Source organism: Apodemus sylvaticus, chromosome 11 (genome assembly GCF_947179515.1).
Source record: "Apodemus sylvaticus chromosome 11, mApoSyl1.1, whole genome shotgun sequence".
Lineage (NCBI taxonomy): Eukaryota > Metazoa > Chordata > Mammalia > Rodentia > Muridae > Apodemus > Apodemus sylvaticus.
In genome coordinates, this window is record NC_067482.1 from 80244048 (window position 1) to 80365943 (window position 121896).

Here is a 121896-nt window from a genome sequence, read left to right on the forward strand (position 1 = left end):
GCAGCTGTGTGTGTTACACAAATGCCACACGGGAGGCAACTGAGTTTGTGACAAGATACAGTGAGGGCCCAACATGTTAACCCACTCAGCCCAGATGACCCAGGCCTGGTGCTGCCCAGTGCCAGCTATGGCATCCTGGGCAGGGACCAGCCCCACTGGACTCTTGGTTTCCTGCCCTTGAATAGGCTCAACAAGGTCTTCTGGGAGTTATGGGCATCTGAGAGGTTTGAAAGCATCCAGCTTGGGCCTTAGGTACCCCGGAAAAGCAGAGTTAGCACAGAGAGGACACTGGGAAGTTGGACCTGTAACTACCAAAATCCAGCTGTCTTGGGGTAACTGGTCCAGTTCAGATTCCCTCTAGGTACCCTCTGCCTCCAGCCTGTCTGTCCAGGGGATGAGGTAAAGTAGCATCACCTTGACCCTTTAATGCTGGGCCCAGCTGGCTTCCAGGGACAATTACTACCCGCCCTGGGTCTACCCTAGATCTCCTTCAGCCCAGAGGTCCCCACGCGTGAGACTGCCGCAGGACGCACCTGAGAAGGCTGTGGGCCTCACTGCCATCCGCCGCGTGCTGCTGCCTGACCACGTGGGCTCCAGGAAGCCAGGGGAGCCTGCAGTGGAGAGATGGTGGGCTAAGATTCTGTGGACCTGAGCTAGCCTCACCTCCTTAGGCAGCCCTTTGCGCTGCTGTTACCCCAGGATGGACTTCTGCTCCCCTTAATACAGAGAGGCACTGGGAGGTCACACGGCAACAAGGGGGCAGGGATGAGGCTGCCTACTTGACGGGGTAGCCATCTGTGGGGGCCACACATGAGGCTGAAGGCTTCCCCAGTGAGGAAGCTAGGAGTTTAGAGGTAAGAGACAAACTCAGCTCCCAGCTCTATTTACTGATCTGCTGACCTGCCTATTGTCCCATCGGTAAAGCAGCACAGCAAGGCCTCTGTTCTTTTTTTTTTTTAAGGTTTATTTATTATTATATGTAAGTACACAATAGCTGTCTTCAGACACTTCAGAAGAGGGCATCAGATCTCATTACGGATGATTGTGAGCCACCATGCGGTTGCTGGGATTTGAACTCAGGACCTTTGGAAGAGCAGTCAGTGCTCTTAACCTCTGAGCCATCTCTCCAGCCCAAGGCCTCTGTTCCTGTTTGTCAAGGCCATGCGAGGGGTATGTGTGCAGAGGGCCTGCTGTGCATATCCAGGGCTCAGGTACACAGCAGATGCTCAGTAACGATCCTGCTGGCGGCCGTGCTGCTCTTCACACCCCACTTGCTGCTAAGAAAAGGCCAAAGCGACTCTACATTTGTAAATGAGAGTCAGAGGGAGGCTGGCTGCCTGTTCCAGGAGCCTTGTCGCTCCTCACCCAGCCTGCCTGGTCTGGTTTCATGGGCCTGGTTTTCCACACAGCTGGAGGGACTGGCTAGCCAAGCCAAGGGCGGATGGCGCAGCTGGAGGGGCTCTCCAGCCAGCAGTGGTAACTGCCCTCCTCGGCCCCCTGTGCCTGCCTTTTAAGGCCATGAAGTGTCATCCAGGGGGGAGACAAGACCCAAATAAGGCACCAGCCTGGCTGCTTGGACATGGGCTGTGGGCTGAGGCAGGGAGTGAGAGGCGCCTGCAATCCAAACCAGACGGGTCTCTCTGGCCAGCCCCCAGCAGGGAGGCTCTGGCCCTGCTCCGGGTCCTAATGCACATGGAGTTTTGCTCAGGCTGGGCCACTTACCTAAGAGTTCCAGAGGCCTGCAACTTGCTCAGGTACAGGATATAGGAATGGGGGCAAAGATTGGGGGTGGGGGTGCCTATGGAGGAGAGATTCCATGTGGAGCAGGCCTTGTGCCCAGTGGGTTCTGTGGCTCAGCACAGCTTCACAAGATGCAGCCGCTGAAGCTAGCTTGTGTTCAGTGAGCGCACGCACGCAACCAAGCACACACACATGCACAGGCACATATGCACACACACACGCGCGCGTACACACACACATGCCAGTTTTGTATATCTCAAGCATCCCCCCCCCCCACGTATGTCTTGTTTTGTCTTTGCCACTGCAAACGGGGACTGTACAGTTCTAACAGACGGGGACATGGTGCCCTCCCCTGGCCCCAGGGACAGCCACCCAGAACCCTCCCTACCCTCCTCCTGGGGAAACCAAGACAGAGGACTGAAGTGCCTCCACCTCCCAAATGTCATGATTACAGGTGTGTACCATGTCGAGCTTTAATGCTCTATTTTAGAGAAGGCTCTCCCTATGTAGCCCAGGGCGGCCTCAGACTTAATCCTCCTGCCTCAGCCTCCTTAGTGCTAGGATTAGCAGTACGTGCCACCATAGCTAGCTTCTTTTTCCTTGTCTCCCCACAGCACTTTCAGTGAGTGCATGCATCGAAGATGTTCTGATTAGAGCGTTCTCAGATGATTAACACTTGTTTGTCCCTTGACTTTGGCTCTTGCCCCACCAGGACAAGGACCTTGACCATCTTGTACTTGCCAAGAAAAGCCCTGCAAGCACCTTGATAAAAACTTAGCTGTGAGCACACTCACACACAGGCTAGCAAATCTTACACTCCCTGGAAGCACACTAGCAGGCCAGACCACGCAGGTCACAGACACAGCTGTCCTGAGGTTGAGCACACTGATGCTCTCATGACGCACAGGGCGTCCCCGAGTTGCTGACCAGTGGACTTGTGGCTGGAAATCATTTCCCAAAGAATTTGGTTTGGGATGTTTAGTCGAGAGCCATAAAGAACTAGAAGAAATGGCTAGCGGGGGCTGGGGGAGGGCTCAGTTAGCAAAGAGCTCGCTGTGCAAGCATGGGGACCTGACTTCACGCCTTAGCGCCTGTGTCAAAGCTGGCTGTGGTGTACACACCTACAATCCCAGCACGCTGAAGAGGAGATAGGAGGGAGGACTGGAGGCTTGTGGCAGGCCAGCCTAGCTGATGGCTGAGCTCCAGGGCCAGTGGGAGGCCCTGTCTCAACAGGAAAGTAAGGAGAGCGAGGGGACACCTAATATCAAGTTCCAGCCTCCATAAGTACAAACCTGTGCTTGCGCACATACATGTACACACACACATCCACACACGTGTCACACATACTCATGCAAACATGTACACATGTGAAAACGCACATAGACACATACACATTGCATACACACATGTGTACATATATACACATCCCTGGAGCAGCAGTACAGACAGAGTAGCTCAACGCGATTGTGATTTCAATGAAAAGAGAAAGTTTAGTTGGATGCGGAGGTGCAAGCCCAGCATTTGGAGAGACTCTGACCAGGAGTCTGAGAACAGCCTGGTCTGAGAAGGCTCCGTTGCTGAGAGTGACCACTATTTTGTTTTTGTTTTTGTTTTTAGAGGATCCCAGTTTGGTTTCCAGCATCCATATTGTTTGGCTCACAACCCCTATAATTCCAGCCCCATTGGATACCTGTATTAACATATGCACACACACACACACACAGAGAAAGAGAAAGAGAGAGAGAGAGAGAGAGAGAGAGAGAGAGAGAGAGATTATAAAATTTGATTATAAAATTTGATTTGGGGGCTGGAGAGATGGCTCAGTGGCTAAAAGCACTTATTCCCTATCTCCAACACCCCAGACAGGCTTTCTCTATGTAGCGCAGGTTGTCCTAGAACTCTCTCAGTAGACCAGGCTGGCCTGGAACTCTCAGAGATCTGCCTGCCCTGCCCCTGAGTGTGTGCACTGTCACTGCCTGGCTTAAGAGCACTCGTTCTTACAGAGGCCCTGGGTTCGGTTCCCAGCACCCACACGATGGCTCACAACCGTCTGTAACTCCGGTTCCAGGGGCTCTGATGCACATACACACATACAAGCAAAACACTCATGAAAGTAAGTAAATCTAAAAGAAAAAAAATTCAGTGCAGGGCTAGGGTGTGGTCGGCTCAGTGGTTGATGGCTGGCCCAGCACAGGCAAGGCCCTGGGTCCCATCCCTAGCAACAAAGTAGAGAAAAAAGAAAAGGGGAGTTTAAGGAAACGACGAAACTCAAAAAGGGCCAAAAAAGTAAACTTACATTCAGGGTTCCCAGAAATCAGCCAAACCTCCCAAGCTCTGATAACAGACAAAAAGCCATTCGGAGACAAGCCTTGCTGTAAGAGGGCCCTTCAGTGTACACAGCTTATACAGACGCTGTGGGGAGAGGACGGCCTGCTATGGTTAAGACATTCCATCCCTCCAATTGGTGTTTGGCTAGAGACCCTTAAGCAGGCTCACAGTTGAGGCCTCCCTGCCCTGAAATCCTCCTCTAACCCCATATTCTATCCCAGGAGACCACTGAACCACGGATTGCAGACTCTGGGGCACCTCCACTATCTTGAGGTCCCCAACTGTCTACACGTGTTCATCGCCAGCCCTCATTCCTACAGCTACGGTTCCTATGTCACCTCCTCTGGAAGTCCTCCTAGATGGCCCAGGTCTCCCACTAGGGCCAAGGTCCCGCTGAAGTGCCTGTGTCTCAGTGCGCCGGCCCCTTTAAGGCTGGTGGTGCACTCTGCAGTGTCTGGTCCTGTGTCCCACTCCTGTAGCAAGTGATCTTCCACATGTCAGGGCACAGAAGAACCGAGACCCAGAGAGGCGGGTCCTGCCCAGTTCATGCAGCAGGATGAGCTGGGTTCCGAGCCTGCCCTGAACTGAGAACGAGGATGGAAGAAGTTTGGGGGTCTCTGGGCTCCCTCAACCCTGTGACTTTTCTGGCCAAAGAGCGGAGCCAGGGGAGGGACTTCCTTGTTCACACTGGACTGTCCAGGCCCACCTGGGTCGGTGACCACACAGATCGCGTGGCCACAGCCTTCCTAGCTGGGTCATGTCTCCTGTGTGAATTTACTTTGCAAATGTAAATATTTGCCAATGACCAGCCGGCGGTCTAAGGCAGGGCTTAGGGTCAGAGCTGGGGCTCTCGGCGCTAACCCTCCAGCTAACCGGGGGCCCTGGAGAAGGCTTGCTGTGTGCCTGGCCTGTTCGGGGCTGGCAGGTTTCAGTCAGTTTTTACGTACTCACTTCATGCCAGCCCCAACTTTGGGGCTGAAGGAATTAACACTGGCAGAGTGGGGTCAGCTTAGTCAGCCTCCCCGAGGAGCACCACGAGGAGCACCACGAGGAGCACCACAGTGGCCACAGGGAGAAAGCCTGTCAAGGCCTGGTGTGAGGTGAGGTACAGGGGATGTTTGATGCAAAGCTGGGTGTTCTGGGATTGTGGCCACAGGTGGGATGGCACAACGTTTAGCCCTCAGGACTCAGCCTATAAAGCAAAGCACAGGTTTGGCACTGTACCTGGCACCTGGCTGGCACAAGGCAGACATGTGTGGGATGCGCCCAGCCCCGGAGAGTGGAGAAGCCGAGGGGCCCCGGAAGGGCGTGGCCATGACCTGTCTCCCTTCTGCTCTGAGGCCTTGGGGCTGTGCTAGCTAAGTAAATGTCCATCTCCAGTTCCCTACCATGGAGAACAAGGGTTGTGGGGGTTCCAGATAGGGAAGGGACATACTTACTGGAAGACAGTGACCCCGGTGAAGGGAAGCAGAAGCCACATGTTCTCCAGGGAAGCCATGAACAGGGGAGGGTGAGCCCCAGCTTCTCCGATTTTCCATCTGGGGGTGCTCACAGCACCCCGCCTGTCTGAGCATGTTCCCTGGGACGCCTCCAGCCGTGCTGCCGCAGAGCCAGTGTGACCCGGCTTGAGGGGGCCCGCAGCTTTCCCCTGTCTGAGCCTCACTGTGAAGACGAGGCTGCCCCTTGTCGCTGTCCTCGCTGGAGGGGCAGGATGCCACTGGAGAGAACCAGGCTACACTACCTACACGCCCACGCCCTCCGAGGGCCTCAGCTTTATTACCTGAACTATGGGACTGGTGCACAGTAGGACTGCAGGCAGCCCTTCGGCAGAGTAATGGGGTGTGGAGGTGTGGGGGCGGGGCCGATTACAGCAGCTCCACCCTCAGCACAGGTTCAGGCGCTGCATGGGATGTGACCGACTTTCCAGCCAGGGCCCGGGCACTGGGCCAGCTCTGCCTGCTCTGCCGTGTAGTACATTTTGACCTTGGATCTTTCTCATCCATTGTTTCCACAAGTAGGTGGCCAGGTATGCCGGGGCCAAGTCATTTTTAGTCACACTGCTTCCTCTCAAAGCCTGGAAGGACCAAAGGCTAGGTGAATCTCAACTCCAGCTCGTGCATGCTGTGTGACCCCAGGCTGGTCCCTTCCCCTCTCTGAGCCTTAAGGTCTCATCTGTAATTGCTACCTGCACTGGTAGTCGTGAGCCGTGGCTGAGACTGTCCTCACTCACTGTCACAGCATGAACTTCCCCATTCTGCACGTACAGAAACAGGTCCAGCCCCCCAGAGCACAATCACGGCTGAGCATCTGACTGAGGAACGGGCCTGGAACCCCAGCACAGGTGACAGACGTATCTGGAGTGTGTAAGCGATGCCAGGCACAGCTTTCCACTTTCTTCTTCTGAATCTGGAGGGGCAGTGCTGGCCTCCGTCTGTGGCTGCCCCGTCCCTGCCGCTGCTGGTGATGCAGCTCTGGGGCCCCGGGGTCATGGGGTGGCTGTAGAGCCGCCAACATCAGGGGAAGCAGCTGGGGGAACGTGGCCTAAGGCCAGCCGTGGGAGGAAGGGCAGAGGCCAGGCCGGGCTGGGAATGTCCCCATGCCTCCCAATCCTGATCCAGAATATTTGGGCTGGACACCTGCACTCCTTAGCTCCAGCCTTGTAGGTGCGAACAGCCCCCAGCACACAACCTAAATCCAGTCTGGGGAAGTGGACTCCATCCTCAGACTCAGCAATCTCACAGTGGGGACCCTGAGGTTCAGATGCAGAGTCCAGACTGCTGTGAGTGCACCTGACAGTCTGGTGCCCTTTTCTAAAGACTCACACACACCCTCGTTTGGCTTGGTTTTGAGATAGGGTCTCACTGTGTAGTATAGACCAGGCTGGCCTTGAACCCATACGAATCTGCCTGCCTGTCCCTAAATGCTGGCATTAAAGGTGTGCACCACCATGACCCACTACACACCCAGAGACACAGGGACACACACACACACACACACACACACACACACACACACACACACACATTGTGGCTAGGCACCCTGCTTAGACCGCCAACCTGCAGGCCAGGACTCTCGCTAAGGTTTCACACTAGTGGGTGGTGAAGCCGGCCTGGCCAGGAAGCTCCGAGCACCCTGTCCCTGGGTTGGGACCGAAGGCCCCACAGAGGGAGTGGCAGACCTTGAGAGGGGTCTGGCACAGCTTCCAGCAGCTCCCACACATGCCCTCCCCCCTCACCTGCTCACCGGGGCCCCAGGGACACAGTAGCCATTGTCTGATAAGGCCTCACCAGAGCTCCCACACCCTGGGCCACACTACCCTCGTGGGCTCCCTGGCAGAAGCCCGCAGCAGCCAGCCTTCCTGTCACTTGGGGGCACCTTCCACCTTCCTTCTTCTGGTGGGAAGGGCTCCGGTCCAGGCGTCTAGCCTCCCTCGCTGACTGCACTGTACCCACCCCCGCCTCCCACCCCCACCCTCACCCCCCACCCCCACCCTCACCCCCCACCCCCACCACCCACCCTCACCCCCCACCCTCACCCCCCACCCTCACCCCCCACCCCCACCCGATCTAGAGCCTCTCCCTCTCGCACGGCCGCTCCGCTCCTCTCCAGCTCCATCGGAGACCCCTGTCTCGGAACCGTGAAATCTTCTCCTAGCTTTCCACCGATTTGGATCCAGTCAGCTGCGAGTTAGGGGTGGACCCTGGGGCTTTGTATACGCCAGGCAAGTACTCTTATTGATGAGCCCTACCCCATTCGCAAAGGACTGCGGGCCATTAACTCCACTGACCTCAGTTTCCCCAACATGAGTCGGCAGGAGGCGGGCTTCACTCAGCTCTCCCCCCCCTCCTCCATGCAGAGCCCCGCCTACACGTCCCTGTTTCTGGAACCGGACATGACTGTGCAGCGAGGACTTCTCTAAAGCTTCCTTTTCATGCTGATTCCAGATCACTTTATCCCAGGAAGGGCCAGTCCTGGGGGTGAAGCACCTCACCCTCTCACCTCTGCTGCTGGGGGCTCAGTCAGGCCCGGAGCCCAGCAGCACAAGAGACAGGAAGGCCCAGGGGGAGCTGCAGGTTCCGGTACTGAGCTACCCCGAGCTAACCTGCAGACGGGGAATGTGTGAAGGGGTACCCCAGGATGGGACAGGGATGAGTGTACCCCAAAGACTCAAGGCAACAGAAGCTGGCTCACAAGGTTTGAATTCCAACTCTGTCATGGGCTCTGGCTGCCCATCAGCTTGCTGGGCCTTGGTCTCTTCTGCTGCCGGGCACGGAGCGCTGCCTCTCTTTCCTAGAAAGCTCAAACAGCTCTTGGCCTCCAGACGCCATGGGCTAGGCTTCGCTGTGGAAACACTTGGGTGGAGTTTTCCAGAGCAGAGCTTGAGCATCCAACACCCCCACAGGCTGAGATGCTGGAACTGTGGCCCTCAGGGTGGCACTGTTGGCGTGCCCTTTAAGAGGTGGGGCCTATGGGCTGGGGAGGCAGCTGAGTATGGATAAAGCACCTGGCAGGGTGGCATACACCTATAATCCCAGCACGGACAGATGGAGGAGAGAGGAACAGAAGTTTGAGGATATCCTTGGCTACACAGAAAGTACAAGACTAACCTGGGCTACAAGTAACTGTTTTTCCACATTAGTCATGTGATGCACTCCTGCCTTCCCCACAGGCCTGAAGCCCAAAGACCAAAATGTGAACCAGAATAAACCCCTTTGCTCTGTAAATGCACTGCCTGGAATATTCTGTCACGGTGGTGGAAAGCTGGCTAACGCAAATTAGGAAAAAAAACCCAGCTTGGGATGGCATGACTTAAAAGGAGGTGGCACAACAGATACGAGAATCTCCTGGGCCCCAAAGAGGCAGCCGTCACCCTAAAGGGGGCTGACGGCATCGCAGGCTCAGGAGACAGGTCACTATCTGCCCCAGGTCCCAGGTCCTACCTTCCTCACAGGTCGTCCCCGAGTGTCCAGGGCAGCACCTCCACTCTCGGGCGGTCACTGTCTTGTACATGACTTTGTACATGGGTCTCACCACGGTTCTGTAGCTGAAAGAAAGGCCAGGAACCCTGGTCAGACAGGGTCTGCCACTCCCGTTCCCGCTGCAGGAAAGGTGCCAACCCCGAGACAAAGCCAGAGCTTCCTGGACCCTCGTCCACCTCCAGTCTTGGATTTAGCTCTTTACTAACCACCATGACCATGAGGGTCTGGATTTCCATTGCTGACTGGGCTAGCCTGCCCTAACTGTGCTGCTTGGAGCTGTAGTATGAGCCTTCCATGCGGAGGACTTGAAGTTTCCTCCCTACACAATGCCGCCTTTGTCACACCCATCCTGAGGCCCCCAGCCTTCCCCGGGCACCCCATGCAATCACCCAGGCCTTCGCCCGTGCTGAGCCCCAACCTGGAGAGCCAGTGTCCCGTCCCCACAATTCCACTCACCTGTTCCCAGGGCAGCCCATGGGCCACGGGCAGTTCTGCAGCACTCGCTGGAGGTAGGTGCCATTCTGCACGTGGCAGGAGACGGTTCGGGTCACCACGTAGGAGCACCAGTTCCTGAGGGAAACCCACAGAAGGGAAGCTCAAGGGGCAGGCCTAGGACCCCAAGAGGATGGACGGAGGGACATGTGTCCTCCTGAGCCCTCAGTCTCCAGGCAAAGAGACCACTGGGCTCTCTGGGTTTTAGGTGATGGGTTTACAGAGCGTGCAGCTCGCGGGGGACACGATGGCCCTAGATGGGGTGCTCATGACAGGGGGGGGGAGGGCTCCCAGGAGCCTCAGAGAATGCAGGGGCAGGGCGGAGCAGGGTCTAGTCACCGGGGCTCTGCCTCCTGTGTCTGCTCGCCAGCCTTGAGCTACTGTTCCACCAGCTGAACCAGTTATAGAATCTTCGCTTATTTCTTAGGAGTCATTTTTAGTCAGGGATCGAGAGGCAAGCTGTGGGGTCTGCTGGAGCTGAGTCCAAGCCATGACTGGCGGCTACCCACAGAGACCCCTGGAGCCTCCGTCGGGCTCCCCACGTGTTCTTGCACTTACATCGGGGTGCAAGAACGTAAATAAAGGAGCAGCAGAAGGCCGGGCACGGCTCTGGCACAGCAAGTGTCCCAAGGCTCATGGGTGTCTGAGACGGACTGCACTCTGCCCCAGAAGTAGCAGTTTAACAAGGATCACTTAGCCTAGGGTACGCATGTGCGGAAGCAACGCGCTTGCGCAGAAGCAGCACGCTTGCTTGTCTCTGTTCTGGTTGTTGTTTATTTAAGGCAGAATCTCTTTAAGTATCCCAGGCTGGTCCCAGTGATGCTCCTGCCTCTGCTTCCTAACTCCGGGACCACAGGCACGCACCGTCTACAAGCTCTCGCCCTTTTTGGAAGGGCGCTTGCTCTGTAGCTTCTGGCTGTGACAGCCGGTTCCCAGGTTAGCCTATGGAGGCCTAGCCTTCTGTTGCGGCCTTAAAGCTGCTCAGACTTGTCCCAGGATGGTATTACTCCCAGAACTGGGAGGACAATACTCACCTTTCCCTGGGGCAGAAAGTGCACCTGCCTTGTTGCCCCTTCCCACCAGCTTTCCCTGGACTTTTCCTCCCCTTGGCTGGTTCTATCAAGGCCCAGAGAGATGAGAGGAACTCTCTTAGCCGCACACACCGAGGCTGTCTCTTCCTGGGGTGGGGTAGAGGTGGGGCAGCTGGGTGGGGGTGGGGGCTGCTGGACTGGTGCAGGGAGGGGGACAGGGACATTCCAGGTGTTCAGCAGCCCTCAGCCCGGCCTGAGGTCAGGAGCCCAGGGTAATTTGCTGGGGCTTAGGAGGGAGGCGATGGTGTCAGGTGGCCTTCCTCAGCCGGGGCTGTCTTCCCCAGCCGGGGCTGTTTGTGGCCTTGAGCCTAAGGTCAGCAGGTTCCCAGACTGGGACCTTCACAGAGCCAGGGACCATGTCAGGCAACACAGGGAGGAGATGGAAGTCATGCGTCTGGAACAGAGTCAAAGGCCAGGCCTGGCTATCCGCATTCTTGGGCTCAACCCTGGCTCTGTGCCCCAGCCTGCTGACATGCTGTCTTTTCTTCCTGGGGCCTCAGTTTCCTTTCTAAAATGGAGGGATATCTTTCTCACTTCGTAGAGAACCATTTAAATATCCCTAGCATGTAGTAAGTGCCCAGTGTGTGTAATCTGGCCTCCAAGCAGGTCGGTCATCTGTGCCTAGGGCTGTTCCACAGGGGGGCATCAGGATCAGTGAGGCAGGGCCTCACCTCTCTCACACCACAGAGGGGGGACAAGGGGCAAGCACTACTTCTGCATGATAGGGGGGGTAGAGGATGGGGGGCTAACCACAGCAGGTCTCAGGGGAGCGGGGAGCACGGGAGGAGCATGGCTGGCTCCACCCATGGCGGTCCTGCACTCTGGAGGCTGAGGCTGTGGCCTACCTAGCCCAGAAGACTCCTGCCTCAGGAAAACAAAAAAAGAATGGCAAATGGTTCAGCCGTCAGTGCCTCAAGAGTGAAGTTGAATAAGGGTGGGAGAGAAAACCAGTTCCCCAGAGCTGTCCTGTGACCGCCACAGTAGTATGACCCATAACATCAACACACTCACATACACACACACACACACACACACACACACACACAGACCCACAAAGCACACAGACTTGTATACAAAGACCAAGGCCCACACAGGAGAAAAAGTTCCTTCAGAAAAGCCTGCCCACTCTACAAATGTATCACACAGCCAGGCGTGGTTGCACACGCCTTTAATCCCAGCTCTTGGGAGGCAGAGGCAGGCAGATTTCTGAGTTCGAGGCCAACCTAGTCTACAGAGTGAGTTCCAGGACAGCCAGGGCCACACAGAGAAACCCTGTCTCGAAAAACCAAGAAAAAAAAGTATCACACACACACATATTCATACAGACATACACACACACACACAGACACACACACACAGACACACACACACAGACACACACACAGACACACACACACAGACACACACACAGACACACACACACGTGGACAGAGGTCCACATGCTCCCACACAGACACTGTGCCGTATAGTCTCGCCATACACAAACTGGCAGAGGCAGGTCCAGCAGGGCTCACAAGCACTAGAGTCTGTGCACACTCATGCATGACTCAAATGCACATGCTATCCCCTCCCCTGCTGTGGACCAGGCTAGGGCAGTGTGTCTTTTTCCCTAGAGGGAGACATTTTTTTCTTCCTTAATTGAAGGTCTCATGCTGTTCTTAGGTATTTGCTACATGGTGAACTCTGCCTTAATCCCATAGAAGGACATTTGGAGCCAGCGGCTGGCCAGATATTTTATAGAGGAAGGGACACTCAAACCAGGTGGAGTTCAAGGTTAGCACCTGGTGGTCAAGCTCACAGGTCACAGCATAAGCCTAAGGCCTAAGACTTTCAGGAATATCAGGAGTGTTTTCTTGTGTCTGAGAATATCTATGTGTATTTGCATGTGGATTTGTATATATACACATATACATACATATATATATACATATATATAGGTGTGTGCATGTATGTATATGCACTTGTATGTGCATATTACATGCATGTGTGTGCACACACACATATGCACATGCCCAAATATGTGTATGGAGGTCAGAGGCTAACTTGTGGAAGTCAGTTTGTTCTTTCTGATGTGGGTCCTGGGAACTGAACTCAGCGTGTCAGGCTTGGTGGGGAGCACCTTTCCCTGCGAAACCATCTCAATGGTCTGTGCAAGAAGCTTCTTTCGGCAAAGCCTCTATCACATGCGGTCACAGCTTGCCGTGGAATTCAGTCTGCCATAGCTCTGCACTGTCCCCAAGCCCCGCGGCTCCTGTCCTTCAGATGCTCACACCCCTTGAGCGTTCCCTCGGCCAATCTGCCCCTCCTCCCACTTTGATCTTTACAGTCTATTTACAGAGTCCCACCCCCTCACTCTGGCAATTCCTCCTCATCCTTTGGTCTTAACCTCAGGGTCCACACAGGCACAGCAGCTATGAGCTGTGTTCTCTCCCCTGAGTGCGGGGATAAGGGCAGAAGCCAGGGCCAAGGCCGCACAGAAGTCAACCCGGGCTTGCTCGGGGGTGTGGAGTAAATGACTGTAGAACTGAACACAGTGGGCTGAGCAGAGGTCGGAGACCCAAGGTCTCAGAGACAGCCTACCATCCTGAGGACTTCCTGCCCTGAGGTGTGGTCAGTGATTAGGTGCCAGAGAGCCAGCGGAGGCTGAGCTGGGAGGTAGGACCTGGGCAGGGCTGGGGGGAGACAAGGTAACCTTCCCTGCCCCCCCACCTCAGTCCACTCAGCATCCGCAGAGTCCCCAGAGGCCACCAAGAGGGGAAAGAAACAGACCAGACCAGCTCAGCCTGGCACCAGCCACCCTCTCTAGTGGACCTACACGCCACCTTCCACTCCCCTGTGGCGAGGGGCCCAGGGGACTTTGTCTCCACAGGGCCCAGGGCTGCGATCCGGAACAGTGATAGGAACTAATTGCAGAAGGCAGCCGAGCGGGCCAGGGGCCAAGGGCAGTTATGAAAAGGAGAGCAAGGAACTGAGGTGGGGCGGGCTGACAGGAGCCAGAACCTGAACGGCACCGTGGTGTGGCTCCAGTCCTGGCACAGAATCCCTGGACATGGCTTTGACCGCCTCTGGCCTTGCTGGGCCCATCTGCAAATGAGGAGAGCAGGATGGCTTCCACACACGGTGCTCAGCAAGCCTTCCTCCTGCCGTCCACGCTTCCTGGCCTGGGGTGCCACAGTCAGCCACGGCAGAGGACACCGCAGCTGGAGGGGGCACAGGGTCTTCCCTTGGGACCCAGGACACCAGTGTCATACCTTCACAAGGTTCCATGAGCTTTACAGAGCAGGAGACCGAGGGTCTGAGAGGAGACACCTGCCTGTGTTAGCCACGTGGACTTAGAGCTGGGATATGTGAATGCTGGAGCTGTTCAAAGAGGTAGGGCTGAGGCGGGGAGGGACATCACAGGGGCAGGGAGTTGGCCTACTAAGGGATGCGACTGGCAGCAGCCAAGTGTTCTAAGGTGGCTCTGCACAGCCCCTGGGCACCCTAGTTGTAGGGGCTCAAAGTCTCACCACATTCCTGGGGTTGGGGGTGGCCCCTTGGATGCCTTCCCGGGCCCCCCCTCCTCAGGCACAAAGCCTCTTTTCTGCCTTCAGTCCCTCGGCTGCCAAGGGGTGCCCGGGGCGCCTGGCTGGGAGTGGAGGGAGGGCTGACGGGGTGCAACAGCCCCATGCTGTCTCCACGATGCTGGGACAGGGCCATGAGGGGAGGTCCTGGCAGCCAAGGACCACAGATAATTCCAGTTTTAGGTCCCTACCCTACTTCAAGATGGCAACAGTGGGGCTCCGTGTGTGGCCTGTGCTGGTCTTCACTCTCAGAACACAGGAGAAGCAGAAGAGGAAACTGAAGCTCATGGCCACGAGTCTCTGTGTCTGTAAAATGGGCTGTGTGACAGACTGCTGGGATAGCATTCTATAAAAGGGGACAGACCCAGGGAAGCCCAGGGGCTTAGTCCCCACACAAGAAGCAGGGGACACGGAGTACAAGGTGGAAGCTACGGCCTTGGGCTGGCTGGAGGGGAGTATCTCACCCATCACCCCACGTCGGACCCCAGGGAGCCCAAATTCCTAATCCCTCTTACATAGGGGCTTATTCTACAAAGTGGGACAGGTAACTTCCTGCTCTGAGCCTTTGTTTCATTCTCTATAAAGCAGACAGCATAAGAGACGCGAGCCTTGGATGTCAGCTGGGAAGGTTCTAGAAGCAATGGATGCAGGAAAAGTGCCAACGCACACCAGCTGTGGTTGGCACACTGTATGGGCACTGTGGCATCTGCCACACGGCTGTCCCCATCTGAGCTCACTGCTCCTCTGGTCTCTGCTGCCACTTCTACCCCTGGGCCTGCTCTATCCTGTCACCTGCTTTTGCTAGCTCCCAGGGGGTTGCTGGCCTCTGACCACAGAGAAAGGGAAACTTCTTAAAAGAAAGAAGTGAGGCCGCAGGGGGGTGGGGCCCTCACGGGCCTTTGAATGGGCTGAAAGGCCTAAGAGGCCTGGCTAGTCCACACTGTCTGTCCTGGAGGGGGGGGGGGCAGGGGCTGCAGGCAGAGCAGGGGACAGGGCGGCCTCAAACTCTGAAGGCAAGAAAGGGAGAGCTGAATCCCAGTCCTTCCATGAATACACACCATGAGCCATCATTAGTCTCAGTTTGCCCCTCTATTGAATGGGGACAAGTTTCCCTACATCCTCCAGTCCTGAAGGGCACTGTTCAGAAAAGGCCCCACAGGACCCGATCCTGGGAAACACTCCACAAAGGCCGGCAGAGAGTCAGAGGCTGTTGGGAGGTCCAACAAAATGCCAGGTCCCAGGGGGCCTCCGACACTGACCCACTGTGCAGGCTCCACCCTAGCCCTTCCTCCGAGAGAACTAAACAGCTGGGACATTAAAAAAAGACAGTAACGGGGAAAGGGCTGGCAAAGGGGTGACCCCTGGCATTTTACATGTACATGAAAGTGGGGGGGGGCTTGGGCCAGCCCCACAGAAATCCTGGAGAGCCCTGTTACATTCCGTGGGTCCACCTTCCGGGCCCTCCCGGACCTCAGGAGTAGCGGAGGTTGTCTGTTCTTTCACAGAGGTAGGTGAGCGGCTCTCCTGAGCACAGCGTGCCAAGTCCCTGCTCCTACTGGTTCTGGTATAGAGATGAGAGATGGAGCCCCTGCTCCAGTCTTGGATTGCCACTAATGTCCCTGCTCCAGTCCCGGGATTGCACGGAGCTGCGGTCGGATCCCTGTCCCAGTCTCGGGGTTGCACGGAGGTGCGGTCGGGTGCCTGTCCCAGCCGCGGGGGTTGCACGGAGCAGCGGTCAGGTCCCTGTCCCAGTCCGGGATTGCACGAAGCTGGGGTCGGGTCCCTGTCCCAGTCTCGGGGGTGCACAGAGCTGAGGTCGGGTCCCTGTCCCAGGCGCAGGGGTTGCACGGAGCTGGCTGGGATCGGGTCCCTGTCCCAGCGCCGGGATTGCACAGAGCTCGGGGAGACTTACCTGCGACCCGAGAACCGGGCGCCGGGGACGCTCCACGCGGTGCTGCCTCCTGGGAGCAGGAGCCCGAGGCAGAGCAGAGTCCAGGCCCGCGGGCCGCCCATGCTGTCGTCCCCGCCGCAGCCGCGGGCGCGCAGAGCCGGTTCCGGGCGGAGCAGGGCGGGGGCGCTCGGCTTCGCCCGCCCCTCGCCCCCCGCCCCCGCCAACCCGGAAGCCGTCCGCGCCCCCGCCAGGACGCCCTCCAGGTGCCCACCTGAGCTGCAGACTGGGAAACTGAGGCCCTGGCCGCCCCCGCCTTCTCGCCCCCGCAACGCTGCCAGGACCCGAACCCACCACTCCAGAGCGATCGCCTCTAGAATCACATCTTCTGACATCTTTGCGGAACCGGGTTCCCGAAACGCACGGGATCCTCCCATCGACCCAACACAGGCTTCCTGCGGGAGCTGTGCCATTGTCCCAGGCATCTCACCCCATACATCCTGCCCTGGCTGAAGCTTTCATCACTCCATGCCGGGCTAGCTAAGTTGCCAACCCTCCCTGGGCGTCCCCTAAGTGCAATGACCAAGCACCCTTATAGGGAGACACTAAGGCCCAGAGCACTCTGGCAGAGTAACCCCAGACCCACAATCCCCTCATCTCAGTGCTGGGGCCTCTTAAGCACAAAATGTAGACAGCATTTTGTTATGGGTCTCAGTTTCCCATTCCCTAAGGTAAGGACTGGCTGAGAGTGGAGGGCCTGGGTAGGACTCAAGCGTGCTCCACGAGGCCTAGCAGGTGTGTGCCTGTGTGAGGAGTTAGCCTTTGCAGACATGATACACTATTTGTGTGCATGGATAATGTTGTCTGCATGCACGGCGCTCTATGCATGTATGTGCTGGATCTGTATGAACATGATGTGTTTGTGAGCATGCTTACGTGCGGTCATATTTGAATGAACAGTGTATGTGTTTGTGGTGGGCATGTGTGTGCACATATGTGTTTGTACATGTGAGATGCTTATATGCGTGTATATCATGTTTGTGCGCACATGTTATGATGTATGTGTGTATATGAAGTATGATTTGTTATGCTTCTTTCTTTTTCTTTTTCTTTTTCTTTTTTTTCTTTTTTTAGATGAACTCTATAGTCCTGGCCTGGTCTGGAACTCCTTATATATCTCAGGCTAGCTTTAACCTCACAGAGGTCTGTCTGCCTCTGCCTCCTGCATGCTGGGTTCGATGCTGTGCCCAGCTCTAGTGAGGATTTTTGATAGCAGTGAGTGCTACCCGAGAGCAGAGTCATCAAGGGGTCCACAGAAGAGTGACTGTCACCCCAGGAGTGAGCAGCCTAGGTCGGGGAATCTTTGCCCAGCTCAGCTGTGCAAGGGGCTGTGTGCCTATGGTTGCTTGGCCATCTCTGTGAGGAAACAAAAACAGTGATATCTGGGGACTGCTTCTCTTGGACCTGGGGTAGCTTCTCCTGGAGTCCATGGGTAGGAGCAGGTCCTGGCTAGACTCAGGACCAAGGCATAACCAGAGTCCTTTGTAGAGGAAGCAAGAGCCCAGCCCTGTCTCCAAGAGGCCAGGTAGCAGGTGCTGTTCAAATCCTGTCTCTTGACTGTTGTGCCCACTGCCTTGCGAGAGTCCTCCCCACGTCTGAGCCTCAGTTTCTTGTTTGGTCCTTGTAGATCTCTGGGTAGGCATATGATGTCCCCGATACCCATGGCCCTCCAAATCTCCAAACTCCCTCCAAGGGCATGGCCACGGGCCTAACTAGGCCCTGTAGGGTACCTGCCTCCCTCCACTGAGATTGTTGGCACTTGGTCTGTGCTGTCTTTTGACACTAAATCAGTCAGTCCCTTGACTCCCTGGCTATGCCTGGGGTTGGGAAGTGGTGTCTTGTTTTGTACAGTGTTGGGAATCCGAACCTACAACCTTGCCTCTACCCCCAAACTTAGCCCTGTTTTTGCCCTAGGCAGATCAGCAACTTGATTCTGGCCACAGATGCTCAGCCCATGGATGAACCCAGGACTGTCTGAGACCCCAGTCAAGGGCCAAGATCAAACCCCATCGCCCCAGGGGCACTGCAGAGAGCAGGCTGTCAGCCAGGAGGCACCTGTCAGCAGCACATCTGAGACACTCCTGAGAGTTAGGATGCCCAGGTTCCTTAACAGATCACCACGTGCACAGAAACCCCCTGCTGCTCTAGATGACCACTTTCGCTGTAAAAGACTCAGTAAAAGCTGTATTATTTTCCCACAGTGAAGTGCCTGACTTAAACCCTGGAATATTGATTTACAACACAACCAGGCTGTTCTGTGCCCACTGAGAGCCGTGTGACCTGAGGCAGGGCCTTCCCCTCTTCCGGGAAGGTGAGACAGCCTTGTTTCCCTGAGGCGGCCTTAGGGGTCAGATGTGATGGTGAACAGTGAGTTCTCACTCCAGAGCTTCAGAGGGCAGGGCGTGTCTCAGGGATGGGCTCTTGGTTTACTGGAGGTTTCTGTGTCCACTGAACTGGGGGAGAGAGGCCGCTAGCTTGAGAGAGTCTTAGGACCTGTCCCTGTGGCTGAAGCTCCTCTCCGAGAGCCTGGTTTCCTTGCCTGCCCAAACCAGACCATAACTGCCAGCATTGACGACAGCTTCTTGTGTCCCCCAGCCCCAGGCTGACCACGGGCCAGGCTCTACCACCCGGGAGGCAGCAGCTTGGCGCCAGGTGTAGCTCAGGGCTGCTGGGCAGTGCTGGGCAGGCCTGTGTTACCGATCAGCTAGCATACTCTCCTCCAGCAGAGTCCAACAGGAGGTTCTCTGGGGTTGAGGGAACTTGGCACAAACTTGGGCTTCCATCTGGAGGCTGAAGAGGACTGGGCACACGTAGACAGCCAGGAAGCTGGACCCACACACTGAAGGACCTCAGGAGACAACACGCAGAGGAACCTCTTAGAGCTAGCTAGCCATACACTGTGGGGAGCAGCCATCCACCCAGCCTTGTCCAAACAGGAAATGCTTTTGTCCCAAACAAACCTGGGCCATGGCCTCTTTCCCCTGGGAACTCCATCTGGACCTCAGCTCGGGACTGCCCCTGTCCCCGTTGTGTCCCATGAGACAGCCTCCTAGCTCAGGATGCCCGAAGGACCTGTCCCCAGCAACAGGGCAGGACTCAGCTGGGTCTGACCCTATCCATGCTCATAGCCCCAGGCATTCAGGCCCCATACATCTGCCCACAAAGGCTATTCAGATAAAGGCAGTGCCTTCTAGACCCTTCCAGGATCAGGGACGTGCCAGCTCGCACCTTTGGTCAGGGAGGGCTGGCTGTGTCCTGGGGCTGAGCTGAGGAGGCCTTCTGGCTGGTTGGGGGAGAGCTCTGAGTCCCCTTGCTGCCGCTGCCCTGCCCTGCCCTGCCCTGCTGTTACTTTCTCAGTGAGCTAGCTGCTTTTACCCAGCTGAGGCTGGCAGGCAGGGGAAGGAAACTGTCTGGGAAATCATAAATTAGAACTGAGGAGGCTTCCCGCCCTTCTCTGGACTCCTCCAGAGAGGCAGCCTGGGCCTTCTGGGAGATAACATAAAAGTCACAAGAAACCCTTGTGTGACAGGGCACAAAAATGGAGGGGGGACTCTCAGTCATCTACAGAGCAGTTTCCAGCCTCAGTTTCTCTATCTGGAAGATGGGCGTAACAGGAGGACTTGGAACTTCTGGTGACTGATTCTTTTTAACTATGAAGGGATGGCTTAGAGAGGTCATCCTAACAATGTCACTTCCTTCATCTCCTCTGTGTCTTTCCCTCTGCCCAAGTCCTCCATGGGTCTGCCTCCCACCATGCCCACCTGCCTCCTGCCCCTCCCCCCTCCCCCTATTCCCCAGCCCCTCTCCCCCCTCCCCCAGCCCCTCCCCCTCCCCTCTAACCCCTACCCCCTGCTCCCCTGGCCCCTGCCCTCCTGCCCCCTTCCCCCTGCCTCCCTGCTCCCCGTTCCCCTCCCCCCTGCCCCCTGTCTCCCTAGGGCTCCCTACTCCATTTCTCTTTTTACCCCACTCTGTCTGTAAGAATGGACTGAGAAGGTCTCATTATGTCGTTTTTTAAGCAGAGAAGAGCTTTTTGTGCACCCGTACAGCATGAGTATGTATTTATAAATAATAGTAATTAACCAAGTGAGTACTGAGATAGCTAATGATATTTGAAGTTGGGACGAAGGGGCATTAGCTGAGATTCCATCTGTTTTAAATCCTGGATTGATGCTAGCAGGGCTAGTCAGAGGCAGCCCAGGAGCCTAGAGATGTGTTCTGCAGGGTGGAAAGGTGTGTGCACCCCTGCTCCAGTGAAGCCAGGACCCCTTGGCTGGATGCAGTTCAAATGCAGGCTGTGGCTCCTGACGGTAGCTGAATATGGAAGGCTACAGGGCAGGCGAGAGGCGGTGCTCACACCAGACAGCGCTGAACTGCTGGCTGCCATGTTGGTCCTAGGTGGCCCCGAGTGGCCCTGAGGCCTTCTCCGTCTCAAACAAAAGGTAACGCTGGCAAGGGGCAGAGGTCTTTGCTTCCTGAGCCTAGGAAGTAGAAACAGGAGGACTGTTTTGAGTTTAAAATCAGAGTGGATTACACAATGAGACCCTGGCTCAAACAGCCAGCCTTTGGTGAGGGCCATGGTGGCATGCAGGAGACCCAGGTTCTAGCCCAGCACCACAACAAAAGAGGAGGTGAGCAGGAAGTGATGGAGGCAGCCGAGGGACCGGGACCGCCGCACACACAGGACGGTCAACCCGCACATGCGCAGAGGGGGGATTCAGTCACGAGGGGATTACTGTGGAGTGCAGAAGCCGCAGAGGTACAGACCGGAAACGACCCTCTCTGGAGGCAGACCTGGGCAGGTCTGCCAGATTTCTCTTGGGGGAGGGGGGTGCATTGAAGGGCCGGCAATTCTGCAGAGCACAGCCTCCAAGGTGTGAAATGCAAGGCACGTGATTAGCCACGCCTGTGGATGGGGCACTGGTCTTGTGATCAAAGGCAGGGCAATAACACAGTGGACATGGTGATGGGTGTCCGGTGGGGCTGGCTTAGGCAATTCCATGCTGACAGGCTTGAGCAAACATAACTCCTACCTCAGCAAGGAGAGCAAGCCCGCTACCTGTGAACCCCCTCTGCGTTTCTATCTCTTAGCACACTATCTTTCTACCAATAAAACAATGTTACTGTCAAAGGCAGGGCTGACTGACCTGCTCACAGGAAGCCACGCCGCAACGTGGCAGATGCTCCCGAGTCAAACGTTCAGGACTCAGGAGGCTGGAGGCACATGATCGTGAGTGTGAGATCAGGTACGCAGTGAGACCTGGTCCCCAAACACCAATGGCAGAAGATACAACTAGGAGAGAGCAAAGCCCTGCATCCACCCAGTGTGTGTGTGTGTGAGTGTGTGTGTGTGTGTGTGTGTGTGTCTTTCTGTGTATATAGACGGATATAGAGCTAGAACTAGAGATGGCAGATCAAAGTGTTTAGATATAGAGCTATTTTCCTGGAGAAATTTTTAAATAAGAATAACTTATTAGTGCTTGTCCACGGTTGCCTGTGTGCCACACTGCGTGTGGAGGTCACAGTCTGCTCTTGCCCTCCATCTTATCTTGTGAGGTAGGTCTCCCTGTTTCTGTCCTGCCAAGAACTCCAAGCTGGCTGGCCCTGGAGCTTCCTCCAGCCATGCTCCTGCCTCCAGCCATGCTCCTGCCTCCAGCCATGCTCCTGCCTCCAGCCATGCTCCTGCCTCCTCCCCTCAGCTCACCACTGCATCCAACCTGTTTTTGTGTTTTAGTTATTATTTTTTTTTTTGCCCTTGTGCTGGTACAAGTGCTCTCTCTCTCTCTCTCTGTGTGTGTGTGTGTGTGTGTGTGTGTGTGTGAGAGAGAGAGAGAGAGAGAGAGAGAGAGAGAGAGAGAGAGAGAGAGATCACTATGGGGCTTTGGTGGCCAGTGACAGCAGCCATGGAGGGCTCTGGGACTGATGGGGCAGGCAGGGCTTTGCCTTCCCCAGGTCCCCAGCAGGCCTGACCTGTGGCTCCCAGAACTCAGGACTCATCTGGGTAGAGTCTATTTGGAAGCAGGGGGAGAGAGGGACAGTGGACGAACGAAAGGGCGTGTCCCCAAGAGCCCACCCACGGCTTCTCTCCTACCACAAGTCTGTTGGAGAAATAGAACCGGACCTTCTCCTGGATCCAGGGAGGGGGGAAGAGGAAGAGAGTGGGAGGAAGCCAGAGGAAGGGGGAGGAGACAGACCAGACAGAACATGGAGACAGACAGACAGACATGAAGGACACAGGAGAGGTCAGAGACAGAGACAGAGACAGACATGAAGGACACGGGAGAGGTCAGAGACAGAGACAGACATGAAGGACAGAGGGAGAGAGATGAAGACTGAACATTAAGTCCAGAGGAAGATACAGTGGAGGGGACGGGAGAGCCAAAGCAGAGCAGTCGGCTTTCCACCGTACGGGCTGGAGCCTTAGCTGGTACTGCTGCTCGGTCACAGCCCTGGGATGGGGGTGGGGTGGGGTGGGGTGGGGTGGGGGGTGCCGGAGAGGGAGGCCAGGGAGTAGCAGGCCACAGCCCACTGTGCTGCTAGCTGCTCCAGGCTTGGACACTAGCTGGGCTGGTAGCCAGGCCGGTCTCAGCCTGGATTTAGCCCCAAGACCCTGTACTGTGCCCATCCCTACCCCTTCCCCATCAGCAACGACTAGTTAGTTATCTGTGCAGCTTACCGCCAGCCCTGGCGGAATGTGCCCAGGCACAGCTGACCTGCCATAGACTATTCCAGCAAGAAAGGTGGCTTGTGACTAGGGAGGAACTCAGCATAGATGACAGCCTGGGATCCTCTTGGTTAAAGAGAAGGGTTATGTTTTATCTGTGCTCTCTTTGCTGTGTGGCCTGTGTCAAAGTGCTTTCCCTCTCTGAGCCTCAGTAGTCTTACTTGTTTACAAGTAACATTTAGATAAGACACAGGGTCCAAGGTGCTCTAGGGTCCAAGGTGCTCAGGAAATACTACCCACACAGGGCTCAAAGTATGTTGCTCATAGTGTATAGAGTGAGAAACTGGCACAGAAAAAGGCCAGCCCTGGGGCTGGTGAGATGTCTCAGCAGTTAAAAGCACTGACTGTTCTTCCAGAGGCCCTGAGTTCAATTCCCAGCAACCACATGGTGGTTCACAACTATCTATAATGTGGTCTGGTGCCCTCTTCTGGTGTATCTGAAGAGAGCAATGGTGGTGTACTCATAGGCATAAAATAAATCAGTAAATCCAAGAAGAAGGAGGAGAAGGAGGAGAGGAGGAGGAGGAAGAGGAGGAGAAGGAAAAAGAAGAAGAGGAGGAGGAGGAGGAGGAAAAAAGAAAGAGCACTGTCTGCTTGACTGCTCTTCCAGAGGTCCTGAGTTCAAATCCCAGCAACCACATGGTGGCTCACAACCATCCGTAATGAGATCTGACGCCCTCTTCTGGAGTGTCTGAAGACAGCATCAGTGTACTTACATATGATAATAAATCTTTAAAAAAAAAAAAAAAGGCCAGCCCTTGTGGGTGGGGCCGGGGAGAACACTGAGCAGGAATCTGAGGTTCCTAACCACTGTTCCCTAAGGTACATCTATTGGCCAGTCGATATTTTCTAGCCAAAGCAAGGAAAACTCAGCCTAGTCTAGGCTGGCCTGAAACGCTCTATCCTCTTGCCTCAACCCCGAGAGCCCTGGAATTAGATACAAACCACCACACTGTGGCACTTACAAACCAGACTTGGAAGCGAGCTCTCTGCCTGCAATTAGCAAACCCCACCACTAGGTGGAGCGTTGGCTTTCTGATGCTCAGGCAGAATCGTCAGCCGTCTGCTCTGCTCTACCTCTGACCTCTTCCCAGAAAATGCCTTTGAAAACAGAGAGAGAAATGGTCTTTAGAAAGTCGGAAGGTGTTCTCTGACTAGTCAGCAATGTCTGTTCTGGGTGAAGGGGTGGGACGGGGCTCCTGCATGCCAGGCAGCGTACAGGAGAGCTTCCAGTACACGGGGAGACTTCCTGTTAAATATGACTTTCTAGAACGAGTCAAGCTCCTTTTAAAATGCTGGAGAATCAGTACTGGAAAGGTCTGTCTAGGGCGGAGGCTGGAGATGGGGCTCACCTGCTAACAGCGCTTGTGCTCCCAGAGGAAGATTTGATTCCCAGCCGGCGCACAACCATCTCCAACTCCAGTTCCTGGGGATCTGATGCCCTCTTCAGGCCTTAGAGGACACCGCATGCATGTGGTATACACACACACACACACACACACACACACACACACACACACACACACAAGCAAACAAACAAACAAAAACCACTAAAACAAAACAAAAACTCTTAAGCGCATAAATTTTTTTAAAGAGCATTGCTCTGGTAACGAAGCACGGTGTTTATGCAGTAGGAGACCTAAAGTAAATCGATGAGGGCGTTCTTTCTTTCTGATCAGGGATGGTGCAGAATTTTGGGTTTTTCAGTTTGGTTGGTTTTAATCCTTCTTCTTCTTCTTCTTCTTCTTCTTCTTCTTCTTCTTCTTCTTCTTCTTCTTCTTCTTCTTCTTCTTCTTCTTCTCTTCTCCTTCTCCTTCTCCTTCTCCTTCTCCTTCTCCTTCTCCTTCTCCTTCTCCTTCTCCTTCTCCTTCTCCTCCTCCTCCTCCTCCTCCTCCTCCTCCTCCTCCTCCTCCTCCTCCTCCTCCTCCTCCTTATCATTATTATTAAAAGACAGGGCTTTATTATGTTAGCCCTGGCTGGCCTAGACATCACTATGTAGGCCTTCCAGACAGCTGAGGAGGGTGTCTGCCACCACACCTGGCACGATGTCAGAGGGAAGCCTTCACTGGGTATTTTGACTTGAACCCAGGGCCTTGTGCATGGCAGGCCCAGTGCAGTGCTCTCTGCTCCTTCTTGCTCCTCCCCTCAGGCCTGAGTGCTCCCCCCTCTTGCTCCAGCTTGTCTCCTGACCAGCCTGTTCTGAGGGGAGTCCTCAGGAGTAAGACACCCTCTTGGCTGGATTCGCTCCTTTCCCAGTCAACCTTCAGCAGCTGCTTAGAACCTCCTCATGGTAAGCATGACGTCAACATAATACGGAGCGGGTTTTACAAATGCAAGAAGCTGAATCCCCAGCAACCCGTCCACCCTGCCTGAATCCCCAGCAACCCGTCCACCCTGCCTTAATGCTGCCTCAGGGCTCCGCTTGAGGACCCGTGTTCCTGCCCAAAACAGTGAAAAGCTTCCTTCTTCTGGCTTCTGTTTGTTCTTTGAAATCAAAGCTGCTTCTATTTCTAATCTGTGCTGAATGACGCCCTTCATAGTCACCCGTGAGATCGGACCGAGGCCGCCTCAGCCCAGGGCAGGGGTTGCCACAATTTTTGTGCTAGTGGCTGCCTCACACTCCCTGTCAGTTCACATGAAGACGGGACATCTGAGGGGAGTGCGCTGATGTCCCCTCGGATATTATGGCTGTGCCAATATTTTGTTTCCAATTTGTTACTTGTGACATACCTTACATTGTAATTAAGAATTTAAGTTTAGACCTAAAGAAATGTTCAACATCCTTAATCATCAGGGAAATGCAAATCAAATCAACCCTGAGATTCCACCTCACACCAGTCAGAATGGCTAAGATCAAAAACTCAGGGGACAGTAGATGCTGGAGAGGATGTGGAGAAAGAGGAACACTCTTCCATTGCTGTTGGGATTGTAAGCTGGTACAACCACTCTGGAAATCAGTTTTGCAGTTCCTCAGAAAATTGGACATAGCACTACCCGAGAACCCAGCTATACCACTCCTGGGCATATACCCAGAAGATGCTCCAACATGTAATAAGGACACTTGCTCCACTATGTTCATAGCAGCCCTATTTATAACAGCCAGAAGCTGGAAACAACCCAGATGTCCCTCAACAGAGGAATGGATACAGAAAATGTGGTACATTTACACAATGGAATACTACTCAGCTATTAAAAACAATGAATTAATGAAATTCTTAGGTAAATGCATGGAACTAGAAAATATCATCCTGAGTGAGGTAACCCAGTCACAAAAGAACACACATGGTATGCACTCACTGATAAGTGGATATTAGCCCAGAAGCTCAGAATACCCAAGATACAATTCACAGACTACATGAAGCTCAAGAAGAAGGAAGACCAAAGTGTGGATACTTTGATCCTTTTTAGAAGGTGGATCAAAATATCCATGGCTCACAGCCAACCAGTAGACTGAGCATAGGGTGCCCAATGGAGCAGCTAGAGAGAGGTCCCAAGGAGCTGAAGAGGTTTGCAGCCCTGCAGGAGGAGCAATATGTACCAACCAGTACCCCCAGAGCTACCAGGGACTAAACCACCAACCAGAGTACACACGGGAGGGACCCATGACTCCAGCTACATAAGTAGCAGAGGATGGTCTTTTTGGACATCAATGAGAGGAGAGGCCAATTGTGCGGTGAAGGCTCGATGCCCCAGTGTAGGGGAATGCCAGGTCAGGAAAGTGGGGGGAGGGGTTGGTAAGTAGGGGGAGGGGGATGGGATGGAGGGTTTTTTGGAGGGGTAATGAGGAATGGGGATAACATTTGAAATGTAAATAAAGCAAATATCTAATGATAAAAAGAAGAATTTAAGTTTAGACTGAGGTGTAGCTCCGTGGTACCACACATAAACCCTAGCATCTGATCCCTTGGGTATTGATTTAAAAAACTTTTTTTTTAAAGTTAAAAATAGACTCATGCCTCTCCAGTGTATGCTTAAGATACAGGCTCACAAAATAGGAACCCCCCCCCCCCCAAACATAGCAAAAATGTAATTCTGGCACTCGGGAGGCAGAGGCAGGCAGATTTCTGAGTTTGAGGCCAGCCTGGTCTACAGAGTGAGTTCCAGGACAGCCAGGGCTACACAGAGAAACCCTGTCTCAACAAAGCAAACCAACCAACCAACCAAACAAACAAACAGTATGGAACTGGCACCTGCTATAACATGGGTTCCATTTGCAAAAGAGGTGAAAAGGAGCCAGGTGTGGAAGACGGGCCGGGAGGCCTTGGCAGGGGAGTCAGGGCTGTTTCTTGGGGTCCTGAGAGTCACTGTGAGACTATGTGGCATGGAGCATGGATCAGTTTTCCTGTCTATCAGGGTTGGAAGTCTGGAAACCAGTGGAAGATGACCCACCCCGTGTACCAGGGGGTGATGGTGCTTGGGTGGGGGAGGTGTGGTAGGTGGGATAGAGCCCAGTAAGATACTGCCACTGTGACTTTATTCTGGTAAAGGGTCTTAGCAGATATAACTAGGGTTTGAAGATGGGGTAGTGGGGCGTACTGGCTGGTTTTGTGTGTCAGCTTGACACAGGCTGGAGTTATCACAGAGAAAGGAGCTTCAGTTGGGGAGGTGCCTCCATGAGATCCAGCTGTGGGGCATTTTCTCAATTAGTTATCAAGGGGGGAAGGCCCCTTGTGGGTGGTGCCATCCCTGGGCTGGTAGTCTTTGGTTCTGTAAGAGAGCAGGCTGAGCAAGCCAGGGGAAGCAAGCCAGTAAGGAACATCCCTCCAAGCCTCTGCATCAGCTCCTGCTTCCTAACCTGCCTGAGTGCTAGTCCTGACTTCCTTTTGTGATGAACAGCAATGCAGAACTGTAAGCTGAATAAAGCCTTTCCTCCCCAACTTGCTTCTTGGTCATGATGTTTGTGAAGGAATAGAAACTCCGACTAAGACACGGGACCTGACAGTGCATATCTGTGAACCAGCCCAAAGGAGGCTGAAGCAGGAAGATCAGGAGTTCATGTGGAGAGCGGGCTATACAGCAAGGCCTAGATGGGGGTGGGGTGTGGAAGAGGGAAGCAGGAGTTTATGTAATGAAACCACAGAGCAGGGACACTTGGAGCTAGAAGAAACTTCTAGAAGCTCAGAAGAATTCTCCCCCATGGCTTTCAGAGGGAAAACAGTCAGTCCTAATTTCATGCTTCTGGTCTCCAGAACTTCCAGAGATCCATGCCAGCCTTGTTTGTCTGGTTTTGACAGGAATTTCTTATATTGCTTAGGCTAACCTTGAACTCCTGATTCTCTTTCCTCTGCCTCCAATGTGCTGGGAAGACAGTCCCCACTGGGCTGGCTCAGGATGTCTTCCTGCTCCTGTAAGCCATCATACTTAATGATGGTCTGTGATCAGAACCCATTGTAGGAAGCAGATTCCAGACAGTTTTCAAACGTAAGATGCCCCTCCATGCCCCTCGGATGGACACACGTGAGCACACGCGCACACACACACAGGTCATGCCTTGAACTCACTGAAGCCCTGGAACTCTTTTCCTTCCTTTTGGAGTTGATGAAGTGGAGGGAGGGGCCGAGAGGCTCGGTCCTGGGCAGTAGGAGTTTCAGGAAACCTGACACTGTTCTGAGAGGCATCCAAAGGTTTGGGTTGGGGTAATTAAGACTAACCAGAAGTGATCTGCTGTGAGACTGGGCAAGTGGCTCCTTCCTTCTTTGTGATTGGCCCTAAACATGGGGCACAGGACTGGAGAGAAGAGTCCCAAGAAGACAGGAGGAAGATGGCCAGGACCAGCAGAACCCAGGAAAGTAGAGAGAGTAGTTGCTTTCCCACACTCAAGAAGAAGCAGGCAGCCCATCCCTGGATTTCAGCCTTCCAGCCTCCGAAGCTGGAGACTAGGATGACCAAGAAGTGCTGCTGAGGACGGACTGCGGACTGGGTGTGGCGGGGACCCCTGCCCAGGGCTGGAGGGAACCGGAGCAAGTGTGTGAACCAATGAGGAGGATCCTCAGAAAACTAAAGGCTGAGCCCTCCTATGACCCAGAGACTCCCCAGCAGGTGCTGCCTCTATCCGTGATCCCCGCCTCTGTCCTCCGAGCTGCGGGGCCAGCCTGGAAGCGCACCTGTGGGTGAGGGAAGAGCTTCTGATATGCAGTTCTCCTAATCAATAAAGAACAAAGGTAAGGCATTGCAGGCTCGACACGAGGAGCGAACTAAGCCTGAAAGACGGACATCACATGCAGCCTGTGCTGCAGATCTGGCTAGAAATCCACAGGACAGGAGAGAAGAAGGGGGCTCTGGGGGAGAGCGAGAGAACCAGCAAATACAAGGTAAACGAGACATGCGTGGTAACGTCAGGTGAAGCCCAGTGCTCTGCATGTTAATTTAAAATATTCAATGTAGCTAGGCGGTGGTGGCACATGCCTTTAATACCAGCACTGCAGAGGCTTAGGCAGAGACAGAGGCAGATCTCCGAGTTTGAGGTTAGAGGCCAGCCTCGTCTACAGAGCAAGTTCTACACAGAGAACCCCTGTCTCAAAAATCAAAACAAAAAAACAAACAACAATAACAAATAAACCAAATAAATAAATTTAAGGGGCCTAGAGAGGTGGCCCAGTCATTAAGAGCTCTGGTTGCTCTTCCAGAGGACCAGGGTTTGAGTCCCAGCACCCACATGGTGGCTCACAGCCATCTATAACTAGTCCTAGGGGAATCTGATGGCCTCTGTGGTCACTGAATGTACACAGTATACACACACACACACACAGAGAGAGAGAGAGAGAGAGAGAGAGAGAGAGAGAGAACACTCACACACATAAAATAAAAATAAATCAAAAACAAATTTAAAAAATATTTAAAAGTGCTATTTGAAGCTCCATCTGTGTTGTGGGAGGGGTTACAACAAGCCTCATGTGTGAGGGCCCGGGGTCCATGCCTGGGCTTTAGGAGAGATGACGCCAGGGCTGAGACAAACCCTATGACTGTCCCAGACTGTGTGGCCAGGGCCTCTCTTGTCCCCACCGCCCCAGCAGGGGAGCCCCAGACATCCCCAGCTCAGTCGGCTGGGACACATTTAGAAACTGGCTGGGGGTTTCAAGTGGAGCCCAGCCTGGCGAGTGGGGAACAGCCATCTGGAGCCTGTTTGCTGTCCCCTGGCAGCAGCTCTGAACAGGATTTCAGCACAAGCACAGCGAGGCAGCCAGCCCCCAAGTCAATGGCTGCCAGTTGAATCCTGGCCCTGCCACTGGCCGGGTCACATTAGGCTCCTTGCTTCCTTGTCTTGGTCATCTCCGGTGTGCTGCTGACACTATCCACACGTTACTGGGAGCCGGGATGCAGACTTGCACAGCACTTATCTTCAGTCTGGCTTGTTTTGCTCAGAACATGCCCATGGTTCACGCATGCTGCAGTGTGAGTGGGAATGTCTCTCTTTCCGGCTGAGTGATGGTCCACCGCGTGGGTATGAGATACACCTCGGCTCTCCATCCATCTGTGGGTGGACACTGAGCTTGCCCCTCGTTTTGGCTTTTATGAGGTATGTATCATGCCAACACCGTGTGATCCAGAGCTCCAGCAGTCAGCATGCCTGACTTCTGTGAGGCCCTGTGTTCAGTGTTTGGGGGGTGCACACCCAGGCATGGAGTTGTCACAAGGCCAAGGCGAGAGTGTCACGAGGCCAAGGCTGTTCTCGTACTTTCCTGCCAGGGAGCAGCGAGGGCTCAGTTTCCCCACATCGATCATCGATCAGTCCTTCCTTTTCTTTCTTTCTTTCTTTCTTTCTTTCTTTCTTTCTTTCTTTCTTTCTTTCTTTCTTTCTTTCTTTCTTTCTCTCTCTCTCTCTTTCTTTCTCTCTCTCTCTCTTTCTTTCTTTCTTTCTCTCTCTCTTTCTTTTCTTTCTTTTCTTTCTTTCTTTCTCTCTCTCTCTCCCTCCCTCTCTCTCTCTCTCTTCCTTCCTTCCTTTTTCTTTTTTTCTTTCTTTCTTTCTTTTTCTTTTTGGTTTTCCGAGACAGGGTTTCTCTGTGTAGCCCTGGCTGTCCTGGAACTCACTCTGTAGACCAGGCTGGCTTCGAACTCAGAAATCTGCCTGCTTCTGCCTCCCAAGTGCTGGGATTAAAGGTGTGTGCCACCACTGCCTGGCTTGCTCTGTTTTTTTTTTTTTTTTTTTTTTTTTTTTTTTTTTGTTGTTGTTGTTTTATTTTGTTTTGTTTTGTTTTTAAAGAGCCAGAGCTGTGTGGAGAAGCAGCACTGGCCACCCTGGGCTGTGGGAGGCAGGATGCTGTTGGATGGAGGGCTGAGGGAAAGTAAACCTGGAGGAAGGAAGCCTGGGGACAGCACTCCCTGGGGACAGCACTCCCTGGGGACAGCACTCCCTGGGGCACTCTCCCTCAGGGGATACTTTTCTTAGTGATGCCTGGAACCCTGACCCAGATCCTGTTCTGTGTCCAAAGTTTCTAGAGGAAAATGAACAGTTCTGAGAAAACCACTCTATAGAAGGGGTGGGAAGAGCAGCCACCTGGCTCCTGGTCTAGGGCCACCTGGGCTGGTGGGCACAGGCCTGGCAGCAGCTGTGTGCACTAGTGCTGGGCATTTAAACCCAGGTGATAAAGCACAGGAGCTGCTGAAATGCTAGAAGCTTCCAAGCTAACGTCAAGGTAGTCCAGCCAGCATTGGATGTGGCCTCTGGAGATGCCTCCCAGAAGGGGAGCAGCCAGGACGGAAGCTCTAAGGGAGCCCCTACATTTCCAGATAGACCCCAGGAGGGGGGCTGACGCTGGCGAGGCCAGAGCCTGTTCACCATGGGCAACAGAATGCAGCCATGCTGGCTCCAGCCCTTGGTTGGCTTCACAGAAATCCAAACCTGTCCCCTCTGGTCTTCCAGCTCCCCAGATGCAGTGGCTCCAAAGGCCATCTCTGGGGCTCACTGTTCCGCACAGTGATGGCCACTATCAGGGAGGTGGAGCTACCACAGAGAAGGGAAGAGGCCTGGGGGCAGATGGAGCTGGGTGTCACCTGTAAAGCTAGAGGAAGCCGCCCAATGGCCACATCATCCTCAGAAGAGAACGCAGGCTGGGTGCGCATCAGGACACCCCTGGCATGTGGCTGGGGGAGGCACCAGCTCACTTCCTAACCCATCTCTTCTAGAAATTGCACACAGATAAAAGGTCCCAGTTAATGAGGCTTCTGGTTCAAGTTTTGAAATCCACAGCAAGCCCACTCCGCATAATAATGTATCAGAAACACAACAATCCTTTAATCTCCATGGAATTAATTGCTGGGCCCAGAGATTCCGAGCATGCCTCCAGAATCCTTAATTTCTTGAGCTCATGGTTCTGAGACAGCCACTGATGTGAGGCTGGCTTCTATGGGCAGGAAGACTCCCACAGCTTCCACAAAGGGCCAGATTGTCCGTCTGAGTGGCTTTCTCTGGAAGAATCATGTGTGTGGGGATCCGAATTAATGACAACTTGGAAATCTTGCTGCTGGGTAGGACGTGGTGGGCTTGAATCCTAGGAAACTCAATGTCAGGTCTGTGGCCTTGGGCATCACCCCTGGTGCCAGGGCCTGTCCTCTCATCCTACGACTGCCCAGGTGGGCAGAGGTGCTGTGTGCTGAATGTGGAAAGCTGGTGTGACCAGCTGCAAATTGCAAGATCTGAGAGAAATCAGGCAGATGGCTGTAATGGAACACATGCTCAGGGCCAACTGGGATGGAGACAGCAGAAAGCAGCCAGCAGGACCTAAGTCAAGCTCTGGGAAGTGGGGGGGGACACCTATCTAATCCAGGTGCCTGGGCTCTGGGAAGAGGGACACCTGTCTAATCCAGGTGCCTGGGCTCTGGGAAGGGGGACACTGTCTAATCCAGGTGCCTGGGCTCTGGGAAGGGGGACACCTGTCTAATCCAGGTGCTGGGCTCTGGGAAGGGGGACACCTGTCGAATTCAGGTGCCTGGGCTCTGGGAAGGGGGACACCTGTCTAATTCAGGTGCCAGGGCTCTGGGAAGGGGGACACCTGTCGAATTCAGGTGCCTGGGCTCTGGGAAGGGGGACACCTGTCTAATTCGGGTGCCAGGGCTTTGAGAAGGGGGCCACCTGTCTAATTCAGGTGCCAGGGCTTTGGGAAGGGGGACACCTGTCTAATTCACGTGCCAGGGCTTTGGGAAGGGGCTACCTGTCTAATTCAGGTGCCAGGACTTTGGGGAAGGGGTACAGAGAGATCTTCACAGGCTGAGAGCTGAAGAGAGAGATTGACTACAGCAAGAAACTGGTCATTCCTGAGCAAAGAGCCTCAGGTACAAAGACCTGGACTCCAGGAAGCAGGAGCGACCAGCCCACTGTAGTTTACTTGTCTCATATAAACTATGTAAGATCATCATCACCATGTCACATACGTATAACTCCCCACTGCTCATATGTGCCAGGGATATGCTGGAGCTCAGCGGCAGGTGCCCTACATGCACGAGGCCTTAGGAGCTCAGCGGCAGGTGCCCTACATGCACGAGGCCTTAGGAGCTCAGCGGCAGGTGCCCTACATGCAGGAGGCCTTAGGAGCTCAGCGGCAGGTGCCTTACATGCAGGAAGCCTTAGGAGCTCAGCGGCAGGTGCCCTACATGCAGGAGGCCTTAGGAGCTCAGCGGCAGGTGCCCTACATGCAGGAAGCCTTAGGAGCTCAGCGGCAGGTGCCCTACATGCAGGAAGCCTTAGGAGCTCAGCGGCAGGTGCCCTACATGCACGAGGCCTTAGGAGCTCAGCGGCAGGTGCCCTACATGCAGGAGGCCTTAGGAGCTCAGCGGCAGGTGCCCTACATGCAGGAGGCCTTAGGAGCTCAGCGGCAGGTGCCCTACATGCAGGAGGCCTTAGGAGCTCAGAGGCAGGTGCCCTACATGCACGAGGCCTTAGGTTCGATCCTCAGTACTTTCAAAATAATAATGTGGAGTGCTACTGAGGAGGACCCTGACATCAGACTCGGGCTCCCACAAACATGCACACACAGTGCACATACCCTTTAGTGTGTACACACATCCTCACACAGGTATGTCTATACATGTAATACTAATTTCCTGAGGATAATATAACAAGTTACTACACACTGAGGCTTAAAACAGCAGAGGTTCTGAGGGGTTGCCAGGGCCAGAGAGCATCCAGTCTTTGTTTTTTTTTAAATTGTGTGTGTGTGTGTGTGTGTGTGTGTGGTGTACCCATGGAGGCCAGAAGTGAGTGTAGGATCCCTGGGGCCTGAAGTTATGGTCACTAGTGTGGGCACTGGTGGGCACTGAGCCATCTCTCCTGCCCCACAGGTACTTTTTGTCTCTTCTGCTCCTGTGGTTCTTGCCCTAGAACCAGGGTCTGAATGCTCCTGTCTCTCTCTGAATGTGGAAATCTAATCCCCAGTACAATGTATTATAACATATACAGGAGGCCTAGACTTTGGGACTTAAACCCGAGAGAGATTTCTTATTGCCAAAAGGCACCATCTGTGGGGCTGAGGGCACGTTTTCCTCACGTGGAGAGTCTGCTGGTGTCTGGGTCCTGCACATCCCAGCCTCTAGACCTGAGCATTAAATTCTGTTGATTCGAAATTTCTGGGCATGTTGTTACAGCAGTCTAAACAGGCATCCCTTGGCTTGTGGCCTCATCACACTGGCAAGGTCTGGCTATGTAGCCCAGACCAACCTTGAACTCTCATTTTCTTGCTTTAGCCTCCTGGGACTGGGACTACAGGTGTGTGCCAACAAGTCCAGCTATGCCTCTGAACTTCTCTTCTGGGTGTCTCTCCCTTTTTCCTTTTTGTGTATCTGTGCATGCACATGCATATGGGGGGGTGTATGGGTATGGGATATACATGGTTGGGGGGGTTCACGTGTGTACATGTGGATACATTCATGTGTGGGTAGATATGTGTGTGTGAGGTGTATGAATGTGTCAGTGGGTATATGGAGATATATGGGGAGTAAATGGATGTGGGGGTATATGGGTGTGTATGTGGGTGATGAGGGTGTGGGAGGGTGTTGCACACCAGTGGCACACAGATGGAGGTCAGAGAGCAGCTTGTGGGAGTCAGTGTTCTTCTTCTGAAGTGAGTCCTAGGGATCAAACTCAGATGGTCCGACTTGTGTGGTAAGCACCTTACCCACTGAGCTGTTGTGCCAGCCTTCTGGTCTTAACCTCCTGGCCCTCTACATAGCCCTGGCTAACCTAGAACTCGGGTCCTCTGGAAGGCTAGCACATGCTCTTAACCCCTGAGCCATTCTCAGCTCCCAGGTGTCTCCTTCCTTCCTGTAAATGTCTAGCAGGCCTGTGTCCTGGCTTGCTCCTCCCACAGAGCTACTTATATTCCCCCACCTACACACATTGCTATTGTTTGAGACAGGCTAGCACTGGCTGGCCTGGAGACTGGCCGTGTAGACCAGGTTGGCCTTGAATTCATGGAGATCCACCTGCCTCTGCCTCCCAAGTGTTGGGATTAAAGGTGTGCACCACCACACATGACCTCTAGTGCCTCTTGAAAAAGAGCTGTCCTTTTCTCTCGGGCTCACTCAGATAGTTTCAAGTGAGACTTTCCCTTCCAGATCCTCGGTATAATTACATCTGCCTGCACATGCGAGAATATAAGAGGAGAGGGCAGAGAGTCCCAGAGAAGGCCGAGGCACGGCCAGGCACGGCCAGGCACGCTGGCACACACCTGTGGTCCCGGCACCCAGCAACCGTTTTTCCAGATAAGGAATCCTTCCCGGGGGTCCAGGTATTCGAATGGGGACATCTTTTGGGGCCCAGCTGCCCTTAAGCATCCTGACTTGCTGTGGGGAATCCTGCCTTGCCAAGCACACATGGGGCAGCTCCTACCTCTGGCCACGGTCCTGGACCTCCAGTTGGGTTTGCCACAGCCATTCAGGGACAAAAGCTGATGTGGCTTTGACCTTTTTGCTGTCCACAAGGCGAACAATACTGTCTGGTTAGACCCACCTACCTTCCTGGGAGACAGCGCACCCATAGCCATGGAAGCTTTGTTAGTCTTCGGTGTTATATTGAATATTCAGAGGCAGTGATGAGGACAGGCAAGGCGTCAGAGAAAACAGCTATAGCTAGTGAAAAATGTTTGACCAAACAAAGTCACCCAGAATCTTTGGGAACTGTCCTAAAGAAGGACACATGGAACAGAGAAATGCCTACTAAGACAAAGAAGCAAGCCACCAACCAAACCAAACACCTGCTGAATCTCGGATGAGCCGCCCTCCCCTCCCTCTCAGGGTTCTGCATGATGGTAGAGGAGGCTCAGAGCACAGCCTCCCTCTCTCCCCAGGAAAGGCAGGCTGCTAACACGAGCATGTCTCATCCCCAGCTCTGAAATCTAAAAATGTCATCCCAGGAAAGAGCAGCTGGGGACCTGAGACTGTCTTCCTCCCGCAGCCTTGGAAGATCTGCCTCAGGGACAGTCACAGGTACCTGGCTGCCTTGACTCCTGTTTGCCAATAGAGGCTCCCTGCCGGGAGGGGGCTGCCCCACTCATAGCCCAGTTCACAAGGCAGGGGTGTGGAGAGAGCAGCAGCTGGCCCTGCCCCGGATGCAGAGCAGCTGTGCAGAAGTCTGACTAGAGACAGCAGGGAGAGCTAGTGCTCCCAAGGGAACTCACTTCCTATGGGACTGAGAGGCACTGCTCAGGTTCAAGGGTTGAGAATCTCAGTAGCAAGCGATTAAGGGGCAGATAATAGCAACTAATTAAGAGGAGGCTGCTATAAATAGCTCCAGGATGGGGGAAGCAAGCTAAGACACAGCCAGCTAGACATTTACAGACCGGAAAGAGACAATGGGGCTGGAGAGATGGCTCAGTGGTTAAGAGCACTGACTAATCTTCCAGAGGGCCTGAGTTCAGTTTTTAGTACCTAGGTTGGGGGGGGGTTCACAATGGACTGTAACTCCAGTTCCAGGGGATCAATGCCTTCTTCTGGTCTCTGCAGACATGTGCACACTTGAGAGGACACACACACACACACATACACACACACACATGCTTGCGTGCACTAAAACTTAAACAAAACAAAAACAACAAAACCAAATAATTGAGGGGAACCCTCAAGGGACTATAACAACCCTCAAAGACTGACCTCAAAGAGGACCCCCAGGAAGGGGGCCTGAGTTTAATTAGATCATCTGAGGACCGGTTTCTGTGCCAGGAGACCAATCCATCGTCCCTGGAACCAACGCGTGGGGGTCCAACAAAGACAGGCAGTTATATGAGAAGCCAGGGGAGGCCAAGGAGGGTCCTGTTAGGACCTTGTCACCCAGGGTGACTCCAAGCATGCTCAGGGATGCCTCTGAGGGAGTGAAATCAGGGACTGCATACTTTCTCAGAAAAACAGACTTCACTAAAATCAGTCCAACCAAGTCAGTTAAGACACAGCAAGACAGCAACAGGCCCTGGAAAATGAGTTGTTACAGCCTGTTATCAAAGATGCCCTGTCTGAGCCGTGTGCCAGCCTGTTACTGAAGGTGTCCAGTCTGAGTCGTGAACAGAAGCAGGGCAGCGAGGGGACACCTGGGAACGACAGTGGCAGAGGGGGGTGGGCAAAAAGTTGGGGTCTCACTCTGTAGACCAGGCTGGCTTTGAACCCCTAGAGATCTGCCTGCCTCTGCCTGAGTGCTGGGATTGAAGGTGTGCACCCCCATTCCAGTTCCAAGGGGGATCTGAACTCATGTGCACATAACCCCCCCCCAAAAAAACATAAATCACTTTTTTTTATAAGGGGGAGAGCAAGGGATGGTAACTCATGTCTGTGAGCCCAGCACTCGGAAGGCAGAGACAGGAGGATTGCCGTGAGTTTGAGGCCAGCCAGCCAGCTGGAAGAAACGTCTTGGGAGAGCTGGAGCCCCAGAGAGGCCCTGTCCCCAGTATGACTGACTAGGCATTGAGGCAGGAGGAGCAGGAGGACAGAGAGCCACTGTTGCACCTGCCTCAGCCCTCTGACCACCTCTGCGCGCCCTCTATATAGAGGGTGGAGGATAATGGACTGGAAGCAGGCAACTGCGTGAGGTATGGGTACTCCCCAAATTACCTCTGAAAGTGGGGCATCCAGACCAAGAAATGGGCCTCAATATAGGAAATATATGATCAGGGTACGGAGAAGGTATGTCTGAAAGTCAAGGAGAGTCATGGGGTTGGAGTGGGTCCATGGTGACGGTCCTTGTAGCCGTTGAGAAGGTGGCGCCGTGTTTATGTATGAGCGCCTGATAGGACCACAGACGTGGGTAGGCTATGCAGCGGTGGATGTTTCTAATGAGGGTTGTTTGGCTGCATTGGGGATCTAGCTCAGGCCTTGCGCATGCCAGGTGAGCTCCCTTTGATGGAGCTGTACCCTTAGCCTGACCGTGACTGACTGGGCTGGAGCTGGCCGACAGGTCCTGGGAGGGTCCCATTACTATAGAAGCACTGGAACTTGCCAACAGGAGGGGCTGTCAAGTGTGCAGGGCTCAGAAAGGCAAGGGGAGGGAGAGGCCATGTGGCGGATGTCCCTCTGCAGGAGCCGGCAACCGCCTGGCCTTGGCTGTGGCTGGAATCCAGCGTGGTGGCAGCAAGCCTCCTGCCGGGCTTGGACACCCAGTGTCCACCGAGAAGCCACATGTTAGTTTGGTTATCAGTCGGTAGTGTTCCCAGAAGGCAGCAGGACCTTGAGGGCACTGACTCACTCAGTGAGCCAATCCATCGGAGGTTGTGTGATGGTGGTATAAGGCCTTGTAGGGGGCAGTGGAGCTGAGAAGTAGGTCGCGGTCAGCATGCCCTACGGGGACGCCTGGGCCTGGCTCTCCCCCCTCTCCATCTGCTTCCTGGCCATTCTGTGGGTGGCACTGATCTGCCACTTGCTGGTACTGAGACGTTTTGCCTCACTCAGTGCTAGCAGCCAGGGACTGAGGCCTTCATTCTCTACGCCCTGGCCAACGCCCTGTGTTTGTGGGCCAACAGGAGCCCAAGGACCAAAGAGGTGCCCATTGCACATGTCCAGCACCAGACCCCATGAGGCATGAGCTATCTGTCGCGGAAGAAGTGGTTGAGGTGGGGTGTTTGCCCAGGCTGTATATGGAAGCCTGCAACAGGAGGGTGGCCCGTCTCCAGATGTGACAACATCTCCAGAATGTGGTCAAGATGTTCAGTCACTTGGACCTGTTATTCAGGAACTCATGTGAGCAGAAATGCTCTTTCAGACCTGGCATACAAATGTGGTTCTCCACTAAGTCCCAGTGTGTCCCCTGAAGGGCCTGAGGCCTTCACAGTAGGAGCAGGCTCCACCTGGCATCCTTGAAGGAGTTGGGTGCACAGGCAGCTTCCGGTGCCAAAGGCCCTTGACTGACATAACCATAGAGGTGGTAGCTGGGGTGGTGTCAGGCTAGAGGCTCCAGGGATGCTTATATCTATACTATGAAGTCTCTTAGGAGTGACATAGTTTTAAAGACTCTGAGGGACAGCAGACAACATAGCTGTTGGTTCTGGGAATTCCAGTGTCTATCCTGAGCCTAGAGCCTTTGACATCACAGTATTAGACAACTGTGACCATTATCCACACAAACCACTCACGGCTTCCCACGGCCTTCCAGGGATGAGACACAGGGGTGTCAGGGCCAGTGCCCACGGGGAGCCCTCTAGCCACCTGTCATGTGGTTTCTTGCCATGGTGTGTGTATGTGTGTGTGTATCTGTCTGTCTCTTTCTGTCTCTGTGCGTTTGTGTATCAGTCTCTCTGTGTATGTGTGTGTCTGTCTGTGTGCGTGTGTCTCTCTCTGTGTGTATATGTCTGTCTCTGTACATCTGTGTGTCTGTCAGTCCGTCTGTCTCTCTGTGTAGGCCAGTGGTTGATGTCAAGTATCTCCCTAAACTACTCTACACCTTATCTTTTGAGCAGCGTCTCTCACTAAACTCAGAGTTACTGATTTGATTAGGCTGGTTGACCAGCAGGCCTAAAGGATCCTCTCGACCCAGTGCTTAGACTGCAGGTCCACACCACCACACCTGGCTTTTTAACCTGGTGCTGGGTCCTCACGCTGTGTGTCCCAGGCACACACCCACTGAGTCATGTCTATAGTCCTGCCTGCTGTTTGATGAGAAACAGAGTAGAGCTCACCTCACAGGTCCCGAGAGCAGAAGGGCATAACTCAGTCATGCCTCGAGTCGGGGAACAGCTGTGACAGGTCATCCTGAGCGCACACTTTCTGTCTGAGGAGAAGGCAGTTCCACCTGGCCCTCTGAAGTCACCAGCTTCTTTGTTCAGACAGCTGGGCTGTTTTGTAGGCCAGACTTTCTGGGCAGTGCCTGAGACCAGATGAGGGACATTACCACAGGATTCTCAATGGCCTGGGCCTAAGAAACTGGCTGCTGAGTCAAACTGGTAACAAAGGCAACAGTTCCATCCACTAGGAAAACTGAGGCAGGAGGACAGTGAGTTTAAGTTGACTAGGGCTAGGGACTCTTTGATGTGTAGCACAATCAAGGCTCTGGGCTCAGGCCCCAGTGCTGCGGAAAGTCAGCCTCGGAGTTGGGCGTGTGTGCAGACTTAGGCTCAGCATTCTAGAGGCTGAGATAGGAAGGTAGAGAGCTTGAGGCTACCCCCAAAACAAACAAACCAGCCAGCCAACCTACCAACCAACCAACTGACCAACTGACCAACCAAGCAACCAAGGGCTGGGTATCTCAGTGGAGCTTGCCGCGGCCTCTAGTATGGTTTAAAAAAAACAAAAAAACAAAAAACCCAGAAGAAGAGCTTCCTGCTGCCAGCAGAGGCAGGAAGCAGGATGTGCGCACCACAGCCGCTTACCACAGCCTGAGGCAGGAAGGAAAGACTGACATAAAAACCCTTTGATCGTGGCCTCTTGATCTCTGAAAGGTTCATCTCATTGAGGCAGAGAGAGGATGGGCGTCTATAACTTCTGTGCCTGCTGCCTAAGACTCACTAGATACTCTAGAATATTACCAACCAAGCCGACAATGACAATCAACGCCCTGGGTAGGCTTCTAGCGAACAAAGCTAGATCCCAGGTCAGGCGGGAGTCCTCTGTTCTCAATGGCCTACGGGTGGTATAAGGGGACAAATAACTTCCAGAAGGCCAGGCTGGCCAGGGTGCATGGCCTCAGGTTCCACAAAGCAGGGACCATGTGGCTGCTGCCTTTCCCAGTGTCCTTGTCCTCAATACTATCATATATCATATCACATCATATCATATGATATCATCATATTATACACATGATGCTTAGTAAATATTTATAGGTAAAATGAACCAAGTAGGAGCTGGAGAGATGGCTCACCAGTTAGGAGCGCTGGCTGCTCTTACAGAGGACCCAGGTTCAGTTCCCAGCACTGACCTGGCAGCTCACCATCTGTTATACCAGTTCCAGGGCATCTGGTACCCTCACATAGACATACGTGCAGGCAAAACACCAAGGCACCTAAAATAAATAAATACATCATTACAAAGGTCTCGGAGCAGGGAAAAGTCTGAGAGGTATGCTGGTTCCAGGGAATATACCCATGTATGGTGGGTACACACACGTTTGGTGTGCACACAAATATCTATGCAGTATGTACTAGGAGGGAGCTGGGCACAGTGCTCAGCCTCCGCAATGGAGTCTTTAGACCCAGGACTGACTATCACTTGTGGGCACCACAATGCAAAATGAAAATATAGAGTCTCAGAAAAATAATGAAGAATTTCAGGAGGCCAACAGACAGAGCCAAATCAGGAGCAAATGCCGTACACCTGGGAGGCCAGCCCCGTGAGCTGCAGCCCCAAGTCCTTGCTCCCGAAGAACCCCTGGCCCACAGGTTTGCCTCGCCCTCCCCCCTCCCCCCCCCCCCCCCCCCGTTCACTTGCCAGCCCCCTCCTCTTTCTTGCAGAGTTAGATTCCTGGCTGGCTGGCTGGTGTCATGGTTAGCCATGAATCCCTCCGTGAGTCTGTCCCTCGCTGTGCCACTGTCTGCTCCTTGCCAGCCATAGCTGGTGCTGTGGTTGGAACAAGGCGAGAATTTCTTCCCTGGGGAGATGTAAATGCCTCCCTCCCTCCCTCCCTCCCTCCCTCCCTCCCTCTTCTAAGGGCTCAATGACAAACTAGAGTTTGGTGTTACCAGTATGACCAGATCATGTGTGACTGACTCTGTGGCAGCAGACTGCAAAGTCTTCACTCACACACCATGGGTGGCAGCCTCCCCATAGCACAGATGGAACCCCCTTTCTGAGCCCCATTTTTCTAGTCTGGTTCTTTCCAGCAGCCTCTGCAGGGATGACATTGACCACGGAGGCAAAGCCACGGTTAAACTGTGACAGTTTAGGTCTGTGATGCCTCCCAGAGCCATGTGTTGACGGCTTGGCTCCCTATTTGTTACTAGTGAGAGGTGGTGGCACCTTTAAAGGGTGGGGCCTAGTGGAAGGTCTTTGTCACTTGGGGTGTGTCCTTGAAGGGGATGTGCTCTCACCATGATGTGCTGCACAGGCCCAGTGCAGCGGGGCTGACTGACCACAGGCCAAACTTCAGCTCCAGATTTCCAAGCCCCAGAGAGCCTCCATTCACCGTTTGTCCTCAGATATTTGTTACAGTGACAGAAAACTACCAAACACGGGACCATCGGAACAAATTCTGCTCTCCGTCCTCAGTGTCTCAGATGGAGAGAGAGAAGGCAGAACCTTTGGTGACAGGGTTCCGTAGTCAAGATGCATTTGGGTGACAGCTGTCCTTATTCCCTGGTTACACTCCAGAGAAGGCCTGTGACCGCTGCCCCTTAGGGGTAAATGAAATCACTCACACACCCTGCCCAGCCAGAAGCACTGTTCCTCAGGTGTTAAACCCTCAGGGCGCCTGAACTCCTACTGCACGCCGGCCCTGCACACTCTTGAGCTTGTGCCTTGAGGGCTGGTGTGGGAAGCTTTCTGGGGATCGGTTCCTAGAGCCTGATTCACTTTAAAAGACGCCATTAGCATCCTTCCAGAGAGAGTCACAAGGCCTCGAAGCCTCCCTCAGCACCCTCCCGCTCGCCGCAGACCCATTGGTAGATCAAACACCCTGAATATGGAGGGCTCGGGGTGGAGGGTGGGGAGGGGCGGGGTGGGGGGAGGGCAAGCTTGCCGAAGCTCTTTTCTCTCTCATCTCTCGCTCTCCTTTCTCTTTCCAAAGACACAAACATGTGGACTGCCAGCACATGGGGAGGGAGGAAGGGGAACTGGAGATGTCTATTTTATAGTTTTCAAAGAAAAGGACTTCTGGTGTAGACACTGAACATTCTGCTGGCTTTGGGGAGAAGCTTTGCTTGTCCCAGCAGGTGTCTCTGGGGGTGACTTGGGGTGAGGCAGGACAGTGGCATAATGTTGGACCACAAAGTGGGTGCTAGGCCAGGAGCTTTGGCACAGCTCCAGGTGACTTGCCCACGCAGGGCACACATTCTCCTCGGTGCTCTGGGAAGCACATACAGCCGCTTTCTTCTGTGACGGGGACCCTTACAGCGCCTGTGCTTTTTTTGTGCCTGTCATTCTTTTTAAAGATCAATGCCATTGTGTTTTCAAAATGGCACATGTAGTTCATAAGCGCAAAAGATTCCCCATGTGCTCCCCATGCTCCTCCTGCCCCTCCATTGGTGCTTCCTGATCCCCTTCCTCCTCCTACCCCTTTAGAGGTGCTCACTGACAGCCTGGCTGGGGCTTTAGTGCCTTCATACACACACACACACACACACACACACACACACACACACACATACACACACACACACACACACACAGTCGTGCACGCATCCTTTAACCTGGGCAGCCTAACGAGACCATATTTAAAGGGGACGAGGGAGGCTCAGCAGGAAGAGCAACTACTCTTGCTGAGCACATATGTTGGACGGCACATACACGTGCACATAGCTGCCTCCCACCACACCACCACAGACACACAATGAGAATAACAACACATCGGGGCTGGAGAGATGATGCATCAGTTGACAGCACTGGCTGCACTTGGAGAGGATTCAGGTCCTGGCACCCGCATGGCGGCTCACAACCCCCTGTAACACCGGTCTCCTGGGAGCTGACACCCTCTTCTGGCCACGTGTGTGCATTCAGTGTACAAAAACCGCACAAAGTCTCTCTCTCTCTCTCTCACACACAAATATAAATGTTTTTAAGAAGAGACAAAACTGAAGGCACATGGCAGACATACAGACTGTTGTGTGATATGATTTCTTTCCATAGGGGGTCCTGATGTCTGTGTCAGCAACACGGAATCTCATGGATGGGACACGGATGACCGCGTTCCTGCTGATGGGATGGGCTCACTGATAGGCAGAGAGTGCCCTTCAAAACCTTTCTGGCTCCCAGGAGTCAAGTGTCCTGGCCTCGCTCTGAGAGAACTCTTTCCTGTCTTCACCTGTGACAACTCCTCCCCGTTGTGCCCTCTGCAGTGTGAGGAACCAGACTTCAGAAACCATGACCGGAAGGCTCCTCCCCACTTGATTCTGTAGGCCATTGTTACAGAGACGCGAAAATAACTGATAAACTCATGGGTGGTGTGAGAGGAGTGTGTGTGTGTGTGTGGTGTGATTTTCCTGTTAAGTCTTATAGTGTAAGGTCCACAGACCTTAGCACATTGACTCCAAGATGGAAGTACCACTCAGGCTGTAAGACTCAGCATGTAGGCATCACTGCCTGCGGAAACCAAAATAAGACCTAATCCAGCTGGATGGTGGTGGCACATGCCTTTAATCTCAGCACTCAGGAGGTAGAGGCAGGCGGAACTCTGTGAGTTCAAGGCTAGCCTGGTCTGCAGAGTGAGTTCTAGGACAGCCAGAGCTACACACAGAGAGATCCTGTCTCAACACAAACAAACAAACCAAACCGAACAGAAAACAAAGACCTAATCCATCACAGCCCTTAGTTTTGGGAAAGTTTCTTAAATTACTAACCTTGCTTTTCGGGTTCTGTAGATCCACTCTGGCTAACTGTTCTTGTTAACTGAAGTGTGTCAAGCCAGGACATGGTTGGGTTTTTTGTTTGTTTGTTTGTTTTGTGCATAAAATCTCACCCCGAGAAAGGTTCCAGGCTACACTAAGACCCCAAACACCCAGTGTAGCCACAGGCTGGCTAATAAAGACTTTCTATTGACTTAAAGACCAGAGAAGTCTTCTCTGGTGAATACACCACAGCAATAAGGTGAGGGCAATGGAAAATGGCCTCAAGTGTGAGAGGTTCTATCACCCTGAGAGGCAGAGCAAAGCCGATGTCCAGGTTTAGGACCTGGAGGCCGAGAAAGACACGGGAGCAGTTAACGGAGGACACAGGTTACCTGAAACTCGCGTCCAGGGCTCATTTCCTCACAATCTCAGATCTCACCACAGGGGGGCGCTGGCGAGCAAGGCTGCACAGGCGAGGCCTTGTGCAGGGCGGAGGCCTGCAGAGCCTTGCAGGCCCGAGCCTGGCTGCCAGCTGGGCCAGGTGCTTCAGTCTGTCTGTTTGTCCACCTGGGGCCTTGAAGGAATTGGAGGTCATTCAAGTTCTTCTGTGTTTGTTCCCTTAATTAAGTGGTTCTCAACCTGTGGGCCGAGCCCCCTCTGGCAACCTTCTATCTCCAAAAATATTTCCCCTACGATTCATCACAGTAACAGCAGCTATGAAGTAGTAATGAAATTAATTTTATGGTGGTGCTGTGGGTGAGGTCACCACACCATGAGGAACTGTATTAAAGGGTCGCAGCATTGGGAAGGTTGAGAACCATTGCCTCAATTGAAGCCAAAGATAATGAAGTTCGCTGAAGAAACGGGAGCAGCAAGGTAGATTAGGCCCTGGGATGAAGGGCAGCGGATGCTCACGTGGGGCTGTGGGCCTGAGGGGTCAGCTTAGTTGGGAAATTGCTTGTTGAGCAAGCACAGAGGCCTGGGCTCCAGCTCCAGCGCTCACTGAGGAAGCCAGGCAGTAGCTCACACCTGCAGTCAGCCCCGGGCTGAGGAGGCAAAGGCAGGAAGGCCCCAGCTCCAGGTGCAGTGAGAGGCTCTGGCTCAAAGCAAAAGGTCTGGAGAGGGCCACCGAGATGGCTCAGTGGGTAAAGGTGATTGCTGCCAATCCTGACAACCTGAATTCGAACTCTAGGACCCACCTTGTAAAAGAGAAAACCAGCACACTCAAGTGCTCCTCTGACCTGCACACACACACGGCTGGTCTGTCATCTGATGCGAGGCCAGGTCCCCAAGGACAAGCTCATCTAAAGCCCTGGTTTGTGACTCAGCTCTTATTTGCAGATAAGGACTGACGGCTGGGCATGGAGGCACAAATCTGTAATCTCAGAACCCAGGAGATGGAAACAGGAGAATCAGGTTCAAGGCCAACCTCAACTACATCGCAAGTTCAAAGCCAGTCTCAGCTGGATGAGTTCTTTTTTTTTTTTTTTTTTTTTTTTTTTTTTTGGTTTTTTCGAGACAGGGTTTCTCTGTGTAGCCCTGGCTGTCCTGGAACTCACTCTGTAGACCAGGCTGGCCTTGAACTCAGAAATCTGCCTGCCTCTGCCTCCCAAGTGCTGGGATTAAAGGTGTGTGCCACCACTGCCCAGTCCCCCCCCCCCCCTTTTTTAAACAAAACAAAATCAAGGAAACCATAAGAATAGGGACTATGGGCCATCTATCTATTACAAAGACAGGTCCTCTGTCTTTGATTCTTACTGCTAAAAACCAAAAACAAAGAAACAAAAAACCCATCTAAATGTATTAAGAATGCACGGACCAGGGCTGGAGAGAGGGCTCAGCAAGGGCTGCTCTTCCTAGAGGACCCAGGTTCAATTCCCAGCACCCTGAGGGGAAACCAGTACATTACACGAACTGTCTATAAAATTCCCGTCCTTGGTAATTTGAAACCTTCACATAGACATGCATGCAGGCAAAACACCAATGCACATGAAATTTTAAAAATTATTATATTTTGTAAAAGGCTGGGTGTACATCCTTGATCCCAGCACTTGGGAGGCAGAAACAGGAAGATCTCTGAGTTCAAGGCCAGCTTGGTCTACAGAGTGAGTTCCAGGATAGCCAGGGCTACACAGAGAAACCCTGTCTCAAAAAGAAACCAAAACCAAACAAAAACAAAAAACAGAAAACAAACAAAGCAAAACCCAAAAACCAGAAAAAGAAAAAGCACAGACCCTGACTGCAGTGGCCGAGTTAAATATGAGGTGTTCCATTTCCTAACAGGGTCTGGTTATGTAGCATAGGCCGGGTTTGAACTCACGTCCTTTCTCAGCCTCCTCAGCCTCCCAACTGTAGGGATTTCTGGTGCACCACATGTAGCTGTGCTCAACCAATTAACGTGCACGGGCAGTGGAGCGTGAGGGTGGGGGGGGCTGGAAGAGAAGGTAGCGACTGGGGTCTGGGACCCCGTGGCAGCAGCGGACCCTGCTTCGAGCCTGGGTCCGCAGCCGTGTTTCTCCGGTAGGAAATCCCTGGTTTCCCTGGCAGAAGGTGAGTTGGCCAGAGTTACCCACACGGTGTGACATCAGGCCCGTGTCCTGCACACGATTGCTTCTTCAGCTCTGCTTTGTCCCCAGTAATATACTCAGACTGGGAGAGTCTCTGGGAGGGAGGGTCCCAGCCTTAGCAAACAACCCGAGATGGAGAGGGCCCTGTGGTAAACCCAGGCCACCAACCAAGGCACCCGCCTTGCCTCACTCACTTGCAGACTAATAGGCTGGAGGGGTCTCTGCGTGGGAAGGAAATGATTTTAACCCAGGGCTTGGCTGGGAGGCTCTGGGGGCGGAGTCCAACTCACAGGCATTAGTAGAGGGAAACAAAGAATTGCTGAGGACGGCAAACTGGTTATAATTAAAAGAACCTGGGCTCTGGAAAACAGAGTGGGGCGGCCAGCTGTCCTGGGTCTGGGCTCCTGCCGCGGAGCTGGGGGTGGGGCAGGAACAGACAACCCCGGCCAGCTGCCCGCCCCTGCTGGGCAGACGGTGAGGAGATCTAGGCAGAGCAGACTGGGGGGGGGGGGGGAGGGGGAGGATATGTGTGTGTGTGTGTGTTTTCCCACAACCAGACTCACATATGGAGTCTCTCGGGGAAGGCTAGTGCTTCATGGATGAGTTATTTAAACTCTCGGAGCCATGTTCCTCCCGTCTGAGTGGGGCAGAAACAGACCTACTGCACGCAGTGGCTGCGGGGATGAAGAGCAAACAGTGAGCCGTGGAGGGCAGGGGTGTGGCCAAAGGCCTGCGGGCGGGCGGGCGGGCGGCTATTGCGTAGCACACGCTCCCTGAGCAAAGGGCTCTCGGGCTTCGCTGCTGCGGCAAAATCAACAGCGCATCTTAGGACATCAGCCAAGTTTTGTAAAATTGAAGTTTCTTTCTGAAAATGTTCTCTCTCTCTGTGTGTGTGTGTGTCTGTGCACAGGCGCACATGCACTTGTGTGCACTTGCATGCAGAGGCCTGAGGACAAGATTTGGGAGTTCACGGGTTCTGGATATTGAAGTTAGGTGCCAGGCTTGCATGGCACGTACGTGGAAATTTTGGTGTCCATCTTATTATGACATTTAAAATGTTATTACATTTATGGGGTCGGGGCGCGTGGGCATAGCATGGTATGTGCGTCTGTGGAGGTAGAGGACGGCCTCTGGGAACTGCTTTTCCCCTTTCACCACGTGGGTCCCAAGAGTGTCAGGCGTGGGGCAAGCACTTTTACCTGCTGAGGCGCTAATCACAACATCCAGGAGGCAGAGGCAGGCAGATCTCTGTGCGTTCAGGGCCAGCCTTGTCTACATAGTGAGTTCCAGGTGAGCCAGAGCTACCCAGGGAGACCCTGTCTCAAAAACCAAACAAGCAAACCACTGAACACCAGCCACTGAGTTGGCTCCGTAGGTGAATGTAGAAAGTGAGCGAAGTTCTGAGTGACTCGGTGTTGCTGCCGTCAGCGTGGCCATGCCAAGGACCCCAGTTCCTTAGCTCCAAGGAGTAGAAAACCATCTGAGGCAAGAAGGCTCACAGGGACCCAACACCTTCCTCAGGTCAAGGGTGAATGCTGACAAGGTGCATAGAAAATGTCCATGTAGCATTCTCTACCCGGCTGCTTACAGCCTGGGGCCAGCTCCCTACAGAGCCTGCTCCTACCGCGATGAACGAAATCTGCCTCCTGGTTCACTCTACACCATAAACCCTGCCTCCTTGTTTATTTCTATGTAATAACCCCACTTCTTGTTCTCCAGCATATCATAACCCCGCCTCCTGTTCAGCTGCTTATCATAACCCCGCCTCCTGTTCAGCTTCATCATCATAACCCCGCCTCCTGTTCAGCTTCATCATCATAACCCCGCCTCCTGCTCAGCTTTATTATCATAACCCAGCCTCCTGTTCAGCAGCATATCATAACCCAGCCTCCTGTTCAGCAGCATATCATAACCTCGCCTCCGGCTCAAATGTGTCTCATACGCATGCTGAGCTGCGAGGCTTCTCCAGCAGACAGCCCAGTCCACCTCACCCCAGCTTTTCTGTCTACATTTGTCTGCGTGTCTTCATTCCCTCGGTTCCCCGAGTCACAGTCTTGGGACCCAAGCTGTGTGGGACTGAAACAAGTAAAAGCATTTGTCACCAAGGCCTGGTGACCTAAATTCAATCCCCAGAACCTATGTACAGGTGGACGGAGAGGAGTGACATGCCAAGTCGTCCTCTGAGCTCCGCATGTGCACCGAAGTGTGTCTGTTCCTCTCCTCATAATGTTTCCTACTTTGAATTTCTAAAAGATATTTAACAATGAAATATTTAGTATTGGCTACTTAGTAAAAAGCTTGCCAATGCCAAACCCTGTGTGGAAATGGTTTGTTAGATGCATCCATGATCGCCGTTCCCCATCTGTCTTGATTTACTGAAGAGATAAATTACAAGGCTAAGTCTGTGGAAGGGCTTCCTGATGTGTGTGTCTCCAGAGCTGTCACGCAAAGTTCTGTGGGTGGGAAAGGAGTGTACACACTCATCTGATTCTTAAAAAAAACAAAACAACTCGTTTTGTGTATATGGGTGTTTTGTTTGCATATATGTTGTGTACCACATGTGTACACATGTGTGCCCGGGAGCTAAAGTTACAGATGTGCATGCCCAAGTCCTCTACAAGAGCAAACCAGTGCTCTTAACTGCTGAGCCATCTCTCCAGCCCCACCAGGAAGGGGTCGAGGTTAGATTACTGCCTTGTCTGGGGTGAAGGTGTCCGCACTCTTCCTGGGCTGTCTGGAGACATCTGTGATGCTGAGTTTTTCGGGACTCCTCTCCTCAGTGGGGGCTGGGGGGCTGGAGTACATCAGGAGAGGTGCTCCAGTTCTGGAGCTAGTGCTCCTTGGCGGATGCTGAGCCCTGGCCACGACCTCCGCTGCTTGACCTTTCTGAGGTTGCTGGGCTGCGGCAAAGAATTCTGTTAGTCTGCTTGTGCAGCCAGGGCTTTGCTCCGACTAAGAGCCTATGGGGTTCTCGTCAGGCTTCCTTATTAAAGCCCCTTGTGGGCCTAAAGGCGTCGCCAAAGGGAGACAAGGCAACCCTGCAGAGCCACATGTCCCTTCAAGGCAAGGCTGTGGTGCCGCCGACAGGTAAGAACACCATGGTGTGCCACCCTCAGGAACATCTGGAAACCGAGTCAGCTCTGCAGAAACCTGCGGCATACCCAGAACATGGGTTTGTGTTCACTCGGGGACTTGCTGGTGGCCAATCAGGTGCTGGCTACTGCCATGATGATGTCCTCACCCCATGCTGGGTCACTGTGCCACCTCAGGGTATTGATTTGGGGCCTGAGAAGGCCTCTTTCTTCTCTATACTTTAGGTATCACCACTAAAATCTCCAAAGTACCACTGAAATTCAGAGATGTGAGGCTGGCAAAGACCAGAGGCAAACAAGGCGGGGGACACAGCACCCCTGAACTCTGCAAAGATCACGCCTTTCTCTTCTGGGCTGATCACTCAGCGGGTGTATGACACGGCAGCATCTACCACCCCACAGTGCCTGACATCACAGAGCAGACTCTGCACTCGCTTCCTGGAAACCGTGCACAATGCCAGGGCTTGCAAACTGATCCCTGCCTCAGCCCATATTCCATCATCAATAGATGCAGTTGGGTCCTGCCTTGGTTGACACCAAGACACCTTTCCTACTTGCTGAAAAGGTCCAAGCCTTCTTAACTGCTTCATCGGCCTTGTGGCTGCTGCCACCATGGCTGCTCCTGCTGCTGCTGCTGTGTGGATTTAGTCTCCTCCCCAAAGCAGCCAAATCAGCTTTTGTTGTTGTTGTTGTTGTTGTTTTGTTTTTTTGTTTGTTTTTTTGAGACAGGGATTCTCTGTGTAGCCCTGTCTGTCTGTCCTGGAACTCACTCTGTAGACCAGGCTGGCCTCGAACTCAGAAATCCGCCTGCCTCTGCCTCCCAAGGGCTGGGATTAAAGGCGAGCACCACCACTTTATATGAGGAGCAAGGAAACAAAGTCTTACTTCTCTTAAAAAAAAAGTTCCTATAAGGATTAAGGAAAAATAGCAGCCGCCTTCTCCAGTTCCAAGGTAGACACAAGATCTCTGGCGTCACACCTAAGCCTGTAGGTCACCTTGGCCAATGATAAAATATCAAACAAACAAGGTGGATCCAGTGGTCTGGGAAGTACACAGCATGACACTGGGCTCACAGTAAGTACCATGGAGGACGGTAGCTAACGGTACCCTTGTGATTTGACCAGCAGGGCCAGAAGCTTCCGTCGGCTCACACAAGCACTTAGAAAGCTGCTCCTGCATTTGGCGAAATGAGAGGTCTGAATAGCCCTTGCCGCTTCTCCCACCTACGATGTCACATGATCAGCACCCAAGGGCCAGGACCATGCTACAGTTAGTGGCCAGGGTTAATGGTGGTAGCTCTCTACTCCAGCCACCACCGCAGAGGATTCTGTAATTTAGACCTTACGGTGTTCTCCCGAGGACCTTCAGTCCCCAGTCTCCTTTCCTTGTAAAGTCCGTCCTTCCTACTGAACCTCCCTTGCCATCCCTGCCCCCACAGGGCTGACAGGTTCATTTTCCGGCGCATCCTTGCAGCTGTCCTAGAGATAGGCTTCCATGTCCAATCCACTGTCCACCCCCAGAGGCGGGTGTAGGCCATTCAGTGGGGGCCTGCTAGCTGTAAGAGCAGCTGGAGACCAGAAATTCAGACTTGTAGCTGTCAGCAAATACAGCTGATGTATTCTACAACTGACATATCCTATCCCCAAAGTGTCCCCTTCAGCTGAGCAAAAACATACCCCTGTAGGGACTCAACGCTGCCACAGAGGGACAAAGGCTTCTCAGTTCTCCGAGCCCCAGAGTCTGCCTACAGTCTCAACACACATGGCCCACTTGGGAGAGGACACCACCATGTGACTCCCAAGCTTGGAGACAAGGTCACCTTTGTCCAGCCTTTGCCCTGCACGGGAAGAGCCCTTGACTGCAGGACAAAGGATGAGACCGGAGCCACCCTGGCGATGGACCACAGGCTGCTGGGATGTGTAACACACTAGGTCAAGGTCAGGTGGCCCAAACCCCATTCAAATGGGCTTGCTGCTCTGTCTCTTCCTGCCGTCTCGTAATCCCACAGGGGTTCTCTGGGCAGGGCAGTTGCACATTCTGGGCTCGTTTATTTTTCTGTCACTGCAGGGGTTGTCTGAAATCTACCAGCAAAGCCTCTCCTCTGTTCTCACCAGCCATTTCCTGCCATTACAGATATTCTCCATCATGGAAGGACAGCAGTTCTTGGAAGACGGAGGAAAGCTCAGGAAGATAAACAGTCCAACAGAGCTGGCTTTCATGGTGTCGTCACAAGGGTGGAAGCAGTGTCCCTCCTGGGACAGAATCTGCAGAAGCTCTGGGCTGCCTGTTGTGCCGCACACATGTCCTCAGTGTGTGACATACTCCTCTGTCCTGTGACACATGCAGGGCTGGAAGTCTTTGTAGCTGAGTAGACAACAACCCTGCTCTGTTGGTAGACAGTGGTCCTCAGTTGGCACAGATGGCTGTGTGGACCCGACTGTAGTCACAGTTCGCAAGGGGATGAAGGAGTGGTCAGATGTGGTGGGCGCTTCCTGGGGGAAGCTGGTCTGGGAGGTCTGGGTCTGGGATCAGGATCCCAGACATCTCAGGCGGTGGTGGAATTCTTTGACTGAACTAGCCTGCTCCCCAAGAAAATCTGGCTGAGTTGAGACTCAATCAACCCCTGAGAACATGGAACTGGGACTCAAAGGAGCAGCAGGGCATGAGGGAGAATGGACCACGACAGTTGGGCTGCTTGGCTGGGAGGTCCCATGGCTCCAGGGGAAGGCCTGCTCCATCTTGGTCCTTTTTGTAGTTCTTTTACCTGCCTCAGCACCTCAACACTGTCCCGGCAGCTTTGGGGGCCACATTCTACTCTTACCCCGAGGAACTCATCAGGGCTTTACGTACTCTGACTTACGTGTTCCTGGTCAGAGTGACCCTTCTCCCACACAGACACCAAGGTCAGGCCTTTTTTCTTAACCCCTAGGTGTGTTCTAGAATAAGAACAACAGCTACCATTTAACTAATGATGTGCAGCACACTACCATTTAATAATGTACTGTGCCAGACTGTATGAAACAGGCACAGAAACCCGTGGTAAGTGGGGTTTGAATGTAACCTTAAGCATGTGCCCGACCTCTGGGCATGGCCAGCCTCTCCTTCCGTGGTGCTGGTTTGGGGCATCCTTTGCCTGGACCTATGTGCTTCCGGTGCGTCTCACGGGTCTGCTGGCCTTTGGTCTCCTCATCCTGATTGCATTTTTCAGATGTCAGTCCTCACTGGAACTCTTGAAAGTCCTCCTGTTTTACTCTTCCTGGCCTCAAGCTGACGTGTAGAAGAGTCAGAATGGCCAGCTAACCACAGGTCGACGCTCGACTACTAACTGCCGCTGCCTCTTTTCCTTGTTGGCACAGTAGGGACCATGGTAAAGCGCTGCTTACATAAAGAGAGGGCTGGAAAGGGCTTGGTAGCCCAGTGGCTGGGGAGGCTGAGACGGACGAATGTCTGAACCCAAGAGTTTGAGGCCAACTTGGGCAGCGGATCAGAGAAAGGCCTTATCTCAAAACAAAACAAACAAGCAGCAGAGAGAACGGGGACAGGTTACTCTGGGAGGCCGGCTCAGCTCTTCCTGGGCACTGTCTATCAGGGCTCCATCATCTGGGGTGACAGCTGTTTCCAGGCTGGGCACCACAGTGATTAGGCTGAAGCTATCACACTGCATATGGAGCTGATCTGGGGTCCTGGTGTTTACAGTGTGCCAGCTCTGCCTCAGATGTGGTCAAGCAATGACCAGCCCTGGGGACAGCAGGAGAAAGGCGGCTAATGCCAGGCCTGATGCCTGGGAGGGCGAAGAGTTCCAGCTCTCCGTACTTTTCTGTGGGGCACGACTCTTGGGGATCCCTGGAAAAATGACAGCCTTGGCTCACCACAGTTTCTACAACAATGAGAATATTTATTTTCTTCAAACAGTAAAAATAACATTTTTTCTCTTTTGTAAAAGTACCATCACATTCCATTTTCTTAAATAACAAAATCCTAAAAATATATATTAAATTGTATACAGTGTGTCACACTTCATTTTATATTTTAAAATACATGATGTTTCTATTTTATTCTCAAAGTTGCATATTAAGAACATATTTACAAATAAAGCCCTGTTGTCCAAAGTCATGTCCCTGCTGGAGGGTGAGATTGGAAATGGGAAGCTCTTGGTGCCACGAAGGTGGCGGGGTGGCAGCTCCCTGTGCTGCTAGAAAGGATCCCTCCTGATAGCCTTCGCCCCTTCCCTCTGCCATGAGATGCCCCTCCCACCTGTCCGCCCTGCCCCACCCAGCCTCCACAGTGTGCTCAGCTCTAACTTGGCAAGACAGAAGCCTGCATGAGTGAGTGAGGCCCCCAGGTTCTGTTGGAAGACCAGGGTGGGGTGCAGCCGGCAGGTCCCCCCACCCTCAGCCAGAGCAGAGAGTGGCCTGGAGGTAGAAAGGGACAGTAAACAAAGATACAAAGGGACCAAGCAGAGGTTAACAGTTCCCAGGGCAGCACCCAAAGCAGACCTCAAACACCAAACAGGAGATTCCACACAAGCTGCGGAGTGAGGACTTGGCCTGGGAGACCTGTGTGGCCCCTGCAGAGAGGCTGACAGAGTCTGGGAGGCCATCCACTTCTAAGTGCTCTAGAAGGTCAAGTGTGGGCTGTCCTTGGCAGCAGCCTGTGCAAGCTCTGATAGTGTCAGGCCAGTGGCTGCTGAGGAGAGTCAGGTGGGGTCCTTCCTGGGATGACAGTGAGGCATGGGGTGGCACCTGGCCCAGGCACACCCCATGGCTGGCACGGAGACCAGGACAGCTGTGTCCGCCAGAGCTTTGATCTTCAAGAGCTTTCGGCTGAGGAGTCTGCAGCCAGAGCCCACATGTTGAGAAGTCCAGAGCTCTGGTCTCCTTGCTCACTTCAGGCGGACTCAGCCCCATCCTTGCAGATGAGGAGAGGACGAAGGCTCCTTTCCCACTCTGCCTCTGCTTTGTAAGTAGTGTGACAGGAAGGGAAGGAAGGATGGACACAGGGCACCTATGCCTCTAGCGAATGTCTCTGAGGGTCAAGCAGGGTCTTCTGGGCTGCGCTCTGGGCAGTGTTTACCGGCACAGAGGCCTTCTGTGACGGCTGCTGCAGGTTCTAACACTGTGACCGTCATTTCTGGAGGTCTGGCCTGGATGATTTACAGCCTTTCCCACTGGCCCTTCTGTTGTTGGAGGTCGGTTAGTTTTCCTTGCCCCCCAACCCCCAGGAGAGGAAGTGGATCCTGCAGTGCTGGGCTGTGCCAGGCCAGCAGCAGGAGGAGCGTGGGCACATCCACTGCCCTTCCTGGGGACACCAATGCTGAGCTGCAGCTGCCACCACACTGGGGCTTGGCTTCCTGTGTCCGAGACGTGAAGAGGCAGGTGAGTGGTGGCCTAGAGGAAGCCTGGGGCAGCGATCTGAGCTGCACACATGTCCTGGCCAGCGAGCTTTCCCCGGGAAAGAACCCATATCCTCTGTGTCCCACGCACATGGTGCTCTGTGACGCAACGCTCGGGCTCAGGGGGGGATCCTGCCGATGCTATGGGCAGCCTCGAGTGGAACCTGCTCCTGTCAGTCTCTTTCCAGTGCTCTTCGTATGTGGCGGGCCTGCCCTCACGCCCAGGAGCCTGCGGCCTTTCCCATCAAAGTGAGACCATGACCCCTCGTAGCTCCTATCCCCGCAGGGCCCCCCAGGAGCCCGGCCAGCGCCCCAGCCCCCTGCAGAGACTCAAGGTTCCTCCTCTGGTTGCCCCTCTCCCCGTCAGCTCTGGTTGCTGCCTCGTCTGTGCTCCTGCTGCCTCTCCCTCAGGGTCATTCTCAGGCCGTCCCATCAGTCCTGGGGCAGCAGCTGCAGTGAGGCGCCGGGGAAGGGGAGCACGGGGTCCCAGGAGCGCACCCAGGAGAGCAGAGGCTCAAGGGCTGGCAGGAGAGTGACCAAGGCCCACCTTCAGGGCACAGGCCGTTCCTCTCAGCTGCTGCTGACAAAGGCCATGCCCGGACTGCAGGACTTCTCTGCCAGGGATGGCTCTCTCTCTCAACTGCAGCTGGGACTCTCAGTCTTTCAGCTTGTCCTGGAGGCTCTCCAGTTCCCAAGCCTGGCCTTTCCTGCCTCCCTGTCTGAGGGGCAATGGGCAAGACAAGGACGCTTACTCCTAACTACTCTGTCCCCATGATAAGGGACAAAGGACAAAGCTCTCCATAGTTTTGATCATCTTTTGAAACGATAGCCGCCTCACATAGGGACCACAGAAGCTGCCGCATGCTACGCTACAGGCCTTTTCTCTACCCCCTTTGGCAGTACTGGGATAGAGCCTAGGGCCTGAAGTATACCAGCTCTCCACTACTGAGCCCCAGCCCCAGATCTAGGCTAGTCTTTAAACTCCTGATTCTGAAGTAGGATCTCACTGAGGACGAGAGACAGCCTGAATTTAGACTCTGCAGGATTGGGAACTGCTTGAGGGCCAGGCTAGTTAAGTCTAGTAGACAAGAAGTTCCCTGTGTCTGTTCCATGGACAGACAGACAAACCAATCTTCAGGCTTGCCCCACTGGTCAGTGGGTATTGAAAAGAACCCTCTAGAAAGAAGACATCTGGTATGCTCTGTTCTCAGTTCCCTCAGACGAGATGACACATCGTAGTCAGAGAGAGCTCCAAGGCTAGCCTGGGCCTCTGGGCCTGGGGCACTAATGCCCAGGAGACCACACTGGGGAGGGGGGGGAACCAGGCTGCCTTTAAGAAAACCTGAGGAATCTTTCAGTCTGGCTCTGTTGCAAACTGTAAAGAGCAGGGGGAACTGATCTGTATGCGGACAAGACAGAGAAGCAAGAAAACTCACCCTACACTGCACCTCCCCACCACCAAGTGTCTTCTAGAAGCAGGCCCAGCTGTGTCCTGTCAGCTCAGCCCAGGTCTTAACATCCCCAGGGCAGCCAGGCTGGGCTGCCGTCTGCAACAGGGTGCCCCCAAAAGAGATGGAGGTGAATGGAGAGGCAGAGACGTTCTCAGAGGAGAACTTGGGAGGGCCCAGCAGACTTGCTTGGAGCGGAGCCTCCCGGGCAGGTGCGGGGCATCAGTCACTCACGAGGGGATTGCGGTCATCTTGTTGACTCTGACCCTTGAGCTTCTTCTTAAAGATGGAGATTGTAGTGGAAGGTTCATAGAAAATGGTCCAGATTTCCCCAGAAGCCCCAGGCTGACGACAGTCCCTAAGGTCTCCTGAAGCAGGAACTCGATGAGATCTGTCAAACAAAAACAGGTTTTCCAGTAGATCTGAAGAATGCACTCAAATAGTGTGCCTCCTCACGAGGCTCTGGTCCCCGTGAGGCTGCCTTGGGAAAGGGTCAGCTGCCTCAGAGAGTTAGGGATGAAGGCTGGGTGTGGTGATGCACACACGGAACTCCTGGAGCTCAGGAGGGGAGGCAGGCAGAGCTCTGAGTTTGAGGCCAGCCTGGTCTACAGAGAGAGTTCCAGGACAGCCAGGGCTATGTATGTAGTAAGACCCGAGTCTCAACAAACAAACAAACAAACAAACAAACAAACAAACAAACAAGCAAACTGCTAAGGATGATATATGCGGAACGTATATAAGGAGTGGCCAGAGCAGGAGGCTGGCAGGGCAGGGGCCTCCTTGTGGCAACAAGGGAATTTCTATCAAAATAATTCAAAGCTGGAAAAAGCTGTTTTAGGAGATTATGAATTTTCAAATATTCTTTTGCTTCCCTTCCTCTTCCTTCCCCAATAACAGAATACTACCTACCAAAGCCGTTTACCTAGACGGCTGCCTACCTAACAGGTAACGGGAAAGTTCTGCTGGAAGCAGCGAGCCCGGACATCAGCCCTGCTCCTGGCCCATTCTTCTCTTCCCCTCCTGACAGGCAGGGGAGCTGAGAAGGGGCTCCAGTGTTGAGAGGACTCAGGCCTGCGCTTTAGGGCCTCAGGCCCGCTTCAGCCTCCTGTGAGACACTGGGCCCCAAGGGCCTTCCTTGGATGTGAAGAGGACATATTGGTCCTCTGAAGGTGCAGTCTACATCAGTGAGGACAGCCAACCACGGGTGAAAAGCCTTGAAAAGACGCTAACACGTCCAGACACTTCTCCTTTCCATCATTCCTGGAAACAGCAGTGTTGGCTACTGTGAGAGGGGCAGGCAAAGCACTAGAGCACGCACCCGACGGGAAGCCCTGTGTTACGCCCAGCCCTACACCATTTTACAGACCGGGTCTGAGGAGATTCGAGCCAGCATCACGTGGTGTTCTGAAACGGAATCTCCCCCACATTCTACTCTCTTTGCATGTCTGTCTGTCTGTCTGAAAGGGGAGCTCAGCCAACAACACTAAGGACACTATTCTACTGGGAAAGTTCAGAGAGGAGCTGAGAAGGTCAGGAGTGTGGCCACAGTGGCTTTCACGTGTCAACGTTTGTGGTAGAGGCCAATGAGGCCAGGAGAGGAGGCCAGGGGAGGAGGCCAGGGGAGGAGGCAGGGGGAGGAGGCAGGGGGAGGAGGCCAGGGGAGGAGGCCAGGGGAGGAGTCCAGGGGAGGAGGCCTGACCAGAACCCGCTCCGTGCCCAGGAAGGTCTGGAGGTGGGGTCTGGACAGCGCAAGATCTCTCTGGACACACAAGTCAGCGTGCTCTGACTATTTCTTTCTTCAATTTTGTTAGAACTGAAGGGTAAATAAAGCCTTTGTAAGATTTCTTTTTGTTTTTGAGATAGGTTTTGGTTTTTGGGTTTTTGTTTTGTTTCACTTTGTGGCCCAGGCTGTCCTGGGATTTATTAAGTAGAAAAGGTTGGTCTCAAAGCAGTGAACAGAATTATTCAAACATTTAGTCACTCATGGGCCACAGCCCCACCCAGGGGAGCTAATGGCCGTCAAGGGCTGTTGGAGGAGAGGAAGCCATTGTCTTCAGGGGTGTAGGCAGTGGTGAGCTGCACACGCTCCGGTGAACAGGCAGTGAGAGGACTGTAGCAATGCTCCTATCTGCCTACTGAGACGGGAGAGCGCAGGCCGGAGCTACTGCACCCAGCTGAGGCAGGGTCTTGATAAGCCGCCCATATCAGTCTCAGTTATAACCCTCCGCTTCAGCTTTCTAAGTAGCTAGGATTTCAGGTGTATGGCACTGAGCAAGGCTTAAATATATGTTCAAAAATAATGTGTACTGGGGCTGGAGAGCTGGCTCAGCAGTTAAGAGCACTGACTACTCTTCTAAAGGTCCTGAGTTCAAATCCTAGCAACCACATGATGGCTTACATCCATTTATAATGAGATCTGACGCCCTCTTCTGGTGCTGTCTGAAGACAACTACAATGTACTTAGATATAACAATAAGTAAATCTTTTTAAAAAAAAATAATGTGTACTTACTGGCAAACTGGGGATAAGACAGTTTGGGCATATTTGGGTCAAGAGCCTCAGACACCAACAAGGGGCTGTGCAGGGACCTGTGGCCCGGGAGAGAGCTAAGGGCTGGGCATGCGCAAGCCCACAGCGTGGCCTGGACAGCAAGCAGAGGTGAGCGAAGCAATGCACAGGGCGTCAGGGAGCCTGCACCTAGCCTGCACTGAGGCGTCCACAGCAAGCAGCCCTCCCTGCAGAGTCCATCCCACGGTTGGTCAAGTGCTGACAACACAGGGCTGCTACAAGCTCAGCCGTAAAATGGACACAGCCCTCAGCCCTCCACAGCTCCACGCAAGGGCCAGGCGATGCGAGATGCTGGCCTGTGGGGATGGCATGGCGTTGGCACTCAGGAATTCATGGCAGCTGTGGCTGCCCACATAGGGCTTGTATAAGACCAAATGATTCCAAACATTTAGTCACAGGTGGGGGAGGGGCTCGTGGGCCACAGCCCCACCCAGGGGAGCAAGGGCCGTCAAGGGCTGTTGGAGGAGAGGAAGCCATTGTCTCCAGAGCTGTAGCCAGTGTCGCTCCAGCGAGCAGCCCCACACCCATGCCCATGTGGGTAGCCTGGCTAAGGGCAGTGGGCCACAAAGGAAAAACAAAAAACGAGACAGAAAGGCGTGGGAGTGGGTGGGGTCTGGTGGGGGAGAAGAGAAGCGTAGGGTGGTGGTGAACGATAAACTATGTACACGTATGGAACTGTGAAAAATAAATTGGTGAACATCCTGAGCACTAACTGAAGCGCTGAAATCATCTTTGCAAGACTTCCTTGGTTTCTAGAGGCATTAGGAAAACTGCGTGGGTCAGGTGGTGGTGGCGCGGCCTTCAATGCCAGCACTCAGGAGGCAGATGCAGGCAGATCTCTGAGTTCTGGGCCAGCCTGGGCTATACACAGAGAAATCCTTTCTTGAAAGAAAGAAGAGAGAGAGAGAGAGAGAGAGAGAGAGAGAGAGAGAGAGAGAGAGAGAGAGAGAGAGAGAGAGAGATGGAGGCATGGTAGTGTCTTAGGAAGCTGGACTTTTAAATACATCTCTATGCCAGAATGTTTTTAACCCTTCCTGAAACAGAGTCTAGTGGACACAGCACCCTCCACCCAGTGTGGCTGGTCCTGCCACCTGCCTCTCTTGGAAGGAACAGCAGTGTTCTCTGCCTTGTGCTGCCTGGGACTCAGCCTCTGGAATCCTGTTCTGATGTTAAACTGTCCCCAGACAGATGAAGAAATGACAGAGGAAAGACGCCGAGCTCCCGTCTGTACTGATACTCACTTAAACGTGACGTGCAGAAGGATCTTGGCAACGACAGCCGTGACTGTGAGGATGAGGAGGGTCGCCAGGCCGTACACGGTCCACCCTGCAAGTGCAAAGCAGAGCTCACTGGCCTTGCCTTCACCCTCAAAGAAGCCTGACAGCTCAGGGGCGGAACTGGCTCTGGGGTCCTGCAGGCAGGAGCAGGAACTCTGCAGCAGGAGCGACTCAGAGCTGGTCTCTGGTAAAACCTGGACACTAGAGTTGGGGTCCAAAGGGGTTCAGTAAATCTCTCTGCCACTGGAACTCAGCAGTGGATGACTTAGAAGTCTTTGGGTCCCAGTTTTCTCATCTGAGCAACGAGACGTGAGACCTGTGAAATGCTACTCCAATCCACAGCCAAGTGATGCGGGGCTGGAGAGGTCTCTCCCCGGCCTTCTGTGGTAAGATCTACAGAGGTGAGGGGCAGTGTGAAGACTTCTAGACTAGATCACAGACGGCAGTCCTCCTCAGTGCACCAGCTCCCTTAGGGACACGTCCTCAGGAGAACCAGGGAGAACCTGCCGCCCAGCACACTGGCTTAGCCCGTGAAGGGCACCGCCCATGGCTCTCTCCTGCACAGCTTCTCTTCCAAGCTCCTAGCACGCCCAGCCTTCGGCGGGGCTTCTGGTCTCCCTTCCCCCTACTGGAAACCCAGGAAACATGCACAGCTCTGTCCCAGCATCTGTGTGCACTTCATTCTGCAGAGGAGGAACAATGGCTGGCCTTATGCTGCCCACAACTTGGAGACTAGGCTTGTGTTTCCAGACAAGAGAAGGGTAGGGTGTGTCTGGTGCAGTGTGGCCAGCGGTTAGTATGGTGCCTGGCACCTTGGAAGGAATTCTGCATCCTTGGGGACGTAAACCCCAAGGATGCAGAATTGGTGCACATCCTACCCCTGAGCCGACCTCCAGCCCTGTTCACACCTGAGCCAGTGCGGCTTTTCTCGGGGCTCTAGAAAGATGCTCTCACGAGATGGTTTTATGATGAACAGACCATCTTAGCTGCTAATCACAGCTCCCAAAGGCACACAGACACCATCTTTGGAGGGGAGCTACGCTAATGAGGGCACTTCTCTCAAAGGCCATTCAGACTAGAGGTTGCAGGGCCAACATCCCAACCATGTCTGCAGAGGAGCGCCCACAAGCACCCTTGTGTCTGTAGTGTTGAAAGAACTACCTTCCACTTTGTGGCCGCTGGCCCCAACCGACGGCGCCCAGGAATGGCTACCTGGGACGGTCTGTGGAGCGTGGCTGGGGCCGGGGGTGATGACATAGAGGACTTTGGAGGAGTGGGCAGCGCTGATACTGAGGTTGGCTTGCTCGGTGATCCCCTCTGCCAGGGTCTGGTTGACAGCAGGCCTTTCCTGTGGTGGTTCCTCCTTGGTGGCTAGGAGAGCAAAAGGATTAACCAGACAGAGCTGAGGACCGCGGCAGGAAGGAGGGCGCTCCTCTGAATGGCATGAGGCCTTTTCTATTTTTCATTCTCTGTGAGAGGATGTTCTGCACGTGCATAGGTGCACACGCATGTGGGGAACATGTACATGTGGAGACGCAAGGTCAATGCTGGGCCTCCTCCATGAACACCCACCCCTCCATGTTCCTCAGGGAGGCAGACTTGGAAACTGTACAACTCCTCAGTATGGGGACTTGTAGGAACCCCTCCTCCACCCTCCAAGGCTGGAATCGGAGGGCTGCCACACCCACTCAGAATTTCTGTGCATCTAGAGCTCTGCACCCCACTCCACTCCTCATGTCTGCTCAGCAAGCACCTAACCCCTGAACTCAGCACTTCCTTCTGTTTGAGACAGGGTCTCATATAGCCCAGGCTGGCCTCCAGCTATGTAGCTGAGGATGACCCTGAATTGTTAATCTTCTGGCTTCTACTGTCCTCGAGCAGGTCTTACAGGTAGGTATGTGGCGCTACTCCTGGACGTGGAGACCTGATGTGATTCAATGCAGTTTCCTCCACTGGTCTCTGCTGGTAAAGCAGAACCTGTCAGGCTATGGCCTGGCCTGCAGGTGGAAGGGACAGACTGCTGAGCCTGGTGCTGAGATTGGTGTCTTCAGACACTGAGGCACCTTCTTGTTCCCAGCTTTTTGCTCACAGGGCCCCATAATGGCAAATCCAAGCCCGCCCTAGCCTGCCCACTTCCTCCAGTCCACTACCTAAATAGTTTATACCTGTGCGGTCTAACACCTGCGCTTCTCAGAGGCCAGCAAAGGATCCTGTTGGAGGGAAGCGCCTGTGCTTCTGAGGAGCAATGGTAGGTTAGTCTGCAGGCCTGCCTGGGCTGTTTAGGAGCAGCAGGATGGATGGAAGGACCACTGGGAGCCCTCCAATTCCAATCCTCATCTCCTTTTTTTATAATCTATCCATGTAGTCTGTCTACACAACTGCCACTAAAACCACTAGCCTGAGGAGATGGCCCCGGCCTGCTCTTTCAGAGAACCTGAGTTTGGTTCCCAGCACTCATTCCATGTCAGGGCGTTCATAACTGCACGTCTATACCTCTAGCTCCCAGTAATCTGATGCCCCCTTCTAACCCCTGAAGCACTCCACAAATGTGGTATACACTCACATAGGCATAAAGAAAATCTAAAGTAAATAAACAAAATTATTAAAATAGTGAAACTGAGATAGAATCTAATTGTGCACTGGAAGGTGGGTGCCGTGCACTGGAAGGTGGGGTGTTGTGTGATGGTAAGTTGGGATGAATTAATGTTGAAATCATCTGTAGCTGGGTCAGGAGGACCAAGTCTGCCGCCAAAGATCCACTTTAGGCTTGAAAATGCTGGCAAGGAGGAAAAGGCAGGGGCACCTATGCCCCCAGAGACAAGGATATCTCACCTTGGTACAAGACAGCAAATCCCTGGGCCTGGTTAATGCGATCAGAGAAGAAATACAAAATGACAAAATCCAGAGAGACATTGAAGGACAAAGGCGAGCGGTTCCTTCCACTGAGCCGGACCAGGACGCGGTGGGTGTAGCCATCCAGCAGCTCCACCATGTCTGCGGAATCCCTGATATCAAACAGGGTGAAGTTGAAATGGATGCGAGAGGCTCCCGGAACCCGGATGGTCCAGTAGCAGACCCGCCCAGTGGCGTAGGTGTCAGGAAAGTCCGGGGAGTAGACCACGGCTGCCATGGCTGAGTAGTTCCCACCGCAGGCGCCCACGAGAGCTGCAGAGAGAAGACAGTGGGCCTGAGTCTCGGCCTGGGGATCCTTTCCAATGTGGACACAAACAAACTCTTAGGAAATGTGATCTTACAAGGGACATTGTTTCCAGCTACAAACCAGGCCATCCTGGGTTTTAGGATCAAATCACAGAATGAATCACTTAAACCCTGAACAAATGACTGTGCGGACTATTAGGTTTCCCCAGGAGGCCTTAGACTAGTGTTTGGAGGAGTGGTGCAGCCCAGGCTGGGGTCTGGCTGGAGTCAGACAGTCTGCAGTCAGGAGCAGCAGGGCCATGCGAGCCTACGGGCTGCACCTCATTCCCAGGCCTCTCCCTTGTTTTCCAGTTTAGGGCCACCACCTGCTGCTGTATCCCATGACACTGAGAGGACATCTGAGATAGGGTGCGTGGAAACACTGGGACCTCTCAGCTGAGGAGAGGCTTTTGAAGAGGTGATGTCATAGAGGAAGGGCCCCGAGTCGCCCGAGAGGTGCACAGGGAGCACTGGACTGGAAGGCCTGCTCTGAAGGGATGCTCTCCGAGCACGTGTGAGCACGAATTGGGTCTCCAAAAGCTCCCAAGGGGACTGAGGGGGTAAAACCAGACTCGTGGTGCTCTTGGTCATCCCACTGCATCAGCCGTGCTTTCTTAGGATTTTAGAAAGGCGACGCTCTTGTAATTAAGATCTTGGAAATGAAAGACTTGAGGAGGGAGTGTAGGAACGGGATTGAGGATAAGTTGTTCCTTGTCAGGGCTCAAATGGAACACAGGGCCATATGCATGCCAGGCAAGCCTCTTCCACTAAGCGTCAGCTCCTCGGGCTTTAGGGAGCTTTTCTCTAGCTACAGAAAAGGAAGACAAGAATGCTGCCTTGCTGGCCCTGGTGGGCAGGATATAGTCCCAGCGCCACGGAGGCTGGAGTCAGAGGATGCCAGGCCAAGACTGACTCACAAAACCAAAGGCTGGCAAGAGCTCAGTGGGGGTCTTTGCCTACCTTGTGAGTCCCGGGGAAATTGCTTTTTCTTCTTATGAATGAGGAAGCTCAAAATCAGAAGCTGAGGTCTCAAGACAACCAAGGGAAGTTACCAGTAACACGTAGGGTCACGGAAATGGGCTCATCTGTGCCAGAGTCCAGAGGGAAGAGGTGACTGCCAGTCTGTGAGACGGCTGCACGTGAACAAGTTCCTGGGGACCCGTCAGCCTGGCTTCTCAACTGAGGACACGCGGAGCCTGATACAGCGGTGTTTGCATCACTTGCACAGGCCTCCTCGTGCTGGCCAGAGTGCCCAGTGCCCAGCAGCCACCCTCTCAAAGGACCCAAAAGCCTTTCCCCAGGTGCTGGGGGAGGGCTGTTAACCCATTTCTCCCAGGGCCACTGGAGAGAGGCAGGTGTGAACATGTCTGTGTCTGTGAGGGAGTAGGAGAATACTTCCTTAGTAACAGGTAAAGGCCAACTGCGTCTGGGAGACGAGCTAAAGCAGAAGACTTCGGGCCCTTGCTGCCTTAAGGCCTCCTTGGAAGAGAACAGGAGTCTCTTTCCCAAGTTCTGCCAAAGACCAAAGTGTGTAGCTGCCAGGGGAAGAGGGGGAACCCCTGAAAACACCTGGTCCCTGTGGTTGGTAGTGGTCCTAAGCGGTAGGAAAGTAGGGGAACCAGCGACCCCCATGCCTTCCCACAGACTGCACCAAATAGCAGACAGTGGCTGTCTCCCATAAGGGACCTGCTCAAGGCTCAGCGTGGAACAGGACACCAGAACCCACACTAGTGTCCTCTGCCATACACTAAGCATAGCTTCAGGGGTCAGGGAGCCTGAAGGCAGCAAAGGGAATGACCAAACACTGCCCACTGAGGTGGGCTGCAGACGGACCCCGGCCCTGTGCTCGCTCAGCAGGCCTCTGCAGTGTAATGCTGTTTACGTCAGTGTGTACCACTCTACCCAGTGTATGACATCAAACAGAATACCACAGTGCACACACAAAGGCAAGAAAAGGTAGGGAAAGCTTCAGCACCAAGGAATAAAGCAGCCCACAGAGTAAGATTCGCGTGACCCCGGGTCGGGCTGTGAGACATGGAGGCTGTGTAAGGACACAGTACAGTTTACCGTGAGAGAGCACACACCGGGCGGCTGGGAATCTCAGGAGAGATGTGGAGAGCACAAGAGTCAGTGAGCTAGGCACAGTGCTTCCTGTCTGTAATTCTAACTGCTAGAAACTTATAGGCAGGAGAATTAGAAATTTAAGGCCAGCTTTGGCTTAAAGTCTGAGGTCAGCCTTGTCTCAAAAACTCAAAGTAATCAAATGTTGGGACTGGAGAGCTGGCTTATGCAGAGGATATAGGGTCAGTTCTCAGCACCCACGTCACATAGCTGGTTCACAGCTGCCTGGAAGGTCTAGCTCCACTGAAGCCTCTGCTGGCTTCCACTGGTATTGTGCTCATATGCATTTGGGGGTGGGGTGGGGCACGTGTGCACGTGCACAAGTGCGTGTGCACGTGCACGCGCGCGCGCGCGCGCGTACACACACACACACATACCTAAAAATAAAGACATAATAAAAAATATAAAATAAAAACATTAGATACTATCAGTGATGAAGCATCTGTCAATAAAGCCTATTATCCAAAATGAAACAGAGAGGACAAACCCAACAAACAAAAAGAATGCCTAACAGCCACAGAAAGCATCAAGTGCATAATGTACGTCTCATAAACGAACGAGAAAGGAGACAGGTAGAGGAGTTATTGGAGGAGAACATCCCAAAGCCAATTATTAAGGATACCGCAGATCTAATAATCTCAGGAAAATTAAGCCAAAAGTAAACCAAAAGGAAGCTGGGCATGGTGGCACACGCCTTTGATCCCAGCACTCTGGGAGGCAGAGGTAGGCGGATTTCTGAGTTGGAGGCCAGCCTGGTCTACAGAGTGAGTTCCAGGACAGCCAGGGCTACACAGAGAAACCCTGTCTCATCAAACAAAAAAAGTAAAAAGGACTCTCACTACCTACCCACCCCTCCAGTCACTCGGACCTCTGCTCTCCCAAATCCTGAGCTGTCTGTAGCTAGTATCTTGAGGTGCTCCGCCTTATCTGTAGGATGACCAGCAGGTGACTGCGTTACCTAAGGCTCCGCCCTTTGGGAGAGGAAGCGTTAGGATCTGTTCCGATGGATGGTGTCACATCTACTTATCTCTGAGGAGCAGTGAGCCACAGAGCCGGCCACGGCCAGGGCCTCTGCAGATGGACTGCACCCAGGCAGAAAGCTGCGCCCTGTGGACGATGAAGGGATGATGACCAGGCACACCGGGCACACCGGGCACACCGGGCACACCGGGCACAGAAGCTGGGTCGGGACTCCCTTGTTCAGAAAAGGGAGTCTAGTTGCTAAGAGAATTTAAAGCTGGTAAACTTGGGGTTGAGTCTCCTCTGGTACTTACTGAGGTAACCTACTTTATCTTTAGGGTTTCTTTCCTTTTCTTTTCTTTTATTGAAGCAGAATCCTATTATGCAGCTTAGGCAAGCTTTCATACAAACACACCGTGTAGACAATGTCCAGGTTAGAACCTGCAAAGGATCGGTTAAAATAAACCTGGCTGAGCTGGACAGTTATGCTATAAGATAATTGATCTGTGTCCCCCAAAAGATGGATTCAATCCTACCACTAGGGGTCTTTATACATGTAACCAAGTTAAGATGATGTTATAATGGGTTGGAGAAGGTTTTAAGGTCAGGGGTCTGTGCCTTTACAATGAGACCCACAGAAATACAGATACAGGAAGAGGGAAGGCAGCAAAGTTTGGGAAAACGGAAGGAGAGTGAAACAGCTACAGGCCAGTGACGTCAGAGATGGTTAGTGAAAGTCTGAGTCCACCATGTTCCCTAGAGGTTACGCTTTCATCCCTTGTCCCTAGCTGGTAGTACAATTTGGGAAGGCTGCAGAACATTTAGGGGACAGGCCTAGCTAGCTCACTAGGGGTGGGCAGTAGAAGGTTATAAATTACACCAATCCCTGGCTGCAGTCTCTTCTATGCCTCCTTCCTATCAGCACGGAATAATCTCTCTGCCACCATGAACTGAATTGTTCTGCCATCTTTCCTTGTCCCAACAGCCTCCTAAAACCATGGACCAGAACCATAAACAGTTCCTCCTGGAAGCTGTTTCTGCCAGATACTTGGTTAAAATGATGCAAAAGTAACACAGAAAATTTGTGCTAGAGAAGTGGGAGGTCACTGCTGTGTGTGGGGTCACTGCTGTGTGTGGGTCACTGCTGTGTGTGGGGTCACTGCTGTGTGTGGGGTCACTGCTGCGTGTGGGTCACTGCTGTGTGTGGGTCACTGCTATGTGTGGGGTCACTGCTGTGTGTGTGTCACTGCTGTGTGTGTGTGGGTCACTGCTGTGTGTGTCACTGCTGTGTGTGTGTGGGTCACTGCTGTGTGTGTCACTGCTGTGTGTGTGTCACTGCTGTGTGTGTGTCACTGCTGTGTGTGTGTCATGGCTGTGTGTCACTGCTATGTGTGTGTGTGTCACTGCTGTGTGTGTCACTGCTGTGTGTGGGGTCACTGCTGTGTGTGGGGTCACTGCTGTGTGTGTGTCACTGCTGTGTGTGTGTCACTGCTATGCATGTCACTGCTGTGTATGTCACTGCTGTGTGTGGGGTCACTGCTGTGTGTGTGGGGTCACTGCTGTGTGTGTGTCACTGCTGTGTGTGTGTCACTGCTATGCGCGTCACTGCTGTGTATGTCACTGCTGTGTGTGGGGTCACTGCTGTGTATGGGGGTCACTGCTGTGTGTGTTACTGTTGTGTGTGTGTGTCACTGCTGTATGTGTCACTGCTGTGGCTGACTTAGCCATGCCACGCTAAGGGCTCAGGAACTGGTTTACTGGAGGAGGGTGGAGGGTGGAGGCTGGAGATGGAGCTGAGGAAGCCTCAGAGAGCCGCTCATGCTACACAGTTCTTGTGGGAATGTGGAAGCTGGAACCTCAGCAGAAACAACATAGCACTGGGGAAGCTTCGGGTCAGAACAAGGCTCTAGTGAACTGTTTACAGCCCTTAGTGCAGTCTGGCAAAAACTCTGTCTATGTCCTGCTGTGTTCTGAAAATCTGAGTGAGGCTAAATTAACAAGTAATGGGAAACCATTGGCAGAAGAAACTTTAAGACAGTGTAGCATTGTGCTTGTGATACACTGGTGTCTTAGGTGGGTCACGAGACTTCACAGCAAAACAAAGAGCAGAAAACAAAAAGCAAACAATTGGCCAGAACTAAGTTTAAAGTCACAGACAAAGCAAATCGGAAGAAGACGTCACAGAGAAGGACCACTTTGGACTGGGACAAAAAAGTTCTCTGATGGCATTTCAGGAAGGAAGTGGTAAGCTGTAAACCATAGAAGGTCCGGGATGTAAGGCTGAACATCCGTTAGATCTGACACGAGCGGAGGTGCAGCCAAGGCGCCCTGCTGGACAAGGCTGCCCAGAGAAGTGTTTCGGAGCTGATGTGCCTCAGCACTCGGGCAGCAGGAGCCACGGCCAAGCAGGCCTGCAGACAGGCCACAGGCTGTCAAGCCAAGCTCGTCACTGTGGTAGGGCACATATGGCTTTGCTGGCTTACCAAATGCAAGAACTACAGTCATGGCGAACTACAGTCATGGCGGTCTGACTGACATTCATGTGTGTTGTGTGAGGGGGTCAGGGGACACCTCAGGTATTGTTCTTCAGGACTTGACAACCCTGTTTCTTGAGACAGGAGCTTGCCTGTCAGTAGGCTAGACTGGCTAATTCCAGTGATTCACCTGTCTCTGCCTCCCTAGTGCTGTGATGACAAGCAGCTGTCCCTCTACCCACTAAGCCGCCTCCTTAGTCCTGCACCAACCTTTTTAAGGCAGGCCCAGGAGGCTGTCAGTGAGCAGCAGTGTCCAGGTTCCCTGAGGGAAGCCCGTGTGTGAGGCCATGAGAGTGGAGTTTAAGTGTCAGTGGAGACCTTGGAACATGCCAGGAACATGGAGTCTGTTTAAGTGTCAGTGGAGACCTTGGAACACGCCAGGAACATGGAGTCTGTTGAGGACAGCTGCAGCCAGAGAGTGAAACCAGACCAAGAGAAACGATACGTGTTACCAGCAGCAGGGGCTTGTGGGTGTGGGCAGGGCTGTCCAAGCCTGTCAGTCAGCACCATGAATGGTTTCTGAATGGCTCCAACAGGCACCTGCCTGGCTTTGAACTGGCCCTGTCCAGTCTTTCCTTACTGCTCCCCTGCTCCTGCTTTGGAGATGACAATGTTGACCGCTGCCACCGAGCACAGGGGTGTGGAACTCCCTTTGGTGTTAACAGGGCTGCAGCTCAGAGTCTGCCTGCACTTCAGAGGAGACTTTAAGAGCACTGGCTGTTCTAGAGGACTTGAGTTCAATCCCCAGCCCTCACATAACTTCTCACGACTATCTGTAACTCAATCTCCAGGGGATCTGGCCTCTGAGGACACTAGGTATGCCTGTGGTGCACAGATAAACATGCAGCCAAAGCACCCATACACAAAATGTAAAGAAAATAATAAAGTCATGGGTTTAAAACAAATACTATGGGTATTTCTGTTTTAGTTAGGTTTTCCCTTGCTGTGACGAAACACCATGACCAAAAATCAAATTGGGGAGAAAAGGATTTATTTGGTTTATGCTTCTACATTGCTATTCATCACTGAAGGAAGTCAGGACAGGAACTCACACAGGGCAGGAACCTGCAGGCAGGAATTGATGCAGAGGTCATAGAGGGGTGCTGTTTACTGGGTTGCTTCTCTTGACTTGCTCAGCCTATTTTCTTATAGAACCAGGACCATCAGCCCAGAGATGTCACCACCCACAATGGGCTGGGCTGTTTTAGTCACAGTTCCTGGAGCCTTGGGAGGGAGCACCGCCTGCTGACATCTTGATTTGGGGCTTCTATTCTTTGTGAGAGGGTAAGTTCCTATTGATTTACGCATTGCAATTTGTGACTCCCCATTACGGCAGCTCTAGGAAACAGATCTTGTGAGGGTACTGCTGAAGCTGGACCCCCCCACCTAGCTGAGATGTCAGGATGGATGTCTGGTCCCCATCAGAGAGCCTGCAGACGTGCTAACTCCCTCTGTAGGCTCGAGGTCTCTCTTCTGCCATTTACCTGAGAATTCTAGAATGTGAGAATCAGGGCTTATAGCTCTCATGAGGTATCACCACATTTTTGTATGTTGTGGCAAGGGACAAGCGGGCACAGTGGGGAGGGGTAAGGCTCAGAGCTCACAGCAGTCAGCACAGCCCTGTTTCTTGCTGGCACCTCACACACGTGGTGGTTCAGGGCAAACTGACTTTAAGTGTTTGCTAGGGCATTGGCTCAGATGCGCCTTGGTGAGGCACCAACCCCAGTGCCTACAAACACACAAATGTGGCTGTATCAAAACAAGAGCACAGGAGAGCAGACACAACCAACACCAACGTGTGCTCTAAGCTGAAAGCCTTATCTTTTTACTTGTGAACGTAGTCCTGGACAGCCTGCGGGAACACTGAGGGAATAGTGTTAGAGTCATGGGGCTGCCCATTCAAAGGAAGGGATGCATGCCCCGGTGTCTGCTCAGAGGATGGGAGTGGGTGGGAGTGGGTGTGGTTAGTGGCCATGCTGTGTGCTGTGTGGCCAAGGCCATGGTGGGTCCTTACTTATTTACCATGAGCTTGTCAATCTGTAGAGCCTAGCTTTGTAGAAGGTGTCACATGTAGTCTATCTATGGGACCATCTTTATGGACAGTGTCACGTGACTTTACAAAGAGTTCCAGGGTAGCCACATCTTATGCTTTACTGCGCACATGGGACTGAGCTAATTACCACCAGGAAAACGTTCATCAAATTGGGCTGTGCTTAAATAAGCCTAAAATAAACTAGTTGGGGTCAGACTCCTAAAGTCTGAACCAACACCAGCTACTAAGTCCTGTTGAACTGAAGCCCCTTCTCGCCTCCCGAGGACTGCTACTGTGCTGGCACGGTGGAGTATGTCTAGCAGAGACACCTGCAACAGCCAAGATACTCAGAGCACAACACGCAGGGTAGACTGCTGTCCCTTTTGGGAGCAGGTCTGAGTCAACCTGCTCTGTATTTCAGTCCCAGGAGCTGAAAGCCACGGCTGGCATCACGTGGCACACGCTTCGTGAGCACTGCCGAATGGATAATTAAGTGGGTGGGAGGGCCTGCTGTCCCTGGCTGTGCCTGTGGCACCAAACATACTCACTGTCAAAAAGGATGACCCTGCCGTCTCCGCCGCAGGGCTGCGTGTGGTCCCCGAAGCAGACACTATTGCACTCAGTGCTGGCCGCCTCCCCGTGCCTCCAGTAGTCAGGGTTGTTCCCACAGAAGCACGCGTAGCCTGACTCCATCCCGGCAAACTGGCAAAGGAGGAGAGGAGTGTGAGGACTTCTGAGTTGGACTACATGAATTTTGCACTGAGATGGCTATGAACTTGGGGAGTCTGGGTAAACGTTATAACGTGATGTTGGGAAGGCTGGCGGCCTCCTTACCCTCAAACCCGGAGCAGTTGGCCGTTTCCCCGTCCACCCTTTCCCTGTGACCTTTCCTTAGCTTCACTCAGGTGCTCGCTGCCTGTGAGGACGCTACTGTCCTCATTTCCACAGTATTTAAGTCTTTAACATGAAGCATTGGTTAAAAACAGCAAAACACTTTACTGACTATTTACTATGTTCCCGGTAACATTTTAATTAATTTTTAATTAATTAAATTTTAAATTAATTACTTAATTTTTATATAAACGGGTGTTTTGCCTGCGTGCATGTATATTCCTGGTGCTCTTAGAAGCCAGAAGAGGCCTCTCTTCTGAAACTGATCTCTGAAACTGGAGTCACAAATGACTGTGAGCCACCATGTGGGGGCTGGGCATCAAACCTGGGTCCTCTGGAAGACCCAGCAAGTGCCCCTAACCACTGAGGCATCTCTCCAGTCCCCTTATGTTTTTTAAGATCCACCTTCATATGTATGTGTATGGGTATTCTGCCTGCGTGTATGTCTGCACTGCATGTGTCCAGTCCCTGTGGAGCCCAGAAGAGACACTGGATACCTGGAGTTACAGGTAGTTCTGAACTGTCACGTGGATGCTGGGAATCAAACCCAGCTCCTCTGGAGCGTTAGTTACCTCTCCAGTCCCCGAGACTTCTCTTTGTGTGTGTGTGTATCCATTTGTCTGTGTGTATCTGTATGTCTGTGGACACATGAGCACTGGTGCCCACAGAGGCCAGAGGCCAGTCTCGGATGCCCTAACACCTGAGTTACTGAGCCGCTGGACATAGGCGCACGATACCCAATTCTGGTCCTCCCCAAGAGCAGCGTGTGTCCTGGGCTCCAAGATGAGCTTTACAGTTGTGTCACTTACATTTGCATTTCATTTTAATGCTAATACCCTGACTGAGCACACAGTCTGCAGGAGCCAATCCCCAGGTACAGAACAAGCCGCCCGCCCACACCCACACCCACACTGGAGCCTTCACGCTCTTGCTTTATAGCCCCTCCCACAGTGCCTGGCAACGACTACCCAAGTTGCTCTACTAGTACCATTTGGAGAATAGAAAGTAGCTTAAAAACCCAAAACCCGCCCTCAGCCTGCCTGAAGTTCACACACACACACACACACACACACACACACACACACACACACACACACACACGGGAGCACACACCAACAGTCCACTCCTCCGGCTTACTGAACACAGTCCCGTATAATATGGACAGGGCACCATTCGTTCATCTATTTCCAGATCTTCGTTATGGAGACTAGAACTCCCATAATCATTGGCATACACATTCTTGTAAGTTTTCATTCGTCTGAAGTAATAATTAGGGGCGAGACTGTTGGGCTTAACTTTTTAAAAAGAACCACGAACCTTTCCCAGGAAACCTTTCGCAGCAAGACTGGGCCCGCGTCAGTCAGCACTTGCTACTGTCAGTACATCTGACTCTAGCCACACTGATGGCTGTGTAACTCATGGTGGCTTTACTGTGCATTAATTGAGTGACTGATGGTGTATAGAATTTCATCTGCTCCTTTGTACTGTCGGTCCTCTTTGGTGAGGAGCTGCTTGTTTCTTCTGCCTATTCTAAAACTGCATTGCCCGACATTTTACTATTGAGAGCTTTAGTTTTTGTTTTTGTTTTTTGTTTGTTTGTTTTTGGGGTTTTTTTTCTTTCCATTTTTTGGGTCAGATTGACCCTGGTTGTAGGCAGTCGCATCCCTTGGGCTGAGGCCCACATTTAACAAAAGAAGAGAGTGGGCGGAGCTCCAGCCCCTCACGGCTGTTTCCTGACTGTCCTGCACTGTGACAGCTGCCTCATGCTCCTAATGCCACGGCTCAAAGTGCCAGCTAAAATAACCCTTCCTCCTCAAGCTTCCTTTGTCACAGCTCTGAAAAAAGGAACCAACGCAGTGTCCACACACTGTCCGGCATGCAAGTAGCCCACCGCCTCATTGCCGTTTGTGGAGACTATTCTTTCCTAATCTAATGATCTTGGCAAGTTTGTGAGAAATCAACTGACAATCAATTTATAGGTTCATTTTTAAGTTGTGAAGTCTACTGTTCTGAATCTTTTTTTGTTGTTGTTGTTGTTGGGTTTTTTGTTTGTTTGTTTGTTTTGGTTTTTCGAGACAGGGTTTCTCTGTGTAGCCCTGGCTGTCCTGGAACTCACTCTATAGACCAGGCTGACCTCGAACTCTGAATCTGCCTGCCTCTGCCTCCTAAGTGCTGGGATTAAAGGCGTGCGCCACCACCGCCCAGCTCCTGAATGTCTATTTTTATGAAACTCTTATAGCAACTTTTTTCTGTAGTTTAATTTAAAGTCAATCTTTGCCTAAGCTATGATGCAAAACAAGACTCACTTTTCTTCACTGATATACAGAAAAGAAAACCTTTTCTGTAAAGGCCAGAAATAAATATTCTGCATTCTGTGGGCTACAGATTTTTCTACCCAGCTTCCTGGCCACATAATGGCAACAGTTACAGACAATATGTAAATGAACAGCAGGCATGGCTCTGTTTAATAAAACTTTATTTACCTAAACAAAAAATAATAGACGTGTGGTCTGATTTGCCTGTGGGCGATTCTGACTGGCGCATGATTTCCTCTCTTGGTGACAGTGGTTTCACGGAACAGCTCAGATGAGTAAGTTCCACATAACTGTTCTTTACCAAGACCACGTTGGTCTGTCTTTGCATATGCATATCAGGGTCGGCCATTTTTCTTTAGTATTGCCTGCCTGGGTCTTGCCTCTCCTGGGCAAGCGTTTTATTACTAAAGCGTTTTACTGTGTTCTCCAGCATTGTAGCTTATCATTTTTCTAAAAAGCTCTATTTTTTATTAGGATTCCATTTAATTTGTAGACTAACCTAAGGGGTCACCACCTTAATAATACTTGTGTTGTCTGGGTTGCAAGCAGGTTGTGAGCTCTTAAATTTCATAGCTACCTCTCCTCCTCACTTTTACTCCCATGCTGTTAGGATCTAGGGCTTTACATGTGCCCGGCAAGAGCCCGGCAACTAGGTAACACGCTAGGCCCAATCTTGCAAAATGGCAGGATTTTCTTTTCTATTCTTTCTTTTAGGACAAAGGGGTTTATTGAAATATACTGTACGAGAGCACCAGCTGAGCTCCCAGAGAGGTCACTCAGATACACCAGTGAGATATGTAATATTGTAAGTATTTGTTTAGAAGCATACATTATTAATTATTCACTGCTAGTATATGGATACACAGCTTTTTGTATATTACCTTATAGCCTACAACCTTGTTAACTTTATTCACTGATTCTAGTCCCTTTTTCATAGGTTCCTTAGAATGTTCTACAAAATAAAAAATTCTTACTTTTCAATCTATTTACTCTATTTCTTTTTTTAAAGATTTATTTATTTATTTATTTAGTTTTTTGGATTTGTTTTTTTCAAGACAGGGTTTCTCTCTATAGCCCTGGCTGTCCTGGAACTCACTCTGTAGCCTCTGCCTCCCAAAGTGCTGGGTTACAGGCATGTGCCACCATTGCCCAGCTAAGATTTATTTATTTAATGTATATGAGTACACTGTAGCTGTCTTCAGACACACCAGAGTGGGCATCAGATCCTATTACAGATGGTTGTGAGCCACTATGTGGTTGCTGGGAATTGAACTCAGCCTCTGGAAGAACAGTCAATGTTCTTAACCTCCGAGTCAACTCTACAGCCTCCTATTTCTTTTTTAAAAAACCATTTCTTTAACAAGGCCCTCTAAGCCAATGAGGTAAGGGTAGGTATGACTGTCTGCTCATCAGTAAGGAAGCACGGGTCACCCTCATAACTGAGGAGGGCACTAGCTATGGGTATTCTTGAAACAGATACTTTTAACTACAGCCTGGCTCTACAGCACATGCTCATAATCCCAACACTTGGGCAGGGAAGGCAGGAGAACTAAGAGTTCAATGTCATCCTGGACTATATAAGACACTGTACACACACACACACACACACACACACACACACACACAGGTTTGTTTGTTGTATTTTGAAACACGGTCTCATCATGTAGCTGTGATGGGCCTGTAACTCACTATATAGATCAGGCTGGCTTGCTCTGAAACTCACAAAGATCCACCTGCCTCTGGCCCCCAAGTGCTGGAACCACCATACCCAGTCATTGTGGGTGATTCTTAAGGCCAGGTATACTTTTATGGAAATAGTAAGTGAAGTTCTGAGATATGTGCAGACCTTGATGTTCATCTTGTGAATCATACTATGAGGGCTGTCATATGATAATAATGCCACCATTTCTTCTATCCTTACTAGTTTTCATTCTCTAATCACGAATATTTATCTTCTTCCTCGGTTCTCACGGGAGTGGAGTGGGGTGCTCTTATTTTAGTCAGTAAGATGCACTTGTTATCATTATCTGAAGCTTAAAGCATGCCACATTTAGGTCATGGGACCCCTTTCAAGGCGGCTTCATCCACTGATGCATCTGTACTAATGTTTCTGTCCTACACAAGATGTTACGAACACATCTTGGTCTTTGATCACAGCATGGGTAATTTCCCCACAGAGCTTCTTTCTGGTGGAGACCTGAGTGCTGGCTATGGCCCCGTTATTAGCGTGTGGCAAGGATAGCGATGAAGTGAAGGTGTGTGCACACACGGCCACTGCACATTTATACAGCATTACTATTCACCTGTCCATCATCAAAGGCAGGAACTCACACTTCTCCCAGCGCTATCTGGATTTCCTCTCAGGCGCCCCGGCTCCCACATTTGCACTTCCCTTCCCCAGCAGTCGGAGTATCCTGGCTCTGAAACAGTCGTTATGTGCTCACACTCTGCACAAGCACCAACCACACGGGTCAGGGGTCCACCTGCCTTGCTTGTTTGCCTGCCTCACAGGAGCAGGGTACTCTTCCCTCTCGGGCTTCATTAATGGCTTCTGGACTGAACTGGTTAAGGAAAGAGGGAAAAACAAAAGGAGAGAGGGAGGGATCTTCTGTCTAATTTAATACAAAACAGCACTACTGAAGCCTGGTGATTGGGAAATACATTTCAGATAAAGAAAAGAAGAAGAAGAAAAGAACATTTGGAAGAGGTAAGGCATGGCGGTTTGCCACGGAAGGGAACCACTCAGTGCCTTGGCTCGACTCTATGGCGTCGTTAACATCCCTGATCATAACGGACAAGGGCCTACAGAGGCTACTGGGGAGCCCCTCGCCCCATCCTCACATGGAATGCTGTCTATGCTCCATGCCTCCCCCCCAGCCTGCTCTTCCCATGTGACTTGACCCATGGGCTGCTCTGATTTATCATTATCCTTCCCACAGCTGCACACTATGGAGTGGTACCTTGAATCTCTGACTCCGACAAAAGCTGATACAGGTCTGTATGGTGAGCTTGTTTGACGTCTTACTGGTGCCCGTGAGAGGAGGTGGGTTTCCATGATCCTTGTAGCAGCCAAGGTTTCCAGGCACTAGAGACAAACAAAACAAAAGAATTTCACAACATCTATCTGGAAAACACTAAGGAGGAAATGCAGTCTGTGCCAGGTGTGCTCTGCCCACGGTGTTTACACCCCGAGGGACAACACTGGCAAATGACAACAAGCTCTAAAGCGGACCCTCTGGTACTGCTCTCTGCCAGATGCTACACCATCTGCAAGAAAGTGTGGCGTGCAGATCTCCAGTGTACTTTATCCGGTAGAATTTAGTACTGAAGAGAACCAGGAACAATGTCTTAAGACAGAGAAGGTGCCTTTGCTTCTGTCCCACAGCACCTATCTTCCAGTAATTCACCAAAATGACAGACACAGAGGGAAAGAGCAGAGGAACCCTGGTAGGAAACCCAGAGGTATTCCTTTGGCCACATACATGCAAATCTAAAAGACTGATACTGTAGACATCAAGGGAATGAATGCTGTTCAAAAAGGAATGACCACAAGTATTGCCACAGCACACCAGGAAGTGCCTGGAACAGCATTCACCCCCACCCATCACTGTAAACAAGCAGAAGGCGCTTCTAGCCAAGAGAAGGAATGTGCTCACGGAACATGTTAAGCACCGAGAGCCAAGGCAGTTTCCTGAAACTGGTGATGGAAAAACCTGTCAGAAAAAAAGGATGCCAAGGAGAAGGCCCGTGTGTTCAAGAGAGCCCTGGCCAGCTCCACCAGAGGAGCACGCGTCATGCGAACTAATGGGAAGGAGCCTGGGCTGCTGGGCTGCTCCTGATGAAGTCATAGCTTAATGTGCAAAAAGACCAGGGAAGCGGGCTGGCAGTGTCTGTCTCAGGGGTTAAAGGTTCTTGCTTGATGACCTCAGTTTGATCTCCGGAACTCACATGGAGAGAACCAACTCCTAAAAGTTGTTTTTTGCTGTAGCATGTGCTGCCCCCTCCCATGCCCTACTCCCCGGAGTCCTGAAGTGATCAGATTTGAATGGTTCCAGGAGACTGAGTGGTAGACACAGTCACATAGCCCTGAGAGCTCAAGTCGAGGCCGATCTGGGCTACACGATGCATTCTGGGCTACACGATGCATTCTGGGCTACAATGCATTCTGGGCTACACGATGCATTCTGGGCTACACGATGCATTTGGATTTGTTTAAAAAGTAAACAAACAAACAAAGGGGCTGGAGAGAAGGCTCCAGGGACAAGAGCACTGGGGCCTCTCCCAGAGGACACAGGTCAGACTCCCAGCATCTTTAATTGTGGCTCAAGATATTTCTGTAACTCCAATTCCAAGAGATGCCATCTTCTGTAGACATCAGACACACACATGGTATACATGCAGGCACACACAGAGACACAAAAACAAAACCACGCCAAACTCCCCAAGAGAACCAAAGTCAGCTTAGTACAGAGTATATACATGTTTTCTGTGGAATTGGCCTAAATGCCTGCCAACAAATGAATGATTAAAAAATGTGATACAAAGACAACTAAGTTTTCCTCAACCATAAAGAAAAAAATTGGGGCTGGAGCAATGGCTCTGAGGTTAAGAGTACTGACTGCTCTTCCAGAGGTCCTGAGTTCAAATCCCAGCAACCACATGGCTCACAACCATCTGTAATGGGATCTAATGCCCTCTTTGGTGTCTCTGAAGAGAGTGACAGTGTACTCATATACATTAAATAAATAAAGCTTTTTAAAAAGAGTTGTTTAAAAGAAAGAAAAAGATTATAGCTAGGCATGGTGGTGCATATCTTTAATTCTACCATTCAGCTGACAGAGGCAGGTGGATCTCTGTGAATTCTAGGCTAGCCTGGTGTATATAGTGAGTTGTTCCAGGATAGCTAGGGCTACCCAGTAAGGCTCCCACACAAAAAAATAAACAAACAAGAGAAGAAACTTCTTCAAGTGCACATACAAAGTCACACTGGTTGTGATAGTATGCACAAGCCTATGCAATCTCAGGCTAGACCAAACCCTGGCATGGAAGGAAGGAAGGCCAAGGTTGGTGTGAACACACAGCTAGGTAGGAGGATGGGGTGGGGGTGGGGGTGGGCAGGGGTGGGGTGGGGGAGGTGGGGGGTGGGGGGGTGGAGGGTGGGGGATGGGGGTGGGGAACAGACATGGGAGGGGTCGGGGAAGGAGTGAATACAGTTTAAAAGGTATTACATTTTCACAGAACTAATAATAAAAACCAAAATTTTATCATTTGCAAGAAAATGGAAGAACCTGGGATCACAAATTAAGGAAAATAAGTCAAACTCAGAGACATAAATATAACATTTCCCTCAAATGTGGAACCACTGAGCCGTTTTCCTGGAACTTGCTCTGTAGACCAGGCTGGCTTTGAACTCAGAGATCTGCCTGCCTCTGCCTCCCCAGTGCTAGGATTAAAGGCGTGAGCAACAACTACCCTGCCACATTTTCTTTTTCTTACCCACACTTGCAAACTCTCTCATGCTATTTAAGGTCGCATTCTCACAGATTTGGGATTATAAAATAAAGTCAATCTTTGGGGGTCATTATTTAGCCTACCTCAAGGGGCTATGCCCATGCTTTACAGCCGCACGGTAAGCTGTTTGTCTGAGTGAGCAGCTGTATCTGAGGCAAGATGAACACATGTAAATATAGGTACTAACCATGGTATCCATGGTAACGGCTTTTCACGCAGCCTCAGATCTGCTAAGGACTGAATGTTTGTATACACTACGATGTAAGAAGAAATATACTTGGTCTCTACCCACTTCCTGCCACCAAGTTTCCCAACCCTCAAGACTCTGGAGATTCCTTTCTAGTGAAGCACCTCGTGGTGGGCCTCTGGTTAGCCTCGTGGTGGGAGCTGGACACCAGAAAGACACAATTAGTAACTTGGAGCTATGAGTCCAGTTCTCCATCCTCCAGGGAAAAGAAAAGAGCTAGGGATGGAGTCAACCCTTGACTGTGACTACCTGGTGAAGCCTCTTAAAAGCCCTGGAGACGAAGTTCAGAGAGCCCCTGGAGTGATTCACATATCCTGGCTGAGAAGTGGCACACTCCACAGGGACAGACGCTCTGGGGCTCAGATCCTCTCCGACCCAAACATACGAACATCTTCAACATCTTCAACCTATCACATTCTCTCTGATACACCAGCAAACGTGTCCCTCAAATTCTGAGAGTTATTACAGCCGATTACCTAACCTGAGGTGGAAGTCTACTTTGTAGACAAGCCTCGAGACTCACAACTTGAGACTGGCATCTGAGTCTGGGTGTGTTCTCCTACTGCCGAGCCTTTAGGCCCCTGCTCTGATGCTGGGTATCCAGTCATGAATGGTAATCTATCCTGCTAATGTGTTGAGAGGTGCAGGATTGGCTGCTGGAAAAAACTCACCCATCTGGTGTCACAATAAAGTCTGTGAATGTATAGGAAAAAGATTGGTTTCCTTCCTTTCATATGTCGAAGTCTGAATAAACAGTGTGAATAGACTTGGAGTGCTGCCTCCAGGCAGTAATTAGATGAAATCAGGGAGAGTGAGCTACCACAATGGGGTAAGAGGATGAGGAGAGCCCATTCTTTCTCTGCCCTGTGAGTACTCATCAGAAACACAGCCATCAAAGAGCTGGGAAGAGGGGCCGGGCCAGACCAGGCACGGAATACCGTGAACTTCCAGCTTAGTATGTCTATTAAGCTGCTTGGGTCTGAAGAATTTTGTTTAAAAAAAATCGCATATTACGGGGCATTTTAGCACTTTAATCCCAGCACTCAGGAAGCAGAATCAGATGGATCTCTGAGTTCAAGGCCACCCTGGCCTTCATAGCAAATTCCAGGCCACTTAGGGCTATATAGTGAGACCCTGTCTCTTCCAGTCCCTGCGTGCATGGAATAGAAAAAAGGAAACCTTGCCCAAAACAGATCCATGTCCCTAAAAAGCGTTCACACCCTTTGTGTTCACATCTTTTTTTGAAACAAGGTCTTAATATGTAGCCTAGGCAGGCATCAAGCTTTTGAGGATTACAAGTATACAAACAGGCCATGTCAAAAGCCTATGTATGGCACAGCACTGAGGGTGGGCTGGGCTCCAGCCAACAGTACACATAAAACTGCACCTTATTAAAAGCCTGTGAGCCGGACAGTGGCTCTTTCCCTTCCTTTCTTTAGACGAGACATTTCAGCCCTGGCAACAGCTTGCCTGCAGCTTTCTAAGAGACTTCAATGCACAAGACTAGGTCAGGCTAGGTTTTCTCACTCACAGGATGTGTGACGATTACCATACCACTTTAAGCCACTACATTTGGGGGTAACCTGTTTCAAAGCAGTAAGTTACTAACACATGATACATTCCAAGTCTGTTCATGGTTAATTCACAATAAGCCACGGACTTGCTGGTCTCTTAAAAATTTAGTGTTCAGTCCCTGTTTTGTTTTTATGTGGACTGGTGTGAGGTGTCAGGTTCCCTAGAACTGACATTACAGACAGTTGTGAGCTGCCATGTGGGTGCTGGGAATTGAACCTGGGTCCTGTAGAAGAGCAGCAGTGCTCTTAACGGCTGAGTCATCGCTCCAGCCCCCTCAATCCATGCTTAAAACTCAGGATTATTAGTTGAAGTCCTTTTCCAAACATCCTACAGTTTCTTTTAGAACCAATCTATAAACCCTAACCTAAGAGTCCAGAGAGTCTAAGATAGTATTTTCCTTTCTGTTTTAATATTGGAAAGAGAATGTCTCAAATTATTGAGCTGTATTTGCACATCAGTCTTCTGAGCATATAAAAATATATACATGTATGTGTATGTACACATAGGAAAGTTTCCCCCTTAACCATCTGGCCAGTTTATATTATGTCTGCAGGAAGTCCCTCTGCTAATCTAATCTTCACACTTAAGTCATACGGTTGTCTTGCTTCTGTTCCCATCACTCAGGGCTCAGATGTAACAAACGTGGCTCTCCATACAAACTTTAAAATGAATCTTTCAAAAACAAACCAAATCTCTAGAGTAGCGAGTGTAAACAGGAGCTGGGCAGGAGCGGTCTGGTCTTCAGTGCAGGCCAGGCTGGGTTTAGGGCTTAAACAACTGAGGGGCCAAGCAGCTCCAGCCAGGGTGTACAAGCCGAGAAGAGCTTGTTACAGAGAACTTCTGTATGGAGACTAGAACATGCACTAATGCTTCTTAGTAAGAAGTACTTGTTCACGATCATCTGGGTCATTTACTCTGATTTTGTCTCATTGATTCGTTATGCTCACGTAAGCATGATATATGTGTTAGACTACACACAGCCATTAATACTAAGTTTAGACATAAGCAAGGCTATAGACTACATGAAGACAGCTGGAACCTGTAAGTTTTGTCCACAAAGATTTGGTGAGCAAATCCAGGCAGCTTGTGTTCGGTGAGGTAGTGGGGTGAGGTACTGGGGTGCTGGCATGCACCACAAAGGGGCTCATCAGGAGTCAGGCTGCTCTCTGCCACTGTGCTAATCCACCCTGACCTCAGTGGATTAAGGTGATGTCCTTGCCCCACCAGAGCTTACCTTAAACTCACCAAACTTCCCACTCTCCCTCTGCACTGAGACTATGTTGCCAGTTCCCAGTTTTCTCTCTTTCTTAAACATTTTCTTCTTATAACCCTTTCACACACACCCCAAAACCTCTTTGATATGACCCAGGGTATGAAGGTATATAAAATAGGGAACTAGGGAGATGGCTAAGTCAGCAAAGTGTTTGCCTTGTAGCTACAGGACTTGAGTTTGAACCTCAGAACACATAAAATATCCATGCTCACCAGTGCTGGGGATCCCTGAGGTTCCCTGGCTACGCAGTTTGCCTAATTATCAAGCTGCAGGCCACTGAGAGACTATCTCAAAAATCTTGTCAGGCAGTGGTAGCATACACCTTTGATCCCAGCACTTGAGAGGCAGAGGTAAGCAGATCTCTGTGAGGTCAAGGGCAGCCTGGTCTACAGAGCTGAGTTCCAGGATAGTGAGGAACTAGACCAAGAAACTCCATCTCAGAAAAGAAGAAGGGGGGGAGAGGAGGAAGAAGAGGAAGAGAAGAAGGAAGGAGAAGGAAAAGAAGCAGGAGGAGGAGCAGTAGGAGGAGGAAGAGGAGGAAGCGGAGGTGGGTGGGGTCAATTAGGCTAGTCTGCTGGCCAGTGAATCGCAATGATCTGCCGGCTTTGCTTCCCCAGTGCTGGGATCACAGGGACATGCCGCCATGTCATTTTTACATGGGTTCTAGGAATCACATGTTTGCACGACAAATACTTTATGGACTGAGCCCTTTTCCTAGCATCATAATTTAATTTTTTTAAAATGAAATTTACATCAGCAACTCAAATAACATTTTAAAAATCAAACATTCTAACATAATATAGTTCAAAGATATATTAATTTGATACATGCTAAGGAATGACAGCATGGAAATATTAAAAGCTTTAGTTTTTTCAAAATTAAACCATTAGGTTTCCATAAGAACAGTGATGCAGCCTGTTGGTCGTTACCCCTTTTGGAGTCATATATCAAATATCCTGCACATCAGATATTTACATTATGATTCATAACACAAAATTACAGTTATGAAGTAGTAATGAAAATAATTTTATGGTTGGGGGTCACTACAACATGAGGAACTGTATTAAAGGGTCACGGCATTAGGAAGGTTCCACTGCTTAAGAACTTTGTATGAGAGTTTGAGGCCAGCCTGGTCTACAGAGTCAGTTCTAGGACAGTCAAGGCTATATAGAGAAACCTTGTCTCAGGAAGAAAACAAAATGAAAAAAGTAAAAGAGAAAGGAACTTCTTGTGACTAGTAAAAGCACAGCCGTTATGTTCATAACACGGCCATCCCAAATCTCAGCGGAGTTGCTTCAGGCTGCATTAGCTGTAAAGCCACGCAGTGTGCTCAGAGACAGACAGCGGCAAGGCCACATGATGCCACACGGGCAAGAGCTGCCAGAGCTGCCTAGACTCACCACAGGCTTCAGTCTGAATTAGTTTCCGACACTGCAATTCAGACACCTCCCCCCTCCCCACCAGACAGGGTTTCTCTGTGTAGCCCTGGCTGTCCTGGAACTCACCCTGTAGACCAGGGGGCCTGGAACTCAGAAATCTGCCTGCTTCTGCCTCCTGAGTGCTGGGATTAAAGGCGTGCGCCACCACTGCCCAGCTAGTCCGGGTTTGAAAGCTCTGACTTAGAGCTGGTGAGACTGTTAGTAGGTAAAGCTCTTGCCTGCATGACTGACCACCAGTTCAATGTTCAAAACCCTCATGGTGGAAGAATGGACTCTTACTGATTGTCCTCTGAACCCCATATGTGTGCCATGAGATAAATACATACATACACAGGCTCACCAACACAAGAAATAATAAGTAAGCAAATATAACTTTTTAAAGAGCTGTCTTAGGCCAGTGCATTAGGTTCCTGTTCTGTTTCTAAGATTGTCTTGCTTGATAGCACACTGTGACCACAGTCATCGTTACATGCCCGGCCGAAGAAAAGTAGGTGTAGAGGCTGAGGCAGGGACATTAAGAGGCAAACTGACCAGTGGTGGCGTGGGTGTGGGCGTGGGGGGAAAGGAGGACAAGAGCTGCGTGGGCCTTTCGTTTACCCTGCAAAGCTCTTGCCTGCCTCAGGATACAGCCTGGAGCTTCCTAGGTGGCTGCCCAACCACCTGCCCCCCACCCCCTTCCCATGCCCCACCCCTTCCCATGCTCTCCCTGCTCCAGCAGCACACCCTGGCCTCTGCTCCTCAGCCAAACTGAATTGTGTTTCTATGTGTCCGACTCCTGGCCTGATTGTTACACTTGCATTCCCTCCGCTTAGAAAACTCTTCCCTACTTAAGATTTCAGTCTGAGCATCATTTCCCCAGGGGTCACAGTCCTCCCCACCTTTCCCCAGTGTAAAGTGAGCAGAGCCAGGTAGTGGTGGTGCACGCCTTTAATCCCAGCACTTGGGAGGCAGAGGCAGGCGGATTTCTGAGTTGGAAACCAGCCTGGTCTACAGAGTGAGTTCCAGGACAGCCAGGGCTACACAGAGAAACCCTGTCTCGAAAAAAACAAAAAACAAAAAGGAAAGAGAGCTGACTGCCAAGCGGCGCAGTGCTGCAGCAGCGTGGCAGGAGGTTCCAAGCTCGGTTCCCTTGCAACCATGAGGACGATGTAAGCGCAGGACATCATCTTCCACAGCCCACTACATTCCCAGCTGGATTGTGAGTACGTGAGGCCCCCTCTCGGGCGCTGTCAATAAACACAGCGCCTGCGTACAGCTAGCCATGGCTATCTTGCCCTCTAGAAACAGCATACTAGTTCCATACAGGTCAACTTTACAACTTAAAAAGTACTAAGTCACTGCATCTAACCTTCCCAAAATGCAATAGATATTAAATTTAAGGCTTGTTTTGTTTGTTTGAGACAGAGTTTTACTGTGTAGCCTTGGCTATCCTGGAACTTACATTGTAGAGCAGGCTGGCCCAGAGATATGGTGCCTCTGCCTTTTAGTGCTGGGATTAAAGGCCTGTGTCACTGTGCCCAGCTGGAAATTTGGAACGACATGTCTATCTAAACCAGATGCTGTGGAGGCTCCGGGAACCTTGGAAACGATCCCTCGAGGGTCTGGAGAGGCATTTCTTACTGCTGTTGTACCTGTACTCTGGGCTGGGGAGAAAACTATACAGTTTATTAGAGTTGCGCTACAAGGAAAAGGGAAAATCTTGAGCATGACCTTGCACACCTGCCAGAAGCAGAAGAACTGAGTTCAGTCACCCTGGGCTGCAGTGAGCTGTCTTGCTCTTGGCCGCTCCATCATGTCTTCCTTTCTGTCTCCCTTCTCACTTCAGGGGATGGAATCCAGGGGCAAGTGCCCCAGCCCTGAGCCACATCCCACCCCACTGCAGCTTTCTGCGCTCAGGGCGTCAGTAGTTGAGTGAGGACAGTACGAGCCTCAGAGGGCTTGTGTGAGGGGTGCGTGGGTAAAGTACATCCACACCCCAAGGCGGGGCAGGACGGTAGATGCTGAATAGCTTTACCACTCTGTAGAGTAAGGCTTTCACTAGTCACCACACAAACGAGAATGACTTGCTGGGTACTAGAAAACTACAATAGCATTGATTTAAAAGACAACATCAAAAGCGGCCATCTCAGAAGTGTTTTTTTCCAGATATTAAAATATTCCTCTTCCATCTGTGCTGCACCCAGGTCATCTCACACGAACGCCATCTCTCTGGGGGAGGTGGGAAGGAAGACGAAGAGCCATGAAGGTGAAGGGCTTTGCATAGGGACACAGAAGCAGTCCTTGGAGGCAAGATAGAGCTAGGGTGCAATGCCTGCTGACTGCCTTATATAAACGTGGCAGTTGCCATTATGGAAGAGAAACCGCTGTGCTCACTTAAAAATCAGTGTGGCTACAGTCACTGTGGTGAAGAAAGCAGGGCCACATGGCTGTACGAAGCCAAGGCACTCAGTTACCTGCATCTCCTTGCAGGCTGTAAATTTCACCCAAGACTCCATCCAGCACAGCTCCTGGCTACACACAGGCTTGGGAGGGGCTGGGGGGGGCGCTGACTTAGGAGGAGGGAGATGCAGTGACACAGCAGCTTTTGAGAAGCCCATGTCATGTAACTGACTTCAATCGCCCCAGCACATTAAAGGTCCAGGCTGTTGGTGCCTTCAGTGGGATGAGTAGATGCTTGCTCACACAGCCCAGACAGACATCTGACGCTCCTGACAGACTCAGGCAGCTCTGCACATCACAGGAGGCCCCCCACCAGTGAGCATTGACCTCGCCCCTCAGCCCAAGATGGAGTCCTACGTTTTTTTTTTTTCTTGTTTGACAGAGCCTTGCTATAAATTTGTAGCCCAGGTTGGTCTCTAACGCTTAACTCCTCCTGCCTCAGTTTCCTGATGTAATAATTACAGGCACGGTCCACCACCCCCTTCCAAGACTGAACAGTTAAAGACACAGGTCCCTCAGGGTTCTGTGTGTCCCCAGGAAAGCCTCTGGGACAGGGCCATCCTGTGCGGTGTTCTTTAACTGGAAAGGGTGGCTCGATGTCTCCCAGAGAAGACACGTCATGCAGGATTTCCAGACGGTGTCCCACCCTCAGGTCATCCCAGAACCAGAGAGGGAAAGCCCATTAAGAACGGATACTTGTCCCCAAGTTCTTGTACTTTCAGGGCCACTGGAAGTCCTGTAGCTTCGTCACACAGTTTTCTTCTTACAATGAGGCTTCAGCACTTAGAAAGAGTAACACAGAAATGGAACCCTGTTTACCACGGTCCTGTCACCATGAAAACATCATGAAACTTACCACCCCGGAGCCTGGTATTTACGGAAACTCAGTCTCTGTTCCTAGGTCATGATCACTCACATTTGGATTTGCCATCTCTTATTCCCTGTGTGGTTTTACAGAGAGTCAGGTAAGCACCCAGGAGACACTTTTGCTCAAAAGCACCGGCTCTGCATTCATTTGTGCCATCCACATGTTTCACTGAAGGCATGGAGATAGGTCATCTCCCTGAATCTGTATGTGACTCCCAAGGTGGGCAATTATCCACAGGGGGGTGAGTTGTCGGTGACAAGTCTTGGAGCAGAAGTGGTCATTACTTAGAACCACTTTGTCCCCTCAAGACACAAGGACTTCTTTGGACCACTTTGTAGAATTGAGACTATTTAGGCCTCAAGCTCATGTGACAGTGGCCAAGCCTTGGCATACTGAGGATAAGTGACTCAGCCTAGCAGTTACAGCCCAGGCTTTTGCCCTAAAAACTTTGATTAGCCTTTGATGACCTTCTATTTCATTAAAGAAAGTCCTTTAGGGCTTCTCCTTGATATGAATGAATGAATGAATGAATGAATGAATGAATATCATTTGATTACAAAAGGTGCCATCTCTGTTGGGACTAATGGTGGACACTAGATTCCATCATTGTGGTGGTTTGAATAGGAATGGCCCCCATAGACTCATATCTTTGAATGCTAGGCCCAGAGGGAGGGCCCTACTAGGAGGTGTGGCCTTGCTGAAGGAAGTGAGTCACTGGGGGAAAGCTTTGAGGTCTGCTATGCTCAAGCTATGCCCAGTAAGGTACAAAGTCTCCTTCTGCTGCCTGCTGGTCCAGATGCAGACCTCTCAGCTCCTCCAGCATCATGCCTGCCTGCATGCCACCAAGCTTCCTGCCAGGACCATAATGGACCGAATCTCTGAAACTGTAAGCCAGTCCTAATTAGATGCTTTCCTTATAAGAGTTGCTGTGGTCATGGTGTCTCTTCACAGTAATAAAACCGTACGTAAGACAATTCATGCTATCCAGAATTGTACATAATTTAAAAATTATGAATTGCTTATTTGTTTACTTATTTTGTCTATATGTAAAGGTATAGGTGAGCCACACATAGGTGTGTGTGTGTGTGTGTAGTTCAGAGGGTATGCGGGTTCTTTCCTTCTGTCCTGTGTGCTCCCGAGGTTGTAACATGCCTTCACCCACCAAGCCATCTTGCACACCCTGGTTTCCCTTACATTACGAGTACACTTTGCACAATTGTGCTTAGGATGCCATCTGTGCCACTAAAGAAAATGCTCACTTGGTTCATCAAGTCTTCAGTTGTTTGTTTGTTTGTTTGTAACAATATTAAGGATTGAACCTGGGGCCCCAGGAATTCTAGGCAAATGCTATAGCATGCCACTAGACTATAGCTACAGCCTTAAAGTTGGCATTTTGTCATGGTAAACTAAATAACGAGTTACAAAAACCAGAGCTTGAATCCACACCAGACTTGAGTCCATAAAACTGCATCCAAGGAACAAACATGGTGGGTGCACTCCTTTAACCTGAGCCCACTGGAGGCAGAAGCGAGTGGATTCTCAGTTTGAGCCAGCCTAATGAACATGAGTTCTAGATGCACCAGCCAGGCTACAATGAGACCCCCATCTCAAAATGAAACAAAAACAAACACACACAAAACTACCAATGTGGTCCTTTGGTGACCCTGAGTCCAGTGCCATAGCTACTGAACAGCCAGAGCAGCACTAGTGCAGCAAAGGTGCCCATCCCCATGCTTAGGTGGATACGGGTGCACAGAAACAAAAATAAACGCTTTGGAAATCACACGGCAGGAGAGCACCAGGGGAGACCATTCCCTGGGAAAAACACGCCCACACAATAGCTGGTGACATTTTCATGCCTGCTATTAGTTAGGTCCTAAACTTGAGGTTTATGCATTTTATTAATGTTCAAAATAGCCTGAGAAGGCCCCGGTGAGCGGAGAAGGCCCCGAGAAGGGCTACTGAAGGAGTGATGCTGTGTGCCTCGCCAATGATGCTGAGGCCCAAATGCTCCCCTTTACTCATGTGTCACACAGGAAGAGACGTCACCTCCCCGACGGAGGAGGGTGTAAGCAGTACCTCTTCCAGCCCCCTGGGCTAAGTGGGAGCCTTGAAGCACTTCGCTCTCCTCTCACGCCCACCAGCACCCTCCCACAGAGGCACACAGATGCCAAGGGACGGTGACCCCACGCGAGCACAGCATCCTGTGAAGTACATGGGTAGTGTACTGGGTACACACGGATGAAGGTGCTGAACAGTCCAGACGGCGAGGCAGGAAGGCGCTGCAGACATGGGGGCTCCACCTCTGCTCTGGCTACTGAGGAAAGCGGGAGGTTTCTCTCAGGCTGTAATGAGGCAATGTGCTCTGTCTTTGAGATGAACTTCCACACACAGCAGTGGAGCCAGAAGCTGGGAAAGACCCCGAGGCCTAGAACAGGCTGGCAGAGTGTTCTGTCAGGGGGTCCAAGCCCCAGGCAGTTCCCAGATAATAACAGCTGGGCAGAGAACACCCACAGTGTAGCCCAGCCTCAGAGCAGCTGTGCTGTGCAGCAGAGGTCTCCTGGATACCATGGCGGCCTGCTCTGCTCCGGGGCTTGGGATTCCCAAACCCAGAGAAAGGAAAAGAACAGAGCCAGCCGCATGAGTTGTGTACCTGCTACCTGTCAGCATTCAGATGATTCCTTCAGTTCCATGGCATCGAAAAGGGAATTTATTACTTCTCTATACTGTTTAAGTCTTGATCATAAATCCTAAAGAACACACACACACACACACACACACACACACACACACTCAACAGTAGCTCAGATCCATCCTAGGACACCAGTTTTCAAGAAAACAGGAACTACGGCTGCTTATAAGGACCAGAAGGAAAGGGACTGCTCCTGCTCTGGGGCCCTGTATCCAAACCCTATTTGACCCAGGATGTAGCAGAACCAACTAGTCTTGGTTTTCTTACTGAAAAATGGGGGAGGGAAGACCGGAGGCGTTCATAGCGGCATCAAGTCTGCAGGAGAACATGGGCATGGAGCAAGCCAGGCATCCAGCAATAGCTGAATACGAAGACCAGTGCTGACACCAATGACAGATGTGCCAGCATTACACATATCCTACAGTGGGACCAATGACAGACGTGTCAGCATTACACACATCCTACAGTGGGACCAGTGACAGACGCGTCAGCATTACACACATCCTACAGTGGGACCAGTTACAGACGCGTCAGCATTACACACATCCTACAGTGGGACCAGTGACAGACGTGTCAGCATTACACACATCCTACAGTGGGACCAGTGACAGACGTGTCAGCATTACACACATCCTACAGTGGGACCAGTGACAGACGTGTCAGCATTATAAGTCCTACAGTGGAAAGTGTCCTTCGTGAAGCTTTGGAGATCACAATTTTATAAGAGATCACAACTGAAATCTTAAATTGTTTTTAGGGCAGAAATGAACAAAACCTAAGGGAAGACAAGATTAAGCAGAGTGCTACTCAATTAAGAGGGACTTGAGCTGGTGCGCGATCGCTAATCTCTGTCGTCAATGATGACATCTAGAATAAACTAAAATCCAAGCAGGCATACTTGTCAAGGATTTTTCTTGATTGGATTATTTGAGGAGGGAGAACAAATCTAAATCTGGTGGCAGCCCACATAAAAGGACATGTAGGAAGGAAGTTTTTACCTTTGCCTGCTTGTCCCGACTCTCACTGGCAAGTTTCCCTGTCCCGTTCCTAAGACACCCCTTCACTGGTGTTAGAACTTATTTCTCTGCAACTCCAAAGTAGACTGAAAACTGGCAGCTCTCTAGACTTCCCTAAAACTCCAACCAGACTTCCAGTGCTGAGACATCCAGGCTCACGGACAGAACGACTTCAGATCCATTGTCTTTCTGTTGGGAGGCAGTCACTGTTGGGCTTCTCAGACCTTAGTCTGTAAGCCACGTCTCCTCCACTCCCTTCTCTTTTCTTTTCTTCTCTCCTCTCCTCAGTTCTCCTCCCCTCCCCTCTCCTCCCCTCCCCTCCCCTCCTCTCCTCTTCCAGAGAAGATCTATGTAGCCATGTTTGACCTGGACCTAACTTGATATGTACATCAGGCTAGCTTTGAACTCAGAGTTCCACCTGCCTCTGCCTCCCAAGAGGTGAGATTAAGAGGTGAGAGAAAATGTACACCACCATTACATTTGTTCTTACACTTTATTTTTATGGTTTCAGAGCTGGTTTGTCACTCAGCTCCGTTTTAATATTAATGTACATGGGTATTTTATCTGCATGATGTCTGTGCACCATGTGCATGACTGGTTGTTAAGGAGGCCAGAAAAGACTGCACATCTATGGAGATTAGAGTTACAGATGGTTGGGAACCACTGGGAGGCTTCTGGGAATCAAACCTGGGTCCTTGGCAAGAGTAGCCAGTGTTCTTAACCAATGGGCCATCTCTCAATTCTAACATCTCGAGTAGTAGTTCTCACCCTTCCTAAGGTTGTGACCCTTTAATACAGTTCTTCATTTGACCCCCAACCATAAAATTATTTTTGTTGGTAATTTGCAACTGTAATTTTGCAGCTCTTAGGGGTTGTAATGTAAATATTTGTGTTTTCTGATTGTCTCAGGGGACCCCCGTGAAAGGGTCATCCTAACCCCGAGGGGTTGAGACCCACAGGTTGAGAACTGCTGACAGTAGTCCAGTAAGAACAGCCTAGCTACTCAGAGTCTGACTGATGAGCAGAGAGCCAACACCCTCTCATACCTGGCACGTGCCCTCTCTCATGTGTATGACATTTGTCACCCTCAGTTCTCCAGAGTATCAGGCACTGCTCACCTGTTCATGTAGCAGTCTTCTATCTTAAACTGCAGGCTTCCACTGACTACAGACCACACCTGGATACAAGCCCTTGCGTGTAGTCAAGAGCCTCAGAAACTGGGCTGGGAGTATAACTCAGTGGTAGTGCACTCACCTGGTGTGTGCCAAGGTCCTAGATTTTACCTCCAGCATCGCACAAAAAAGGGAAGAAAGAAATAGCACTTGTCACAGCTAACAACTCTCAAAGTTCTTCTAACTCTATTACACTTATTTCTCTATGTGTGTGTGCATGTATGTGGGCCAGCAAGCCATAGCCAGCATGGAGGCCAGAGGGCAAGCAGCTCTGTCCTGAACTACGTGACGACTAAGGATCAAACTCGGGTCATCAGGCTTGGTTGAAGCCTTATGCACTGAACCATCTTGCTGGCTCCTAAAGTTCTTATGATTTTAAACTTTAATAATTAATTTTAATAACTACTTCAATAATGAATAGTTTTCATAACTTTAAGTAATAATTAAGAGTCGTAATAAACGTAATTAAACCCTTAATGACAAACTTTAACAACAAATTCAGGCACTGACAAGCTAATGGAAAGTTCTCCAGGAGTCAGAGATGCTGCTTGGTCAACACAGGAGAGAGAGGCCCGGAGCTGAGCTCAAGCTAAATATTTCTTTTTCTCTCTCTCTCTTTCTTTCTTTCTTTCTTTCTTTCTTTCTTTCTTTCTTTCTTTCTTTCTTTCTTTCTTTCTTTCTTTCTTTCTTTTCTTTTCTTTTCTTTTCTTTCTTTTCTTTCTTCTTCCTCCCTCCCTCCCTCCCTCCCTCCCTCCCTCCCTCCCTCCCTCTCTCTCTCTCTCTCTCTCTCTTTCTTTCTTTCTTTTTCCTAGACCAGGCTTCTTTGTGTAGCCCTGGCTGTTCTGGAACTTACTCTGTAGACTAGACTGGCCTTGAACTCAGATCCTCCTGCCTCTGCCTTCCAAGTGCTGGGATTAAAGAAATGCACCACCACTGCCCGGCAAGCTAAATATTTCAATCCAGATATTCTGAATGGTATACATATTTTAAACATTTAAGATCTTCCAAAGTATGAAACTTTACTTAAAAAAACAATTTTATTTAAGAAAAAAACTCCAGCTGGCTCAGTAATGCTGGAGTTTGATCCCTGGGACCCGCATGTGGTATAAAGAGGAAAATGACTCAAAACATCCTCTGGTCAGCAGCTCCATCTACTCAGGAGGCTGACACGGAAACTTAACCCTAGGGATGGAGACCAGCCCGGGAGACATAAACCACCACTCCACTATTTTGGTTACTAAGGTTAATAGAAATTTACTAATATCATCAGATTCAACCTTTCAAATTTCTCTTAAGTCAAAGATTTGTAGGTAAACATTTTTAGTAGATTAAAAAAAATGCTCTCAAATATGAGAAGGTAAATTTTTTATGCCTGTGTGCAGATGAGCTGTGTACAGAAAACTTTATTTAACTTTCTTTTTTTTTAAATGTAAGGGCTGGAGAGACGGCCCGGTGGTTAGGAGCCCACGCTGAGCTTCCAGAGGTCCTGAGTTCAGCCCAGGGATGCACATCAGGTGGCTCACAGCCTCTTATAACTGTGGCATGGGGGATCCGGTACCGCTAGCCTTCATGGGTACCTGCACTAGGGTGCACATGCCCTCACACAGAGAATTCAACATTTAAATGTCAAAAGCCTTTAAACATTTGTTGTAGTGGCAGTTTATTTATATCTGGGGCTGAGAGGTCAGCTCTCTCCTCAGGTCCTGAGGCTCCTGAAGCTGCGACTCTGCTTACAGAGCAGAGCTGCCCTTACTGCAGCTTTACCCAAGCAGAGAACAGCTGCCTCTGCCTGCTGAGCATCGCTGGTCCTTTATTTGCCTTTTAATGTCATTTTCAGACCATTTTCCCACTCAAAAATAACATTATTTACTTTCAAAATCTTAAGTTTGAAGGGTTGCATAAGCCTGTAATCCCAAAATCCAGAAGGCTGAGGCATGAGGGTTTTGAATTCTAGTCTGGCCTAGGTTACATACTGAGACCCCACCTCAAAATAAAATAAAAATCCACAGGTAAAATAGAGTAAATTAAAAGCTGTATCAGAGACTACACACACTTGTCCATCAAATGCAATGGAACAGAAGGGTGATTATTTAACATAAGGGAAAGATGCAAAGGCTGTCAGGTCCAGAGTTCCCCTCTGAGATCTGACAGCGTTGGAATCTGCTTGTAACATCTTGTTTCTCTTGGAAGTTCTAAGAACCAGGGGTTCTAAGAACCGCCCTGGCAGAAGCAGTTAGTGGGGGTGGGGTGGGGCAGATCTGGGAACTTGTGAGGAACTGCCCTTTAACAGTTCTGCTCAAGCTCCGATCCCAGGGGCAGTCTGACTTCTCTCCTGAATCCTACTCCATCTCCACCTCCTGCTTATAACACACCAGGAGCAGAAGTTCAGGTCTTCACACAACGGCTCACCATTCAACCAATTCTCCTCTGTCCCCAAACATTCATTCCCCTGCCTTCATGGGGCCTGCTATATTCAGATATGAACTTGGCAGCAACTTGATCATGACAGGCCTTTTCTTGAATGACAAGCCCAGTGCTCATCATGAACAAGCGCGTGCTATAGAGACTGGTATTATCATAAAAACAGTGACTCCATCCAGAAGTGGACCAAATGCGGCCTTAGAGGCAAGCTGTATCTCGTTAAACACACAGGCTACTCGGGCTGCTACAGACTAGAGCCTTTTTGTCAGCCATGTTAGTTGAGCACAGCAGAGCCCTGGTGTGTCAGGGCTCTGGCTTGTCAAGGAGGTTTCATACAAAAGAGTGAACTGGAAGATTTTCCAAAGAACCAATCCAGGTACCGCCCATCACCCACCTCAGGACCACTCTTCCTTCCCACGGTTTGCACGCCTCCTTACCCTGACCATTTGAGAAGGCCATCTGAAGGCCAGAAGGATGGGGAGGTTTACTTCTCTGTCTTTTTCGACTGTGGGTACGTTAGAGATATACTAGTTGGTATATTATTTCGCCATAACTTTCTCTTTTCAAATCTAGTTTCAATGAGCACATGAATCGGCTCCTACTGACCTGAATTATGCTTTACAAATGTGGGCTGAACGTTATCTTTCCAAATGAAAGTGCCCAGATTGAAACACCCTGTTGTCCTTCCTGAGAAAGGCATAGAGAGGAAAAAGCCATCTTTGTGCAGAACAAATGGACCGAGGGAAATCCGCTTTCCTCTCTGCCCTTCTTTACACAGCCACTGCCAAATGACATGTCTTATCATTTAAAATCTGGCTAAGTAGACTGAGCAAAGAGCCCATTCTTCGGTCTTTACAGTTTTCTCATTGAAGACCTGCACTAAAGCTCACTCAGGTTGGCAGGGTGGTGACAGGTCTGGCCCTGCCTCTCCCTCCCCCCTTCCCTGAAGCTGTCAGCATGCAGACTGCTCTAGGCAAGTGGGAGAGGGACCCCAGGTCTCAGAAGGACCTGCTCAAATGAGCTTCCTGAGCAAGGACAAGGAGGGCAAGGGGCAGGCTTATACTGAGGGGAAATCAGCTAGAGGCTGGAGAGAGGCAGAGGCAGGAGAATCTGTATGAGTTTAAGGCCAGTCTGGTCTATATAAAAAAAAAGTCCCAGGATAGCCAGAACTACACAGTGAGATCCTGTCTCAAGAAAAAACAAAGCAAAGCAAAACAAAACAAAACAAAACAAAAGAGAGAAACAACTCCCACCAAAGGCTTACTTTATTTTTAAGTTCTGTGTATATGTGCACCTTTTTCCGGGTCAGGGGCTTAGGGGTGGGTTTCAAGACAGGGTTTCTCTGTGTAGCCCTGGCTGGCTTGGAATTCACTCTATATACCAGGCTGGCCTGGAACTCACAGAGATCCTCCTGCCTCTGCCTCCCCAGTGCTGGAATTAAAGGTGTGTGTCACCGCTGCCTGACAAGTGTTTATACACTTCTCTGTGCAGGTGCCCATGAAGTCCAGAAGGGCTCTAGGTTCCCTGAAGAGCTCTGGGTCCCCTGAAGGGCTCTGGGTCCCCTGAAGGGCTCTGGGTCCCCTGAAGCTGGAGCATAAACTGGACTAGAATTCAACCTCTTCCGGCCTCCGGGTTCAGAGTGCTAAGATTCCAACCTGTGCCACCATGCTGGCTTACAGGAAATCAGACAGGCAAAACAACAACAAAGCCCCAAATACCTCAGGAGAAGGCTCCCCCAACATGGCAGCTCTCCCTAAGAATCTGGATGCCCTTCTGCCTTTATACTGGGAACATAACAAATGAGTAAGAGAACGAACGAAACAGCAAAGAAACAGATCTTCACCAAAAGGCTAAAGAAGAGCCCAGGGAAAAGCCTTAGTGGGTAAAGTGCTTGCCCAAAACCCCAAGGACCAGAGCGTGGTCTCCAGCACCCATGAGAAAAGCCAGGCATGGTGACATGGGCTTATGAGCCCAGTGCTAGGAACAGGGAGTGGAGACGGGAGGGTCTCCAGGGCTGTGCCCAGACAGCTTTGCCTGACCCATCTGTCCCAGGTTCCAGGTAGAGATCTCAGAAAACAAGGCAGATGGTTCCTGAGGGACCACACCCAGGTTTGCCCTCTGGCCACTACTCATATAAGCATGTATGCACACATTTGCATACACATACCCTCACACATACAAACACACACATACATAAACACAAAAGGCTGAAAAGACTGAGTCAGGATCATCATTAAAAACACAATAGATACTGTGAATTATAGCATTGTGAGTTAAAGAGCTGTGGGTGGTATCTAACTAGTTATTTATTATTATTTTCCAGAGACATTAAAGCCAAATAATACCAAATATGGGAATTTTTCTTTTCTTTTTTGTTTTGTTTTGCTTTGTTTTTTGAGACAGCGTTTCTCTGTGTATCTTGGCTGTCCTGGAACTAACTCTGTAGACCAGGCTAGCCTCAAATTCACAGAGAGCCTCAAATGCATCTGCCGTCTCTGCCTCCTGAGTGCTGGGATTGAAGGCGCGTATCACCACCTCTTGGTTAAATATGGTGCCATTGAACTGGGTATTTCTAGTTTGTAAGAACCTCAATAAAGGAGTGGAAACCTACAGCCCAGGAGCTCAGCTCAGTCCCCAAATGGTCAGAGGGTGGGGCAGCCTTACTCTGGCAGGCAGGAATTTCACAGTACTTCCAGTAGACACCGTCCTCATGCTCGGCCACATAGCACCAAGGGCTCACGTCTCCATCTGGATTCCTGTTGGGAAGAAGGACACATTGATGACACTGCTTGTGTGTCTAGTCACCTGGTCCTATCAGTTTTACAGCATTGAGTTCCCTGTCATTTCTAATAACTGGTGTGTATGTCAATGCCATCTCTACTCAGGAAGGAGAACATGAGCTGGTCACAGGGCTCAGACCTGTGACCCCAACATACAAGAAGCTAGGGATCGAGGGTTGCTACAAGCTCTAGGCCAGCTTGGGCTACACAGCAAGATCCTGTCTCAAGCAAGCAAACAAACTAAACAATAAAACCACAGATAGTACCATTCTCTGGAGTTTAGAAAAGGTATATTTAGGGAAAGATGTAATCTTAAAAAAAAAAAAAACCAAAAAACAAAACAACAACAAAAAAGGTTGCTTTTTGTGTTATTTGAAGCAGTGTTTCTCTGTGTAGTCAAGGCTGTCCTGGAACTCACTATGTAGACCAGGATGGCCTCTGCCTGCAGTCACCTCCTGAGTGTAAAGAGAATCTCTTATAAACATCACTGGTCAATAAAAAAGCCAGTGGCCAATGACCTAAGGCAGGAAGAAGCACATAGGACACTAGCAGGAAGAAAAGGATTCTGGGAAATAGTGAGAGAAGAAAAGAAGACTCGAGAGATTTGAGAAAGATGCTGAGAGAGACACTGTGAGAGACACCGAAAGAGAGACAAAGGGCAAAGTGGACAGGGGCTGAGGAGAGGTAACTATGTGGAAGACATAGAATAGTTTGAATGGCTAAATAAGTTATGAGCCAGTCAGGAAATGAGCCAAAGCTTATGGCCTAGGCATTTACTAATAAATAATTGGTCTCAGAGTCATATTCCGGGAGCGGGAGCTGGGAGAAAAAAACGGATTTAATTTTTTACACCTGAGTGCCTGGATTAATGTTGTGCTGCCACAACCGGCTTAATCTCAAACCTTAAAAGTGTTTATTTCTAGGTGATAAGGCTTTGGCATTTTAAGTTTTTTTGGGGGGGTGGGGGGTGATTCTTTTATGGTTTTATTTTCTTCCTCTTTCAATAATGAATAGCTCAAGTATAGTTTTCAAACAGCTAAATAAATTCACATAACACACACTCAGCGGGCAAGCCTACTCCGTCTATGCTGGCTAGCCCACGGGTCAGAGATGGTCCTCCATCGCCACAGATATCCCACGGGGGCTTCTCAGACAGGACACTCACTAACTTTGAACCACAACACTCACTTCCACATTCCCAAGTGAGAACTGCTTGGAGTAATGACCTTCACGGTTGTTTGGGATCACAGACAATAAAGAGCGGGCTGGAGAAGCCAGCAAACTAAACGACAGGGGCTGTTACAGCCGAAGCCCGCCTCGCCTCACCCCTTCCCAAGCCCCCTTTATTTAGACTCAGAATACTGGAAACCTGACACTCCAGTTAGGCAGGAAATGGGCACGAGGACACCCTCCACCCCAGCCCCAGCTCTGCAGCAAGCCAGGGGCCTGAGCAGACAAGCCCATTGTGTGGCCTAAGAGATAAGCTTCTCCAGGCACAAAGGAGGCTTTTCTTTTTTTGTGCCCTAAGGCAGGTGCGAGGGACAAGTCTGCTCTTCCTGGGCTCGGCCGCTCTGTCTAATCCTTTAGGTCCAGCCAGGAGAAGCCTGTTCCCATCACTCGATAGCATGGAGACATCTCAGATGTGATGGGTCTGAAAAGTGGTACAAGGCAAACATGGTGTCGGATGTCAGCTGGGAAGTCAAAGTGGCCGCGCTTGTACAAAGCCCTTCTTTAAACAGTGTGCCACCGTCATCTTCCTCCCTCTGTTCAGAGTTCAGCTTTGATGTAGTATTGGATAAAACCCCAGACAACAAGTGTTTATTATCAATGTCAAAGCCATTCGGAAAGCATCCGAACGGCTTAATAAAGAGCAGGCAAGCCTGTCCTTACTTCTCGGCAGCACTAGAGCAAAAGGCTGGACTCTGAGGTGATATCATCAACAGACTCACTTCGCTCTCTTTTGAAGTATAAACTGGTAATTCAGGTCTGGTACATTCCATCAAATGAGAAGGCTGTAGCCCAAGGAGTTAAGGGGAAGGTGGTGGCGGAAGGCCCCAGCCCTCAGGTACAGCCCCCTGGAGTGCTATGGCGCACTCCTGCAAGCCTGTGAGGAGAGTAGACACGCACTCACCTAGCAAAACCAGGAGGCAATACCAGAGACCCCACTCCTTTCTCTAAGCGCCCTTCCCACGCCAGCCGTTCTCATGAATAGAAAGACTAGAGGAGGGTAATAGAGCAGAGATGGAGTAACTGTGGGGATAAGTGTATGTGCATGTTCACAGCTGTGTGTGCTCATGCATGTGTGCATGCTCATGAATGCACACCCATGTTCTTGTGAGTCCATGTTCCTGTATGTATGTATATGTTCATGTATATAATTGTGCATGAGTGTGCATTTAGAGACCAGAGGTCAAACTTGGGTGTCGTTCCTTAGGTGCAATTCACCTCTTTTATTTTGAAGCAGGGTCTCTATCACTGGCCTGAAACTTCCCTAGTGGCAGGCCAGATGCCCCAAGACCCACCTGTCTGCCTCCCCAGCGTGGGAATTGCAAGCACACACCACTCAGTGCTTTTATTGATGTGGGAGCTGAGGATCAAACTGGGATCTTTGCGTGAGCACTTCACCAAGCTATCTCCCTAGCATATTTTTTTAAACATCTACTTATTTCTCTGTATGCAAGTATGTGCACACATGGGTAGGGAGCCTGTGCCACGGCACAGAGAGACCCTTTCTTTCTACCATCCGGGTTCAGGGTATTGAACTTAGGTCATCAGGCTTTGACGCAAGCACCTTTGCCCACTAAATCACCCCAGCAGCCTTCAAGTTTTTATTTATACAAAATACTAATATGCAAAACTTTGAAAATAAATGAAGAGCTGGTTAAGGAGCATAAGTAAGCCTAACACTGAACTACAGAGGGGGCTAGAGGGACGGCTCGATGGTCAAGAGCGCGCACTTCTGGTGGGCCTGGAGTCTAATTCCCAGAATCCCACTAGATGGCTCTCAGTTGAAGGGAAGGACAAACCAACCAACAAACCAACATGGTCTATAAGCCTAGTAAAGTCATGACAGCCACAAAGGCCCAGTGTGTTAGCATGGGCCTGTGGAGGACAGAAGGTAAACAGAGCGGTCCACACAACGCAGAAATAGATGTGTTGGCTCAGCTGGGTCAACAGTGCCCATGGTTAGACGTTTCATGTACCAACAAAGCAGAGTTGTAGCATGGAACTCGGAGGAGGGCTCCGGAGTCATTCTTCCTTGTCCTAATGGCTCGAGGCAGCTGCGCACCTGTCCTAAGAATGATCAAATTCACTGAATTGCTGAACCCTGAGTCACGTTATCACGATCTTGGATGTAAGTAGCTGAGAGGTACAAACAAAAGTGCTTGGAATTTTTGCTCTGGCTTCTACATACTTGTAATTCTATTTTTATCTTTCTGCCTGCTTGTGTGTGTGTGTGTGAGTGTGTGTGTGTGTTTGCATGAACGCACATATGTATGTGTGTTTATGTATGTAAACACACATTTGAGGGTGTGAGGTTGACTTTGGAGGCTTTCTCCATCCATCTCCACATTATTCATGGAGACAGTGTCTCTCGCTGAGCTCAGGCAAGCCAATATGGACAGCTGGGTAGGCAGCTCCTGGAATCTATCTTTGCCTTCTGAGCACTAGCATGATAGGTGGGCTTTCGGGACAGCCCAGAATTCACTTGGGTTCTCGGGACGCCAACTCTAAACCACAGGCCAGTGCTTCTCAACTTGTCTTTAATCTCAGAGAACCTGATCAAAGCTGTGGCTCCCCTCCCACAGAATATCATAAATACCCATCTGAAGACCACAGAGTTAGGTCAGGGCTTTCTGTCAGAGCCAAACAGTGGCCGTGTCTGCAGTCCAGCTGCTTGCTGTGCTTAACAGCAGAGTCACTCGAATCCAGGAGTTCTGGTCTGGCCTGAGTAACATGGCTGAGGAAGGACTGGCTCCCAGACGGCCTGAACAGCAGCAGCAGCAGCCATGAAACGTCCACTGGTGGGAGGACCGCCTGAGAAAATCCTCCCAAAGAGACAAGAGAGTGACCAGACAAGACCCCGCTGCGGATGCCAGCATAAAAGCAATCTAAGACGGACAAAAGGGAGAGGAAGACATGGATCCATTTTGTTCATTTTTATTTCTCATGCGTGTTTCACTGTATGTTTGTCTGTGCACCACGTGCAGTACCTGCAGAGGCCAGAAAAGGTGTGTGACCCCAGAACCAGAGTTACAGGCTGTTCTGAGCCCCATGTGGGTGCTGGGGATCCAAGCTGGGCCCTCTGGAAGAGTGTTAAGTGCTCTTAACTGTTGAGCCATCTCTCTGGCTCCGATTAGTTCATCTTAAAAACAATATGGTTCTCTGAGTTGGCCAACAGGAGATGAGAATGCATCCCAGCTGTGAGGAGGGCTGGAAGGAGCGGGAAGAGGAGACCAGAGACCATCTTGCAGCACTATGGCCCTGTCTTACCTGCAGTAGTTATGCTCGCCCAAGCCTCCTTCCCCGTTGGGGTATTTCAGCGTGTTGTATGGATGCTGGAAAGTCTCGTTCCAGAACAGACATGGCTTCCCGCCCTGCAGTGCTGTCCAGCTCTGTGTGCCCCTATAATCTGCACCGTTGGCTGTGAAGCACTCTAGAAGAAGGAAAACAGCATACTCATTTTCTGGCAACATTTATAGTTTCCTCCCTCTCTGGTGGACATTTTATTTGTTTTGTTTGGATCAAGCTAGAAATGGATCATGCTTTGCTAGATCTGGGCGGCTGCTGGGATGACTGAATCTGCAGAGAGGTACCCTGTAACACTGGCACTGTTGGCACCGGCTTGTTGGGGCACTGGGACATTTCCCCTTGAAGTCTACAGGTCCCAGTGAGGACATAAACATGGAGCTGAAATGTGTTGAGAGTTCACGAAGTGAACCAGGAAACCTCCAAATCTAGAGCCATTGCTAATGGCATGCACAGGGACTGTGAGCCCTTCGAGGGGGCTGGCTCTTGCCAGCGTCTCCGTGTGGTAACTAGAACCAGGTCAGCAGCTGCAACTGAGTGCCTCCCTACAGTCTGAAAGGCTGCGCTGCCACTTGGATTCAATAAGCATCGGACACAGCGATGCTTTGGAATCCCAATCACACAGATCGGGGGATGACTCACATTCCCTGGTAATGAGGAACAGTCCTCCCTGCGCAGTCTGAGGTGCAAGAAAACAAGGGCAATGGAGGGTGGGAGCGGCACTTTCTCTCACCTCCTCCTGAAATGCTTTCCTAGAAAATGTGTCGAAATGGTTTCAGGTCCCATTTCTGAAATGACGGATCCTTGCAGGTGCAATCATGCACTTCTCAGATCCATTCTCAGACTGGGTGGGGTGAGGCTGACAGGCTCCCACATACTGTATGCATTAACCTCACAGAGGGTCATGGGAGAGGCAGAGTACAAAGAGAGAGTTTTTAAAATTAGCTTAGTTAAAACTGACAGATAGAAGCACTTCAAACACTTCTTTAAGATGTATCACTGGAACCCTGACAGTCTGGGGGAGTTACACCAACAGTCTTAGCTCTCCTCCACTCTTTCTCCTCACACACAGTGACCCGTAACTTCCGGCAATAAGGAGCGAGGAAGTCTCCACTGGAAAGTGTGTGTGCCTGCTCTAGACTAATGGGCACGTGGGCAGCAGGAGCTCCATCCGGAAAGGCATCTGACTGCTCAGAGAGCTGTGCCCAGAGCAGCTTTTCTCTAGCCACGCCTTCCTCCTCCAGCTGGTCGCTGTGTTTTGTTGGAATGGCACCATTTATGGGCAGCTCAACAAATCCAGAATTCGAGGAGGCAGAAGACTAGCGCACTATGAAGCTAGTAAGTGTGAGTCCTCAAGTACCAAGAGGATTTTCTGCTAGGGGTCTAGTCTACGTTAACAAAAACTCAAAGAGGGCACAGCGACTCAGCACAGAATGCCAGACACCAACTAAAGGCTCAGTGTTGGGTCACCGCGTGGACTGCTGTTGACTGGCTCCGCGGCCTTGGACAAGTCAACATCATTCACGTCAGTTTAGTATTTGCAATGTTCAAGTGTACGCCATCCCGACTTAGCACACTCCTCTTTACACAGGAGGCAGCCAGAGCACTGGACGACATCCCGCGACTCCAGCGGAAGCATCCTTCCTGTCCTTCACCCCACCTCCCTGCTGACTTCCTGAAATGTCCTTGCGTCCTCACCTTCAGCCCCTCTGTTTTGGACCCACTGATCATGAGAGAACAGTTTAGGGCTCATTTTCCTCTTCTGCTCTAGAGGCCCCCTCTCCACACAGAACTCAAAGGTCCTGGGAGAATGAAGGTTTGTCCTATGGGTGTTTGTGACGCCCGTCTGCTGGAAGCCCAGCTCTTCCCTTAGTTACTCACTGTGGTCAAGCCACACTGGTCTGCTTTTAATCCTGGGAACATACGTTTCCATTTCCTGCCCAAATGTTCTTCCTCTAATATTTCCAGTTGTAAGATAAACATTGTCCCTCAGCATCCTCTTCCCGTCTCTGCCTACCCCTGCCCCCTGCACAGGGCTCTCTGTCACGAGGGATATGCATACACAGCCCTAGATGTAGGCTGCACACACTGCATACACACTGACTCCTTCCCAGCCATCACCCACTGAGTGGTAGGAACTGACAGCTATTCACACATTGTAATGGTTTGCACGTTCTAAATGATCGAAGGCTGACTAAAGGCATATGAAGGGTGTACAATGACACACAAACAATGCACTGTGGGTCCTCAGAGGCTAGAGCAGATACCAAGGGGCAGCTATATTTGAGGGGACTGGGTGGGGGAAGGATGGTGTTTGTGGTGCATTCCACACCAGAGCCCTATTCCAACCTAAATAATTCTAAGCTTAATCAGTTCTGGAGCCCCAGAGTAGTCCCTGAGGAGTAGATGATTCTGTGAATATCACACCAATCTCTATCAACTTCTACAATTTAATTACTATGTTAATGTTTTTCCCCTGTCTAATCTTATACAGGGAAAGTTATACTATAGGGCTGGGTAAGATGGCACACACTTTAACCCCAGTACTTCCCACGCAGATAGCACAGGCCGAAGCCAGCCTTCAAATCTATACTTCTGAGAGTCTGAAATGGGTTGACATAGAGCATTCCAGGCTAGTCATAGCTATACAGCGAAAACCTGTCTAAAAACAAAAATAAACAAAAAACCCCACATTATATTGCCTACCTTAAGTATAGACAATAAAAAATACATCTTAAAAAGAAGGAGGGGGTACTAGAGAGATGGCTAAGCTGTTAAGAATATTTGCTGCTCTTCCAGAGGACCTGAGGTTAGCTTCTAGCATCCAAATTGGGCAGCTCACAACTGCCTGTAATTCCTGCCCCAGAAGACCCAATGTCATTCGGCCTCTGCAGAACACACTTGGCATACACTCACACACAAATGCATACACACAAACATATCTAAAACCAAAAACCCCACAAGACCAACCAAACTAAACAACAACAACAACAACAACAAAACCCAAGTGGCAAAAAAGCAGGGCACAGTGGCACTCACCTGTGATCCCAGCACTTGGGAGATGGAGGCTGGGGAGTCAAACAGAACAACATTCTTCCTTGGGTCTAGTCCTTGACTACGTCCATTCCTGACTACACAGTCAGTTAAAGCTTGTTCTGGGTTGTGTGAGAGAGACCCTGTCTCAAGCAAGCAAGCAAGCAAACGGAAGAAGGCCAATCAAAAAGGCTTTTACAACCAATGGCCTCAGCAGTACACAGTAACCTATGGGTCAAGTTCCTAAAAATTTGGATGATTTTATTTGTAACACAAAAGGCTGTGCCACAGATGGGATTGGGATGTCACTTCCCAGCAGAAATGACACCGTGAAGCCTTTTCTGGCTCAGTTTGTTTTTCTCAGATCTACTCTTTTTAAAGCTTTTTGAGACAGGATCTTGTGTAGCTCAGGTTGGCCTAGAACTAACTATGCAGCTGAGACTGGCCTCAAACTCCGCATCCTCCTGCCCCGCCTGTCAAGCACTGAAACCACAAGTAGCCCACTCAGGTGCGTCTCTTGGACCTACTCTAAATAAGCATATCAGATCGTAAAGACTGGTTTGTTTGTTTGTTTGTTTGTTTTTGGATTTGGTTTTTCGAGACAGGGTTTCTCTGTGTAGCCCTGGCTGTCCTGGAACTCACTCTGTAGACCAGGCTGGCCTCAAACTCAGAAATCCGCCTGCCTCTGCCTTCCAGAGTGCTGGGATTACAGGCGTGCGCCACCACTGCCCAGCTTTGTTTGTTTTTTTTAACCAAGCTTACCTATTGTGACTGAAAGTTACCTGTGCATCTTGACTTCATCAAGTGTGGACAAGGTAATGGGGACCCAGCCTCCTTTCTACTCCTATGAGATTCACATGAGCTTTGTCTAGATAAACAAGGAGAGGCTCAGACAACAAAGGAAATCACTTGGTGCCGTGTATGTTCACATTTCAGTAAGAGAATGAGTAAAGGCAAGAGACTTAAGGCCTACACTATCATTCATGAATTCAACATTTATTGATTGTCCACTGCCCGGAGCAGTGGATTCTTGGGGTCTCCATGTTAATGAAGAGCACAGGCTCAAAACAGACAGTGAGTGGTCAGTGCTACGAAATAGAGGGGCCAGGCAGGGATGGGCCTCCCTGACTGGCAGGTGAGTGTGGGGGGGGCGGGGGGGGGGGGGTGGTTGGCACAGAGGGTTCTGATGCCCCTTTACTTTCAACTGGAAAGATTGAAAATCCTGGGGTGACTTGATTAGAAAAGACTTAGGGTTTAAGTTCTTCACACCTCTCGGCCCCGCAGCTAAGAAGCCTACAGGCACAGACGCACAGCACGAGCCTCTCTAAGGCCCTTCCCATGAGCCACTTCGGCCCTCCCTCCCTCCGCTTAAAGAAGACCACATCTTTAACACAAATTATGCAACGGGGAGACAAAAACAGACAAAACAAGTGAGGGCATAAGATATGCTTAAAATTCCAGCTCTCAGAAGCAGAGGCAGGAGGACTGCTGTGAATTTGGGGCCAGCTTAGGCTATACACTGAGTTCCAGGCTCAGCACAGCCATAGCAAGACACTGTCTCAAACAAACAAAAAACAAATGAAAGAAGAGAAAGGAAAGGAAAGGAAAGGGTTAACAGAAGCTTATATGTGTCTGTCTGTATCTGGGTCAGAACAGGTAAAAGTCATTCATTGAAGCTACTTTCTAGAAGCCTACCTACCCTTGGATACATTGTTGCCTTTTAAAATGTTCTCTTCTAATAGCTGTACTTAAAATTTATATTAAAATCTCTTTGTTTTTGAGACAGGGTCTTAGCTGGTTTTAACTTGTGGCAATCCTCCTGTCTCCAGAGTATCAGGACACTACTATGCCTCCATGACCAGTAAAACCTTTTTTTCTTAGTAAACTACAACTTTGCTTCAACATATAAAATAAAATTCTGAGGAGATATCAGGGCATTGACACTTATTCATTGGATATTTGATGACACCAGGGAATTGCCACATTTTTAGTTTCTATAAATGGCAGTGTGTAGTGTAATATGCATATATATATATATATATATATATATATATATATATATATATATAAAACTTATCATTTAGAGATAAGGACTGAACCATTTACAGATGGGATGGTAGAGGGTGGAAAATGAAATTACAGCTGCCACAGTTGGGAACCATGGCCCTAGGCAATAAGTATTTGTGGCTTTCCTAGATTATTTTTGTGCATTTCTCAATTAATTTCCATAATAAAAATGGAATCCATTCTAAAACTCATTACTAGCATATTGTTTTGTAATAACTATCCCTTAGCTTCTTGTTAAGAACCATAACGTCAACTAGCCAAGTTGATCCTCCAGATGCTGGCTTGTGTATTATGTTCTCAGAGAGGGGACAAAGTGATCAGGGACCAGCTAGCTGTACTTCTGCCTCAGTGGACCAAGCACATAAACACTCATTGTAACTTCTGAAGCATCAGTCGCTTTTCTCTTAGACACCATCCAGAGCTTGCTTTTCACTGAAGGACAGTGTTTTAAAGGCAGTGGCAGGGACCTGAGCATGGCTCAGGAACAGAGCCCCTCTGAGCATATATGACGCCCTCGCTCAATCTCCAGCATATGTACTTACACAGTAACAGAACGAAAACACCATGCTTGCCAAAGCCATCTTAACTGAACTCACATTTTTGTTGATTGAAGAGACAGGGTCTCATTATGTAGTCCTGGCTGACCTGGAACTCACTATGTAGTCAAGGCTCTCCTGCCTCACCCTCCTGAGATGCCAGGACCGACCGAAGCATATACACTTGTGGAAGGGGAGTCTGAATTCTATTTGACTCCCTAAAATAGTCTTCTTTATAAGAAATGAAATACTGAATTATGTAAAAGACCATTCCAAGAAAAACAGCTTACAGTGAGCAGAGGGTTAAATCTGGAAGTTGTCATAGAGAGAGGTCTTATTATTAAACAAAAATTTTAAAATGAAGTCAGGTTGAGGTGGGGGTACTCATCTTTAACTCCAGGACTTGGAAGCCAGAGGCAGGAGGATCTCTGAGTTTCAGGCCAGCCTGGTCTACAGAATGAGGACAGCCAGGGTAACACAGAGAAGCCTTGTCTTGGGGGGAAAAAAAGGCCTGAGGACTGGCAAAATGGCTCAGCTGGTACAGGTCAAAGGTGACTGAAGCCAAGACTTACAACTTAAGTTTGACATTCAGATCCCACATGGCTGAAGGTCAGACCGGACTCCAGCAAGTTGTCATCTGACCTCCGATATAATCATGGCAGCAGCTCCGTGTCTCTCTCTCTCTCTCTCTCTCTCTCTCTCTCTCTCTCTCTCTCTCTCTCTCTCTCACACACACACACACACACACACACACACTCATATTCACACACCACTAAAATGTAATTTTATTTTATTTTCTAAAATGAAGCTGGAATAGCAGTACACACTCATAATTCCAAGCACTAAGGAGGCAGAGGCAGGAGGAGCCACAGAGATTCTAGGATAGTCAGGGCTACAATCCTAACTAAAAATAAACAAATAAAAAATAAAGCCTTTTTAAAAACTGAGTTGTCAAAGTAGAGAAGGGAGATGGGGTGACAGTCGGCACATCTGGCTGTCATCTGGAGCATGCTTCCCTCCTACCCAGGCAGGGCCCCCTGGGAAACACGCTATGGGTGTTGCTGTGAACACATGTTTTTGCCAGGAACAGCCACCATGAATATGCAGTAGTGTATGAGGAGTGTAGGAAGGGCAGTTCTCACCCTTCCTAATGCTGTGGCCTCCTAATACAATTCTTTTCTGTTGTGGTGACCCCAACCATAAAATTATCCCATTGCTATGTTATAACTGTGATTTTGCTACTTGTTATGAATCATAATGTAAATATTTGATGTGCAGGATATCTGATATGTGACTCCCAAAAGGGTCAGGGCTGAGAATCGTTTATTCAGTAGGTGAACCAAAAATCGTCTCCATGTCACACAAAAGCTAGTCGGGGCTTTGCTTAGGGCTTTTCAACATGCTGAGGATGGAACCCTGGAGCTCCACACAGGCCAGGCCCACTCACTGCCAGGCAGCTCCACCACTAACTTAGCAGCACTGAAGTTCCTAACAGACTCATTAAACACGCCTTGGTTTAAGGAGGGCAGTAAGAGGTTAGCTGCTCTGCAGAGCCCTAAAACATTTCACTAACAAAGCTCCTTGAGGGACTTTACTGTCAAAACCAAGAGGACTTATTCTGTCATGGTTCTCTGGTGACACAGACCATTCACTTACTCATGAAACATGTAAGCACCACGACGTGCTACGTGGGCCTACCTGATTGATGGTGTGAACCATTTAGTTATCTATGTAATATGTGAGGACCATGCTGTACTACTGCTTGAGGTATTTATGTATAAATAGCCTGTCCTAGCTTAACATTGGATTTCACACAAAAAAAGGTTTTCACATAAGGAAACAGTGAACATGACGTTTTCAAGCTCCGAATTCTGCTTTCTGATAGACAGTATCTCAGATTACTATTCAAAACAAAACAAAACCCCGAGAAAGTCAGAAGGTGAGCTGCCACAAGGCTGGACCAAGACAGACAGTGGTACACTCCTGTAAACAGGTCACAGGTTCCGGTGCACGGACACTGGATAGATCTGAGGTGCCAGTGAGCCTCTTAAACATTCTATCCTTTGTTTTGCTTTTGGGGACCTGGCTCAGACTATCCCACTGCTGTGATGTACTGTCCTCTCCGTATGGTCTGACTGCCACCATGTTAATCAGAGCAGCTGTGCTACCTGCTGGAGCCCCTCATGAGATCGGGATGCTGACATTCCTTCACAGAACTGCACGGAATGCCGCCCACTCTCCTTGGTTTGGGGGAAACACAGGCATATATAAGAGGAGAAAGGTTAACTGTACAGCTCTGAGAGGGGACAGTGGCTGGAATGCACTGCGCTGTAGCACAGCTCTTTTGGGGTCCCTGTACGCCTGTATAGATAAGCCCAATAAACTCCTCATTCTCCGAGCTGGGCTGACAAAGCTGTTCCTGGCGCCCTAGCTGGGAGAACAGGCATCCCTCGTGTCTCCCAAGGAAAAGCTACAGCAATGCATGTCAGGCAAGCAGTCCACCACAGTGGCTCACACATGTAATTCTGGAAGATGAGTCATGTGTTTAAGACGAGTGTAGGCTAGAGTGAGACCTTGACTCAAAAATAACTTGGTGAAGTGGTGTCCATCTGTAATCTCAGCACTGGGAAGACAGATCCGGAGCACAAGGTCTTCCTCGGCTACACGGTGAGTACAACACTTGCCATATGTGAGCCCCTACCTCAGAACTCCCCACACAAACTCCAACCAAACCACAGCAACCCCAATATCCCACGTCACCACTGCGCTTCAGCCCCACCTCTGGCCACAACCAGGATTTATTTCTCCTGTTAGGAACTGAACTCAAGCCCTGTGCTGCAAAGCATACATTCTACCAGTAGCCAGTCCCAGGAAGACCACACATGTATGGCTGGCGGTGTGTGTGTGTGTGTGTGTGTGTGTGTGTGTGTGTGAGTGAGGAGGGTGGACGGGGGGGGGGATCTGTTACACAATCAAGTACCCCAGGTTTTTGTTTTTGTTTTCTGGGTTTTGTTTTTTGTTATTACCTGTGGATCAGCCTTCTGACTGCCTAGCAATCACCTCTGAGAAGTCAAATACTTGCTAATTTAAGAAACCCTGCTAGACCAGTGCCTATCATCCCAATACTGAGGAGGCTGAGGCAGGAGGACTTAAAACAGTAAGTTAGCCTCTGATACATAGTGCCACATTGTTTCAAAACACAAATTAAGACCGAGGATATAGCTCCTTTGGTAAAGTGCTTGTCCAGCATAAATGAACATAAATTAGTAAGTGGATTCTACCTTCAGCATTACTAATAAACCAGGCCTGGTGATGCACACCTACAATCCCAGTATTCAGAAAGCAGAGGCAGGGGAATTATAGTTCAAGAACAGCTTAGGATACACAAAAGATCCTGTGTATAAATGAATAGGCAGACAGACAGACAGACAAAGTGGATGATAAGGTCATGCTGTGCCCTTTTGATTTTTAAGACAGTCTCACGTACTCAACTTTATGACCTCACTACACAGACAAGGAAGATCTGGAACATGTAATCTTCCTGCTTCTACCTCAAAAGTGATGGGATTCCAGGTGTGTGCCGCGGTGGCAATTTTACTTACTAGGTGCTGAGAATAAATCTAAAACTTTGTGTGTGTTAGGCCAACACTTTGCCCTGAGTGTGCTTTAAGCAGGAAACACCTGGTTCATATCTATACCTTGCCTCATGGTCACATGAGCAATCCTATGGCTCTTTTTTCTTTGCAGGTCTAGATCAGGACTTGACTCCTGATCTTAGGCAAGTGATCCGGCCATTGAATTACACCCCAGCCCTAGCAATCCTATTTTGTGCTATCTCAAGCTCTCAATAAGACGAAGAAGAAATTAAATAAACTAATAAACCCAGCATTCAGACAAGTCTTTTCTAAAAAGATTTATTTATTTACTATATGTGAGTACACTGTAGCTGTCTTCAGACAACCCAGAAAAGGGCATCAGATCTCATTAGGGATGGTTGTGAGCCACCATGTGGTTGCTGAGATTTGAACTCAGGCCCTTCAGAAGAGCAGTCAGTGCTCTTAACTGCTGAGCCATCTCTCCAGCCCCCCTTTTTAAAAAATATTTTAATATTTATTTGTTTATTTTATGTATATGAATACACTGTAGCTGTACAGATGGTTGTGAGCCATCATGTGGTTGCTGGGAATTGAACTCAGGATCTCTGCCCACTCTGGCCCACTTGCTCTGGCCCCAAGATTTATTGTTATATTTAAGTATACTGTAGTTGTCTTCAGACACACCAGAAGAGGGCGTCAGATCTCATTACGGATGGTTGAGAACCACCGTGTGGCTTCTGGGATTTGAACTCGGAACCTCTGGAAGAGCACTCAGTGCTCTTACCTGCTGAGCCATCTCTCCAGCCCCGACAAGTTTTATCAGCACTGCCTGTAACCTACTTTTAAAGTTCTCCACTAACGGAGTCCTGGAGGGTGTGGTCCTTGGTCCATGGAAGCCAGACTCTGGGCTTTTCAGCTGCCTTTGGTTGACATAGGATGGCCAAGTAATACCAGAGTTCCTGAGGCAGGAACTGATTGCCAGGTGGACAAGCGCTCTCTGGAGCACATCATCAAAGTAAACCCTCCAGCACAGTGACTGGCTTCTGTGATCTGGCACAGGGACAAACAAGACCTAGTGAAAGATGCTGCCATCAGCAGACATTTGATAAGCATTTGTTAACCGATCCCAACATGAAAGTCCAACTCAAGAGCCACGCTTCAGAAATGCTGGCCAGAGAGAAGGATTAGAGTTAAAGGAAGGACTCAGCCTAGCATGGACCCAGACCAGGCAGGATTCTTAGAAGAGCTGAAAGGCCGGCCCCACGCAGCAGTCCCTACACCAGGTGGAAGACCCATCAGTGCTGTCATCTGCAGATATGCAGAGCAGCAACACTGCGGGCAGAGTGTGGCCGAGACAGCGGCTCTGATTGTCCATGGGAGAAAGGCTCAGGCAGTGTTCCTGGGTCTTGGAGGAGAGCCCCGGGCTCATCAGAGGACAGCACAGTGTGCGTGATTACATCCGAATCTCAGATAAACACTAAGTAGGAACTAAGGGTGTAGCTCACGGGTAGGGTACCTGTCTCGCCTATGGCAGGGCCTGAATTCTACCCTCAGTATTAAGGAACACACACACACACACACACACACACACATAATTTTTCTTCCTACCCTAATCCAACTACTGAACAGTTTCTTAGAAGTTTTCCTAAACACTGAATGAGGAACATCAAAACTAAAAATTTGTTTTGTATTGACCTGGTCTCTAATTCAGTTGGGCCTCCTATACTTTATTTCACAATCCCGAGAGGAAGTAGAAAGCCAGGAAACCCTCACTCCATGAAGGTTTACAGAATGCTATGAACTGAAATGCTTATGGGACTTAGATGGAGACAATGAAAAATGTTCTGTTTTGCCAGATAGGGTCTCATGCAGCCTAGGCTATATGACGGACGATGGAGGCTGGCCTTAAACACCTGGTCCTGGTGCTTCTACACCGAGGGTGCTGGGATTATAGGTATGTGTTACCACACCAAACTTGTACTTCTTTTTGGTTTGTTTGTTTTTGTTGTTTGAGATGGGGTTTCTCTGTGTAATAGCTCTGATTGTCCTGGAACTCAATTTGTAAACCAAACTGGCCTCAAATTCAGAGATCCACCTGCCTCTGCTTCCTGAGTGCTGGGGTTATAGGTATGTGCCACCGTGCTCAGTGCGCTCAAGCTGCTTCTCTCTCTCTCTCTCTCTCCTCTCTCTCCTCTCTCTCCTCTCTCTCCTCTCTCTCCTCTCTCTCTCTCTCTCTCTCTCTCTCTCTCTCTCTCTCTCTCTCTCTCTCTCTCTCATGGTTTTGTAATATTCCAAGTCTTGCCTCAGTTTTTCTGAGTGTTAGGTATGTGTTGCCATTCCTAGGAAGAATCTACTTCTTGGCTGGACATGGTGGTGCACGCCTTTATTCCCAGTACTCAGGAGGCAGAGGCAGGTGGATCTCTGAGTTCGAGGGCAGACTGTTCTACAGACAGTAGATGTAAATGCTGTACATACTGTTCAGAACAGGTAAAACTGATGTTGATCTGCATTGCCCGCTCATAGGCCACATCGAGAAGTCACAATAAAGACACAATTAGGACAGGGGTTTCCCGCAGCACTATCTTCACAGATGGGTAATTCTTTGGTGTAGGGGACTGTCCTATACATCACAGAGTATTTAATAGCACCTCAGGTTTCTACTTGCTAGATAGCAATAGCATCCCCATGTGACAATTTAAAAAAAAAGCCTTCAAGCATTGCAAACTGTTCCCAGGGAGCAAAATTCTCTGTCTGCTGAAATCACTAGGCTAGAAGAAATGGACGACTGAAGAGAAAGTGTCATATCCACTAACCCGTGGTCATATAACAAAGACACTTCCGAGGGACATATTCTCGGCTCTACTGTGGCCCTCTACAATCATACAGGGAAGAAAAACCTAGTCACTCCAGCTAAGACAGTTAGAAAGCCTCAGCTGCCAGAGTGCTTAGGAGGAATCTGGGGCGAGCCCAGCCAATGACATCCTGCCTACATCACGGCAGGCGGGACGGCACCCAGCCTTTGAAGAGGCTCTTTTTAAGTTAACCTCCCTCCAACTGAACTTTTTCCAAATCTCTTCCTGCCATTTGGAAGTTGAGTGATTCTCAGCTGCAAAGGCCTGTGTGCGCGAGGTGCAGATGGCAGCAGTTAACCCTCGCCAGATGCTGCAGTCTCTAATTTGATTGAAAGGATATAATTAGACAACAGAAACACTTTAATGAAAGAGCAAAACATGGAGGGAGGGAAGGATTGAAGGTCCTTAACTGATGCCAAAACACCCACCAGTAATAGAGGCTTTGAGTCTGGGGCACAGCAAGGGGGAACCCCTGAAAAAGACAGTCCTCGCTTGCCCTGTTTATTTCCCCATAGACAGAGAAATGGGGATTTTATTATTGTAGATTTCCACTGTATTTTATGTGGGAACAAACTGATTAGAACCAGAAGATTCTTCGGAAGAACATCAAAGAAAAATAAATATGACTTCTGTGGTCATTATTAAAAATATTTTTACCAGCCCAGTAATTTTCTTTGAAGATGAATTTTTATGGATTGAACAGCAGCAAGTAATTTACATACTATGATGGGATTGGCTAGCAATCCTACTGTTCTAGAAGACAGCTGCTTGGCTGCCATGTTGGTACTTGGTTTGGGGATACCAGGAAAGCTGCAAACACCATAATGTATCAACTTTGAGGATAAAAAGTGAGCACGCACAGGATGCTCATACAGGCTGGCCGCCACCACCATTATGAATCATCTTTAAAAGTTGCCTATGCTGTCTCTACTCCTTCCTGGCTTTAAGACTGAGTGTGAGTAAGTATACTGTTCTGGTTCTAACCAAGAATCTAACCAAACTGAAAAAAATCCAGCCTTCAAAGTCTGCAGTTGCTAATGTGGTGTGACACTCGGGTTTTGGAATCGGCCACAGCCTCCTCAGCCCACTAGGAACAGGCCTCGCCCTTGTGGTAAATTGAACAATAAAAGTTTAATGCTCTGGTTATGTGCCAGGGATTAAACTGCGGCAGGAGAAGCTGGAAGCTGACCCTGGCAGGGAGAAGCCCCCAGGGGGCCTACTGCAGAAGTAAGAGGGACAGCGGCAGCCTTGCCTATAATGTGGCCTAAGGTGTTGTTTGGGAAGGAACTGCCCAGACCCAACCTCATTCTGCCTCAAACTGGTGCACGGGAGGTGCTTACTGAGAAAGGGGACAGAACAGAGAAAGAGTTCTTTGGAGGAAAAGACAAACTTCTGTCGGATGACATTCCTATAATGGCCCCCTCTCCTTTCTCTGTTCCAGCAGACAGTTATAAGAGGTCTGGGGAAAAGAAATTATATCTTGGAAGGAAGACTGAAGTCAAGAAAGGGCAAAAACCTGTTGGGCCGCAGTGCCCATCCACCCAAAGGGACACTTTTGGGATCTAGAGTAAGGGTCAAGGTCAAGGTCAAACAGAGCACGGAAGGAACCTCAGTCATCGCACCCTTGCAGAGGCTGCACACTGAGCTAACCGATGCCAAATGAAGATGGAGGCCAGAGAGAGAGTTCGCACCTCCAAACCGCTCAGCCCTGCTGCTAAGTTTATCCAGATATTTGTCCTTATTCAGGACATAAAACCTCAGACACAAGCTAGGACCCCAGCTTCCGGTCTGCCAAGCCTTTCCCATTAACTGTCCAGCAGTACAAACACAATGGGCTTATGTTTCAATGTTTCACTTTGTTTTGTTTTTTCAAAAATGGTTTAATTAAAAAAAAAATCAGCCATGCTAAGCACATTGTTGTTTTTTAGACACTTTAACAGGACAAGCTAAGCATGGAAGTAAAAACTAATAGCTTAGTAAAAACTAATGGTGACATTCTTTGCCCCAGTGGCTGTTTTTCCAGCTCTCAGGCCTGGTGCCACCTGCTGCCTGGGCTTTCCTCTGCAAAACAGAAGATCTCTCAACAGTTTGTTTCAAGTAACATCTGCAGGCTGAGTGAGCAAACTGTGGGTCAGCTCCAAGGAGGGAATTATTCCTTAAGTAGTGCACTGAACCGCGCTGAATCTCTATTAATGAACTAAATTTATGTATATAAGCTTTTCCTGGTCAGCTATATCTTTTTAGAAATCATGGGGAAATGTGCCATTTATCATTTTAACTAGCACTTTCTCCTCGCCTATCCAGTCTTGTTACACCGCACAGGCAGGCTGCTGACCTCAAACTAGTCTCTCATCTCTGCTTTCCAGTGGCTGGAGTACAACTTTATTATCACTGTGCCTGACTCCCATATATATCTAAAAGTTAATTCACAGTAAATGGTAAAAGGTCTGATCATTCAGTAAAATCGACCTACTTTGTTGCTTTTTTCAGATCAGTAACCACTTAAAAAGTCAGTTCTCCTGACCTGGAGCAGGGCTTGCATAAGTGCAGCTGTGAGCCAGTCAGGACCTGGAAACCAAATTCAGCCTGGGTTTTTAATTATAAAGAATTAAAAAGGACACGATATTGTGACATGTAAAACTGATATAAAGATTTAAATTTCAATTTTTTAATTTTTATTTTTATTAAAATACAACGATGAAGCCAGGTATGGTGATGTTGCTTCAGCCCTTGGTAGGCAGAGGCAGAGGCAGAGGCAGAGGCAGAGGCAGAGGCAGATCTCTGAATCTGAGGCCAACCCAGTAGTGAATAGCAACAGCCAGAGACACAGTGAGACTCTGTCTTAGGAAAAAACCCAAGCCCAAACCCTAACCAAAACCAGCAATGCCTATTCATCTTGTCTATGACTACTCTTGCCTACACGGTTGGAGGTGAGAAACTGCATCTGCTCCTGTCTATGGGCCACAAAGCCTAAAGCATTTACTGTTTGCCTTGGTCTAGAGCAGTGGTTCTCATTTTCAATCTGTGGGTCTCAAGCCCTTTGGGGAGTCAAATAACCCTTTCACAGGGGTTTCCTACAGCCATCAGAAAATGCAGATGTTCACATTATGATTCATAACAGTAGCAAAATTACAGTTGTGAAGTAGCAATGAAGTAATTTCATGGGGGGTGGGGGTTGTCACCACAACATGAGGAACTGTATTGAAAGTTGGAGCATTAGCAGTTGAGAACCACTAGTGTAGTGCCTCAGGTAGAGTACCAGGCTCAAAAACTCTAAACTAGGAGCCATCAAGATGACTCTAGAGTGAGAGGTGTTTGCATTAAGCTTGCTAATCTTAATGTAATCTCTGCGACCAACATGGTAGGTAGGGAGAACTGACTACTCGAAATACTCTGATCTCCACATTCACCCCATTAAACCCTTGTGGTCATGCTACCCCAATAAATACATTCTTTAAAATTTTAGATTCTAAACTAAAGATGGTATACTGCCTACTACCAAAAATTCCCAATATGGATACTATGAAGCTGTAACTTTGTTTTAATCATTTTGCTTTTGGTCCACCTATGCTAAACTCTGAGCATACTGATAGCTATATTGAGCACACAACTTGCATTGGTTAGTACTGAGCCTAAATGCAATACTTTCTTGCTTTGAGATTTATAAAGAGAAAGCCAGGCAATAATGGTGGGCCCCTTTAATCCTAGCGCTCAGGAGGCAAAGGCAGGCAGATCTCTGAGTTCGAGGCCAGCCTGGTCTAAAAAAGGGGAGTGATGGGGGACTTACTACATCTTAAACACTTAAATTATTCATCTATGGGGCAAAGAGAACGTACTATAGAGTATGCAGGCCTTGCAGGTAACCAAATTCAGGTATTATAACAACATATATTACTGACTAACAGGACAAATTCCAGATGAGACATCAGGGGAGGATGGTGAGGGGCAAGAAAAGGCTACCACTAACCTCTGTCATCTTTCTTATCAGCTGTGAAAGAAGAGAAAGCATGACAAAAGAATGGAGAGACTGGAGATCATTTGGGGTTGACTACACACTATAATTAGAATAACATTGAAGGGGAATGAGCTAACTGTTTTTATAAAGTCAGCATTCAAAAATGCAAACCACCAGTAATTTAAATATTACAAAGCTGTGCAGAATATAAGTATTGGAATAATTTTTTCCATCCACAAAATTTTAGAGAAAATTACAGTATCACAAAATATGAAATGGTAAGTTTGGCATATTCTCAGTCTACAGCATTTTTTTTTTTAATTGGAAAGGATTTAACAAACTAGTGGCTAGGTTCTTGACAGGATATGATGCTGAAAACCATGTGGTTTGTTTCTTAAACTGCTTCTGGAACCAGAGGGGAAACATTACAAAGGCACTGATGTTGCAGAATGCTAAGGAACCAGCCTGATGAGAATTTGAGTTACTTAGTAAACTGTTTCACAACAGCCATGAATTTGTCCTTACCCAAGACTCCTAAATAAAAGCATACTAACTTTACCCAAGAGCTGTTGCATCTGACCTCGCAAAGTAAAGGTGCCTGACAGATGCTACCTCCCACAAGCGTGGGCAGAGTAGGTTCACACTGCTTTCCAGAGCTATACAGCACCCTTTCCAGGAAGGAAAACCAGTCTAGTTCCACCCGTACCTCTCTCTCCATAGAGTACATTAAATTCTGAACACACAAATGACAAAGTGGAAGGGTTACTAGGTTACAGTCATGTTTACACGACCTGGCTCTAGGAACGTCCCTCCCTCCCTGCTCACATACTACAAACAGTAGAAATGAGAAAATTCTAGAAGTCCCATAGAAGTCAGCAATCACCTAGAAACCACTTCTACTCAGGTTTGGAGTGTTGGGAACTCCTTATTCTGCTGGCCCAAAGCCCAGCTTTGCCTTTTGCCGGATTCATCCTATAAGAAATTCAGCATTCGCAGGGTAAATCAGGTGTCTAGTCCTTAGTGAACTGGGAAACACTGTAAAAAGTATTATTAAATTGTTTACTGACTGTTTGTACATGATGGAACACTCTAAGCAAGTTGCCTACAGTGTACCATTTAATGTTCACCAGCACTGGCACGGGAGCGGGTTACCATTTCCCCCTTTTCATATGAAGTAACAGAGGTTCAAGCAGCTCAGAGTTTGCCTCAAAATCAACAGAAAACAAATCTCAGCCTTTCCCCTAAATCCAAGCAGGCAAGAAAACAAAGCAACTCTGAGTTTTCTTTTACCAGCAAAACCCTGTGTTAGCAACATCACAATCTGCAACTTAGGGTGGAGACCCCTGTGGCAGGTTCACCAATGCCCTATACTCAGCATTCAACAACCTGCAAAGAAACTGAACTGGGCCGGACAACACCCTCGTGCCTGTCCTTCCACTGAGAAAGGATTCTGCGGCAAGGAAGGGCGTGTGGGAACTAAGCTTCCATCCCAGCTTCCATCCTGGCCGAGGGCACCACCTCGGGCAAACCGCGCGGTGGACTCGGCCTGGAAAGCAGGACGCCAAACTCGGAGTAGTCTGCACTCCGTACGGGCGACCTTAGCCGTCACGCAAGTCTTCTCTCCCATAAGTAGTAAGCAGAGTCCGGGAAAGTTCGAAGCCGGCACGCGGGGCAGAGTCCTGGTAACGCGGGACAGGAGGGTCCACGCCGCGTGCCCGGACAGAAGCCCGAGCATCGGGTTCTCTGGGGTCCACGCGCACCAGAGAGCGCGTAGGGCTTGGTGGGGGGCCGGGGTCTCACTCACCGGGGCCGGGGCGGGGACCGGGCGCAGGCCGGGCCGCCAGAGTGAGCGCAGCGGCGGAGAGCAGCGCGAGGCGGGCAGCGGGCGGCGCCATGGGACGTCAGTGCGGGACCCCCGGGCGCGGCCCGGGGCAGAGGGGGCAGCACCGGGAGCCGGGGGCGGCCATGGGAGCAAGACGGCGCTCAGCGTCGCCCCGCCCCCGCCGCCTGGCCCGCCCCCGCCGCCTGGCCCGCCCCCCCCGCCGCCTGGCCCGCCCCCGCCCGCCCTCCTCAGTACCGCCCCGCCCTCCTCAGCACCGCCCCGCCCACCTCAGCGCTGCCCCGATTGCCAGCCGCCCGCGAGGCTCCAGAGCCAGACTGATTGCGCATGCGTGTTCTGCCCGCGGCCTGCCACTCACACGCGGGAGCCGGCCCCCTCCCCCCCACCCCCCCCCCCACCCCCCGGCCTCGCCCCGCCCCCACGGGCCTCGAGGTGAAGCCACCCGAGGTGTGGATCCGCAGCAGGTGAGGGCGGGACGGGCCCTGCCTCTGAGTCCCCACACTGAGGGTTGTCGGCGCTGACACGGGCCGGGCGCCCAGTGACTCCTGTTTCACCCTCACCTAGGTCGTGACCCACGCGCGAGTTCCACCACTGCGGTAGTAACCAAAGCAAACTCCCTTCCCTTGCTAGACTCGTCGTAGCGGTTAGCCAAAGCGTGTTTTGGAGTCCTCCTGGCCCGGTTCGTATCCCACTTGGTTACTCATAAGATCTGTACAAATTTGTAAAGTTTAAAGAAAACGGGGCTCCATTCTGTTAAGTGGTATGTCGACACCGTTTGTTCCACAGAGCGGTTGTATAGAGTGGGATAATGCACGGAAACCACGCACGCACAGTGAGGGCTCAGTAAATGTGGAGCTCTTTCTCTTTGTGGAGTCCTGCAGCTACCAAAGGGACAGTGAGCCCTGTACAGAATTCTATC

The 121896-nt window shown here is 50.7% G+C and overlaps 2 protein-coding genes across 7 annotated transcripts in view; both read right to left on the reverse strand.

The window, feature by feature from the left end:
- Emid1 (EMI domain containing 1) overlaps window positions 1–16238 on the reverse strand; it is a 50491-nt gene extending 34253 nt beyond the window's left edge. For 4 of the 5 annotated variants that reach the window (XM_052198235.1, XM_052198238.1, XM_052198234.1 and 1 more), the window contains exons 1-4: window positions 16106–16238; window positions 9504–9617; window positions 9009–9112; window positions 534–611 (exon numbers count right to left, since the gene is read on the reverse strand). In XM_052198235.1, the coding sequence (XP_052054195.1) occupies window positions 534–611; window positions 9009–9112; window positions 9504–9617; window positions 16106–16206 (397 nt within the window). In that variant the 5' untranslated portion in view covers window positions 16207–16238. The remainder of the gene's footprint in view (window positions 1–533; window positions 612–9008; window positions 9113–9503; window positions 9618–16105) is intronic. The other variant, XM_052198236.1, reaches the window with a different exon arrangement.
- Window positions 16239–54273: 38035 nt separating this feature from the next.
- Window positions 54274–121144, reverse strand: Kremen1 (kringle containing transmembrane protein 1). Of its 2 annotated transcripts, none has more exons than XM_052198233.1 (9): window positions 120942–121144; window positions 103063–103225; window positions 98453–98544; window positions 78096–78220; window positions 72478–72631; window positions 63917–64249; window positions 62297–62455; window positions 61049–61133; window positions 54274–57630 (listed from the first exon to the last, which is right to left on the reverse strand). In XM_052198233.1, the coding sequence occupies exons 1-9, from the start codon at window positions 121030–121032 to the stop codon at window positions 57462–57464; spliced, it is 1371 nt and encodes a 456-aa protein (XP_052054193.1). In that variant the 5' UTR covers window positions 121033–121144; the 3' UTR covers window positions 54274–57461. The 2 variants fall into 2 exon arrangements, with proteins under 2 accessions (XP_052054193.1, XP_052054192.1); XM_052198232.1 differs by having other exon boundaries at window positions 62246–62455.
- Window positions 121145–121896: the final 752 nt, after the last annotated feature.

What these genes read in the sequence shown, in the direction of transcription:
- Kremen1 (XM_052198232.1), bottom strand. Translation starts at nt 121,032, where the DNA reads ATGGCGCCGCCCGCTGCCCGCCTCGCGCTGCTCTCCGCCGCTGCGCTC. An exon ending in GGCGAGCATAACTACTGCAG is followed by an intron (nt 98,545 to 103,062) that starts GTAAGACAGGGC and finishes TCTTCCCAACAG; the next exon opens with GAATCCAGATGGAGACGTGA. An exon ending in CTTCTGCACGTCACGTTTAA is followed by an intron (nt 57,631 to 61,048) that starts GTGAGTATCAGT and finishes TTTGTTTGACAG; the next exon opens with ATCTCATCGAGTTCCTGCTT.